The 144,179-nt window shown below is 42.9% G+C and overlaps 1 pseudogene; it reads right to left on the reverse strand.

Annotated features, from left to right (window-relative positions):
- Positions 1–20,952: 20,952 nt before the first annotated feature.
- On the reverse strand, positions 20,953–21,070 carry LOC124720707 (annotated as a pseudogene).
- Between the last annotated feature and the right edge of the window lie 123,109 nt (positions 21,071–144,179).

The raw sequence follows: 144,179 nt of genomic DNA on the forward strand, positions 1-144,179 counted from the left end.
TGCTTCGTAAGTGAAGTTCACTTGCAAAAATCGCATATGTAAATATCTCCTTCATTTCCGGCACACAAAGAGTGACTCCACTCCTCACACACTACACACTTAGTCCACAATTCTCCCTGAATGTCTTTGGAAAATGCGCCCCCACAAAAAATACAAATTGCATCTTCTTCAGTAGGTTTTTCTTGCCCAACAGTCAGATCCAAATGTGACTCTCCTGAAGAGACAGTTGGTGCATTGGGCTCTTCATCTGAATCCTCAGACAACTTAAGCCGTTTTTTTCACGGATTTCTGGGATTAGCTCCATGTTTTTTCTTGCTTTCAGCAGGTGCGTTAGGAAGCTTCTGTTTACCCTTCAGTAAGGAGTCTTCAAGGCGTCTTTTATACGGCGAAGATGTCAAAGCAGCTGATGAACCTGGCTTACGACCTCTGTTGGAAACCGTCCTCTTTAGAGGACGTGTGAGGACGCACACGTATTTGATGAGGTATTTGACAACGATGTCGACCTTCTGTTTTATCCATTTCAATGAGATACTGTACCAACTGTCTCTCAGTAGCATCAGGTAGTACAAGCTTACATCCAAGTCTCAAAGAAACACATTCTTCAGGTGACATATCACTATGCACAGACCTTTGAAGTGTCTGAGGTACACTGAAAGCTTTTACTGCTCTTCTTAACCCCACCTGCTTTCCCTTGAGGCTATTATAGCCTTAATCATGTTTTCAGCATACCACTTCTTCACAATAGCTCTTGGTTTCCGATCAGTTAGCTTTCGTGGCATCTAGAAACAGACGCAAAACGTATTAGAAGTAATGTATTTGATGTTGGTATTGTGGAAACATTTCCACAATGCCATCGTATGCTTCCACATTACCTACACAATGGCCATTTTAAATTTCGGTAGATTACATTAAGCAACTATCCATTTAAGGTTGACAAAGGACTGCTAAAACCTTCTATGCACCTTCCTTTATAAGCTATCAGACGTATAAAAAGATAACTACAAAGTATATAGATAAATATAATCGCACAACTTACCTCGAAAAAGGTTTAGAAAATGCGCGAACGTAAATTGCATCACTGTGACGGCGTCTGTTGCTCAACTGACTGCTAACCCTCTACCGTGACAAATAGGAACTATTGCAACGATTTCTGGCTGCCCCACTACAGTGCAGAACTCTGCAGGCCAGATACTACACGTTTCCACATTACCCACACGCTTCCACATTTACACCCCTACCTTTAACTCTTTGATTTCTCTTAAAGTGTTTGATCATTTTAAGTGAGCCCTTGATACAATGAGCAGAAAAAAATAAATTTTGTGTTAATGGTGGCAAAACTCATGACAACACAATGTGAATGCCGTTGTATCGCGTAAAGTAATCACAGGTGGGAAATGATTTGCATTATAAAATATGCATTGTAAATTCATCAAAGCACGGTTATAACTTTTAAAATTTTTTTGGAATTAGGTGCAGTACTTGAGGACAATATTATGGAAATGGAAGAGGATGTAGATGAAGATGAAATGGGAGATACGATATTGCGTGAAGAGTTTGACAGAGCACTGAAAGACCTGAGTCGAAACAAGGCCCCCGGAGTAGACAACATTCCATAAGAACTACCGACGGCCTTGGGAGAGCTAGGCCTAACAAAACTCTACCATCTGGTGAGCAAGATGCATGAGACAGGCGAAATACCCTCAGACTTCAAGAAGAATATAATAATTCCAATCTCAAAGAAAGCAGGTGTTGACAGGTGTGAAAAATACCGAACAATCAGTTTAATAAGCCACAGCTGCAAAATACTAACACGAATTCTTTACAGACGAATGGAAAAACTGGTAGAAGCCGACCTCGGGGAAGATCAGTTTGGATTCCGTAGAAATACTGGAACACGTGAGGCAATACTGACCTTACGACTTATCTTAGAAGAAAGATTAAGGAAAGGCAAACCTACGTTTCTAGCATTTGTAGACTTAGAGAAAGCTTTTGACAATGTTGACTGGAATACTCTCTTTCAAATTCTAAAGGTGGCAGGGGTAAAATACAGGGAGCGAAAGGCTATTTACAATTTGTACAGAAACCAAATGGCAGTTATAAGAGTCGAGGGACACGAAAGGGAAGCAGTTGTTGGGAAGGGAGTAAGACAGAGTTGTAGCCTCTCCCCGATGTTATTCAATCTGTATATTGAGCAAGCAGTAAAGGAAACAAAAGAAAAATTCGGGGTAGGTATTAAAATCCATGGAGAAGAAATAAAAACTTTGAGGTTCGCCGATGACATTGTAATTCTGTCAGAGACAGCAAAGGAGTTGGAAGATCAGTTGAATGGAATGGATAGCGTCTTGAAAGGAGGATATAAGATGAACATCAACAAAAGCAAAACGAGGATATGGAATGTAGTCGAATTAAGTCGGGTGATGCTGAGGGAATTAGATTCGGAAATGAGACACTTAAAGTAGTAAAGGAGTTTTGCTATTTGGGGAGCAAAATAACTGATGATGGTCGAAGTAGAGAGGATATAAAATGTAGACTGGCAATTGCAAGGAAAGCGTTTCTGAAGAAGAGAAATTTGTTAACATCGAGTATAGATTTAAGTGTGAGGAAGTCGTTTCTGAAAGTATTTGTATGGAGTGTAGCCATGTATGGAAGTGAAACATGGACGATAAATAGTTTGGACAAGAAGAGAATAGAAGCTTTCGAAATGTGGTGCTACAGAAGAATGCTGAAGATTAGATGGGTAGATCACATAACTAATGAGGAAGTATTGAATAGGATTGGGGAGAAGAGAAGTTTGTGGCACAGCTTGACCAGAAGAATGGATCGGTTGGTAGGACATGTTCTGCGGCATCAATGGATCACCAATTTAGTACTGGAGGGGAACGTGGAGGGTAAAAATCGTAGAGGGAGACCACGACATGATTACACTAAGCAAATTCAGAAGGCTGTAGGTTGCAGTAGGTACTGGGAGATGAAGAAGCTTGCACAGGATAGAGTAGCATGGAGAGGTGCATCAAACCAGTCTCAGGACTGAAGACCACAACAACAACAACAGGTGCAGTAGACATTTAAACATATCTTCAAAACAATAGAATTACCATTATCAATGTCTACGCATAAAATTGTCTCTCTCCAGCTCTTCGTTTTTCAATCCGGCCCATTAACGTTCCTCGTCGAGAAACAGCCTAAAACAGATATAGTTTCCGTCTGATATGGAAAGTCGTAGCTATTGAAAATGAAGAAATTGAAAATTCGGAACACTTCAAATTTTGTGGTGATGGCGGCAACCGAACAGAAAGTTGGTTCTGTTTACTCTTCGATGAAAGTAAGGGGAAAAAAACGACGCTAATAAACAACATTTCTTCTTTACGAAATTTCCTTCTCCACTGCTGACATCAACGAAATAGCAGTTGTCGCATTGTAGATGTCCATTGTGCATATGTTACTGCAAATGAACAATCTGCGACATCTGGACATAAACGTCCCTAGAATGCCATTTCAAGACACGTTGTTAGTTCTTGCGTCATTCCTACCTTAGCACCTGATTGATACGTGTGGTAGAAGTTGGTAGCAATGTGAGAGACAGAAGAAAACTTTTATTATGCGCGTATGTCTACTCCTTCCATAGAGTAAATATCTCTGGAGTGAGCATTGCGTTCTGCGCATGTTGTCAACATTAAACCAGGATTGTCACGTGTTTTCGGGACTTCACTGTGCGTGTGTGCTTTGTGCAGCGTTTGAAGTTTATAATATCAAGAGTTTTTGTTGTGTTTCACCATTTGTTGATAGTGTAATAGCGAGGGTGAATCATTTATCAGTGACTTGTCGATTATGTATATAGATGACTCAGACTACTATTTATTTAATAAACTGGGAGCAAGGACTTAAAATGCGTTAAATAAATACCTCAAAGTGCCATCATTAAGAAAAATTGTGCTTTAGGTCGCAAAAACTAGAAATAAATACGCAGAAATACAAGCAAAAAAGACGGATTAGCAGGGATATAATCGCTAATGTGTGGCAAATTCGGTGTTTTTCGGGCACTTGCAAAAGTACTAGCGTACTGTCAAGTCGTTTTGCAGGTTTATCACTGCAAAAATGTACGTCAGGCTCTGTAATACTATAAAGTGCCGTATCATACCGAAAACTACCGCAAATCGAGTGCATCTGAACTATGACACCTATTGCAAAGAAGCAGAATGTAATATCACGTTCCGGGTTCGATTCCCGGCGGGGTCAGGGATTTTCTCTGCCTCGTGATGACTGGGTGTTGTGTGACGTCCTTAGGCTAGTTAGGTTTAAGTAGTTCTAAGTTATAGGGGACTGATAACCATAGATGTTAAGTCTCATAGTGCTCAGAGCCATTTGAACCATTTTGCAATATCACTTGCACCTAAAAGTTACGTAGCTGGTTTATTCCCGGTATCAAATGGATACTGTTAAAATGTCTGTGCAACATATATAAATAATCCACGACACGTACGAAAAGAATCCGTCTGTACTAGGGATGTAGTGACATTCTAAATATTCAGGGTGCTATACGGACAAACACACGACGTCCCGAGAAAACGTGACCAGGCCGGCAGTGTATGTTGACAACACAAAATCTGTTCTGCGTATGTGAATGCTCAGTCCAGAGATATTTACTCTATGACTCCTTCTACCTCTCTTAATGGCTATGTACACGCGTGATTTTTTGTGCAGATCTGTGGCAAAGTACCTTTCGAATTATATAAGTTTCATTGGCCTCTTTGTATAATTAATTTTAAAAATCGGTATTTCAATTTTCCATGTTCACGTATTAATATTATGGTTGTTCAGTAAAACAAATGCATTATCATTATTAATGTCAGCATTCGTCACCCTTTCGCTACGTAAAAATTTCGTCTATCTCGCTCTGCGTCTTTGACTCCAAATTCTTAGCGTTTACATACTAGTCACATATTAAAACAAACAAAATTTTTGTATAATAAGGGGAGTCTGAAGTCATAGTTATTCAAAGTTAAGAAATTAAAAATCAGGAACTTACTAAATTTTCTAGCGACGGCGGCAAATAAAGTTACTCTTACAGAAAAGTAAGCGAAACAACGTCGCCATTTTACGTTATTTACAGACTTCGTTTCATTACTCCTTTCAATATAACAATAAACCAGATGTAAACAAACACAAACGCTATGATTGGTGAGCAGCCGTAGTTTTCGTACACTGCTGTTGTTTCGCTCTTGGAAGTATGAGGTGCATTCAAGTTCTAAGGCCTCCGATTTTTTTTTCTCCAGACTGGAAAGAGATAGAAACAAGCGCATTATTTTAAAATGAGGCCGCGTTCATTGTCAATATGTCCCAGCGATGGCAGCACCGTATGGCAGATGGAATTTTACCGCCAGCGGCGAGAATGAGAACTGTTTTAAATACTTAAAATGGCGACGTTTTCCTTACTTGAACAGCGTGCATCATTCGTTTTCTGAATTTACGTGGTGTGAAACCAATTGAAATTCATCGACAGTTGAAGGAGACATGTGGTGACGGAGTTACAGATGTGTCGGAAGTGCGTTCGTGGGTGCGACAGTTTAATGTAGGCAGAACATCATGTGACAACAAACCGAAACAACCTCAGACTCGCACAAGCTGGTCTGACGACACAATCGAGAAAGTGGAGAGAATTGTTTTGGGGGATCGCCGAATGACTGTTGAACAGATCGCCTCCAGAGTTGGCATTTCTGTGGGTTCTGTGCACACAATCCTGCATGACGACCTGAAAATGCGAAAAGTGTCATCCAGGTGGGTGCCACGAATGCTGACGGACGACCACACTGCTGCCCGTGTGGCACGTTGCCGAGCAATGTTGACGCGCAACGACAGCATGAATGGGACTTTCTTTTTGTTGGTTGTGACAATGGATGAGACGTGGATGCCATTTTTCAATCCAGCAACAAAGCGCCAGTCAGCTCAATGGAAGCACACAGATTCACCGCCACCAAAAAAATTTCGGGTAACCGCCAGTGCTGAAAAAACGATGGTGTCCATGTTCTGGGACTTACCCATTGCGTTCCAAAGGACACTACGGTAACAGGTGCATCCTACGAAAATGTTTTGAAGAACAAATTCCTTCCTGCACTGCAACAAAAACGTCCGGGAAGGGCTGTTCGTGTGCTGTTTCACCGAGACAACACACCCGCACATTGAGCTAATGTTACGCAACAGTTTCTTCGTGATAACAATTTTGAAGTGATTCCTCATGCTCCCTACTCGCCTGACCTGGCTCCTAGTGACTTTTGGCTTTTTCCAATAATGAAAGACACTCTCCGTGGCCACACATTCACCAGCCGTGCTGCTATTGCCTCAGCGATTTTCCAGTGGTCAAAACAGACTCCTAAAGAAGCCTTCGCCGCTGCCATGGAATCATGGCGTCAGCGTTGTGAAAAATGTGTACGTCTGCGGGGCGATTACGTCGAGAAGTAACGACAGTTTCATCGATTTCTGGTGAGTAGTTAATTAGAAAAAAAATCGGAGGCCTTAGAACTTGAATGCACCTCGTTGGTCGGACTTATGTATTAGATATCTTATTAGTATGTCATTGTAAATGAAACTTTAAGACATTCTGATGTGTTGACAGCCATCAACGGATTTCCTAATCATACTTTAGGTAGGTAATTTTTATTTCAGAACTCGTGTACAGTCACAGTATCTGTAAGCGCCACTTCTGCTCTTGATTGTCTCGCTTTTATGTATCGTGAAAATGGATGACACTGCTTCCTGCTTCGTAGCGAAACGCACACGGAACACCATTAATGGCTAGAAAGAAGCTGTACTTAATGCTTTACAGAGAAATATCAGCTATGACATTTGTCAAGAAACGCTATGTAGTATACAGGGTGGTCCATTGATCGTGACCGGGCCAAAAAAATTATGAAATAAGGGTCAAACGAGAAAACTAGCCGGCCGGGGTGGCCGAGCGGTTCTAGGCGCTACAGTCTGGAACCGCGCGACCGCTACGGTCACAGGTTCCAATCCTGCCTCGGGCATGGATGTGTGTGATGTCCTTAGGTTAGTTAGGTTTAAGTAGTTCTAAGTTCTAGGGGACTGATGACCTCAGATGTTAAGTCCCATAGTGCTCAGAGCCATTTTTCGAAAAAAACTACAAAGAACGAAACTTGTCTAGCTTGAAGGGGGAAACCAGATCGCGCTATGGTTGGCCCGCTAGATGGCGCTGCCATAGGTCAAACGGATATCAACTGCGTTTTTTTAAATAGGAAACCCCATTTCTATTACATATTCGTGTAGTACATAAAGAAATATGAATGTTTTAGTTGGACCACTTTTTTCACTTTGTGATATATCGCACTGTAATAGTCACAAACATATGGCTCACAATTGTAGACGAACAGTTGGTAACAGGTATGTTTTTTTAAATTAAAATACAGAATGTAGGTACGTTTGAACATTTTATTTCGATTGTTCCAATGGGATACATGTATCTTAGTAAACTTATCATTTCTGAGAACACATGCTGTTACAGCGTGATTACCTGTAAATACCACATTAATGCAATAAATGCTCAAAATGATGTCCCTCAACCTCAATGCATTTGGCAATACGTGTAACGACATTCCTCTCAACAGCGAGTAGTTCACAGTACGCAATGCTCGCACATGCATTGACAATGCGCTGACGTATCTTGTCAGGCGTTGTCGGTGGATCACGATAGCAAATATCCTTCAACTTTCCCCACAGAAAGAAATCCGGGGAAGTCAGATCCGGTGAACGTACGGGCCACGGTATGATGCTGCGACGACCAATCCACCTGTCATGAAATATGCTATTCAATACCGCTTCAACCGCATGCGAGCTATGTGCCGGACATCCATCATGTTGGAAGTACATCGCCATTCTGTCATGCAGTAAAACATCTTGTAGTAATACCGGTAGAACATTACGTAGGAAATCAGCATACATTGCACCATTTAGATTGCCATCGATAAAATGGGGGCCAATTATCCTTCCTCCCATAATGCCGCACCGTACATTAACCCGCCAAGGTCGCTGATGTTACACTCGTCGCAGCCATCGTGGATTTTCCGTTGCCAAATAGTGCATATTATGCCGGTTTACGTTACCGCTGTTGGTGAATGACGCTTAATCGCTAAATAGAACGCGTGGAAAAAATCTGTCATCGTCCCGTAATTTCTCTTGCGTCCAGTGGCAAAACTGTACACGACGTTCAAAGTCGTCGATATGCAATTCCTGGCGCATAGAAATATGTTACGGGTGCAATCGATGTTGATGTAGCATTGTCAACACCGACGTTTTTGAGGTTCCCGATTCTCGCGCAATTTGTCTGCTACTGACGTGCGGATTATCCGCGACAGCAGCTAAAACACCTACTTTGTTGCAGGTCGTGGTTGACGTTTCACATGTGGCTGAACACTTCCTGTTACCTTAAATAACAAAACTATCCTTCGAACGGTCCTGACACTTGGATGATGTCGTCCAGGACGCCCGTTGGGAATCTTGGTCACAATAGCCATACATCAACACGATATCGACCTTTTCCACAATTGGTAAACGGTCCATTTTAACACAGGTAATGTATCACGAAGCAAATACCGTCCGCACTGGCGGAATATTACATGATATCACGTACTTATACGTTTGTGACTATTACAGCGCCATCTATCACAAAACTAAAAAAGTGGTTCAACTAAAACATTCATACTTCTTCACGTACTACACGAATATGTAATAAAAATGGGGGTTCCTATTTAAAAAAACGCAGTTGATATCCGTTTCACCTATGGCAGCGCCATCTAGCGGGCTAACCATAGCACGATCTGGATTCCCCCTTCAACCTAAACGAGTTTCGTTCTTTGTAGTTTTTCCGTTTCATGCTTATTTCGTGAGATATTTGGCCCGGTCACTGTCAATGGACCACCCTGTATATATTGTAGTAACTCAATTGTATGCGTGACATAATCTGTAGGGTAATTGGATGTACTGGCGGAAGGCGGTATGGAACACATTACGGTCTACAATTTTTTTTGGTCCATTTGAATACCTAAATCATTTAATATGAAATTCATGAAAGATATGGTGATTAACTCATACTTAACCATCATTTTTTTTTCAAGAAAAAATGCACGTCTTCTAGTTTCTAATTACATATCGCAATTCTGGTTTTCATTGCAAATACACATTCAGAATTGTCGATATTTCATAAAAGATTGTTAAAGTTAAGAAAACATTGTCACAATTAAATTTTTTGGAGAAAATGAAAAATCAAATGCTGATTGTTTGAATATGCTAATTTTTTTGTAGGACAGATGTGGTCTCACATGCGCCAGAGTGATAAGGGTCGCAGAAACATGGAAAACAATTTTCACGGCGCCCAGCACACCACAGGAATGCTGTATTTTTACAGTTGTCACCTTAACACTGCAATGTGAAACCAGTAGGACTGATCCGAAGCCGAGTTAAGGGATTTGTCGTGGTGGACTTCTTGGTGGTTTGGGATTCTGTTGTGATCGCCTCGTTATCAACGTAGTAGTACTGAAATATATTCCACGGAGCCTGATATGGAAGGAATTCAGAGATTACCAGACGACTGACTGTAATACCTTCAGTGGCTTCAATATTTAACAATATGGTGAAATCCCAGCAGTGTGCTTTTACGCCACACATAGCTCATGCAGAAAAATTACCCTTCTTGAAGTCAGGAATTTTCATCACTCCTGTTTTTAATTACAATACTATTTCAGTTAAGATCGACAGCATGTTATGCTTTCCATCAGATCTCCTAAAAAGCGTGTCGTCCGAGTTTTGCCATTATTTCGTTCTGTTTAAAAATTGAATGATATTCAAAGCTGTATTGTTCTCTGCTCGTCCCTTTTTGCTTCTTTGCTGCAACTGTTTGCATCACTGCAGGCTAGTTGGACCAGATGGTTGTCCAAGTTAAATGCGCCGTTAAAGCTGTTGTCCTATATTATCGCTTAGTCGATGTACGCGTAACGCACACCATAAACCGTATCTTCATTATCGTACTTGACTACTCGAGACAGTTTGGCTTCCGCACCATGTGAAATGGTTCAAATGGCTCTGAGCACTATGGGACTCAACATCTGAGGTCATCAGTCCCCTAGAACTTAGAACTACTTAAACCTAACTAACCTAAGGACAGCACACACATCCATGCCCGAGGCAGGATTCGAACCTGCGACCGTAGCGGTCGCGCGGTTCCAGACTGAAGCGCCTTTAAACCATGTGAAACGAAATCCAGTGAGATACCAGCCAACGCGGAAGAATACATAGTGTAATGTTTACATGAGGTTTATTCTTGTGATGAACGGAATATATTCTCTGCGCGATAGCAACAGAGATACTATCGAAGACAGTGCTGCCAAAGCAGAGTTGCTAAACACAGCCTTCCGAAATGCCTTCACGAAAGAAGAAGAAGTAAATAATCCAGAATTCGAATCAAGAACAGCTGCCAACATGAGTAACGTAGAAGTAAATATCCTCGGATACTGAAGCAACTTAAATCACTTAATAAAAGCAAGTCTTCTGGTCCAGACGGTATACCAATTAGGTTCCTTTCTGAGTATGCTGATGCATTAGCTCCATACTTAACAATCACATACAAACGTTCGCTCGACGCAAGATCCGTACCCAAAGACTGGAAAGTTGCACAGGTCACACCAATATTCAATAAAGGTAGTAGGAGTAATCCACTAAATTACAGGCCTATATCGTTAACGTATATATTTAGCAGGATTATAGAACATATATTGTGTTCAAACATTATGAATTACCTCGAAGAAAACGGTCTATTGACACACACTCAACATGGGTTTAGAAAACATAGTTCCTGTGAATCACAACTAGCTCTTTATTCACATGAAGTGCTGAGTGTTATTGACAAGGGATTTCAGATGTATTCCGGATTTCCGGAAGGCTTTTGACACTGTACCACACAAGCGGATCGTAGTGAAATTGCTTGCTTATGGAATATCGTCTCAGTTATGTGACTGGATTTGTGATTTCCTGTCAGAGAGGACACAGTTCGTAGTAACTGATGGAAAGTCATTGAGTAAAACAGAAGTGATTTCTTGTGTTCCCAAGGTAGTGTTATAAGCCCTTTGCTGTTCCTTATTTATATTAACGATTATGGAGACAATCTGAGCAGCCGTCTTCGGTTGTTCGCAGATGACGCTGTCGTTTATCGACTAATAAAGTCATCAGAAGATCGAAACAAACTACAAAACGATTTAGAAAAAATATCTGAATGGTGCGAAAAGTGGCAGTTAACCCTAAATAACGAAAAGTGTCAGGTCATCCACATGGGTGCTAAAAGGAACGCGTTAAACTTCGGTTGCACGGTAAATCAGTCTGATCTAAAAGCCGTAAATTCAACTAAATACCTAGGTATTACAATTACGAACAACTTAAATTGGAAGTAACACATAGAAAACGTTGTGGGGCAGGCTAACCAAAGGCTGCATTTGAATGGCAGGACACTTAGAAAATGTAACAGATCTACTAAGGAGACTGCCTACACTACACTTGTCCGTCCTCTTTTAGAATACTGCTGCGCGGTGTGGGATCCTTACCTGATAGGACTGACGGAGTACATCAAAAAAGTTCAAAGAAAGGCAGCCCGTTTTGTATTATCGCGAAATATGGGATATAGTGTCACAGAAATGATACAGGATTCGGGCTGGAAATCGTTAAAAGAAAGGCGTTTTTTTGTTGCGACGGAATCTTCTCACGAAATTCCAATCACCAAGTTTCTCCTCCGAATGCGAAAATATTTTGTTGATACCGACCTACATAGGGAGGAACGATCACCACGATAAAATAAGGGAAATTAGAGCTCGTACGGAAAGATATAGGTGTTCATTCTTTCCGCACGCTATACGAGATTTGAATAATAGAGAATTCTGAAGATGGTTCGATGAACCCTCTGCCAGGCACTTAAATGCGATTTGCAGAGTATCTATGTAGATGCAGATGTAGATATACGACTTGTTCATTTCCACTGCTGACGATATCATCGACCTAGCAGTTGTCGCTTTGCAGCTGTCTGGTATGCATGTTTTACTGCAAATGAACCATGTAAACATGAACGTCCCTAGAATGGGACTGCTTCCGTGTGTCATTTCTACCATAGCACCTTATCGCTACGCAGGGGCAGAAGTTGGCAGCACTTCAATAGTCGATGCTGACATTTTGGAGGTTTCAATGCGTGATAGAGAAGGCATCATCAGAGTTTGAATACACTAACGGCTACGTATATGCATGATTTTGCTTTGTGCACATCTATGGCAAAGTACCTTATGAATCATGTAAGTTTCATTAGCCTCCTTGTGTAATTAATATTCGGAGTTGGTACTTCCATTTTCGTGTTCATGTATTAATGTTATGATAGACAGTTCTTTGATTCCGGCAGTCGAGAATTTGACCATATTTGTTGTTACCGACTTTGATACTGACAAGATTTTCGTGAATGTTTTAATTACAATAATAAAAATGTGACAAAGTGATGCAGGACCCAGGCGACAATTATTATAATAATCAGTACTTCTCCATTCTGGCTGACTGGATGGCAATGTTAAAAGCCAAACATGACTTTATTCCTCGTATGACGTGTTTCAGAATTTATTCATCAGATAGCGAGGTGCGATTACTGCACGCAGATACGTTTGTTTCGCATTCAACTTGAAACGCCGTGTCTACATCCAGTAATCGCTGCTGGATGTATGATGATGGATAAATTCCGAAACACGTCATACGAACAAGAAAGTCATTCCTTGACTGATGTTTGACTTTTACCAGTACCCAGTCTGTTAGAATGCACAAATAATTTCATTTCAGTTTGACGTCGAATAAAAAATTACAAAAGAAATATTTCTTCGTGTGATATAATTACAAATTAAGAATTTTTGTATTTTCTCCTTTACTTGTCCGCAGCTCGTGGTCTGGCGGTAGCGTTCTCGCTTCCCGAGCACTGGGTCCCAGGTTCGATTCCCGGCGCAGTCAGGGATTTTCACCTGCCCCAAGATAATTTGGTGTTGTTGTGTCGTCTTTATCATCATCATTCGTCCCCATTGCGGAGGACCTTGCCTAGTACGGTGGTGCGGGTCTCCCGAATCCCCTACGCTCTGCAAAGATGCATGGGACTTCATTTCCACTTGTAATATGAAACCGTGTCTATGGCCCTCTGTGTCTCGTGGACGAATAGCGCTAGTTGGGTTTCGCACGACCGTCTTTTTCGAAACCCGTGCTAATTCCTACAGAGTAGATTTCTAGACTCCAGAAAAGTCATTATACTCGAACATAATACGTGTTCCTTAATTCTACAACTGATCGACGTTAGAGATATAGGTCTATAGTTCTGCAGATCTGTTCGACGTCCCTTCTTGAAAACGGGGATGACCTGTACCCTTTTCCAATCCTTTGGAACGCTACGCTCTTCTAGAGACCTACAGTACACCGCTGCAAGAAGGGGGGCAAGTTCCTTCGCGTACTCTGTGTAAAATCGAACTGGTATCCCATCAGGTCCAGCGGCCTTTCCTCTTTTGAGCGATTTTAATTGTTTTTCTATCTCTCTGTCATCTACACTACTGGCCATTAAAACTGCTACACCACGAAGATGACGTGCTACAGGCGCGAAATTTAACCGACAGGAAGAAGATGCTGCGATATGCAAATGATTAGCTTTTCAGAGCATTCACGCAAGGTTGGCGCCGGTGGCGGCACCTACAACATGCTGACATGAGGAAAGTTTCCAACCAATTTCTCATACATAAACAGCAGTTGACCGGCGTTGCCTGGTGAAACGTTGTTGTGATGCCTCGTGTAAGGAGGAGAAATGCGCAACATCACGTTTCCGACTTTGATAAAGGTCGGATTGTAGCCTATCGAGATTGCGGTTTATCGTATCGCGACATTGCTGCTCGCGTTGGTCGAGATCCAATGACTGTTAGCAGAATATGGAATCGGTGGGTTCAGGAGGGCAATACGGGACGCCGTGCTGGATGCCAACGGCCTCGCATCACTAGCAGTCAAGATGACAGGCATCTTGCCGCATGGCTGTAACGGATCGTGCAGCCACGTCTCGATCCCCGAGTCAACAGATGGGGACGTTTGCAAGACAACAACCATCTGCACGAACAGTTCGACGACGTTTGCAGTAGGATGGACTATCAGCTCGGAGACCATGGCTGCGGTTACCCTTGACGCTGCATCGCAGACAGGAGCGCCTGCGATAGTGTACTGAACGACGAACCTGGGTGCAAGAATGGCAAAACGTCATTTTTTACAGCATCACGATGGTCGCATCCGTGTTTGGCGACATCGCGATTAACACACATTGGAAGCGTGTATTCGTCACACCATACTGGCGTATCACCCGGCGTGATGGTATGGGGTCCCATCGGTTATACGTCTCGGTCACCTCTGGTTCGCATTGACAGCACTTTGAACAGTGGGCGTTACATTTCAGATGTGTTACGACCCGTGGCTCTACCCTTCAATCAATGCTTGCGAAACCCTACATTCAAAGCAGGAAATGCACGACCGCATGTACGGGTCTTTCTGGATACAGAAAATGTTTGACTGCACTTTCTCCAGATCTCTCACCAACTGAAAGCGTCTGGTCAATGTTGGCCGAGCAACTGGCTCGTCACAATACGCCAGTCACTACTCTTTATGAACTGTGGTATCGTGTTGAAGTGCATGGACAGCTGTACCTGTACACGCCATCAAAGCTCTGTTTGACTCATTGGACAGGCGTATCAAGACCGTTATTATGTCCAGAGGTGGTTGTTCTGGGTACTGATTTCTCAGGATCTATGCACCCAAATTACGTGAAAATGTAATCATATGTCAGTTTAATATATTTGTCCAATGAATACCCGCTTATCACCTGCATTTCTTTTTGGTGTAGCAATTTTAACGGCCAGTAGTGTATTTAGATATGTACCATTTTGTCATCTGTGCGACAATCTAGAGAAGGAACTACAGTGCAGTCTTCCTCTTTGAAACAGCTTTGGAAAAAGACATGTAGTATTTCGGCCTTTAGTCTGTTATCCTCTGTTTCAGTAACATTGTGGTTCCTGAGAAAAACTGTCGGATGGACAGGGAGATCCTGTAATGGCTCCGCTTTTACCGATGAGACACGAAACCCTAAAAAGAATCATCGAGACGTGGAGATATGAGATTTCTTGGTGGCCACGTAGCGCAGCAGTGATAGGCAGTGGCTGCCGCCTGGAGACGAGATACGGGATGCGTTTCGTCACGCAGCGCGGCCGACCTCCTCAGGCAGAGGTTATCTGCTTCGCGGGGGACCCACCAGCGCCACGCCCCCCGCCATGCGGTTGGTAACACAGCCCGTGGGGTCGCCACTATCTCTCGCTGATAGCCCGGCTGCGTACGGCTCCATCTGGTCCCTCGGCTGTGACTCAGCCGCGCGATGAAAGAAAAAAAAAAGTCCACGGAATATTCCCTACAGTACCAGCGCGGCCACAGAAAGGGTCTTCTCAGCAATTATTAAGGTTATCAGTTGGCGTTAACTGTTCCTTAGTCGTACAAGGGCGTGAGTTACGAGGAGCGTTCAATAAATAGTGCAACACACTTTTTTTTCCTCTGCCAATTTCGGTTGAAAAAATGTTGAAAGTGTTGTTAATGAAAATTCTCTATTTAAACTAGACTGAACTGCATGTGACTGCTTTAGTATTTAATAATAATTGCATCTGACTGCGTATTTAACGGAACTGAACTTTATCTGAAACTTCCTGGCAGATTAAAACTGTGTGCCCGACCGAGACTCGAACTCGGGACCTTTGCCTTTCGCGGGCAAGTGCTCTACCATCTGAGCTACCGAAGCACGACTCACGCCCGGTACTCACAGCTTCTGCCAGTATCTCGTCTCCTACCTTCCAAACTTTACAGAAGCTCTCCTGCGAACCTTGCAGAACTAGCACTCCTGAAGGAAAGGATATTGCGCAGACATGGCTTAGCCACAGCCTGGGGGATATTTCCAGAATGAGATTTTCACTCTGCAGCGGAGTGTGTGCTGATATGAAACTTCCTGGCAGATTAAAACTGTGTGCCCGACCGAGACTCGAACTCGGGACCTTTGCCTTTCGCGGGCAAGTGCTCTACCATCTGAGCTACCGAAGCGCGATTCACGCCCAGTATTCACAGCTTTACTTCTGCCAGTGTCTCGTCTCCTACCTTCCAAACTTTACAGAAGCACTTGCCCGCGAAAGGCGAAGGTCCCGAGTTCGAGTCTCGGTCGGGCACACAGTTTTCATCTGCCAGGAAGTTTCATATCAGCGCACACTCCGCTGCAGAGTGAAAATTTCATTCTGGAAACAACCCCAGGCTGTGGCTAAGCCATGTCTGCGCAGTATCCTTTCTTTCAGGAGCGCTATTTCTGCAAGGTTCGCAGGAGAGCTTCTGCAAAGTTTGGAAGGTAGGAGACGAGATACTGGCAGAAGTACAGCTGTGAGTACCGGGCGTGAGTCGTGCTTCGGTAGCTCAGATGGTAGAGCACTTGCCCGCGAAAGGCAAAGGTCCCGAGTTCGAGTCTCGGTCCGGCACACAGTTTTAATCTGCCAGGAAGTTTCATATCAGCGCACACTCCGCTGCAGAGTGAAAATTTCATTCTGTGAACTTTATCTGACTGCATGAAAATATTGTTGGAAAATTAATACTCAAAATACACATCTGACTGCATGAAAGTTTAGTGGTAAAAATAAATGAATGTCACCAACCTGCATCTGACTGCGTCTGTGGACTTAGCTCGTGCACTCCTTCCCGTTTAGCCCATAATAAAACATATATATTCAACTCAGCCGTAGTGGAATGGCATAAAATTGTCATTCTAGATAACTTTACTCATTTTGGCCCTGTTTGTTACTTAATAAAAATTCTGTCCTGATCTGAATAATTTGCCAACTGTGCAATGGCATATAGATTATTTTACTCTGATAAATGAAATTATTAGCTTTACTCATGGGAACTTTACCTTAATGTACCTTTCGGTTCAATGCAAGCACAGGATGCAGAGAACAACATAAGGTGTGAGACGAAACTCTAATTTTATCTAAAAGATATTTATTGTTCAAACTTTTAAGGCACATGTGAAAAACTGAAAAAAACTTCTATAGCATGGATTTACGAGAAAGTTTCACAATGGGATTTCTATCTAGCTTTTAGACATTATTTAACCGAAGAAAAACTATTTTATTAATTATTCTTTCTAATTTTCCCTGGTATGTGCCGAGTTTCGCTCAATATATAGCTTATTATGTGCGTAGCGCCAATTCTTACTTTGGTGCTGTCAGGAACCGGCTGCCTCCTGCAGGCATCTAGCTCCGACTCGAAACACGTCTGCTGTCTGTGCACACCTCCTCACCGCTACTCAAACGCGTGCACCTAGCTCTGTTACCTGTCAAAGATCTTACTACTCAAAGATGTGCTACTCGTCTAACCCTGCGGTTGGGAACTATCGACATTTTTCACTGGCTTTATCCTGATCGAATCTCAGCACATACCTTTGAATGTGCAAATCGTTATGTGGCATCGTGGAATACTGCCGCTCCAGCCCCCACAGTTTCATGAAGTTCGGACAGGTGGTGGCGCCGTACATAACCTTCAAAATGCCGTCTGTAGCGGAGATGCGTTCCAACAGTCATTGAGTTTCCTTTAGCGGAAAATTATGGCATCACAGATATTCACATGCGCTTGCAGAATGTCTAAGGGGACTGGCAGTAAACAAAAGCACGGTGAGTCGTTGGTCGAGGCCTCGCAAACCTGTCGGATCTCCCGCACGCTGGTCGGCCACACACAGCTGTGACTCTTGCAATGGTGGAACGTGCGGACAGTCTCATTCGAGGTGATCGGCGGATCTCAATCAAACACTGTCGAGTACAATGACTCGTCTGGAGACTAGGAATCTACTCTGTAAGAGTACAGGGCTATTACAAATGATTGAAACGATTTCATAAATTCACTGTAGCTCCATTCATTGACATATGGTCACGACACACTACAGGTACGTAGAAAAACTCATAAAGTTTTGTTCGGCTGAAGCCGCACTTCAGGTTTCTGCCGCCAGAGCGCTCGGGAGCGCAGTGAGACAAACTGGCGACAGGAGCCGAGAAAGCGTATGTCGTGCTTGAAATACACTCACATCAGTCAGTCATAACAGTGCAACGACACTTCAGGACAAAGTTCAACAAAGATCCACCAACTGCTAACTCCATTCGGCGATGGTATGCGCAGTTTAAAGCTTCTGGATGCCTCTGTAAGGGGAAATCAACGGGTCGGCCTGCAGTGAGCGAAGAAACGGTTGAACGCATGCGGGCAAGTTTCACGCGTAGCCCGCGGAAGTCGACGAATAAAGCAAGCAGGGAGCTAAACGTACCACAGCCGACGGTTTGGAAAATCTTACGGAAAAGGCTAAAGCAGAAGCATTTCTTAAACAGGAGATTGGAAAACCGATGGATCGGTCGTGGTGGAGATCATGATCAACAATTCATGTCATGGCCTCCACGCTCTCCCGACTTAACCCCATGCGATTTCTTTCTGTGGGGTTATGTGAACGATTCAGTGTTTAAACCTCCTCTACCAAGAAACGTGCCAGAACTGCGAGCTCGAATCAACGATGCTTTCGAACTCTTTGATGGGGACATGCTGCGCCGAGTGTGGGAGGAACTTGATTATCGGCTTGATGTCCACCGAATCACTAAAGGGGCACATATCGAACATTTGTTAATGCCTAAAAAACTTTTTGAGTTTTTGTATGTGTGTGCAAGGCATTGTGAAAATATCTCAAATAATAAAGTTATTGTAGAGCTGTGAAATTGCTTCAATCATTTGTAATAACCCTGTATATCGAGAGGTTGTAACAATGGAAAATTGTACTGAAATGCAGCAGGATCTGCAACGAATTGGCGCATGGTGCAGGGAATGGCAATTGAATCTCAGTGTAGTCGAATGTAATGTGCTGCGATTACATAGAAAGAAAGATCCTTTATCTTTTAGCTACAATATAGCAGGTCAGCAACTGGAAGTTACATAAATTATTTGGGAGTAGGCATTAGGAGTGATCTAAAATGGAATGACAATATAAAATTAATCGTCGGTAAAGCAGATGCCGGACTGAGATTCATTGGAAGAATCCTAAGGAAATGCAGTCCGAAAACAAAGGAGGTAGGTTACAGTATGCTTGTTCGCCCACTGCTTGAATACTGCTCAGCAGTGTGGGATCCGTACCAGATAGGGTTTATAGAAGAGATAGAGAAGATGCAATGGTGAGCAGCGCGCTTCGTTTTACAGGATCATTTAGTAATCGCGAAAGCGTTACGGAGATGATAGATAAACTCCAGTGGAAGACTCTGCAGGAGAGACGCTCAGTAGCTCAGTGCGGGCTTTTGTTGAAGTGTCGAGAACATACCTTAGCCGAAGAGTCAAGCAGTATATTTCTCCCTCCTATGTATATCTCGCGAAGAGACCGTGAGGATAAAATCAGAGAGATTAGAGCCCACACAGAGGCATACCGACAATCTTTGTTTCCACGAACAATACGAGACGAACAGAAGGGGGAACCGATAGAGGTACTCAAGGTACCCTCCGCCACACACCGTCAGGTGGCTTGCGGAGTACGGATGTAGATGTAGATGTAGACCTTACTGTTCAACTGCACTTGGCTAGTGCTGAGACACTCGTCCAGCAGTTGGGGAACTCATAGATGTGTGCCCCTTCAGTTCATCAACACATAACAGGAGACTGTTGACTCCTACCGAAAAGGCCCAAAGGACCGACCGGCCACCGTATCATCCTCATCCAATAGGCGTTACCGGATGTGGATATGGAGGGGCATGTGGTCGGCACACCGCTCTCCCGGTCATATATCAGTTTACGAGACCGGAGCCGCTACTTCTCACAAGGGAACCTCCCCATCGCACCCCCCTCAGATTTAGTTATAAGTTGGCACAGTGGATAGGCCTTGATAAACTGAACACAGATCAATTGAGAAAACAGGAAGAAGTTGTGTGGAACTGTGAAAAAATAAGCTAAATATACAAACTGAGTAGTCCATGTGCCATATAGGCAATAACAAGGAGAACGTGAGCTCAGGAGCGCCGTGGTCCCGTGGTAGTGTGAGCAGCTGCAGAAGGAGAGGTTCTTGGTTCAAGTCTTCCCACCAGTGAAAATTTTACTTTCTTTATTTTTGCATAGTTATTATCTGTCCGTTCGTTCACTGACGTCTCTGTTCACTGTAATAAGTTTAGTGTCTGTGTTTTGCGACCGCATCGCAAAACCGTGCGATTAGTAGACGAAAGGACGTGCCTCTCCAATCGGAACCGAAAACGTTTGATCGCAAGGTCATAGGTCAACCGATTCCTCCGCAGGAAAACACATCTGATATATTCTATACGACACTGGTGACGGCATGTGTGTCACATGACAGGAATATGTTGTCGACCCACCTAACTTGTACACTTTGCGAATGGGTAAAAAGATTCTTCTACCTTGCCCGATTTAGGTTTTCTTGTGGATGTGATAATCACTCCCAAAAAAGTGATGAAAACATAAGAGTTTGTCACATAAACTGAAAATAAAAAATTAAAGTTTTCACTCGATGGAAGATTTGAACCAAGGACCTTTCGTTGCGCAGCTGCTCACGTTACCACGAGACCACAGCGCTGCTGCGATCTCAGTGTCCTTGATGTTGCCTATCTTCCCATGAACTACTCAGTTTGTATATTTTGCTTATTTTTTCACAGTTCCACTCAACTTCTTCCTGTTTTCTCAATTGATCTGTGTTCGGTTTTTCAAGGCCTATCCACTGTGCCAACTTATAACTAAATCTGAGGGGGGTGCGATGGGGAGGTTCCCTTGTCAGTCAAGTAGCTCCTCAGTTTGGCTCACAAGGGCTGAGTGCATCCCGCTTGCCGACAGCGCTCTGCAGACCGGATGGTCACCCATCCAGGTGCTAGCCCAGGCCGACAGCGCTTAACTTCGGTGATCTGACGGGAACCAGTGTTACCACTGCGGCAAGGCTGTTGGCCAACAAGAGACCATAGACAACAATAAAGGCCCATCTGTGCGGAATTGATTGCGCGTTAAGAGACTCATAGTGACAATTTTTTGCAGATCACTGTCACAGGCACTGAAACGCGAGTTCAACAGTTTGAACAGGAAAGGAAATGGCAATCCATGAAGTGGGACCACACCATCTCTCCTCCGAAGAGAACGTTCAAAGCGGCATCCTCGGCTGGCAGATTCATGGCGACGGCCTTCTTGGCCGATGAAGAGGTTATTCTGTTTCATGTCGTCCATCGTGGAGCAACGATCAGTTCCGAAATGTATTGTCCCACTTTGGAGAAACGACAAAATCGTGTTCGTCGCCACAAAAATGCAAGCCAACTTCTTCTTCCTCACAAGCTTCTTCTAACCAAATTGCTTGCCTGTGGAATATCACCTCAGTTATCCGAAAGAATTCGTGACTTGCTATCAGAAAGGTCACAGTTCGTAGTAATAAACGTAAAGTCATCGTACAGAAGTAATATACGGCGTTCCCCAAGGGAGAGTTATAGATCCTCTATTGTTCCTGATCTATAGTAACGACATAGGAGACACTCTGAGTAGCCGTCTTAGATTGTTTGCAGATGATGCTGTCATTTACCGTCTTGTACAGTCATCAGATACTCAAAACGACTTGCAAAATTATTTAGATAAGATATCAGTATGGTCCGAAAAGTGGCAATTGACCCTGAATAAGGAAAAGTGTGAAGTTATTTAGCTAAATTTCGATTACGCTGAAGGCTGTAAATTCTACTAAATACTTAGGGATTACGATTACAAATAACCTAAATTGGAACGATCACATAGATAATGTTGTGGGTATAGCAAACCAAAGACTGCGATTCATTGGCAGGACACTTAGAAGGTGCAACAGGTCTACTAAAGAGACTGCTTACACCACGGTTGTCCGCCCTATTCTGGAGTGCTGCTGTGCGGTGTGGGATCCGTATCAGATGAGACTGACGGATGGGATCGAAAAATTTCAAAGGCCAGCCGTTTTGTATTATCGCGAAATAGAGGAGATAGTGCCACAGACATGATACGTGAATTGGAGTGGCAATCATTAAAACAAAGGCGATTTTCGTTGTGACGGGATCTTCTCATGAAACTTCAATCACCGGTTTTCTCCTCCGATTGCGAAAACATTCTATTGGAACCCACCTACATAGGGAGAAATCATCACGATAAAATAAGAGAAATCAGGGCTCACACATAAAAGTTTAAGTGTTCACTTTTCCCGCGCGCCGTTCGAGAGTGGAAGGATAGAGAGACAGCTTGAAGGTGGTTCATTGAACCCTCTGCCAGGCACTTTACTGTGAACAGCAGATAATCACTTAGATGTAGATGTAGATATCGCAAGCTCTCACACGCGTCTGCGAATCAGAGGGGAGCTCACAAAAGTTCATTGGACTGTTCTTCCCCGTCTATCCCACAGCCCGGATCTCACATATTCGGACTTCCAAAATGGTTCAAATGGCTCTGTGCACTGTGCGACTCAACTTCTGAGGTCATCAGTCGCCTAGAACTTAGAACTAATTAAACCTAACTAACCTAAGGACATCACACACATCCATGCCCGAGGCAGGATTCGAACCTGCGACCGTAGCGGTCACGCGGTTCCAGACTGAAGCGCCTTTAACCGCACGGCCACACCGGCCGGCTACCTTCGGACTTCCATCTGTCTGGCCTAATGAAGGCTGCACTCCGCGGGAAGCAGTGCGTGGGTGATGGGCAGGTTACTGACGCACCAGGACGTTGGTTCCGACGTCGCCCAGTAGAGTGGTAGCATGCGGATATACAGGCTCTCACAGTAAGGTGACGTAAGGCTGTCGCGTTGAACGGAGATAATGTAGAAAAATAGGGTTATGTAGAGAAAAAAGTGGGGGATAATATGGTGTATTGGAATCCTGAATAAAAACAACCTGCTTTCAGAGAAAATGTGTTTCCATTACTTATAGAACAGTCGGCAAACCAACGTTTCTAGCATTTCTAGACTTAAAGAAAGCTTTTGATAATGTTGACTGGAATACTCTCTTTCAAATTCTAAAGATGGCAGGGGTAAAATACTGGGAGCGAAAGGCTATTTACAATTTGTACAGAAACCAGATGGCAGTTATAAGAGTCGAGGGGCATGAAAGGGAAGCAGTGGTTGGGAATGGAGTGAGACAGGGTTGTAGCCTCTCCCCGATGTTATTCAATCTGTATATTGAGCAATGAGGCACTTAAAGTAGTAGAGGAGTTTTGCTATTTGGGGAGCAAAATAACTGATGATGGTCAAAGTAGAGAAGATATAAATTGTAGACTGGCAATAGCAGGGAAAGCGTTTCTGAAGAAGAGAAATTTGTCAACATCGAGTATAGATTCAAGTGTCAGGAAGTCGTTTCTGAAAGTATTTGTATGGAGTGTAGCCTTGTATGGAAGTGAAACATGGACAATAAATAATTTGGACAAGAAGAGAATAGAAGCTTTCCAAATGTGGTGCTACAGAAGAATGCTCAAGATTAGATGGGTAGATCACATCACTAATAAGGAGGTACTGAATAGAATTGGGGAGAAGAGGAGTTTGTGGCACAACTTGACTAGAAGAAGGGACCGGTTGGTAGGACATGTTCTGAGGCATCAAGGGGTCACCAATTTAGCATTGGAGGGCAGCGTGAAGGGTAAAAATCGTAGATGGAGACCAAGAGATGAATACACTAAGCAGAATCGGAAGGATGTTGGTTGCAGTAAGTACTGAGAGATGAAGAAGCTTGCACAGGATAGAGTAGCATGGAGAGCTGCATCAAACCAGTCTCAGGACTGACGACCACAACAACATCAATCGAACGGTCGTATTGAAAATCGTTATACAGAAATAGTCTGAAAAGCCTGTAAGTGTGTTGTACGATAGGTTGTGCTGAGAAATAATTGTTAAGATAAAATTCGGTTACCAATTAATTAGCATTGAAGTTAGTCTGTCAGGCAGTTGCGCGCAAATCCAAGCGGCCCAAGTGTGACGCTGCGAACAAACGTGTTCTTCGTTTGGTTTCCTAAAGCTGAACAAGGGAGCGTTACAGAAATAGGTCGTGGGAATAGTAAGGATCGAACCCGAGCAAAGGCAGAGCAGTCTCGTACGCAGTCATCTACGCGATGAGAACAAGGGTCACTAATTGCATCTGCCGGGCAGCTTGAATTGGCGCAAGCAACGGCTTGATTGGCTAACTTCAGGGCTAATTAATTGAGGCTGTGTCTGACCAGCCTGCGCAACGTGGTGTGCAAAACTGAAGGACGGAAGTGACTTCCACATAATGTTCACAGGCACGTAACACAGATCAATGAAACTAGGACCATACATCGAAACTAATATCAATATCTCGACTTTTTTTAACAGTAACGAAATATACATAAAGTAATTTTCACTCTGTAGCGGAGTGTGCGCTGATATGAAACTTTCTGGCAGATTAAAACTCTGTGCCGGACCGAGACTCGAACTCGCGACCTTTCCCTTTTGCGGGCATCTGCCAGGAAGTTTCAGTAACAAAATACATCGGCAATATTTTTTCCCCAGACATTTGTTGGTGTTGTGGTCTTCAGTCCTGAGACTGGTTTGATGCAGCTCTCCATGCTACTCTATCCTGTGCAAGCTTCATCTCCCAGTACCTACTGCAACCTACATCCTTCTGAATCTGCTTCGTGTATTCATCTCCTGGTCTCCTTCTACGATTTTTACCCTCCACGCTGCCCTACAATACTAAATTGGTGATCCCTTGATGCCTCAGAACATGTCCTACCAACCGGTCCCTTCTTCTTGTCAAGTTGTGCCACAAACTCCTCTTCTCCCCAATTGTATTCAATACCTCCTCATTAGTTATGTGATATATCCATCTAATCTTCAGCATTCCTCTGTAGCACCACATTTCGAAAGCCTCTATTCTCTTCTTGTCCAAACTATTTATCGTCCATGTTTCACTTCCATACATGGCACACTCCATACAAATACTTTCAGAAACGACTTCCTGGCACTTAAATCTATACTCGATGTTAACAAATTTCTCTTCTTCAGAAACGCTTTCCTTGCCATTGCCAGTCTACATTTTATATCCTCTCTACTTTGACCATCATCAGTTATTTTGCTCCCCAAATAGCAAAATTCCTTTACTACTTTAAGTGTGTCATTTCCTAATTAATTCTGGCAGCATCACCCGACTTAATTTGACTACATTTCACTATCGAGTGCCGATATTTTTATTTTATTTATATTTCTTCGTAATTTTCGGTAAATATTTGAAACTGTTCCTTTGAAATTTGAGTACAGCATAATTTTCCTTTTCCTGTGTGAAGGAGTCTTTCTATTTTTTGGGCTTTCAGCTCGTGCAGTCTTTGTCTTTGATTGTATGAAGCAAGTATAGACGGCACAAAGAAGAACTCCGACCGCACTAGGGGGTGGCGGACTGAATGGAACAACAAGATTTCCGATGTGAAGAAATACCATACCAGCTGCATTAAAAAACAATTTTTAATGCAGCTAGTGTGCTGTTTCTTCACATCAGCATCCTCCATAAAAAGATGCTGAAAATGATCAATAAAAATCTAAATGACAGGATTGGTTTTTGCGGTGGTCCGAGACGTGTGGGGTTAAATGCTGACTTAATCGGCGCTCGGCGGTACCAATAGAAACTGCAGCATTTAACATCACCACGCAATTTTGGCACTACAACTAATAAGTCGCTGGCCTTGGCAGAAATGACAAAAAAAAAAAAAACAACAGGGAAGTGGACATGAAGTGTTTCCGACAAATCCGATATGTGACGACACCGAACGATGGGCTAACCACACACGTCTTGTTGTGCCACTTACATGCAGTTACCATGGCTAGCAAAGTGGTTATCGCGAAGCGTGAACGTACATCGTTTTCCTTTCAATTCTGTAGCTAAGAGGGATAAGTAGGCTGGTAGATTATTGATGTACCAGGTGATCAAAAAGTCAGTATTAATTTGAAAACTTAATAAACCACGGAATAATGTAGATAGAGAGGTAAAAATTGACACACATGCTTGGAATGACATGGGGTTTTATTAGAACAAAAAAAAAACACCCCATATTGCTAGACGCGTGAAAGATCTCTTCCGCGCGTCGTTTGGTGATGATCGTGTGCTGAGCCGCCACTTACGTCATGCTTGGCCTCCCAGGTCCCCAGACCTCAGTCCGTGCCATTATTGGCTTTGGGGTTACCTGAAGTCGCAAGTGTATCGTGATCGACCGACATCTCTAGGGATGCTGAAAGGCAACATCCGATGCCAATGAATGCCTCACCATAACTCCGGACATGCTTTACAGTGCTGTTCACAACATTATTCCTCGACTACAGCTGTTGTTGAGGAATGATGGTGGACATATTGAGCATTTCCTGTAAAGAACAACATCTTTGCTTTGTCTTACTTTGTTATGCTAATTATTGCTGTTCTGATCAGATGAAGCGCCATCTGTCGGACATTTTTTGAACTTTTGTATTTTTGGTTCTAATAAAACCCCATGTCATTCCAAGCATGTGTGTCAATTTTTTAACTCTCTATCTACATTATTCAGTGATTTATTCAGTTTTCAAATTTATACTCACTTTTTGATCACCCGGTACGAAATGTCTAATAATAAATCAATAGTTAGTTTTTTTTTTTTTTGGTCATCAGTGTACTGACTGGTTTGATGCGGCCCGCCACGAATTCCTTTCCTGTGCTAACCTCTTCATCTCAGAGTAGCACTTGCAACCTACGTCCTCAATTATTTGCTTGACGTATTCCAATCTCTGTCTTCCTCTACAGTTTTTGCCCTCTACAACTCCCTCTAGTACCGTGGAAGTCATTCCCTCGTGTCTTAGCAGATGTCCTGTCATCCTGTCCCTTCTCCTTATCGGTGTTTTCCACATATTCCTTTCCTCTCCGATTCTGCGTAGAACCTCCTCATTCCTTACCTTATCAGTCCACCTAATTTTCAAGATTCGTCTTGAAACACGTATGTAACATAGCAGCGATGGCGAGGCATTGTAGCATCTGTGACCAGAGAGTATGCGCTTGACCGCGCGAGTGTTGCGAGCGGTTCTCTGTCAGTCAGTAGCAGTCAGTCAGTCGTTGCGAGTCTGTAGCTCTGTCTAGTTGAGAGCAGTACTCAGTCTGTAGTCGTCATGGAGAGCGGTCGGTCAGTAGTAGCAGCCCAGTGCGGTTGTGTGATGTAGGCGGTCGGCAACACTGGTCAAGATGAGGAATAAGGTATACTGTTAATTAATATAATCATTAGATAATGAAAAATTTTATTTATTGTAATTATTCTCCAACAAGTCTCCCAATAATAATTTTTTTATTTCAAAAGCATTTTTTCAAAAATTTAATTTTTTATTGAACTCAAGATTTCGTTGCACTTCCCATTTCATTCCACTTCTTTTAAAGAAAAACTCCACTAAAATCACAAAAAAAGAGAATATTATTATTTGCAATGCAGTTCCTCGAAGCGGTGCGCAACAACAAGAGCAGATATGTGACATCCATTTATTCTGAGGTAAGACTTTAATTCTGATTGTTTTACACAGGGCCAAAGACCGATATTTCGGTTTAATTGAATTTTTTTGTCACTGAATGGACTTTACTTTTGAAGGATTTATATTTGAGTCAGATTGCGTATTTCACATTTTTGTTGCCATTGTCAGTACATTTCATTGTGGGCAGGTTACGCATAGAGCCATGTCCATCAGCATTTCTAATTAGTATCGTCCTTTTCTTTTCTTTTAAAATTTTTGTGGGGAGGTTACACTTGGCGACACCCAGTCCAGGATCGTATTTCGTTGAGAGTCTTTTGAGCAACAGTCAGATATCTGCTCTTATTTGCTTAAGTATAATTAGGATTTGGCGCTACGCTTTTATTAATCTTGTGACTTTCTCTCTACAGGTCAACGGCAATTTGTTGCTTTGTTGTATTTGTGTGTTGCTTTTGCATTGTGTTGATTTGTTTTGTGAAAAATTTTGACTATTGTAAAAATGCCGCGAAAGACTGTGAATAGTGTATCGCGAAGTATTGTGAATGAAATTACCGACTTAAACAACGTGACCGATAGTAATTGTGATACGCAACGTAATGGTGACAATCCTGCGTTCACTAACAATCAGTGCATTCCAACCACTAATGATGACTTTTGTCTTAATGATGAACAAACGAACTCAATTGTCTCGTCTGTTAATTTGACGACAATTGATGACGCGGGACGCTCTATAGTAATGAGCGCTGCCGAGCTTAACACACCCGATTTAGAAAATCCAAGTAATGTACAGACAAATTTGTCTAATGAAAATGAACAGGATACACAAAGTACGACGGATTTATTTAATTCCGAAATAGTGAGTGACAGTGTAGGTCCGACTGATAATCCTTTTTGTAAATTGCAGAATGACCAAATGGTCACACAAAGCGCGACAATTCCAGGTACACAATCAAACAGCACAGATAATGGAGTAGGTAATGTTACTTTGGATCAATTTATAGCAATAATGCTACAGTTTAAGAACGAACAGAACGAAAAACAAGACAACCTTAGTGAGCAGAATAAACAGTTAAATGAAAAACTTGACAATAATAACGAAAATCTCAAACAACTTAATAAAAAATTAGACGACAATTCCAGACAGCTTAGTGAACAAATTAGAGACGTTGCCGCGCAGTGCCATGACACTAAGGAACAGTTGCGCGTGGAAATTGAGGCTTGTTCACAAAAAAATAGCGAAGAAATTAAATCTGTTGCGCAAGAATTAAGAGAAATGCAAACAGTCGCAACAGAAACACTCAGAGACGAAATTAGCGGAGTCGCTAAACAATGCTCTGAAAAAGCTGCACAATTACGGGACGAGTTTAAAGCAATGACGGTAGAACTTTCGCGCACTATGGACGCAAAGATAGACGAGAAATTCGAACAGCAGAACACTCAGATTAACGAGCGCTTTAGTCAGCACATACAGAACAGTAATACGCGTTTCCGCAGATTTATTCAAGATCAAAACAAAGTAAAACGACAAGTCATGGAAACAATCACTGCACAGAGACAAGAGGACAAACGTAAAATATTCGCGAAAGCGAAGACGTATGTAGACAATAATATTACTACAGTGTCCGACAAAATTAATACCATAGAACAATTGAACGCGGAATTACGGGATGAAATTTCTGACCTTAAATCAAAAACAGATACACACACAGTAAATATTCAAACAGTGACAGATAGATTCGAACAATTAGATCTAACACAGGATTGTGATGTTATCAAAGGTGATGTTAAAAAACTGAGCGAAATTACGCGCAAGTTGCAAAAACAGATTAATGCGTCTGATTCTAAAACCGATGATCAGGTTAAAATACTGACTGAAAAATGTGATGAATTGGCCAGTCGTATTGATGTTATCGAAAATGCTAATGACAATAAATCAGACGATACTGCACCGGTTTCATTTATCCAAACACCTGAATTTCAAAATTTACAGCAGACAATTAATGAAATCGATTCATCTAACAACACGTTACGTCGGAAGTTATCAAATTTACAACAAGAAGTAACAGAAATGAAAAACATTTCAGTTAATAACATATCACAACAGACGCCACTTTATGAACATGTGTCAGACTCACGCAGCGCGTATAATGTGAGTAATTTACAGAGACTACGAGACGTAAAATCCGAAAAGCCACGCGACTTAAAATCTGAAAAGCTACGTAACTTGAAATCCGAAATGACACAGACGAACAGATTCACACACAAACCTGAACGTGTTATCAAACTGAGTGACGAGAACGTAGATTTCGAGCAATTTGCATTTGTAAGAAAATGTAAGGAATTTAATAATGACAGCGTACAGGTACACGATTTGCACTGTATACGACAATTTATCTTTGTACATTCACCGCTATTACCTGTAATGCAGAAACTAGCTTTGAACCTGATGCAACAATTTGCTATTGTATTTTCATCAGCATTACGTATTATGCAGAAACTGGAATTAGCATGCAGACAGCAATTTATTTCTGAATTTGTACCGCCATTGCCTATAACACAAAAGCTAAAGATTATTTGCAGTGCGTAATAGACCTCAGGGGATTCATTACGCTTTAATGAATATGTGCCGTAGCGAGCATAGGGCCCCGAGCTGTAGTAGTGCTGTTTCATCTTTAGTTTTCTGCACTGCTGCCTTTTCTTCTACTATCCTTTATATCTATCAAAACTGCTCTTTAACTATTGCTCTACGTAGTATTAAGAAATGAGTAATGAAAACCGCATATGACAAATTTTTACCGAATGTGACAATTTTCAGTAGGCACTCCCGTAATGACAACTACCGCCGTAATTTTAATAACAGATAAAATCGTAATCATCAGTATGTGTAAAATTATTAGTAACAGGAACCACATTTTGGTAACAATAGACCTTTTCACCACAACAGCATGAAAGTCAGCCGCTTAGCATACCTAACCAACAATGCAGTCTACAAGGTCAACTAAACTTTAATGTTTCGCCGCGTGCACGTATAGTCCCAGCTCCAACAAATAGTAACGCATGGCAGCAAAGAAATAACCACGTACAGACAACACACTATTTCAACTCGTATCGCAATGCTCCGTATATAAATTACTATCTTGACAGACGTAAAAATAATGAGCACAATTTTCAGCGTACATTTAATAACAGTCGATCTTATGAGCAGCAAGAACATCAGCAACAACATATAATCATGAATGAAACAGACAATAGGTGTCATCCATAGCGTAACACGTCAATACGAAATAACAGAACAGTTCATATAGTGGATATGCCACAACATTCTCCCGTAAATAATAACACATACGATAGTTTTTAACCAGATACAGCACAGATTGCATATTACAGAAACGCAAACATTACTTTTGACACGCAGAATTTTGTTCACGAGAATGTTATTTGAAACATGCTTTGTTGAATGCCCCACTTTTATCGCACCCAGATCTTACTAGAAATTTTTCCATTGCTACCGACAGTTCCAACACCGCTTTAGGCGTACACATTTTCCAGGAAATAGAAGAAGATGGCTCTACAGTAATTAAAAACATCGCATTTGCAAGCCGCATTCTGTCACCTGCTGAGCGAAATTATTCCGTTACAGAACTGGAAACATTATGTGTTGTATGGGCTTTCACGAGATTTAGGCATTTTCTTTATGGCAGACACACCACCGTTTACACTGACCATAGAGCCATACAATTTTTGCTTTCAGCCAAATTCACTCACGATAGATTAAGTAGATGGAAGCTGTATTTACAGGAATTTAATTTTACGATTATTCACATTCCCGGCACACAAAATGTTATAGCAGACGCACTATCGCGTTCTCTCGGCAACAATCAGCAAGACGTAGCAACCAACTTCTGCAAAACAAATTTCAGTGTCATGTACATTCAGCAAGTTGCATTTGAAAACTTTATTTCATCGTCATTACAGGACATAGCACAAGAACAAAACAAAGACAATGTGTAGAAAGAAATTAAACAGCTTTGGCTAGATAAGAATAATGTTACGATTAGGAACCACTACACTGTACGCAATGACATTTTGTTTCGCCGCTCTCATCCTGACAGCAACAATTGGTTATTATGCATTCCTGACGAACTGGTTAACAAATTAATTTGGTATACTCATTTAAGTTACGCCCATTACGGAGCCAGAAAATGTTTTCTTATACTGAGACAGAACTGTTATTTTGCCAACATGGAAAAACGTATACGACGAGTTCTAGCGTCTTGTAAAATTTGCCAGAAAGCTAAATCAGACACCACTTCACATATTCCGACATTGTATCCCATTATACCTGTGAAATTAAGACACATGGCCGCAGTAGACATTTTTGGTCCGATTCTGAGAACTAACAGAGGTTTTTGCTACATCTTTGTCGCTGTTGAGCTCACTTCAAAATTTGTTACTTTCACTCCATTACGCAAAGCTACTGCTAAAACTGTTTCGAAAGCATTTGTAAAACATTTTCTATCTCATGTAGGGCATGTAATGAAAGTAATTTCTGACAATGGATCTCAATTTCGTAGTAGTGTATGGACACGCATGTTACGAGCTAGAAACATTTCTCCGATCTATATATCCAAGTACCACGCTTCTTCGAACCCTTGTGAAAGATTAATGAAGGAAATTGGTAAACTGTGTAGAATATACTGCCACAAAAGACATATTGATTGGGATACACACATACTCTCATTCCAAGATGTAATTAATTCCATTCCAAATGAATCCACTATGCTATCTCCGACTGTTATACTGAAAAACGTTGAACCACCGAACAAAATTAAAGAATTAATAGAATTTCCCAAAAGTCGTCGCCTACGACACCACGAAATAATTGACATTGCGCGGAAGAACATCAAACGTGCCGCAGAGCGCCGGAGAAGACAGCAAAAACAGGTTTGTAAACGCCGAGACTTTCACGTTGGACAGAAAATATTAGTGCGTACACACTATTTATCCAGCAAATTAAAAGGTAAGTGCAGTAAATTTGAACTTCTATACGCAGGTCCATATCGGATTCGCAGCATCCCTCACCCCAATGTTGTACACGTCGAAACTTTGAGAACCAGAAAATCGAAAGGCAATCACCATATCTCAAACATTAAACCGTTTATTGAGTGAAACCACTGTATGATTCAACACACTATGATGCCATTTACTAATGCAATTAATTCACGTGACTAATTACTGATGATTATCGTATTTTTTTCTTGGCAAGTGCCCGGCAAGGTAAGGTTAGCAGGTCGCTCTTCTTGTCGTTACACATCAGACCGTGCATATTTTTCCAGATGAATTTACACATTTACGACTATTTCTGCAATTATATTTATGTGACTACTTATTGATGATTATCGTATTTTTTCTTGGCAAGTGCCCGGCAAGGTAAGGTTAGCAGGTCGCTCTTCTTGTCGTTACACATCAGACCGTGCATATTTTTCCAGATGAATTTACACATTTACGACTATTTCTGCAATTATATTTATGTGACTACTTATTGATGATTATCGTATTTTTTCTTGGCAAGTGCCCGGCAAGGTAAGGTTAGCAGGTCGCTCTTCTTGTCGTTACACATCAGACCGTGCACATTTTCCACTTTTTTGTGTATATGATTGTACTCCAGTTTTGTTTGTATGCACTATGAAATAGTTAAGATATAACACACACCAGTCGACTTTGACATTTTTTTTTGCCTTATGACATCTCAACATCGTGACTGTTTCACTTTTTTTTTTTTGCTGCTGCATTGTATTATTCTGTGTATAATTTTGTTTTTGAACACTGTCAATGTTTTTGACATATTACGTTTTCTGTCATGTTATACTGTATGGCTAATTATGTCACCATAAACCAGTCATTATTTAGTGGGTATATGATTTAAATGCAGGACATTAATCTTTGTTCATCAATTTCAGAAAGGAATGATGATTCTAAGAAATAAACTTAACATAAATGGGAATTTCACCTACGGAATAAACGAAAGGAGATGCAATAACTTTATGAGGAAGAGTAAAGGGATCAGGATTAACAAACATTAACAAGAATATACTATACTCATCACAGAATAGCAGTCTTAACTAATTTTTTCTTTCAGAATACAAGGTGATTGATGCAGGCTGTCAGAGAGAACTACACATCTTAGTTTTAGTGATGAAATATGCTAGAGATAAGGAATAGTTGAATAATGAGTAATGAAGTGATTTTTTGCAGATGATAATGAATACTAATGAATAATGATGAAGGATATGCTGTTATGAATAATGAAGTTTTTCTTTACAGGTGATGATAATAATGAAGTTATGATAATATGGATAATGAAGTGATGGATAATGAAGTTTTTTCTTTACAGATGAGGATAATGTTGAAGTTATGTATTTATGCTACGTAGTTATTTAAGTATTTGTTGCAGTTTGCTTTGACAGCAGGTGTTACATTGCATAGTAGGATGACTGAAAGTTTTGGAAAGGACAGCTATGGAACACATTTTTATACACACTTCACTGCCTGTTAATTCGAAGTTCACTACTTTTCAGCATAGTGTGCGTTTCTTCTTTCAGGTCAATAATCCGTTTTTGTATTTTTTCCAGGAGAAGTTTTTCATAACACTTACTAAACCTGTTAGTTATTATACCTGTTCTAGTACTTGCATTTTTATATTTTACCCATTTGTGTTTATCACTTCTAAATGTGATCACATGTACTGCCTTGTTACATAATCTTGCTACAGCTGACTCATGACGAATGACGTTACCTATCCTCATTTGCTGCAATAGGTCAAAAGCAAATAGTGTTATGTTTCAGCAATTAATTATCGATCCCAACGCAATGCATTGCTAACAAAAAAAATGTATTACCAGTCCCAAATAGTGATACCAGTTTGAGATAATTCTGAATAATACTGATTAGCTCTGAATAGTATGTCACTTCAGTAATGACTTCTTAATGAGACAAAAAAAAAGGAGAAGGTATATATATATAAAATAATGCTTTGTCACTAGCTAATAACTGCCACTGTTTATTGTAATGAGACTACTTATAATGCCTGTGATTATTAATGATTTGACTGTAATTAACTGATTTTAATAATGACTTTGTAATGGTCTGAATACTACTGAAGGAGGAACACTGTTTATTGTAATGTTACCACTTATAATGCTTGTGATTACTAATGATTTGACTGTAATTAACTGATTTTAATAATGCCTTTGTAATGATCTGAATACTACTGAATGAGGAACACTGTTTATTGTAATGAGTACTTGTAATGCCCATGATTATTAATGCTATGACTGTAATTAACTGATTTTTAATAATGACTTCGTAATAATCTGAATAATACTGAATGATGATTTTATTCAATACTTGCTGGCCACTGAGTGCCAATAATTAATGTCACTCCACGAATTGTTATTAATTATGCCATTGATTAGCTCTTGTTTCCAATGTTGATACTTTGTAATTTGAAATGAATGTGACTGTTTAATAATGCTTTGTAATTAGGAGAAGGGTAATAATTCTTACTACATTGGAATGACACAATTAATTAACTATGGTACTGTTTAATAATGCTTTGTAATTAGGAGAATACTAATGATTCTTACTATATTAGAATGACAAATGATTAATTAACGACATATGACTAATTAACTGGAATTATACAAATGATTAATTAACTGTAATTAGACAAATGATTAATTAATGACAAATGATTAATTAACTGTAATTAGGAGAAGGTTAATGATTCTTAATTATACTCTGTAACTGAAAAGAATGCGATTATTTCATAATGCTTTGTAACCAGGAAAAGAAGGCTACTGATTCTATGTACAACAATTAATGAACATTTTTCTGTAATACTACATACTTGGTACAGAAATGTTCAATAACTGGGCTATGAATGCCACAAACTACTAATTAAGTCTGTAATTGTCAATATTATGTGACTTGATGTCCTTCACCTCATAAGCTGACTACCCTGAATTACTGCAATGTCCATTTGTCCTGTTTATCCTAGTGATCATGGAGCACTATCTTTGGTTTTGCACTAATTCTACGTTGGTGTGCCTTGTAAGAGCGTGGTGTTGACACGACATGCTGTCCACCACCGTGAGCGATGAAGACGTTATTATGGTCGAACTGTTTGGTGTACCTAATGTACTGCCAAAATGAAAACATGGAACATTACTACGACAGTTCAGTGTCTTTGCTACACTGATAAATTCTGATGGGAAAAGATCTTCAAGTTGTGTCACTTGGTGTTGTACTTCTGTGGAAAGATATGGACTTTCAGAGCAGCTGTGTGCAATCTAAAGTGCTACAACCATGATGCAATCCTTCCCTTTCCTATCCTGATTCTTGTCACATAAAAAAAAATTTTTTTTGGTAACATCATTTATGTTCATAGGTTATACATTTTTCGATTCGCTGAACTCCAATGCGAGTACACTTATGTCACTTGTCAACATAATATTTTTTTGCCAGTCTGTTTATTTGTTCTGAATATGCTAAAGAATTTTTTCAGTGCCTGTGCACTTTATCTGTCAAATAATTTGTATATACTTTTCTGATTTGCTACTATGTTTTGTACTCACATTTTGTCTTTGTCTGATATATTTTGTACTTAGTGCGTGTGCACAACATTTAAATACTCTGTAAGTTGTAGAATTTTGTTAATTAAAGAAAAATTTTGCCGCGCTTGGCAAGTCCAAATGACTCACCATCGCTGCCAAATTTTTGCCCCCCCAGTGGAGGGTTATGAAACACGTATGTAACATAGCAGCGATGGCGAGGCATTGTAGCATCTGTGACCAGAGAGTATGCGCTTGACCGCGCGAGTGTTGCGAGCGGTTCTCTGTCAGTCAGTAGCAGTCAGTCAGTCGTTGCGAGTCTGTAGCTCTGTCTAGTTGAGAGCAGTACTCAGTCTGTAGTCGTCATGGAGAGCGGTCGGTCAGTAGTAGCAGCCCAGTGCGGTTGTGTGATGTAGGCGGTCGGCAACACTGGTCAAGATGAGGAATAAGGTATACTGTTAATTAATATAATCATTAGATAATGAAAAATTTTATTTATTGTAATTATTCTCCAACAAGTCTCCCAATAATAATTTTTTTATTTCAAAAGCATTTTTTCAAAAATTTAATTTTTTATTGAACTCAAGATTTCGTTGCACTTCCCATTTCATTCCACTTCTTTTAAAGAAAAACTCCACTAAAATCACAAAAAAAGAGAATATTATTATTTGCAATGCAGTTCCTCGAAGCGGTGCGCAACAACAAGAGCAGATATGTGACATCCATTTATTCTGAGGTAAGACTTTAATTCTGATTGTTTTACACAGGGCCAAAGACCGATATTTCGGTTTAATTGAATTTTTTTGTCACTGAATGGACTTTACTTTTGAAGGATTTATATTTGAGTCAGATTGCGTATTTCACATTTTTGTTGCCATTGTCAGTACATTTCATTGTGGGCAGGTTACGCATAGAGCCATGTCCATCAGCATTTCTAATTAGTATCGTCCTTTTCTTTTCTTTTAAAATTTTTGTGGGGAGGTTACACCACCGTAATTTTAAAAGAAAGAGAATGGACAATACTTAATAGAAATGGGAGCCAAGTGTAACCTCCCCACAAAAATTTTAAAAGAAAAGAAAAGGACGATACTAATTAGAAATGCTGATGGACATGGCTCTATGCGTAACCTGCCCACAATGAAATGTACTGACAATGGCAACAAAAATGTGAAATACGCAATCTGACTCAAATATAAATCCTTCAAAAGTAAAGTCCATTCAGTGACAAAAAAATTCAATTAAACCGAAATATCGGTCTTTGGCCCTGTGTAAAACAATCAGAATTAAAGTCTTACCTCAGAATAAATGGATGTCACATATCTGCTCTTGTTGTTGCGCACCGCTTCGAGGAACTGCATTGCAAATAATAATATTCTCTTTTTTTGTGATTTTAGTGGAGTTTTTCTTTAAAAGAAGTGGAATGAAATGGGAAGTGCAACGAAATCTTGAGTTCAATAAAAAATTAAATTTTTGAAAAAATGCTTTTGAAATAAAAAAATTATTATTGGGAGACTTGTTGGAGAATAATTACAATAAATAAAATTTTTCATTATCTAATGATTATATTAATTAACAGTATACCTTATTCCTCATCTTGACCAGTGTTGCCGACCGCCTACATCACACAACCGCACTGGGCTGCTACTACTGACCGACCGCTCTCCATGACGACTACAGACTGAGTACTGCTCTCAACTAGACAGAGCTACAGACTCGCAACGACTGACTGACTGCTACTGACTGACAGAGAACCGCTCGCAACACTCGCGCGGTCAAGCGCATACTCTCTGGTCACAGATGCTACAATGCCTCGCCATCGCTGCTATGTTACATACGTGTTTCAGTCTATAGCACCACATCTCAAATGCTTCGATTCTCTTCTGTTCCGGTTTTCCCACAGTCCATGTTTCACTACCATACAATGCTGTACTCCACACGTACATCCTCAGAAATTTCTTCCTCAAATTAAGGCCGGTATTTGATATTAGTAGACTTCTCTTGACCAGAAATGCCTTTTTTGCCATAGCGAGTCTGCTTTTGATGTCCTCCTTGCACCGTCCGTCATTGGTTATTTTACTGCCTAGGTAGCAGAATTCCTTAACTTCATTGACTTGGTGACCATCAATCCTGATGTTAAGTTTCTCGCTGTTCTCATTTCTACTAGTTCTCATTACCTTCGTCTTTCTCCGATTTACTCTCAAACCATACTGTGTACTCATTAGACTGTTCATTCCGTTCAGCAGATCATTTAATTCTTCTTCACTTTCACTCAGGATAGCAATGTCATCAGCGAATCGTATCATTGATATCCTTTCACCTTGTATTTTAATTCCACTCCTGAACCTTTCTTTTATCTCCATCATTGCTTCCTCGATGTACAGATTGAAGAGTAGGGGCGAAAGGCTACAGCCTTGTCTTACACCCTTCTTAATACGAGCACTTCGTTCTTGATCGTCCACTCTTATTATTCCCTCTTGGTTGTTGTACATATTGTATATGACCCGTCTCTCCCTATAGCTTACCCCTACTTTTTTCAGAATCTCGAACAGCTTGCACCATTTTATATTGTCGAACGCTTTTTCCAGGTCGACAAATCCTATGAAAGTGTCTCGATTTTTCTTTAGCCTTGCTTCCATTATTAGCCGTAACGTCAGAATTGCCTCTCTCGTCCCTTTACTTTTCCTAAAGCCAAACTGATCGTCACCTAGCGCATTCTGAATTTTCTTTTCCATTCTTCTGTATATTATTCTTGTAAGCAGCTTCGATGCATGAGCTGTTAAGCTGATTGTGCGATAATTCTCGCACTTGTCAGCTCTTGCCGTCTTCGGAATTGTGTGGATGATGCTTTTCCGAAAGTCAGATGGTATATCTCCAGACTCATATATTCTGCACACCAACGTGAATAGTCGTTTTGTTGCCACTTCCCCCAATGAATAGTTAGATATACATCTCTAAAACCGGCAGTGTATCTACAATACGCGGCCGATATTTTTAGAGGCTGGTGCGTCGATACTCTCTCCGCCTAGATACCGATACTTTCCTTCGATATATCGAGTGCTGACGAGGAAAGGTGCCTATTATGCGATAGTTCCCTAATTTGAGACACCCGAACTGTACTCATGTTAGGGGTTGCACTCTGGTGGAGAGTTTCTTAAACACGTCTATTGTGTGCCGGACGACGACACAGCGAGTAGGATGCCTTAGTTGAGCCGGACACAGCACGTAGAGGTAGATACAAAATTTCTTGTGTTTGGAGTTTTTGCGACATCGGGGTTGAGACAATATTTCAGCTTAAAGGTGGGTGGATATTACTGTACACTTTTATTGTTGTTATTTGTGACAGTATTACCTATAATTATTGACAATTAAGTTGATTTTCCAACGAACGTTGTTAGCAAGTGCGTGATTCTTTGTGTAATATGGCGAAATTCTTAATATGCGGTAGTACGGGGATCCAAATACACGACAGTGTCGCATATTACGATACCTATCGCATGTTGGGGTAGCTCGTTGTCTCACGATTTGTTATATGGAATTTACGCAATACTATCATGAGATAACTATATTTTATGATTTATTGTAGTAAAATTTTGGCAACTCCGTTCATTTTAATTCAACTAGATTATCATTAACAGAGATTGCTTTGACTAGTCTTATGATCAGAAATTGGAATGTTTTCTGGAACTTTCCTTCAAGGCAGTATTTTGCTCAGAAGTTGATCAATATTACTCCCAATTCAAAGTACTCCTTTCACAGTACTTATAAGAGATAATCTAAGAAATAAAATCATAGAAGTTGAAGTCCTTTAAGAAGTATGTCTGATTATTGTATTTATTCGTTGTGGATGGCTTTGGCACCTAACAGGAAAACGTTGTAACCTCCCCACAAAATTCATTCTCATTTAACCTCCCCACAAAATTCTTTCACATTTAGTGTAACCTCAAAACAGAAAAATTCCTAAACGTCTCAACAGTAAACAAATATAATTATGTCGTTCACATTCAGTGTAACGTCGGAACAAAATAATTTCCGTAACCTGGTAATAACACAATGTAACTAACCTCTCAATTAAATTGTCGCTCACTTATAAGTTTTCAATAATTGACTGTGAATTTAACCTGGTAAATTTTGGACGTCAGCAGTGCTGCGTCATGGCCCTGAAAGATCATTCTGAATAAAAAAGAGAAAAATTCTTACCTCAACGAAGTCGCCGGATAACGCATATATATCTGCTCTTATAATAAATTTTTCTGGCACAGCCCTGTGCAATGCTGGCCGATAGATTTGTCATTTATGAAAGGGAAACAACTGATTTTTCTTTTGCAATAATCGGGATGATCATGGATTGGAGAAATTAGTAGATTCTTTAAATTGAAATGAATGGTTGTTAAAAATTACTTTATATGAGATAGATTATTATTAGGATATTTTTAAAACATTTACGTGGGACTTGAGATAACATTACTACATATGCGCGAGGCTGCTTTTTACCTTATACAATAATACTCAGGCTCCGGCATCGCTGCACCGCGACCGGCCCAGCCAACACGATACACCAGACCAGACTGCAGACTAGCAACAACTTACTGCTACAGCTACACAGTTCCTACTGCAGTCAACACTGCTCTCTGGTCAGAGATTCTCTTATACCTTACATATCGCAGGCAGCGCATGAGCAATACATCGAAATTACATCTGCTCGGACCTCTTACAACGTGGGATAAAGACGCTATGGTTCGTGCCATTACATGTGTGAGATATGGCGAGATAGGGTACTTAAAAGCCTCGAAAGTTTTTGCTGTACCAAAACGTAGTTTGGAAAGGTATGTGAAGGATAAAACTCGTACAGCCGAGAAGCTGGTTGAATCTTGGCAGAAGGCCTTTTCTCCCATCTCAACTGGAAGATGAATCAGTGAAATACTGCCTTGCAATGGAAGAGCTGAAGCTAAGAAAGCAGCCAGAAAGTTATTTGGGGAGGAGAGTGGAAAATCTTCAAATCGTAGACCTAAAGCAGAAGAATCGTCTAGTGACTCGGCGTCCGATGTCCGTCTTGATGACAGCGGGGATTCAGACAGCAGTGATGGCGATGACGCAGAGTGTCTGTTCTGTACTGGGCGCTTTTCTGAAGACAAAAACGGCCAGAAATGGGCACAGTGCACGAAATGTTATCGCTGGACTCATGAAGATTGCGGTGACAGAAGACAATTTTGTTTGCACCGGGTGTCGTAGCTATAAAACTAAGTAGTGTGAAATGAGTGATGGATAACAGAAATGAATGAACATGTAAAAATTGTATATTCATATGCCATTATTCTGTAATAAAATAATTAAAGCAAAATATTATTACTGTCTCATATTAGGAAACCTTGATCTCACTTCTACGAAATGCCTTGTTTGTGAAGATTTAATAACTACTCTGAAAGATTGTTTATTATTGCAAATACGATAATTGTATGATAAAATTAAATAGTGTAAGATTTTATTACCATCATAAAAAATACAATTGTACTTACTTTTAGGTCTTTTAAATAGGGTAACAAAAGTGTGTCTCATATTAGGCAACTTTCCTCTACATAGGGGAGACCGGGGCATGTTGGCCATAGGGGCAGGATGCCCCAGTAGAGTTAGTTCATACAATAGACGCTAGATCGTGCTGGGAATCAAACAGCAGGTTGGTAGCACTGTCCCGCTCTCTCTACAGGAGCAATGTGGCAGGCGGAGCAGTTTTGTACAAGTTGTGTTGATTAACTGTTTTTGTGCGCGTGTGAGTAAAATTCTACTCGTCGGTTAAATGTGTGTTATGTACAGTTCTGCAAAATACTAAAACGAATTATTTACACACGAATGGAAATACTAGTAGAAGCCGACCTCGGGGAAGATCATTTTGAATTCCGCAGAAATGTTCGAACACGTGGGGCAATACTGACCCTACGACTTATCTTAGAAAGTAGATTAAGGAAAGGCAAACCTACAATTCTAGCATTTGTAGACTTAGAGAAAGCTTATGACAATGTTGACTGGAATACTCCCTTTCAAATTCTAAAGGTGGCAGGGGTAAAATACAGGGAGCGAAAGGCTATTTACAATTTGTACAGAAACCAGATGGCAGTTATAAGAGTCGAGGGGCATGAAAGGGAAGCAGTGGTTGGGAAGGGAGTGAGACAGCGTTATAGCCTCTCCCCGATGTTATTCAATCTGTATATTCAGCAAGCAGTAAAGGAAACAAAAGAAAAATTTGGAGTAGGTATTAAAATCCATGGAGAAGAAATAAAAACTTTGAGGTTCGCCGATGACATTGTAATTCTATCAGAGACAGCAAAGGACTTGGAAGAGCAGTTGAACGGAATGGACAGTGTCTTGAAAGGAGGATATAAGATGAACATAAACAAAAGCAAAAGGAGGATAATGGAATGTAGTCGAATTAAGTCGGGTGATGCTGAGGGAATTAGATTAGGAAATGAGGCACTTAAAGTAGTAAAGGGGTTTTGCTATTTGGGGAGCAAAATAACTGATGATGGTCGAAGTAGAGAAGATATAAAATGTAGACTGGGAATGGCAAGGAAAGCGTTTCTGAAGAAGAGAAATTTATTAACATCGAGTGTAGATTTAAGTGTGAGGAAGTCGTTTCTGAAAGTATTTGTATGGAGTGTAGCCATGTATGGAAGTGAAACATGGACAATAAATAGTTCGGACAAGAAGAGAATAGAAGCTTTCGAAATGTGGTGCTACAGAAGAATGTTGAAGATTAGATGGGTAGATCACGTAACTAATGAGGAGGTACTGAATAGGATTGGGGAGAAGAGAAGTTTGTGGCACAACTTGACAAGAAGGGATCGGTTGGTAGGACATGTTCTGAGGCATCAAGGGATCACAAATTTAGCATTGGAGGGCAGCGTGGAGGGTAAAAATCATAGAGGGAGACCAAGAGATGAATACACTAAGCAGATTCAGAAGGATATGGGTTGCAGTAGGTACTGGGAGATGAAGGAGCTTGCACAGGATAGATTAGGATGGAGAGCTGCATCAAACCAGTCTCAGGACTGAAGACCACAACAACAACAACAACAACACGTATAGTTTGCTTACTTTAGGTGCAAGAGGTGAGTAGCATAATTAAACGTCGTAGTTTAAGGATTATTTCTATGTGGCATACAATCTAAATTGCTTTAGTGGGTTTTGTGACGAATAGAATTTATTGTAAACATGGCGATGGGGCTGGTTGGCCCAGAGACGACGGGGCACGATGGCTACCCGGCCCAACCTGCTCCGTCCCACATATTTTTTTAAACTCGATGAAAGATTTATTATTTGTTTATAATTCGTCGAGGTTATGAAATTATTAACATAAAATTCGAAGTTAAACATATTTTGATACGTTTCAGAGGTCAAAAGATGGTCATATTCACGAGATAAAAGGCGTTTTAAAAAGAAAACACCAACCTGTAAATTTTATTATAATCTTAAATAGCGATCTGAGTAGTCAGAATCTGGTTCATTTCTTTGTTTTTAGAACATCAGAGTTACGGCCTTAGTTTAAACCATTTGTTTTATCTATAGGAACATAAAAATGGTGCGAAATTATAAAAGAAAAAGTGAAAGAGGAATGATTTCTGAAGATACGATGCTAAAAGCAGTTTTAGAAGTAAAAGAAAAGGGAAGATCTGTGAGGGCTACTAGCGAGGTATTTGGGATCCCAGGAAAAACTTTGGGGAGGTACTGTGCTACGTACAAACAGATCTCATGTCAGCCTACACAGTCAATTGAACTTCAGGAAGCTGAAACTGAACCTCAAACCATGCCAATGGACCAAAACCCTCAGCCTGGAGGAGTCCCACAAATACTTAATGACAAGAAGAAGCCTTGGGATAAATTTGGCTATGATAAAAGATTTCAGGTACGAAATGTTGTTAACCGAAATGATTTTTATTTGAAAAGCTATTTTTTCATTTCTAATGTTTTGTCTCTATCCCTGCCATTGTTATTGTGTCTATCTCTACGTCGTCTTGTGCACTGTAGGCCTACTGATTTGTCTCTCTCTATCTCTCTCTCTCTCTCTCTCTCTCTCTCTCTCTCACACACACACACACACAGACACACTCACACACGCATACACACACATATGAAAAGAAAAACTGTGCCTCTATGGGTAACTTAACTAGAGTTGTTTATTTTCAGATATTTAATTCCGAACAAGAACATATGGTTGAACAATACCTCATGAAGGCAAGTGACATATATCATGGTCTTTCCCCGAAAGAAGTCACGCGGTTTGCGTATAGATATGCTATTGCATGCAATAATAAAATACCCCAAACATGGACCGAGACCGAAATGGCGGGAAGTGATTGGTTCACAGGATTCCTGAAGAGGCACCCTCAACTCTCCATTCGGACTCCTCAAGCAACTAGTTTAGCCCGGTGCACCAGTTTCAACAAGCATAATGTAGAACTGTTTTTTGATAACCTCGACATAGTTTTAAAAAGATTAAAAGTGACCCCTGAGGACATCTGGAACATTGACGAAACTGGAGTAACTAGCGTCCAGCGACCTGATCGTGTAGTCGCTCGAAGAGGTTTTCGCCAAATAGGGCGAGTGGCATCGACTGAGAGAGGGTCACTTGTTACAATCGCTTTTGCAGTTAGCGCGTTGGGTAATAGTGTGCCTCCATTCTTCATCTTCCCGAGGGTCAACTTCAAGCCTCATTTTATCCTTGACGGCCCGATTGCGTGTGATGGAGCAGCTCATCCTTCTGGATGGATGACGGAGACCAACTTTGCAAAATATATGAAACATTTTGTTCTACACGCTCGCTGCTCAAAAGAACGCCCTTGCTTGGTTTTGATTGATAATCACAGTTCACATCTCGACTCTGAAGTTCTTGATTATTGTAAAGATAATGGAATCACATTTATCTCTTTTCCAGCGCATTGTAGCCACAAGCTGCAGCCTTTAGACAGAAGTATTTATGGGCCTTTTAAAAATTTCGTGAACTCAGCATGTGATGCATGGGTTACCAATAATAAACGGCCTATGACTATTTACGACATCCTGTCTATAGTGCGAATAGCACTTCCAAATGCTGCAACTCCCAATAACATAACTAGCGGATTTAAGGTAACTGGGATCAATCCCTTTAACAAAAATATTTTTACTGACAGTGATTTTATGCCTTCCTACACTTATAGACCCAAACACTGAAAACAGTCCATCAACTCGAGCAGAGATAAACGTAAGACCGTTTCCAACTCCAGAAGAGGTCAGACCTTTCGAAAAAGCAGAGCCCCGAAAAAGTATGGGAGCAGGGAAAAGGAAAAGAGTTTCTGCCATAGTGAAAGACACTCCAGTAAAAAAAGCGCTCGAGGAAGAACAAAAAGGTGCAAAAGGAAAGAAGGCGAAAGCATTGGAAAGATAACTTAAATCACAGGCTAAAAAGGCACTTTTTCAAAAAGAAAGTGGGAGCAATGGTAGAATGAAATTAACTAAATCAACTGCAGTAGGCCTAAAACGCAAGAAGAAGCCAATGGAAGATGACGATGATGAAGATGATGATGACGATGAGGAAGATGAAGATTCACTATGCCTAAGGTGTCTCAAGCCTTTTTCAAACAGTCAACGTGGAGCACAATGGATTCAGTGCACAATCTGCAAGCGTTGGGCTCATCAGACATGTGTGAAAAACGAAATCTGTGGACTATTTTATGAGTGTTACAACTGTGCTGATCCTTTGGATGTGGAAAGTGATTAAAGTTGATTGGTTTGTATTAAGACACTATAATTCCTAATAATTTTAAGCTTTCCCGTTGTCATAATAAAATGTTAAGCATTTTACTCAATATTCAGCTTGATTTGATGTTCATTAAAGTATGTTTCTTGATAACTATTCGCTTTATTTTTATATCCTAAAGTTATACTAGTTTAACTTATCAAAATAGTACACGGGTCAATGTGCCCCAGCCTCTGGGCCAACTTATCCCGAGGAAGGGGCAGATTGGCCCACTTGACATATGTCCAGTAATTAAGTTTTTTAAATTTTTTAACTCATATTTTCAAGGTTAATAATTGTGATCCAAATTCAGTGAGACATCTCTAAATATTTAGCAATAACTTCATAAATCTAAATATGCAAAAAAAATTAATATAATTTTTTTTAAAATATGGCCAACGTGCCCCGGTCTCCCCTACTATCGATATACCGGACTACCATGTTTTTAAATCTGTCAGCAGTCCTAATCGCTATAATAGAGAAGATAACTGAAAGAAATGCACAGTGAGACGAAAGGCAATAATTACACTAAACTCACCGTGATTTATGATGGTCTCCCAGAAGAGTGTGTGACCACCACAGGCGTCAATGCAAGGCACGATGTGCAACGTGCTCCCGCCCTGCCACTGGAGACACGAGATTGGTGAGTTCGTTCCATTCCTTTAGTTCTGCAGTTCACACACTGTCAGATGGTCGATTGGGCGCGCCGACGCGCTGCAGCACGCCTCGCCAATGCATCCCATACGTGCGCAGTGCGATGCGAGTCGGGTAAATGGGCAGGCGACTCCATACGTCGAATATCCTATGGTTCCCAAGTATTCGTCGTCGATTATCCCTGACTGCAGTCATAGTTAGGTACTGCCCCCACCACCCCTCCCCCCAGACTCCACCCTCCCCACTACAACACCACTCTGCCCCCCCCCCTCCTGTCTCCGCCCCTACACCCTCCCCCTCTCTCCAACATCATCAAATGTAGTGCCTAGCACGATGGCGCGTATCTACATTTTAGAATGAAAAGATTTTCTTGAATACTTATTTTTGAAATCATGAAAGACATTTAGTTTTTCTGAGTGTTTTGCAGTTGTTGTGGTCTTCATGCTACTCTATTCTGTGATAGCTTCTTCATCTTCCAGTACCTACTGCAACCTACATCCTTCTGAATCTGCTTAGTGTATTCATCTCTTGGTCTCCCTCTACGATTTTTACCCTCCACGCTGCCCTCCAATACTAAACTGGTGATCCCTTGATGCCTCAGAACATGTCCTACCAACTGATCCCTTCTTCTAGTCAAGTTGTGCCACAAACTTCTCTTCTCCCCAATCCTATTCAACACTTCCTCATTAGTTATGTGATCTACCCATTTAATCTTCAGCATTCTTCTGTAGCACCACCTTTCGAAAGCTTCTATTCTCTTCTTGTCTAAACTACTTATGGTCCACATTTCACATCCATACATGGCTACACTCCATACAAATACTTCTAGAAACCACTTCCTGACACTTGAATGTATAGGGTGCTACAAAAAGGTTCGGCCAAATTTTCACGAAACATTCCTCACACACAAAGAAAGAAAATGTGTTATGTGGACATGTGTCCTGAAACGCCTACCTCCCATGTTAGAGCTCATTTTATTACTTCTCTTCAAATCACATTAATCATGGAATGGAAACACACAGCAAGAGAACGTACCAGCGTGACTTCAAACACTTTATTACAGGAAATGTTCAAAATGTCCTCCGTTAGCGAGGATACGTGCATCCACCCTCCGTCGCACGGAATCCCTGATGCGCTGATGCAGCCCTGGCGAATGACGTATTGTATCACAGCCGTCCACAATACGAGCACGAAGAGTCTCTACATTTGGTACCGGGGTTGCGTAGGCAAGAGCTTTCAAATGCCCCCATAAATGAAAGTCAAGAAGGTTGAGGTCAGGAGAGCATGGAGGCCACGGAATTGGTCCGCCTCTACCAATCCATCGGTCAACTAATCTGTTGTTGAGAAGCGTACAAACACTTCGACTAAAATGTGCAGGAGCTCCATGGTGCATGAACCACATGTTGTTTTGTAGTTGTAAACGCACATGTTCTAGCAGCACAGGTATAGTATCCCGTATGAAATCGTGATAACGTGCTCCATTGAGCCTAGGTCGACGAAACTAAAATGAGCTCTAACATGGAAATTAAGCGTTTCCGGACACTTGTCCACATAACATCTTTTCTTTATTTGTGTGTGAGGAATGTTTCTTGAAAGTTTGGCCGTACCTTTTTGTAACACCCTGTATACTCGATGTTGACAAATTTCTCTTCTTCAGAAACGCTTTCCTTGCCATTGCCAGTCTACATTTTATATCTTCTCCACTTCGACATCGTAAGTTATTTGGTCCCCAAATAGCAAAACTCATTTACCAATTTAGTCTTCTCATTTCCTAATCTAATTCCCTCAGAATCACCCGATTTAAGTCGACTACATTCCATTATCCTCGTTTTGCTTTTGTTGACGTTCATCTTATATCGTCCTTTCAAGACACTGTCCATTCCATTCAGCTGCTCTTCCAAGTCCTTTGCTGTCTCTGACATAATTACAATGTCATCGCCGAACCTCAAAGTTTTTATTTCTTCTCCATAGATTTTAATTCCTACTATAAATTTTTCTTTTGTTTCCTTTACTGCTTGTTCATTATACATGTTGAATAACATTGGGGATAGGCTACTACCCAGTCTCACTCCCTTCTCAACCACTGCTTCCCTTTGATGCCCCTCTACTCCTGTACAAATTGTAAATAGCCTTTCGCCCCCTGTGTTTCACCCCTGCCACCTTCAGAATTAGAAACAGAGCATTCCAGTCAACATTGTCAAAAGCTTTCTACAAATGCTATAAATGTAGGTTTACCTTTCCTTAATCTATCTTGTAAGATAAGTCATAGGTTCAGTATTGCTTAACGTGTTCCAACATTTCGACGGAATCCAAACTGATCCTCCCTGAGGACGGCTTCTAGCAGTTTTTCCATTCGTCTGTAAAGAATTCGTTTTAGTATTTTGCAGCTGTGAGTGTTCTATGAAGCCATAAACTAATGAGTGAACGAGACTACAAATATTGATTATGTCTGACACTAAACTAAAAGCCAACTCTAACCGAACAGGCCATGAAGGCCCAACGATACCGACCGGCAGCCGTGTCATCCTCAGCCCTTAGGCGTCACTGAATGCGGATATGGAGGGACACGTTGTCAGCACACCACTCTCCCGCCGTATGTCAGTTTCTGAGGCTGGAACTGCTACTTCTCAACCAAGTAGCTCCTCAATTGGTCTCACAAGGGCTGAGTGCACACTGTTTGCCATCAGCGCTCGGCAGACCCGAATGGTCACCCATCTAGGTGCTAACCCAGCCCGATGGCGCTTAAATTTGGTATTCCTATGGGAACTGGTGTCACCACTGCGGCAAGGCCTTTGACTTAGGTCTAACAACCTTTTTATACCTGATTTCTTCTCAGTCAGTCCACGTCATAAATCATGATCCTAACCCATTCAGTTCCAGTTTTTATTTTTATTGCTATCGTAGTCGATAGTCGAATATAAATCTTGAATACCATTTTTTTCCATGAGTTATGTTTGGACTGTGTGTGTGTGTGTGTGTGTGTGTGTGTGTGTGTGTGTGTGTGTGTATCTGTGTGTTTGTATTTGTGTTTGTGTTTGAGTGATGAAGCAATTGCCGGTGCATAGTCAATGTGTAAGACATCGTGGTCTCCTGACCTTCATTGCTTACATATTCCGCCCTCACAATCATATTCCTTCCGCACATCAAGACGCTTCATTCGAACCGAAACTCGACAAGATAATGTCAATGTTGTATGAATTCATGTAAACGATATCCAAATAACAAGTAAGCGCACTGGGGTTGAAATACTCGAAGCTGGCGGACACACATACATTCCAGACATGACGGTCACAGGAGCTTTTAGTTCAGGAGAGAAACCGCACAATGGGATGCCAGGCCCTTCAGAGAACGACCCAGCCTATCTATGTCGGCCGGTGACTGCCCGTGGAGCAGACAGCGTGTGCCCGACGAAAAGGAGGAACAACCCTCTGTTTGGCTTAAATGCGAATTCCGCTACATTGTGTTGGAGTGGCCAGCCTACACATTCGTAACACATAGCACACAGTTTCAGAGATTTTCACAGGGAAACAGCAAACGCCAAACACCAATGCTACGGATTTTCGGATTGGTCGCCTTAAACAAAACATCATTCTCCCATTTTATAAGAGCAATGCTGATTGGCAGACGATATCCCTGATGCCTTGAGCTGAAGTAGTAATGGAAGAGACCAAAAGATATAACCCTTCACATCTGGCGTGGAGAGGGGCCGTTCCGTTGTCGCTCTTGGAGCGAGGAACAAGTCTCTCCTCAGTACTTCACTGGGAGAGCACCTCTGTCGAGAGCGAATCGGAGTGTGACTCTATATTGTGTCCTTGCGATTAAGCCTTGTTCACTGTGTTGGCCGTGACACTTATTGTGCGGTGCGAACGGGCAGAGTCATAGTTGAAATACTCGAAGCCTGCGACCGAATTTTTGAGTGGCATCGCGGTGGACTGGTTATCTGACCGGTGTACCACGCCAATAGTTAGATTAGGGGCGAATAGGAGTCCTTGACTTCATCAAGGCGTAGGGAGAGTTTGATTGGCGAAGGTCAATCCAGATAGAACGAGAGTTATCTTATTTGTCAGCAGCGAGCGGCGCAGACAGCAGTCATCGCAGCTTACGGTATTGTGCGCTACAGCTAATGCGAGCCCCATATTTCCTCCACAACAGTACACTTCACTGCATTTCACACGCAACAGCCTCGACCGTACCTAGCAACATTCTAACAGGTAAATTATTCAAGTTGAGTAGGTGCGGCTCTCAGCCATTGTGCCAAGTCAATAACACTCTTAAACTTTGTATAGAGATTTCATTAGCGAATCCTATCCTAAAGAGGTAACTTCACATTCCGGAAAGAACCAGGAAATAACTTGTTCAGTTCATAACTAAAAGCGCCATCGCGATTTCTCAGAATTTTTTTCAAAATAAATAATAAATTTCGTTAGTTTGATGTTTTTCTTACACTAACTAGCACTATTCCAGTACCCAAGTATACCGATAGTTACGTAAGATATTTTGTGAATTTTTGTGTCATTTCCCTACAGCGGACAACTCCAGAAGATATTTATTGCTGAAAGTTTTTCAGGCATTTCTCTTTGGAACGTTAGGAGCGTCTGTCTGACCTCTGTAGTAGTGTGGGGGTGGAAACTGCATCTTGCAGGAGCCACAGGGTAAAGGGTACATCTCAGATTAATCTGTTGCGCACAATGACATCTCAGATCAATCCCACACATCACACATGTGATCTAGAAATCCTTCTCAGATAAGAAAGGTAACTATCCACTGTGACGATAGTGACTTGTTGCAAATCACGCTTCCCTTGCACTACTCCTCTCGCTAGTAGCATTTCCTTCACCTGCTCCCTGCACCTCCCTCTGAAATCAACGAATTTAAAGCCTGTCCACTGTACTCTCGGTCGGTAAATCACTTGATTGTTGGACAGCCTACTTCTGAACTGGCAGAACTGGAAGACTTCAAGCTGCCTATGCTTTGCCACTAATAATAATAATACTGTGTACAGCACTTCAATAGCTCTTACGTGGTTACTGTTTTGTCGTCTGTCATTTCATATATCTGTTTCTAAGTAAGTAATGAAGCAAGTGGTGTTCTATGGCAGGAACTTGGGGAAGAATTTTCATGAGATGTTCAGCTTTTGATACTAGTATGTCTCCCTTTTACCATCATCTATGTGTGGTACAATATACACAGTATGTGCGTAGTATGTGGACTATGTGAGGAAGAAGATGTTTATACATTTGTTTCATAAAAATTTGCAAATTTGTGGTAAGTTCCTGTGGCACCAAACTGCTAAGGTCATCCGTCCCTACACTTACACACTACTTAATCTAACTAACTTCCAGAATGAGATTTTCACTCTGCAGCGGAGTGTGCGCTGATATGAAACTTCCTGTCAGATTACAACTGTCTGCTGGACCGAGACTCGAACTCGGGACCTTTGACCATCGCGGGCAAGCGCTGTACCAGGAAGTTTCGTATCAGCGCACACTCCGCTGCAGAATGAAAATCTCATTCTGGAAACATCCCACAGGCTGTGGCTAAGCCATGTCTCCGCAATATACTTTCTTCCAGGAGTGCTAGTTCTACAAGGTTCGCAGGAGAGCTTCTGCAAAGTTTGGAAGGTAGGAGACGCGACACTGGCGGAAGTAAAGCTGTGAGGACGGGTCGTGAGTCATGCTTGGGTAGCTCAGGAGGTAGAGCACTTGCCCGCAAAAGGCAAAGGTCCCGAGTTCGATTCTAGGTCTGGCACACAGTTTTAATCTGCCAGGAAGTTTCTTAAACTAACTTACTCTAAGGACAACACACATACCCCTGCCCAAGGGAGGACTCGAATCACCGACGGGAGGAGCCCCCGAACCGTGGCAGACCACTCGGCTACCCTGCGCAGCCTGTTTCATAAGCTGTAACCTACACTGCAAAATGTCATTCATTGAGTAATTGAGAAAAAAAGAAATGAATGATAACATATTCACTAAAGCGCCAAAGGAACTGGTACAGGCATGCATATACAAATACAGAGATAATTAAACAGGCAGAATATGGCGATGCAGTCGGCAACGCCTATACAAGACAAAAAGTTGTAAGGTGTCAGGCAAATCTAACACCTTCCATGAAAACCCTGACATGATAAGCAAATCCGGTAGTATGTCACATAGCTCCGAATAAATCGTGACATTAAATTAACCAAAGTAATACGAGTAACGAGTGAGCAAATGGAATACCACAGACTAACACAAGAATGCCTAAATGCATGTCATACCTTCCCACCGTGAGACAGACGCATTTTCGAGGGGAGAAACGAGAACAGAAGCCGAGAGCAGAACCGTGTTAAGCGAGAAGGCCCTACGATAAGGGACGGAAACCCACGTGGCCAGCTAACCGCTAGGACCACACCGCCCGCAAGTTTTAGCGTGACACTTTTTCGCGTCTCTGTTATGTTGCAAACTTTAAAAACATTGCCCCACCACGAAAAGTATAACGTTTTTCATTGGATAGACAGAATTTTTGTAGGCGGAGCTTAAGGTTAACATTGAGACCCTGATTGGTCAGATGAAAACACAGCCAGATAGTTTTTTTTTTTTTAAACCAACTTCGGTAAATTGTAGTAAGGAGAAGTTAAGAGAGAGTTGCTTCCGAGACAGCGAGGTGAGCGGAGCTGTGCTGTCCGCCGCCCCCTGACGAACACCGACAAGGTAATGAACACACGCGATGCCGCATTTTTGAGCGCATAAGGCTTCACTCAGAACTGCAGAAGTCTCATCTGTTACATTCCCTTTTTTGCGTAATACTAGTGTCGATCGTCAATTAAAGCTCATGGTGTTCCCATTGGCCACTTGAAGTAAAAATCTGAAACGCGATGATTTTTCTGTTATATAGTTATTGAGAAGGCACATCAGCCACTGTAATTTACGACAAGTTAGATAAGTAATTAAAGATAATAGGGGGTCACTGTAGACCATTTTGATAGTTTTCTCTTTTGTGAAACTTAATTTAAACCTAGATTATAGATGTGATATGGCATAGGTCATCCTTCGATCCATTGTAGAACTTGGAAACCCATTCAGGGAATATTCGTTCACATTTTTGTTGAACGCAGTTGGTTTTTACCATCCTGTATTAAAACATTTCCTTTTATCAATAGTGCAATTTATAAACAATGTTTTGTGAGTAGAATAAAATTTCCAATGGTAAACTTAACTGCTTTTTCGACATTATTTTACCAGCTAACTAAAAATAGGAAAGCCTTGAACCCCTTCCACTAAATTTAGTTAGTATTAAGATTCTTTTACAGGGAATGCAGTGGACCTGACACTGAAATCATTAAGTATTTGGTTATATCATCGCTAGTGTCACTGAACTCTTCTGAATTCTACATGTCATGTGTGGTCAGGCGTCTCCTTACCAGCAACAGGTCCCAGGTTCAAACTAGTCAATTCCCTAAAAAACACGCTCAGAGCGTCGTTGCGCGAAAGTGGTAGGGAGACACGATATAGAACAAACAGACACCGTGCAGAATGTTTAGATGTGGACTATGTGAGGAAGAAGATGTTTATACATTTCTTTCATAAAAATTTTCAAATTTGTGGTAAGTTCCTGTGGCACTAAACTGCTAAGGTCATCCGTCCCTACGCTTACTCACTACTTAATCTGACTTAAACTAACTTCCAGAATGAGATTTTTACTCTGCAGCGGAGTGTGCGCTGATATGAAACTCCCTGCCAGATTACAACTGTGTGCCGGACCGAGACTCGAACTCGGGACCTTTGCCCTTCGCGGGAAAGTGCTGTGCCAGGGAGTTTCATATCAGCGCACACTCCGCTGCAGAGTGAAAATCTCATTCTGGAAACATCCCACAGGCTGTGGCTAAGCCAAACCTCCGCAATATACTTTCTTCCAGGAGTGCTAGTTCTACAAGGTTCGCAGGAGAGCTTCTGCAAAGTTTGGAAGGTAGGAGACGAGGTACTGGCGGAAGTAAAGCTGTGAGGACGGGGCGTGAGTCGTGCTTGGGTAGCTCAGGTGATAAGAGCACTTGCCCGCGAAAGGCAAAGGTCCCGAGTTCGAGTCTCGGTCCGGCACACAGTTTTAATCTGCCAGGAAGTTTCTTAAACTAACTTACTCTAAGGACAATCACCGACGGGAGGAGCCCCCGAACCGTGGCAGACCACTCGACTACCCTGCGCAGCCTGTTTTCATAAGCTGTAACCTACACTGCAAAATGTCATTCATTGAGTAATTGAGAAAAAAAGAAATGAATGATAACATATTCACTGAAGCGCCAAAGGAACTGGTACAGGCATGCGTATACAAATACGGAGATAAGTAAACAGGCAGAATATGGCGATGCAGTCGGCAACGCCTATACAAGACAAAAAGTGTCTGGCGCAGTTGTTAGATCGCTTACTGCAGCTACAATGCCAGGTTATCTAGATTTAAGTAAGTCTGTACGTAGTGTCATAGCCGGCTCACGATCGATGGGACACAGTGTCTTCGAGGTAGCGATGAAGTGGGGATTTTCCCGTACGACCATTTCACGAGAGTGCGGTCAATATCAGGAATCCGGTAAAACATTGAATCTCCGACACCGCTGAGGCCAAAAAAAAGATCCTGCAAGGACGGGACCAACGACGACTGAAGAGAATCGTTCAACGTGACAGAAGTGCAACCCTTCCGCAAACTGCTGCAGATTTCACAGGCGAAGGTCAACTCGTGTACCCTCGATGACTGCGCGACAAAGGTTTACGCCTCGACTGGATCCATCAACACCGACATAGGACTGTTGATGACTGGGATCATGTTGCCTGGTCGTACGAGTCTCGTTTCAAATTCTATCGAGCGGATGGAGGTGTACGGATATGGCAAGAACCTCATGAACCTGTTGCCGGCCGCGGTGGCCGAGCGGTTCTAGGCGCTACGGTCTGGAACCGCGCGACCGCTGCGGTCGCAGGTGCGAATCCTGCCTCGGGCATGGATGTGTGTGATGTCCTTCGGTTAGTTAGGTTTAAATAGTTCTAAGTTCTTGGGGACTGACCTCAGAATTTAAGTCGCATAGAGCCATTTTGAACCTCATGAACCCATGGGCCCTGAATGTCAGCAGGGGACTGTTCAAGCTGGCGGAAGCTCTCTAATGGTGTGAGTGGTGTGGAGCTGGAGTGATATGGGACCTCTGACACGTCTAGATACGACTCTGACAGGTGATACGTAAGCAAGCGTCCTGTCTGATCACCTGCATCCATTCATGTCCATTGTGCATTCCGATAGATCTATCGGTGAGCGAGATAGTTGTATGTGATTGCTAAGTAGGGAGCTATTGTATCAGCGTAATCTGAAAGGAGCCTAATCGGTATACAATCTGGACCTGAAGACTTGCCCATATCAAGCGATTTGAGTTGCTTCGCAACCCCTAAGGTATCTACTTCTAAGGAACTCATGCTGGCAGCTGTTCGTGTTTCAAATTCTGGAATATTCCATTCGTCTTCCCTGGTAAAGGAATTTCGGAAAACTGCCTTCAATAACTCCGTTTTAGCGGCACAGCCGTCGGTAACAGTACCATCGGCACTGCGCAGCGAAGGTATTGACTACGTCTTGCCGCTTGTGTACTTTACATACGACCAGAATTTCTTCGGATTTTCTACCAAACTTCGAGACAATGTTTCCTTGTGGAATCTATTAAAGGCATCTGGCATTGAAGTCCGTGCAAAATTTCGCGCGTCTGTAAATTTTAGCCCATCTTCGGGATTTCGCGCTCTTCTGAACTTCGCATGATTTTTCCGTTGCCTGTGGGTCGAAACGCTCCCCGTGCACGTGTAACAGTGCTGTGAACAATACCAATCTGCTGCTTTCCTTCTACATCTGCATCTACATAGATACTCTGCAAATCACACGTGCCTGTCTTAGGGTTCATTCAACTGCCTTTACGTATACCTCCCCATTATTCGAATCTCGAACAGCACGCGGAAAAAACGAACACCTATATCCTTCCGTGTTAGCTCTGATTTCCCTTCTTTTATTATTATTATGATCGTTTCTCTATATGTAGGTTGGCGTCAACATAGTATTTTCGCACTCCGAGGAGGAAGTTGCTGATTCAAATTTCGTGAGAAGATTCCGCAGCAGCCATAAACGCCTCTCTTTTCATCGTGTCCACCACAATCCCTGTATCATGTCAGTGACACTCTCTCCCCTATTTCTCGATAGTACAAAACGTGATGCCCTCCTTTGCACTTTCTCGATGTACACCATCAATCCTATCTGGTAAGGATTCCACACCACGCAGCACTATTCTATAAAAAGGCCGGACAAGCGTAGTGTAAGCAGTCTCTTTAGTAAATCTGTTACATTTTCTAAGTGTTCTGTCAATGAAACGCTGTCTTTAGTTTGCTTTACCCGCACAACCTTTTATGTGCTCTTTCCAACGTAAGTTGTTTGTACTTGTATCTCCTAGACATTTAGTTGAATTTACGGCCTTATCGTGTGACAGAAGTTTCGTTACGGATTCCTTTTAGCACTCACGTGGATGACCTCACACTTTTCGTTATTTAGAGTCAATTGCCAATTTTCGCACCACACAGATATCTTTTGTTTTGACTTGATTACTTTACTCGACCACGAACGACAGCATCATCTGCAAACAACCTAAGATGGCTGCTCAGATTGTCTCCTAAATCGTTTATATAGATAAGGAACAGCAGAGAGCCTGTAACACTATCTTGGGGAACGCCAGAAATCACTTCGTTTTTACTCGATGGCTTTCCATCAATTACTACGAACTGTGACATCTCTGACACGAAATCACGAATCCAGTCACACAATTGAAAGCCGCATCTGTGGTACAGTGTCAAAGGCCTCCTGGAAATCTGTTGTTGTTGTGGTTTGATGCAGCTCTCCATGCTACTCTATCCTGTGCAAGCTTCTTCATCTCCTCGTACGTACTGCAGCCTACATCCTTCTGAATCTGCTTAGTGTATTCATCTCTTGGTCTCCCTCTACGATTTTTACCCTCCACAAACTCCTCTTCTCCCCAATCCTATTCAATACCTCCTCATAAGTTACGTGGTCTACCCATCTAATCTTCAGCATTCTTTTGTAGCAGCACATTTCGAAAGCTTCTATTCTCTTCTTGTCCAAACTATTTATCGTCCATGTTTCATTTCCATACATGGCTACACTCCATACAAATACTTTCAGAAACGACTTCCTGACACTTAAATCTATACTCGATGTTAGCAAATTTCTCTTCTTCAGAAACGCTTTCCTTGCCATTGCCAGTCTACATTTTATATCCTCTCTACTTCGACCATTATCAGTTATTTTGCTCCCCAAATAGCAAAACTTCTTTACTACTTTAAGTGTCTCATTTCCTAATCTAATTCCCTCAGCATCACCCGACTACATTCCATTAACCTCGTTTTGCTTTTGTTGATGTTCATCTTATATCCTCCTTTCTAGACATTGTCCATTCCGTTCAACTGCTCTTCCAAGCCCTTTGCTGTCTCTGACAGAATTACGATGTCATCGGCGAACCTCAAAGTTTTTATTTCTTCTCCATGGATTTTAATACCTACTCCGAATTTTTCTTTTGTTTCCTTTACTGCTTGCTCAATATACAGATTGAATAACATCGGGGAGAGGCTACAACCCTGTCTCACTCCCTTCCCAACCACTGCTTCCCTTTAATGTCCCTCGACTCTTATAACTGCCATCTGGTTTCAGTACAAATTTTAAATAGCCTTTCGCTCCCTGTATTTTACCCCTGCCACCTTCAGAATTTGAAAGGGAGTATTCCAGTCAACATTGTCAAAAGATTTCTCTAAGTCTACAAATACTAGAAACGTAGGTTTGCCTTTCCTTAATCTTTCTTCTAAGATAAGTCGTAGGGTCAGTATTGCCCCACTTGTTCCAACATTTCTACGGAATCCAAACTGATCTTCACCAGGTCGGCTTCTACCAGTTTTTCAATTCGTCTGTAAAGAATTCGCGTTAGTATTTTGCAGCCATGACTTATTAAACTGATAGTTCGGTAATTTTCACATCTGTCAACACCTGCTTTCTTTGGGATTGGAATTATTATATTCTTCTTGAAGTCTGAGGGTATTTCGCCTGTCTCATGCATCTTGCTCACCAGATGGTAGAGTTTTGTTAGGCCTGGCTCTCCCAAGGCCATCAGTAGTTCTAATGGAATGTTGTCTACTCTCTGGGCCTTGTTTCGACTTAGATCTTTCAGAGCTCTGCCAAACTCTTCACGCAGTATCGTATCTCCCATTTCATCTTCATCTACGTCCTCTTCCATTTCCATAATATTGTCCTCAAGTACATAGCCGTTTTATAGACCCTCTATATACTCGTTCCACCTTTCTACTTTCCCTTCTTTGCTTAGAACTGGGTTTCCATCTGAGGTCTTGATATTCATACAAGTGGTTCTCTTTTCTCCAAAGGTATGTTACCCTTAGTGAGATAAGCCTCTACATCCTTACATTTGTCCTCTAGCCATCCTTGCTTAGCCTATCTACACTTCCTGTCAATCTATAAATACGGAATAAATTTGAAACCCTTGTCAGTAGCACTCAATACTTTGTGCGTGTAAAGAGCTAGTTGTGTTTCACAAGAACGATGTTTTCTAAATCCGTGTTGACTGTGTGTTAATAGATCGCTCTGTTAAAGATAATTCATAATGATCAAACACAATATATGTTCCAGAATCCTGCTGCATATCGACGTTAACGATATGGGCCTGTAATTTAGTGGATTACTCCTACTACGTTTCTTGGATATTGGTGTGACCTGTGAAGTTTTCCAGTCTTTGGATACGGACCTTTCGTGTAGTGAGAGGTTGTATATGATAGTTAAGTATGGAGCTATTGCATCAGCATACTCTGAAAGCAGCCTAATTGGTATACAGTCTGCATCAGAGGAGGAGGAGGATATTAGTGTTTAACGTCCCGTCGACAACGAGGTCATTAGTGACGGAGCGCAAGCTCGGGTGAGGGAAGGATGGGGAAGGAAAATCGGCCGTGCCCTTTCAAAGGAACCATCCCGGCATTTGCCTGAAGCGATTTAGGGAAATCACGGAAAACCTAAATCAGGATGGCCGGAGACGGGATTGAACCGTCGTCCTCCCGAATGCGAGTCTAGTGTGCTAACCACTGCGCCACCTCGCTCGGTAGTCTGCATCAGAAGACTTGCTTCTATTAAGTGATTTAAGTTGCGTCACTACCCTGAGGACATTTACTTCTCTCGCTGGCAGCCGTTCTTGATTCGAATTCTGGAATATTTACTACGTCTTCTTCGGTGAAGGAATTTCGGAAAGGCTGTGTTTAGTAACTCTGCTTTGGCAGCTCTGTCGTGGATAGTATTTCGGCTGCTATCACGCAGAGAAGACACCGACTGTGTTTTGGCACTAGCATACTTTTACATACGACTACCATCTCTTTGGATTTTCTACCTGGTTTTGAGACCATAGACTTACTAAATAAAAACTAGACCGCGCATTGGCGCTAGTGCCGCGTCCCCACATTAAACGTGACAGAAGGGAAACAGTGCGTAAACATGGTTCGTTCGTGTGCTGCTTTTAATTGTAATAGTATAATGGAAGCAAAGACGAAGACAGAAACAATTTTACATTTCACAGGTCAGTCATTTCTGGTTGTTTGTTACTTTCTATTACTTGTATATAGTATTTTCATGGATAAATAATACATCATGAGCGCTTGTTTTTGTTTAGGTTTCCCCTTACAAATGATTTTCTAAATCGGAAATGGATAGTTGCTACTCGGAGAGAGAACTTCCAACCGACAGCAAATCATTTGCTGTGCTCTCTTCATTTTGGAGAGAATTGTTACATGGAAAATTATGTAAACAGACGTCAACTGAAGGACGATGCTGTACCGACAGTATTTGGATTTCAAACTCATTTGAAAAAGGTGTAGTGTCCTGGAAATCGTGCAATATAGACCTAGGTTAAATAGTGTGGAAATACTGTCAGTGTGTATAATTTTGAATGTTCCTTTTCCAGGTTACCAAGGCAATCAAATATATATTAAGTATGAATCAGAGGTAGATCGAATAATTGCGTTTAGATACTTAACATGTGTTGTCAGTTGGTGATTATACTTCGTAAATGGTCAAATATTTGATCAAATGTTGCAAACTCAACCACTTTCAGAGGTGCTATCAGTGTCAAAAACTAATGTGCGAATGAAATTCCTACCGTATTTAAAGTGATATGGGTTATTACAATTAATCATACCAAAATTCGAGTGTAGACAATACTGTGCTAAACAAAAGGAAGCGTGCAAAATGTACACAGTAGTCGGCAAAAAGCAATCAGGACCTGACAGGAAAATTACGTGAATTAAATAATAATCGTACTGTCTGCTACTTTAAAAGTTTCATGTTGTTGCTGTTGTTGTCTTCAGTCCTGAGACTGGTTTGATGCAGCTCTCCATGCTACTCTATCCTGTGCAAGCTCCTTCATCTCCCAGTACCTACTGCAACCTACATCCTTCTGAATCTGCTTGGTGTATTCATCTCTTGGTCTCCCTCTACGATTTTTACCCTCCACGCTGCCCTCCAATACTAAGCTGGTGATCCCTTCATGTCTCAGAATATGTCCTACCAACCGATCCCTTCTTCTAGTCAAGTTGTGCCACAAACTTCTCTTCCCCCCAATCCTATTCAATACTTCCTCATTAGTTATGTGATCTACTCATCTAATCTTCAGCATTCTTCTGTAGCACCACATTTCGAAAGCTTCTATTCTCTTCTTGTCTAAACTATTTATCGACCACGTTTCACTCCCCTACATGGCTACACTCCATACAAATACTTGCAGAAACGACTTCTTGACACTTAAATCAATACTCTATGTTAACAAATTTCTCTTCTTCGGAAACGCTTTCCTTGCCATTGCCAGTCTACATTTTATATCCACTCTACTTCGACCATCATCAGTTATTTTGCTCCCCAAATAGCAAAACTCCTTCACTACTTTAAGTGCCTCATTTCCTAATCTAATTCCCTCAGCATCACCCGACTTAATTCAACTACATTCCATTATCCTTGTTTTGCTTTTGTTGATGTTCATCTTATATCCTCCTTTCAAGACCCTGTCCATTCCGTTCAACTGCTCTTCCGAGTCCTTTGCTGTCTCTGAGAGAATTAGAATGTCATCGGCAAACCTCAAAGTTTTTATTTCTTCATGGATTTTAATACCTACTCCGAATTTTTCTTTTGTTTCCTTCACTGCTTGCTCAATATACAGATTGAATAACATCGGGGAGAGGCTACAACCCTGTCTCACTCCCTTCCCAACCAAAAGTTTCATGTAATTATCTAATGCAAATAGATCGATGTAAACTCGCTCCACCTTGTCAGGAAAGAGCCTTACATTCTTAAATTTCGCGTCTCTATGCAGACGTATTTCGGAAATTAGGAAACTTCGTTCATGTAAGTATACTTTTAAAATAGACTCGAATACTCAGTACTTTTTTAAACAAACATGTGTTTAATTTGTGCTTCAATTTGCTCTTGTTGCGCCTCATATACGTCAAATCACAACCCCAGTACCAGGATTCATCCCTGCAAATGGCGGCGTTCAGCTGCTTCAATTGGGGGACAGCTGCCTCGCTTCCCACTACGGCGTGGTAGGGGCTTGTTCGAGACAAAGGTTCGTCGTGGGAACTGCGAAAAGCACTTCAATGTGAAGTACGCGCAAAATTTCGAGGTTATGTAAAAGATCGCCAATCATTGACATTTTGCGTTCGTTTGAATTTGTCATGCTTTTTTCGTTGCCACACTTCGATCCTCTTCCATATCCCCGGTGATTTTTCCTTGAGAAAAGTCATCCAGACGTTGTCTCCGAGCCATGTTGTAGAGAACACCATCAGAGACCGCCGTAACTGCGCGCTGAATGACACACAGCGTTTTTTCCGCTCGTATTCCGAGGCCAGACCCATCTGCCGCTATAATGCTGACCTCACTAGGCCTGTAGATATTTCTGAAAATGGCGGTGTAGCGTCGCAACTAGTGCGCGATCGCCCATTTGTCTATTAAATGCTTTACTTCAGAATGTATGGGGTGTAGCCATGTATGGAAGTGAAACATGGACGGTAAATTGGACAAGAAGAGAATAGAAGCTTTCGAAATATGGTGCTACAGAAGAATGCTGAAGATTAGATGGGTAGATCACATAACTAATGAGGAAGTATTGAATAGGATTGGGGAGTAGAGAAGTTTGTGGCACAACTTGACCAGAAGAAGGGATCGGTTGGTAGGACATGTTCTGAGGCATCAAGGGATCACCAATTTAGTATTGGAGGGCAGCGTGGAGGGTAAAAATCGTAGGGGGAGACCAAGAGATGAATACACTAAGCAGATTCAGATGGATGTAGGTTGCAGTACGAGGTGCATTAGAGTTCTAAGGCCTCCGATTTTTTTCTCCGGACTGGAAAGAGAAACGTGCGCATTGTTTTAAAATGAGGCCGCATTCATTGTCAATACATCCCAGAGATGGCAGCACCGTACGGCAGATGGAATTTTACCGCCAGCGGCGAGAATGAGAACTGTTTTAAATATTTAAAATGGCGACGTTTTCCTTACTTGAACAGTGTGCAATCATTCGTTTTCTGAATTTGCATGGTGTGAAACCAATTGAAATTCATTGACAGTTGAAAGAGACATGTGGTGATGGAGTTACGGATGTGTCGAAAGTGCGTTCGTGGGTGCGACAGTTTAATGAAGGCAGAACATCGTGTGACAACAAACCGAAACAACCTTGGCCTCGCACAAGCCGGTCTGACGACATGATTGAGAAAGTGCAGAGAATTGTTTTGGGGGATCGCCGAATGACTGTTGAACAGATCGCCTCCAGAGTCGGCATTTCTGTGGGTTCTGTGCACACAATCCTGCATGACGACCTGAAAATGCGAAAAGTGTCATCCAGGTGGGTGCCACGAATGCTGACGGACGACCACACGGCTGCCCATGTGGCACGTTACCGAGCAATGTTGACACGCAACGACAGCACGAATGGGACTTTCTTTTCGTCGGTTGTGACAATGGATGAGATGTGGATGCCATTTTTCAATCCAGAAACAAAGCGCCAGTTAGCTCAATGAAAGCACACAGATTCACTGCCACCAAAAAAATTTCGGGTAACTGCCAGTGCTGAAAAAATGATGGTGTCCATGTTCTGGGACAGCGAGGGCGTAATCCTTACCCATTGCGTTCCAAAGGGCACTACGGTAACAGGTGATCCTACGAAAATGTTTTGAAGAACAAATTCCTTCTTGCACTGCAACAAAAACGTTCGGGAAGGGCTGCGCGTGTGCTGTTTCACCGAGACAACGCACCCGCACATCGAGCTAACGTTACGCAACAGTTTCTTCGTGATAACAACTTTGAAGTGATTCCTCGTGCTCCCTACTCACCTGACCTGGCTCCTAGTGACTTTTGGCTTTTTCCAACAATGAAAGACACTCTCTGTGGCCGCACATTCACCAGCCGTGCTGCTATTGCCTCAGCGATTTTCCAGTGGTCAAAACAGACTCCTAAAGAAGCCTTCGCCGCTGCCATGGAATCATGGCGTCAGCGTTGTGAAAAATGTGTACGTCTGCAGGGCGATTACGTCGAGAAGTAACGCCAGTTTCATCGATTTCGGGTGAGTAGTTAATTGGAAAAAAAATCGGAGGCCTTAGAACTTGAATGCACCTCGTAGTTCACCTTCAGTGACTATGTACGATGATCTGATAACACTTTCAGTGTTCATATATAAATCTGGAAAGTTTTTAATTTCAGAAAACCTCTGTGACTTTTCCATAATAATAATTTCAAGAACTCTAAGTAAATATGTGTATTGCGTGTTAGGGTGCGTGTGAATGAGAATGCGCGCGTGAGAGTATGTGGGACGTTCGGCATTATTAAAAATCATTCATGTAATTCTCTACAGGAACTGGCAAGTGTTCCAACTCTGTAACGTGGGAACGAATCCACTACTGGTTCCCCTACTAGTGAATGTCGGATGTCCGAGTATGTTTGCTTAAGTATAAGACAGCCAGAACATTCGCGACTACATAATAAATTTCCAGATGTAGAGTAAAGCTTATAGTTCATTTTGTTTTGTTTATTTAATTAGAGAGTTTTGTGTTACTTAATTTGATGACGTCAATGAGCCTAGAGAAGTGGTTGGTGCTTGCTAGATTTTGGCGCGAGCCGCGCCCTAGAAGTGAGTTCTCATTGGTCGTAAGTGCTGACAGCCAATGAGAAGCGAGACAGCTGGCCGCCTAGCGAGGAGATATAGTTTTGACTGTGGGAGAGTGAGAAATGGGAGTCGCGAGCTAGCTTTGATTGGATTCGGTTATGCTGGATGTGACTTTTCGCATTATGTGTAAGATGAAGTCTTGGGAAGACTTCCGCGTTATGGTCCAGTGTTAATGGTATCTGGTTGTGACCAGAAACTGTTTATGAAAACTTTAGAGGGTTGTGCGTTCCAACGAAAATCGCGAGTGAACTTTGAATTATATAGCGTGGCGGTACTGAGTATATTCTTACTGAGTATTTTATGGCGAGCATAAACTTTTACTAAAGACAACCATTGAATATCGTGTGCAAAAGTAATTGGCCGATCATTGAGTGTGTTACAAGTAATTGGTTTAGGAATTTGGGAAGGCAAAAGTTCTGGCTGAACTGTGAGCAGAAACTTTAGTAATTTTCGTAAATGTGGGCTGATGATCTTGCTTAACGGCAATAAAGATCTATTGAAGGTTTAAATTTGAGCTTCATGTTTAAAGTACAAGTGACATCCCTTTCCGAATCATTTCTTTAAAGTACATAGACATTTTTCAGCAAATTTTACTTATAGCGGCCTCCGGCGTGTAGCTATGAGGTTACAGTTTCCTCAACACTGCTTTTCTGTATCTCGTAAGTAGCTGCAGTCAGGAGTTTACGTGCGAAGATCTACCGCTGTAAAGAGGTAGGGGAACAAAAATTATAAAAGAAATTGCATTGCAGCAGCAAAGTATAATCCGTCGCTATTGGTGCATCGCATGTACGCACGTAAAAATCCGTCGCACCGGGAAACCGATATGTCGACATTTACAGGATAATCATATCTTCTTCTTAAGTTGCCAATCCTAAGATTGATTTGCAGCAGCTCTCCATTCAGTGCGATTGTCGGCCAGCCTCTTCAATTCCGTGAAACTTCCGCATCCTAGGTCCTGCATTATCTGGCTTATGTACTTTCTTCTAGGTCTGCCTCTTGCCCTTTTGCCCTCCACAAGGCCTTCCGTTATAGTGTGGAGAAGACTTTCATGTCTCAGAATGTGTCCCATCCATATATCTCTCCTCTTCTTGACCGTCTTCCAAAGAACTGGAACTTCCTCCGCTCTCTGCAGGACTTCTTCATTTGTCATCCTGGCCGTCCATGGAATTTTTAACATCCTTCGCAGACACCACATTTCGAATCCTTCAATCCTTCTTCTTTCGTCCTCTCCATGTGTCCAGGTTTCGCTGCCGTAGAGAAGCACACTCCCAACAAAGGTCTTTATTAACCGATAATCATATAATCATCGATATATCGAAACGGTTAGATACCGACGGATCAAACATCGATAAATGGGGAAAGGTATCGATGAGTTGTCTACGTTCGGCCTATAAAAATATCGGCTGCACACTACAAATATACTGCCGGTTTTAGAGCTGCATATTTAAGTATTGATTTATTATTACATACTCTGTACATCAGGTTGGTGAAGGTTACCAAGATGGCGGCATATACGAGGTGTGGCTAGAAAAAAACCGGACTAGTACTGGTGAAACAATGAAACGAATGCAATAAGGCTGAAAGTCGCGTGGCCTGTCACGTGACTCTCGCTCCGCCTACTGCTCGAGTTTCATCTGCCTCCTGCACTCAGTCTGCCCATGGCGTCTGTTTTAAGTAGTTGACGTTTTGTCTGTGCGTCGGAAAATGTTGAGTGTACAGAAAGAACAGCGTGTTAACATCAAATTTTGTTTCAAACTAGGAAAATCTGCAAGTGAAACGTTTGTAATGTTACAACAAGTGTACGGCGATGATTGTTTATCGCGAACACAAGTGTTTGAGTGGTTTAAACGATTTAAAGATGGCCGCTAAGACACCAGTGATGACACTCGCACTGGCAGACCATTGTCAGCAAAAACTGATGCAAACATTGAAAAAATCGGTAAACCTGTTCCTTGTCAACTCCTGTTAACTCAGACACTGCTCTGATTGTTAAACGGCGATCTTGTCGAACAAGTTTACCGATTTTTTCAATGTTTGCATCAGTTTTTGCTGACAATGGTCTGCCAGTGCGAGTGTCATCACTGGTGTCTTCGCGGCCGTCTTTAAATCGTTTAAACCACTCAAACACTTGTGTTCGCGATAAACAATCATCGCCGTACACTTGTTGTAGCATTACAAACGTTTCACTTGCAGATTTTCCTAGTTTGAAACAAAATTTGATGTTAACACGCTGTTCTTTCTGTACACTCAACATTTTCCGACGCACAGACAAAACGTCAACTACTTAAAACAGACGCCACGGGCAGACTGAGTGCAGGAGGCAGATGAAACTCGAGCAGTAGGCGGAGCGAGAGTCACGTGACAGGCCACGCGACTTTCAGCCTTATTGCATTCGTTTCATTGTTTCACCAGTACTAGTCCGGTTTTTTTCTAGCCACACCTCGTATACAAACTGTGATAAATTGCTCCTTAAATTTTGTTTTATTATCATCAGTTAAGTGTTGTGCATGTGACATTATAGTGGAAAAAAGGATTGGAGCATGCTCAATACCGCATAAATGGTACCATTCAAATTGTTTTGTGAAATTAAACTCTGATAAAATCAGAATCGTGCGATTCTGGTCAACTGTGTAATGGTCTCCTAGTAGCAACGCAAATGTGCAGTGCCGGAATTGATCTAAATGTGTTACATGAGCTTTATTGTGGTATAAATGCAGTGTGATTGACGCAGTGTATGTAAGCAGTAGAACGGTCTAGTATTCATGTCGGCAACGAGCCGAGATGGTGTTTGTTATGGCCAAGCAGATGGACGTGGTCAGGAGGCAGTACGGCTGTACCAAAACAAAGTACCCTGACAGACACCAACCACATCGCACAACATTTCAAGCCCTCACTGCGCACTTGTGCGACCATGGGTCCTTCCAAAGAGAGGAATGTGCAGGGAGGCGGTAGATTGTACGTACACCAGATTTGGAGGACTGGGTTCTACAGGATATCGAATCCCAGTACAAGCTCCACGCAGGTGGCTTGCCAGTGTGGTGTAAGCAAACGTTCGATGATGTGTATCGTGCGTCACAACCGCTACTATCCGTATCAGTTGCAACGAGTGAGAGGATTATCAGCAGCGGATTTCCCCCTATGGGGACGATTTTGTCGGTAGTTTTGCACCAGACCATCACAATTACAGAATTTCTGCCATGAGTCCTCTTTACTGACGTAGCAACCTTTACCAGAACTGGCATCATCAGTCTGCATAATCGTCATCTGTCTGCTACAGACAGTCCTCGGGGAATGGCCGGGGCGTCTCATTTGCATCGGTTCACCATCAGTGTGTGGGCAGGGATTCTTGGCAATCACCTACACTACTGGCCATTAAAATTGTTACACCAAGAAGAAATACAGACGATAAACGTGTATTCATTGGACAAATATATTATACTAGAACTGACATGTCATTACAAATTCACGCTTTTTGGGTGCATAGATCCTGAGAAATCAGTACCCAGAACAACCAACTCTGGCCGTAATAACGGCCTCGATACGCCTGGGCATTGAGTCAAACAGAGCTCGGGTGCCTTGTACAGGTACAGCTATCCATGCAGCTTCAAAACGATACCACAGTTCGTCAGGAGTAGTGACTGGCGTATTGTGACGAGCCAGTTGCTCGGCCACCATTGACCAAACTTTTCAATTGGTGAGAGATCTGGAGAATGTGCTGGTCGGGGCAGCAGTCGAACATTTTCTGTATCCAGAAAGGCCCGTACAGGAGCTGCAACATGCGGTCGTGCATTATCCTGCTGAAATGTAGTGTTTCGCAAGGATCGAATGAAGGGTAGAGCCACGGGCCGTAACACATCTGAAATGTAACGCCTACTGTTCAAAGTGCCGTCAATGCGAACAACAGCTGACCGAGACGTGTAACCGATGGCACCCAATACCGTCACGCCGGGTGATTCGCCAGTATGGCGATGACGAATACACGCTTCCAATGTGCGTTCACCGCGATGTCACCAAACACGGATGCGACCATCCTGATGCTGTAAACAGAACCGGTATTCATCCGAAAAAATGACGTTTTGCCATTCGTGCACTCAGGTTCGTCGTCGAGTACACAATCGCAAGCGCTCCTGTCTGTGATACAGCGTCAAGCGTAACCACAGCCACCGTCTCCGAGCTGATAGTCCCTGCTGCTGCAAACTTCGTCGAACTGTTCGTGCAGATGGTTGTCGTCTTGCAAACGTCCCCATCTGTTGACTCAGGGATCAAGAAGTGGCTGCACGATCCGTTACAGCCGTGCGGATAAGATGCCTGTCATCTCGACTGCTAGTGATACGAGGCTGTTGGGATCCAGCACGGCGTTCCGTATTACCCTCCTGAACCCACCGATTCCATATGCTGGTAACTTCGAACAACGCAAGCAGCAATGTCGCGATACGATAAACCGCAGTCGCGATAGGCTACAATCCGGACTTTATCAAAGTCGGAAACGTGATGGTACGCATTTCTTCTCCTTACACGAGGCATCGCAACAACGTTTCAGCAGGCAACACCGGTCAACTGCCGTTTGTGTATGAGACATTGGTCGGAAACTTTCCCCATGTCAGCACGTTGTAGATGTCGCCACCGGCCCCAACCTTGTGTGAATGCTCTGAAAAGCTGATTATTTGCATATCACAGCATCTTCTTCCTGTAGGTTAAATATCGCGTCTGTAGCACGTCATCTTCGTGGTGTAGCAATTTTAATGGCCAGTAGTGTACTTGGACTGGTTATTATTCCACAACGCCTCAACGGAGGAATGTATCTGGACCTCCTGGGTCGGTTTAGAATACGACTGGTTATGTGGATCCCGCATGACGGAGCACCACCCCACTTCCGCATTACAGTTCCCCGACACCTCAACAACATCTTCCCTGGACGTTCGATAAGACCCACATGGCCAGCAGCGTGGCCAGCTAGATCACCGGACTTGAATACCCTGGATTTCTACCTCTGGGGGCATCTGAAAAGCGTCGTGTGTGCTGAACTAGTCCCTGATGTGCAGACCCTTCACCAGATTGTTCACGACCCAATGACACTATTCGGAGAGAGTCCGGAACGTGCGAAAGTGAGTGGCTGCCCATGACGCGACGTGTGAACGCGTGCACTGAGTCCCGTGGAGGCCACCTTGAACATCTGCTGTGACGTGGATGCTCTACTGTGTTCTGGGACGATTTTTTGCCGTTGCACTCACACTGTCCGTTTTTGGACACCTGTTCATGGAACCTTTTTCCTCCATTTCAGTCAAATGGTTCAAATGGCTCTGAGCACTATGGGACTCAACTGCTGAGGTCATTAGTCCCCTAGAAATTAGAACTAGTTAAACCTAACTAACCTAAGGACATCACAAACATCCATGCCCGAGGCAGGATTCGAACCTGCGACCGTAGCGGTCTTGCGGTTCCAGACTGCAGCGCCTTTAACCGCACGGCCACTTCGGCCGGCCATTTCAGTCAGGAATCCGTCGTTTTACTTACGTTCACCTGTATTATCGTATACTCCTTTTTTAGAATCAAGCTTTCAGCTGTCACGCCATTATCGAGTACAATGTTCTTAGACCATTAACGTCATTTTGCTATGTACTGTGCAAGGTGTTCAAATGCACCGAGCACTATGGGGCTTAACGTCTGAGGTCATGAGTCCCCTAGAACTTAGAACTACTTAAACCTGACTAATCTAAGGACATCACACACATCCATGCTCGAGGCAGGATTCGAACCTGCGACCGTAGCAGTCGCGCGGTCCAGACTAAAGCACCTACAACCGCTCGGCCACACCGGCCGGCCGTGCAAGATGTACACTGCTGGCCACCGTAAATGCAACACACTAAAGGAAGCATCCGAATCAAGTGAAATTTACACCATGGGTTTGCAGCGATGAGATATGCAACTGATTAGAATTTCAGCGCAGACGCACATCACGCGCGCCTGTGTCGCCACCTCATAGCGCCATTTAAGGCTTGGCGATTTCGACGAGTGTACGTTCGGCACGTGTGTCTACCTTGTGGTTGTTTCACAAGACGATCAGTTATGCCTCGTAGACAACAGCGAACATCGTTTGATCAAGTATCCGAGTTCGACAGAGGAAGGATAGTGGCTTACCGAGATTGTGGATTATCATACAGAGAAATCGCTAGTCGTGTTGGACGAAACCAAACAACTGTAATGCGGATATGTGACCGTTGGATGCAGGAGGGTACAACGGACCGACGTGGTCGATCGCATTCACCTCGGTGCACCACTGCACGTGCTGATAGGCAAATTGTGCGAATGGCAGTGACGGGTCGCTCAGTGACATCCCGAACCATACCACAGCACATTGCGTCTGTAACGCATCATCCAGTGTCTGCGCGTACCATTCGACGCCGTTTACAGCAGAATGGTCTGTCCGCAAGACGTCCATTGCTTCGTCTACCATTGACGCAGAACCACAGACGTCTCCGTCGCCAATGGTGTGATGACAGACGGATGTGGACGGCAGAATGGAATGACGTTGTCTTTACTGACGAGGCACGCTTCTGTCTGCAGCACCACGATGGTCGGATTCGAGTGTGGAGACACCGTGGAGAGAGGATGCTGGACAGCTGCATTATGCACCGCCACACTGGTCTTGCACCGGGTATTATGGTATGGGGCGGTATTGGATATTACTCTCGCACGCCTCTAGTACGCATTGCCGGTACTTTAAATAGCCGGCGCTACATATCCGAGGTGCTGGAGCCAGTTGTCCTTCCTTACCTTCAGGGCTCGGCCACAGCCATATTTCAACAGGATAATGCGCGACCACACGCGGCCCGCATTGTCCAAAGGTTCTTCGTCAATACCCAGATTGAAGTGCTTCACTGGCCGGCTCGCTCTCCGGATCTTTCGCCGATAGAAAACATGTGGTCCACGGTTGCTCAACGAGTGACCCAGATTACATCCCCAGCTGCCACACCAGATGATCTTCGGCAACGTGTGGAAGCTGCTTGGGCTGCTGTACCCCAGGAACACACCCGACGTCTCTCTGACTCAATGCCGAGACGTGTGGCAGCGGTGATCTCCAACAATGGCGGCTACTCTGGCTACTGATTCTGGCAGGAACCACATGTCACAGACGTCTGTAAACGTAATAATTTGATACTTGGTCAACATGTTATCTACAAAATAAATTTTGTTGTGCTACCTCTTGTCTTTCTTGGTGTTGCATTTACGGTGGCCAGCAGTGTAGTTGATAATGGCGTGAAGCCCAAAATCTAGATTGTATACAAGAAATATACAAAACCATACAGTCAAAGGACAGTCTATTTTCAAAAAATATTCCATGACTGTCTCAGCATCATCGAAAACTTTTTAATTATGTTTATCTTTTCGTTCCAACAAAGAAGACATCTATGATCTGGACTGGAATTCGCCCGACACCGGTGTTACGCCAGACGCGATCGACGCCAATGAAACCGCGGTCGTTTTCTTAGCATCGTTTGAAATCATCGGGCTAGCCGGACAGTGTAGGACATCAGCGGCATCGCCCCTTGCCGGCTGCACTGCGACCAAGCTGTAACTGTCTCTCGCAGTGCAAACTTCGGCTCGAGTATCTCGACGCTTCCTTGCAGACTTCCAGACCAGGACTGTTGATATTTTTAAAAATATGGGGTAGCTCATATATCGATATTTCAAAACCATCGTCATAGGCACCCGATATATAGAAAAACGTAATCGATTTGCCGACGTAAATATATCGACGTATTGGCCAAAAAATATATCAGGTGCACATCGTAAATAATCCCGCTAGTTTGAGAACTGTATATTTAAGTGTCGATTTATTATTAGACATTATTTGAAACTGCAAAAAAGGTGGGAATTTGAGGAGATGGGACCTGGATGAACTGAAAGAACCAGAGGTTGTAGCGAGTTTCAGTGAGAGGATAAGGGAACAACTGACAGAAATCGGGGAAAGAAATACAGTAGAACAATGGGTAGCTTTGAGAGATGAAATAGTGGAGGCAGCAGAGGATCAAGTACGACGAAGGCTAATAGAAATCCTTGGGTAACAGAAGAGATATTGAATTCAATTATGAAAGGAGAAAATACAAAAATGCAGTAAATGAAACAGGCAAAAAGGATTACAAAAGTCTCCAAAATGAGATCGACAGGAAGTGTAAATGGCTAAGCAGGGATGGCTGGAGAACAAATGTAAGGATGCAGAGACGCTTATAACTAGGGGTAAGATAGATACTGCCTACAGGAAAATTAAAGAGACCTTTGGAGAAAAGAGAACCGCTTGCATGAATTTCAAGAGCTCAGATGGAAACCCAGTTCTAAGCAAAGAGGGGAAAACAGAAGGAAGGAGTATATAGAGGGCGATGTTCTTGATGACAATATTATGGAAATGGAAGAGGATGTAGATGAAGACGAAATGGGAGATATGATACTGCGTGAAGAGTTTCACAGAGCACTGAAAGACCTAAGTCGAAACAAAGCCCCGGGAGTAGACAACATTCCGTTAGAATTACTGACAGTCTTGAGAGAGCCAGGCCTAACAAAACTCTACCATCTGGTGAGCAAGATGTACGAGACAGGCGAAATACCCTCAGACTTCAAGAAGAATATAATAATTCCAATCCCAAAGAAAGCAGGTGTTGACAGAAGTGAAAATTACCGAGCTATCAGTTTAATAAGTCACGGCTGCAAAATACCAACGCGAATTCTTTACAGACGAATTGAAAAACTGGTAGAAGCCGACCTCGAGGAAGATCAGTTTGGATTCCGTAGAAATATTGGAACATGTGAGACAATACTGACCCTACGACTTATCTTAGAATGTAGATTAAGGAAAGGCAAACCTACTTTTCTAGCATTTGTAGACTTAGAGAAAGCTTTTGACAATGTTAACAGGAATACTCTCTTTCAAATTGGGAAGGTGGCAGGGGTGAAATACAGGGAGCGAAAGGCTACTTACAATTTGTACAGAAACCAGATGGCAGTTATCAGAGTCGAGGGACATAAAACGGAATCAGTGGTTGGGAAGGGAGTGAGACAGGGTTGTAGCCTCACCCCGATGTTATTCAATCTGTATATTGAGCAAGCAGTAAAGGAAACAAAAGAAAAATTCGGAGTAGGAATTAAAATCCATGGAGCAGAAATAAAAACTTTGAGGTTCGCCGATGACATTGTAATGCTATCAGAGACAGCAAAGGGCCTGGAAGAGGAGCTGAACGGAATGGATGGTGTCTTGAAAGGAGGCTGTAAGATGAACATCAACAAATGCAAAACGAAGGTAATGGAATGTAGTCGAATTAGGTCGAGTGATGCTGGGGGAATTAGATTAGGAAAGGAGACACTTAAAGTGGTAAAGGATTTTGGTATTTGGGGAGCAAAATAACTGACGATTGTCGAAGTAGAGAGGATATAAAATGTAGACTGACAATGGCAACGAACACATTTCTGAAGAAGAGAAATTTGTTAACATCGAGTATAGATTTAAGTGTCAGGAAGTCCTTTCTGAAAGTATTTGTATGGAGTTTAGCCATGTATAGCTTAGACAAGAAGCGAATAGAAGCTTTCGAAATGTGGCGCTACAGAAGAATTCTGAAGATTAGATGGGTAGATGACATAACTAATGAGGAGGTATTGAATAGAATTGGGGAGAAGAGGAGCTTTGTGGCAAAACTTAACTAGAAGAAAGGATCGGTTGGTAGGACATGTTCTGAGGCATCAAGGGATCACCAATTTAGTATTGGATGGCAGCGTGGAGGGTAAAAATCGTAGAGAGAGACAAAGAGATGAATACACTATGCAGATTCAGAAGGATGTAGGCTGCAGTACGTACTGGGAGATGAAGCAGCTTGCACAGGTTAGAGTAGCATGGAGAGCTGCACCAAACTAGTCTCTGGACTGAAGATCACAACAAAAATAACCCTGAACATCAACAAGCTAGGAGCCTGCCTATCCCCTTATCAGTAAGAATTGAAAGGAAAACGACGAACGTTCACGCTTGGCGATAACTACTTTGCAAACAGTGGTAACTCATGTACGTGGCACAATAAAAAGGTGTCCGCTGGGCCAGTCGTTTGGTTTCGTCACGTACCACTTCCTGTCGACTTCCCTGTATTTTTAATTTCTGCAAACGTCAGCGACTTAGCGGTTGTGGTGTCAAAACTGCGTGGTGGAGTTAAAACGTTACAGTTTCTTGTAATTATGATCTTATAATTAAATTTTGCACCGTGACATACAAGTCTCATCACCATCTACGATGATGATGCAAGACGAAGAAATGAATCAAAATTTATGCCATGGCCGGGACTTCTTTTTTTTTTCATTTAGAGATCCATACCGCTTTGGACAACTGCGCTCAGGTTGATGCCGTGTTCCTTGCTTTTTTTTTTTTTTTTTTTTTTCCCCGAGGGCCTGAGAGAAGGCTCGGGGTTAAAGAAGGCAGGGGTCGCCTTCCGAGGCCTGGTCTCAATGTCCCGTTGCCACCCTCCCAGCGCCAAGGAAAGCAAAGGGGTTCGATAGTATTTAGAGAAGTTTATTGGATCAAATTCACTTATTTACAAGTATATATAGGAACCCCCATTTTTATTCCATATTCGTGTAGCGCGTAAAGAAATATGAATGTTTTAGTTGGACCACTTTCTTCGTTTTGTGACAGATGGCGCTGTAATAGTCACAAACGTATAAGTACGTGGTATCACGTAACATTCCGCCAGTGCGGACGGTATTTGCTTATTGATACAAGGGCAGTTCAATAAGTAATGCAACACATTTTTTTTTTCTGAAACAGGGGTTGTTTTATTCAGCATTGAAATACACCAGGTTATTCCCCAATCTTTTAGCTACACAACACTATTTTTCAACGTAATCTCTATTCAATGCAACGGCCTTACGCCACCTTGAAATGAGGGCCTGTATGCCTGCACGGTACCATTCCACTGGTCGATGTCGGAGCCAACGTCGTACTGCATCAATAACTTCTTCATCATCCGCGTAGTGCCTCCCACGGATTGCGTCCTTCATTGGGCCAAACATATGGAAATCCGACGGTGTGGGATCGGGGCTGTAGGGTGCATGAGGAAGAACAGTCCACTGAAGTTTTGTGAGCTCCTCTCGGGTGCGAAGACTTGTGTGAGGTCTTGCGTTGTCATGAAGAAGGAGAAGTTCGTTCAGATTTTTGTGCCTACAAACACGCTGAAGTCGTTTCTTCAATTTCTGAAGAGTAGCACAATACACTTCAGAGTTGATCGTTTGACCATGGGGAAGGACATCGAACAGAATAACCCCTTCAGCGTCCCAGAAGACTGTAACCGTGACTTTACCGGCTGAGGGTATGGCTTTAAACTTTTTCTTGGTAGGGGAGTGGGTGTGGCGCCACTCCATTGATTGCCGTTTTGTTTCAGGTTCGAAGTGATGAACCCATGTTTCATCGCCTGTAACAATCTTTCACAAGAAATTGTCACCCTTAGCCACATGACGAGCAAGCAATTCCGCACAGGTGGTTCTCCTTTGCTCTTTATGGTGTTCGGTTAGACAACGAGGGACCCAGCGGGAACAAACCTTTGAATATCCCAACTGGTGAACAATTGTGACAGCACTACCAACAGAGATGTCAAGTTGAGCACTGAGTTGTTTGATGGTGATCCGTCGATCATCTCGAACGAGTGTGTTCGCACGCTCCGCCATTGCAGGAGTCACAGCTGTGCACGGCCGGCCCGCACGCGGGAGATCAGACAGTCTTGCTCGACCTTGCGGCGATGATGACACACGCTTTGCCCAACGACTCACCGTGCTTTTGTCCACTGCCAGATCACCGTAGACATTCTGCAAGCGCCTATGAATATCTGAGATGCCCTGGTTTTCCGCCAAAAGAAACTCCATCACTGCCCGTTGATTGCAACGCACATCCGTTACAGACGCCATTTTAACAGCTCCGTACAGCGCTGCCACCTGTCAGAAGTCAATGAAACTATACGAGACGAAGCGGGAATGTTTGAAAATATTCCACAAGAAATTTCCGGTTTTTTCAACCAAAATTGGCCGAGAAAAAAAATGTGTTGCATTACTTATTGAACTGCCCTCGTACATTACCCGTGTTAAAATGGACCGTTTACCAACTGCGGAAAAAGTCGATATCGTGTTTATGTATGGCTATTGCGATCAAATTGCCCAACGGGCGTGTGCTATGTATGCTGCTCGGTATCCTGGACGACATCATCCAAGTGTCCGGACCGTTCGCCGGATAGTTACGTTATTTAAGGAAACAGGAAGTGTTCTGCCACATGTGAAACGTCAACCACGACATGCAACAAATGATGATGCCCAAGTAGGTGTTTTAGCTGCTGTCGCGGCTAATCCGCTCTTCAGTAGCAGACAAATTGCGCGGGAATCGGGAATCTCAAAACTGTCGGTGTTGAGAATGCTACAGTACCATAATTCTATGCACCAGCAATTGCATGGCGACGACTTTGAACTTCGTGTACAGTTCTGCCACTGGCCACAATAGAAATTACGGGACGATGACAGATTTTTTCCACGCGTTAGCCGGCCGGTGTGGCCGTGCGGTTAAAGGCGCTTCAGTCTGGAACCGCGTGACCGCTACGGTCGCAGGTTCGAATCCTGCCTCGGGCATGGATGTGTGTGATGTCCTTAGGTTAGTTAGGTTTAATTAGTTCTAAGTTCTAGGCGACTGATGACCTCAGAAGTTAAGTCGCATAGTGCTCAGAGCCATTTGAACCACGCGTTATATTTAGCTACGAAGCGTCATTCACCAACAACGGTAACGTAAACCGGCATAATATGCACTATTGGGCAACGGAAAATCCACGATGGCTGCGACAAGTGGAACATCAGCGACCTTGGCGGGTTAATGTATGGTGTGGCATTATGGGAGGAAGGGTAATTGGCCCCCATTTCATCGATGGCAATCTAAATGGTGCAATGTATGCCGATTTCCTACGTAATGTTCTACCGATGTTACTACAAGATGTTTCACTGCATGACAGAATGGCGATGTACTTCCAACACGGTGGATGTCCGGCACATGGCTCGCATGCGGTTGAAGCGGTACTGAATAGCATATTTCACGACAGGTGGATTGGTCGTCGAAGTTCCATACCGTGGCCCGCACGATCACCGGATCTGACGTCCCCGGATTTCTTTCTGTGGGGAAAGTTGAAGGATATTTGCTATCGTGATCCACCGACAACGCCTGACAACTTGCGTCAGCGCATTGTCAATGCATGTGCGAACATTACGGAAGGCGCACTGCTCGCTGTTCAGAGGAATGTCGTTGCACGTATTGCCAAATACATTGATGTTGACGGACGTCATTTTGAGCATTTATTGCATTAATGTGGTATTTACAGGTAATCACGCTGTAAGAGCATGCGTTCTCAGAAATGATAAGTTCACAAAGGTACATGTATCACATTGGAACAACCGAAATAAAATGTTCAAACGTACCTACGTTCTGTATTTTAATTTAAAAAACCTACCTGTTTCCAACTGTTCGTCTAATATTGTGAGCTATATATTTGTGACTATTACAGCGCCATCTATCACAAAGCGGATAAAGTGGTCCAACTAAAAGATTCATATTTCTTTACGTACTATACGTATATGTAATAAAAAATAGGAATTCCTATTTAAAAAAACGCAGTTGGTATCAGGTTGACCTATGGCAGCGCTATCTAGCCGGCCAACCATAGCGCCATCTGTTTTCCCCCTTCAAGCTAGACAAGTTGCGTTCTTTGCAGTTTTTTCGTTTGATGCTTATTGCGTGAGATATTTGGCCTCCGAGTGGCCTTTGCGTAATGAATGTAAGAGGGACTCCCTCTAAACCGTTTGCTCTGAGGATCAATCCTTTGCCGTGAATCATTTTTAAGTGTGCCTTCTAGTCCTCGGAACGCACCAATGAGCAGGAGGATCCTCGAATAACGCACCTAAATAGTTTGATAGTCGTGTGGGGTACAATGCATGGTGGCGGAACGTCCCATGAGTCGTTGTCAGGTGGACCCACAAGTCCAAAGCGTTTTCGGGAGCGGCTTGCAAAATGTAATACAGTCCCATGCCCTCCAGCCATTTGACGGCGTTCGTTCTTGTAGTGGGAAAGCAAGTGGTATCTGGGTGTAACCTGTAACGTTCTTTGTGTTTAATTTACTTATCGTAGCTGGCAATCTGTCGCAGCAGAAGTCTTGGAAAACAGTTACTGCTAAAAAAAATAACTATAAAGTCATTCAGATAATTAACCTAGTATATTTCCAGAATGAAATTATCACTCTGCAGCGGAGTGTGCGCTGATATGAAACTTCCTGGCAGATTAAAACTGTGTGCCCGTTTTAATCTGCCAGGAAGTTTCATATCAGCGCACACTCCGCTGCAGAGTGAAAATTTCGTTCTGGAAACATCTCTCAGGCTGTGGCTAAGCCATGTCTCCGCAATATCCTTTCTTTCAGGAGTGCTAGTTCTGCAAGGTTCGCAGGAGAGCTCCTGTAAAGTTTGGAAGGTAGGAGACGAGGTACTGGCAGAAGTAAAGCTGTGAGTACCGGGCGTGAGTCGTGCTTCGGTAGCTGAGTTGGTGGAGCACCTGCCCGCGAAAAGCAAAGGTCCCGAGTTCGAGTCTTGGTCGGGCACACAGTTTTAATCTGCCAGGAAGTTTCAATCTAGTATATTGTTTCATCTGAATATTTATTAGTCTCAAAGTAAATAAAAGCATAATGACAAGTCTGAAATAAGTTGTATCATACTTACAATAATGAAAAAAATCAAACTACTCAAGTGCCCTATTGGTAACGCCGAGCACCGATTACGTCAGAATCTCTCCTCACACGTCTCCACCCACCACACAGACCGGTCTTGTCACTTAGATTTTTGTTCATCATTTTCAGCACCTGTTTTTGAAGAAGAATACCTATGTTAAGAAAACGCACACAGTTGCACTAAAAATTGATTTTTAACGAAATGGGTGTGTTATTTCTTTACATCGGACATCTGTAACGTCCCCTTTGAACAATTATACATTACTGTGCTTAAACTGACACACAATATTTTGTTAGCGCAACGCAATCTGACTTTTAAAATTCCCTACAAAAGAATGGCCCTGACTAACATTAAACTATACCTTTCACAAATCACTTACCTCACAAAAATCTTCGCTGCTCAAGCTACTGCAATACAGCGAGCGCCACTACTGCCAGCTCAATAAAAGATTCAAACTATGGAAGGCACTAACTACTGATAGGGATAGTTAGCAAATCAAAGATATTAATAGAGAACAAACAATGTATTTACCTTGATATCATCATATATAAATATATCAGTTCATGACAAATTTCAAAACTCCGCCATCTCTCTCCCCACATCCACCACTGCTGGCGGCTCACCTCCAACTGCGCAACGCTACACGCTGTTCACAGCCAGCTGCCTAACACTACAATGGCGAGTATTACAACAATGCAAAGCAGCCACAGACTGCCCACAGCACAGCCAGTGATTTTCATATTGAGCGCTACTTAACGTTGCCAATAAGAAAACATAAACAGCCTACTTACATAGAGAAAACATAAACAGCCTACTTACACATCTTGTTGTTATATTCACACCGCCACCCCCAGTGCAATCAATCGTACTTCTTTGTGTCATCTATACTTGCTTCACAGAGTCTAAGAGGAAGACTGTGTAAGTAGGCTGTTTAGGTTTTTATGTTGGTAACGCCATGTAGCGCTCTGTATTAACATCACTGACTGTGCTGTGTGCAGTCTGTGGGTGGTTGGACTCACTCATGGAATATTTGCTATTGTAGTGTTGGGCAGTTGGATGTGAACAGCGTGTAGCGTTGCGCAGTTGGAGGTGGATGTGGGGAGAGAGATGGCGCAGTTTCGAGATGTGACGATCCGGACGTGTGTCCGTCAGAAAAAGGAAATTTGTTTAATTGGATGTCACAAAATTATATAACGACTTTTGAACGCTATTATGGTAAATACATTGTTTGTTCTCTATCAAAATCTTTCATTTGGTAACTGTGCCTATCAGTAGTTAGTGCCTTCAGTACTTACAATCTTTTATTCAGCTGGCAGTATTGGCGCTCGCTGTATTGCACTAGTTCGAGTAACGAAGATTTCTGCGCCCGCCGGAGTGGCCGAGCGGTTCTAGGCGCTACAGTCTGGAGCCGAGCGACCGCTCCGGTCGCAGGATAGAATCCTGCCTCGGGCTTGGATGTATGTAATGTCCTTAGGTTAGTTAGGTTTAATTAGTTCTAAGTTCTAGGCGACTGATGACCTCAGAAAAGTCGCATAGTGCTCAGAGCCATTTGAACCATTTGAAGATTTTTGTGAGGTAAGTGATTCATGAAAGGTATAGGTTATTGTTAGTCAGGGCAATTCTTTTGTAGGGATTATTGAAAGTCAGACTGCGTTGCGCTAAAAATATTGTGTGTCAGTTCAGTGATGATCAGAATAAGTAAAGAGAAAACTGTTTGAGTACGCTGAGTTTTACTCAGCTGTTTCTGTTTCAAATAACGTAAGAGTTTTTCCAGCACTGTCATTCTTTATTTTCATAGGGGACGTTTCAGCTGGACGTGATGAAAATTAAAAAATAGTAAGACTCCCTTACACAGTGTTCTACTACAATTAAAAGAAAGGACTTGAAGTATTTATCGAAAATCACGAAAAAAAATATAACATAAAATAAAAACGTCGGCACTCGATATTGTCATTTCGTAATCGGTATAACGGGGAATTAAATCGCCGATATGTATGTCGATATTTCTGGATATATATCGATATATCTACATTTTATTAACAGCTCTATTTCAGACTTCACGTGGAAGACTTGACTGCAGTATGAAGCTGTTCCCGTTTAGTAACAGACGTGAAGACACCAGTGATCCATCAGATGGCGGAGAGAAATATTCCGAAGGCGAAAACAAGAAGATATGATGAGAACTAGTAAACTATTTATTGCTGCAATCGGTGGTGAAGAACATCCGCAGCCTGTAAGTTATTTAACCATCTTAGCAACGGATAGCACGAAGTCTTAACAAGTTAGAGACATCTCGTAACCAAACATCCTGAATTAACGGGAAAGAGTTTTCAGTCAGTAAACTAAATGTGTTATTGACTACTGAATGGTTCAAATGGGTCTGAGCACTATGGGACTCGACATCTGAGGTCATCAGCCCCTAGAACTTACAACTACTTAAACCTAAGTAACCCAAGGACGACATATCCTTGCCCGAGGTAGGATTCGCACCTGCGACCGTAGCGGTCACGCGGTACCAGACTGAAGCGCCTAGAACCGCCTCTTTTTTTATTTTTTTACTTTTTTTATTTTTTTTAATATAGTTCGTTACATTTGGTCTGGGCGGACGTCACAAGTCATCTGTTCAAGTTGATCGTTGGTTCCTTGACTAAGTATTTTTTATTACAGAGGGCACGCAGCTCTCTGACCGAACTCGCTGAGCTACCGTGCCGGCTATTGACTACTCACAAGGGAACCTCCCCATCGCACCCCCCTCAGATTTAGTTATAAGTTGGCACAGTGGATAGGCCTTGAGAAACCGAACACAGATCAATCAAGGAAACAGGAAGAAGTTGTGTGGAACTATGAAAAAAATAAACAAATTATACAAACTGAGTAGTCCATGCGAAGATAGGCACACATAGTGTGAGCTCAGCAGCGCCGTGGTCCCGTAGTTAGCGTGAGCAGCTGCGGAACGAGAGGTCCTTGGTTCGAGTCTTCCCTCGAGTGAAAAGTTTAATTTTTTATTTTCATACAATTGTTATCTGACAAACTCTTATGTTTCCATCATTTTTTTGGAAGTGATTATCACATCCACAACAAAAGCTAAATCGGGCAAAGTTGAAGAATCTTTTTACCCATTCGTCAAGTGTACAAGTTAGGTGGGTCAACAACATATTCCTGTCATGTGACGCACATGTCGTCACCATTGTCGTATAGAATATATCAGAGATGTTTACCTGTGTAGGAATCGGTTGACCTATGACCTTGCGATCAAATGTTTTCGGTTCCCATTGGAGAGGCACGTCCTTTCGTCTACTAATAGCACGGTTTTGCGGTGCGGTCGCAAAACACAGACACTAAACTTATTACAGTGAACAGAGACGTCAATCAACGAACGGACAGATCATAACTTTGCGAAAATAAAAAAAATAAAGTTTTAACTCGAGGGAATGCGTGAACCAAGGACCTCTCATTCCGCAGGTGCTCACGCTAACCACGGGACCACTGCGCTTCTGATCTCACATTTTTCATGATGTTGCCTATCTTGCGCATGGACTACTCAGTTTGTATATTTTACTCATTTTTTCATAGTTCCACACAACTTCTTCCTGTTTTCTCGATTGAACTGTGTTCAGTTTTTCATGGCCTATCCACTGTGCCAACTTATAACTAAATCTGAGGGGGGTGCGATGGGGAGGTTCCCTTGTCAGAAGAACTTTGCTAGAAAGGCGAATGTGACTTCTAACGCCCCTCTATTCTGTTACCAGATTCCGCATAAGATCGCTAAACGAAAGAAACTCGCGTGGTTGCAGTAACTCTGATCGTACTAGCAGCGACTGGTATAGTATCAACAACGTTTGGTGACTCATTTGATCGACACTTGAAAAGTATTCCTATCTCGAATGACACATCTGACGATTTACTCGAGTAATTAATCGATAAATTGCGTGATAACTGTTTTGCGCGCTTCAAGTGGATGAAGCGACTGATATTCATAAAGATGCTCATGTGATTGCTTTTGTTCATTTCGTTGATGCTTTTACCATTCGAGGAAGATTGCTTATCTGTGAGCCCATACTGAAAACAGCTACAGCTCAAAGCCTTTATGACATAATGCACTTTTTTAAAAATCAAAACAGGATCTCATGGAATAAGTGCATTGCAGAGTGTATAGTTGGAGACGCTTGTATCGCCGCCAGCCACCGTACGGTGCGTGGCGGAGGGTACACTGTACCACTACTAGACATTTCCTTTTCTGTTCCACTCTCAAACAGAGCGAGGGAAAAACGACTATCTACCGGGTGTCCGGGAACTAAGAACAAATTTGAATTTTGCGCCATTTTGTCGTATGACAGTTGTCATCCGCGTTTTTTTTCATGTTTGTTATTTCCGATCCTTTCCATTAGTAGCCTGATAAATTCTGTGTGGTGAACATTGCCCTTTGATGTTTATTTTCGTCATCTAGCAAATGACAACTGAGTCATCCAAAAGATAAATCCTTATACGAGGGTCACTCCAAAAGAAATGCGCACAATTTTTTTTTAAATCCATCTTTTATTCTATATGTTTGAAAGTTTTACAGTGCGTAGATACATCCTTTAGGAACAATATTTTCGTATCTACACATAATTTCCACCCCTCTCAACTGTCTTACGCCATCTTGTAACCAGCACGGTAAAATTCTGGACCAACCTGTTGGAGCCACTGTTTGGCAGCGTGCACAAGGGAGTCATCATCTTCAAACCTTGTTCCATGAAGAGAATTTTTCAGTTTCCCAAAGAGATGAGTCACACGGAGCCAGTTCAGGACTGTAAGGCGGGTGTTTCAGTGTTGTCCATCCGAGTTTTGTGGTTGCTTCCACGGTTTTTTGACTGACATGTGGTCGTGATTTGTCGTGCAACAACAAAACATCCTGCTTTTGCCGATGTCGACGAACTCGACTCAGTCGAGCTCGAAGTTTCTTCAGTGTCGTCACATGTGCATCAGAATTTGTGGTGGTTCCACTTGGCACGATGTCCACAAGCAAGAGTCCTTCGCTATCGAAAAACACCGTAGCCATAACTTTTCCAGCAGAAGGAGTGGTTTTAATTTTTTTTCTTGGGTGAATTGGCATGGTGCCAGTCCATTGATTGCCTCTTCGTCTCTGGTGAAAAATGATGGATCCATGTTTCATCACCTGTCAGAATTATTCCATGAAATTCATTTCCACCATTCTCGTACTGTTCCAAAAGTTCGCTGCATACCGTTTCTCTTGTTTCTTTGTGAGCCAATGTCAACACCCTCGGAACCCACCTGGCACAAACCTTTTTTAACGCCAACACTTTCAGTATTCTGCAAACACTTTCTCCCCCTATCCCAACGTGGCGTGACAATTCGTTCACTGTGATGCGTCTGTCAGCAGTCACCAATTCGTTAACTCTCTGCACATTGTGTGGAGTGTGTGCAGTACGAGGCCTGCCGCTGCGAGGACAATCCTCAATATTGCCGTGCCCGCTTTCGTCACGTAACCTGCTCGCCCATCGACTAACTGTACTGCGATTGACAGCAGCATCTCCGAACACCTTTTTTAACCTCTTGTGGATGTTTCCCACTGTCTCGTTTTCACAGCACAGGAATTCTATGACAGAACGTTGCTTCTGATGAACGTCAAGTGTAGCAGCCATCTTGAAGACATGGTGTGACGGCGCCACTCACGGGAACAGGTTGAACTAAGTTTGAAAACAAGCGGGAAGGATGTAGAATGAAAACTGCATTATTACAAAAATAATGTGCATTTCTTTTGCAGTTACCCTCGTATATAAAATTCTCGTGTCACAGTGTTAGTTTCCGCACTCCTCCGAAACGGCTCAGTCGATCCTGATGAAATTTTACATGTATATTCGGTAGGTCTGCGAATCGGTCGTAATCTGTTTTTCATACCCCTAAGTGATAAGGGTGGTCCACCCCAAAAATTTTATTCTTATTTTTTGGACAGAACTTTATATTTTTATTTTTTTGTGGTGTGGGATTATAAAATACACGCAACCCTCAATTTTCACCAATGTACCACCAACCCCTATTTATTAATAGCGATTTTAGTAATTTAATCATTTTGAACCCCAGTCGATTAATTATCCCTTGATCAGTTATCCCCGTCAGGTGTCTACCGGTGATAAACTTTCACTGTTCAGTAGATAGGTTAATTGAAGAAAACGTACCAAAAGCAACGAATATCTCTCTTTGAATCGACGTAACTAGACCGAGAAGTTTAACTACTTAGCACGTGTCATTCGCCAAACCGACCTTTAGGCCTAGCACACACGCATCGATTTTTATCGTACGGAAATATATCGTACAATCAAATTCTTTTAGTGGAACAAAGAAGTTCATATGCTCTCCTTTGTTCCTCTAAAAGAATTTAATTGCACAATATTTTTACGTACGATAAAAATCGATGCGAGTGCGCTTGGCCTTATTCATAATGCTGGCGAACACATTTCGACACGAAATTGCCGCTATGTTTGCATGCTCATGGACGAGTCGTGTATCGCCTGTAGTTGTTAAATCCGCGCGATCTACCGTAGAAACGCTAGAACTAATAGTGGCCGATACTGCCGGACTTCCCCCTAAGCCTTTTCTCACTGCCTACACAGTTTTCGGCCATTAATATCGTTTGTGTCACCAGCTCCCGCCAACAACGGCTGTTGTGTTACACGTATACATTGTGTTGCATGTATACGTTATTCTTATAGACTAGAGATAGTTTCTATGGCAAAACAACGTTTGCCGGGTCAGCTATAACATATAAAGATTTTTAGAGGCGCAACGAAGTTCGCCGGGTATAAATTGTTATTACGAGTGGCGAAAATAAAAACTACTTACGTGTTTGGGGTAAACCTTTTTTTATTTTTCAACATAGTCTCCTTTTAGACTTATACACTTCGTCCAACGCTGTTCTAATTTGTTGATCCCTTCCGAATAATAGGAATTGTCCAAGTCTGCCAAATTGCTATTAGTTGCTGCAATCACCTCTTCCTTTGAATAAAATCTTTCACCCACCAGCCACCAGCCATTTCTTCAAACTGAGGAACAAAGAGTAGTCCGAGGGAGCCAAGTCTGGAGAATAGGGGGGATGTGAAACGAGTTGGAATCTTGTTTCCATTAATTTTGCGACCACAACTGCTGAGGTGTGTGCTGGTGCATTGTCGTGATGGAAAAGGCCTTTTTTGAGGTAAAATCGCCGGTGTTTTTCTTGCAGCTCGGTTATCAAACGGTCCAATAACGATGAATAATATGCACCTGTAATAGTTTTAACCTTTTCCAGATTGTCGAGGAGGATTATCGCTTGCAAATCCCAAAAGACAGTCGCCATAACCTTTCCGGCCGAAGGACTGGTCTTCGCCTTTTTTGGTGCAGATTCTCCCTCGGTAACCCATTGTTTAGATTGCTGTTGGTCTCAGGAGTATAGTAATGTATCCATGTTTTATCCACAGTGACGAAACGACGATTACAAGTCCTGCGTATTCTTCCTGAACAGCTGCAAACCATCCTTGCAACACTTCACACGATTCCGTTTTTGGTCAAGCGTGAGCAATCGCAAAGCCCATCTTGCGGATAGCTTTCTCATGTCCAAATGTTTATGCAATATATTATGTACCCATTCATTCGAGATGCCCACAGCACTTGCAATCTCACGCACCTCAACTCTTCTGTCATCCATCACCACATCATGGATTTTATCAATGATTTCTGGAGTCGTAACCTCCACAGGGCGTCCAGAACGTTCAGCATCACTTGTGCCCATATGGTCACTCCGAAAATTTTGAAACCACTTATCAACTGTACTAATCGAAGGTGCAAAGTCACCGTAATGTTTATGAAGCTTCTCTTTAGTCTCCTGAGGCGTTTTGCCTTTCGTAAAGTAATGTTTAATTAGCACACGAAATTCTTTTTCGTCCATTTTTTGACAATCACTCGACTTCTTTGATTCACACGAATGCCAACCATAAAGAAATAGAGCAATATGTCTGAAACTTGGTGTGCGTGCTTTTCAATTCAAAGACGCTACTAACTAAACATGCTCTCGATCATGGAGGTAAGAATAAGGGGAGATGGCGCTACGTATGCCAGCCGTACTACGTTTTGAAGCCATGGGGGCGTGGCTCGCTGCCATGACACTCTGACCAAAACATTGCCAGTGTGCTGTAGCGCTGCGTGTATTACAGTCGCTAAATGCACCACATACGCATGTAACGTCATCAGGTTGGTTGTTTCAAAGTTTTTGTTTAAAATAAAATCTCGTAAAGGCAAAATTCCGCGTCTCTTCTGATTAAAAATAGTTTTTAATGTAATATTACGAATAGCTAGTCTTCAATGTAAACGATACAATTTTGTTAATTCAGTAATAAACGTGTATCGCAAACTAAATAATAGAAACTGAAAACTAAGTTAGCTATACCCTCCCTCCAAAGCCCCATAAATACATCTTGTTTGTAATACGTACTGGGACATTTCAGTTACGTTACACTACCGGGAAACACTGTTCATTACCACCAATATTTACTGAAATACGGTACACAGAATGGCAAACCTACACAGTGTCCTGTTTAGGCCTATACTTTACGCCAGTTAATGTAGTGTTAGCTTTTAATTTGGTACATGATGCAGACAAAGTGAGTTACTCAACACTTGGATTATCGACGATACGTACGTATTATACTGAAACGTGAACTTGAAAACTAAGAATTTAATTCTTTGAATTAACATACCTTTTGCAAATGTTTTGGGTGTTTAGGGAAAACTGATGGTACAGCATTTTCTCGGAGCCTTACTGTTGAAAGGGAAGTTCGGTCTATGTTCTCTTCTCGGAAATGCTGAGAACATATAGTGCTCCATTTAGATGCACACCAATTCTTCCTCCTCACGGCATTCTCCGACAGAGCTTTCCGGCTTTCATTTTTAGGAAATCTAAAATCATACAGGAGAAAAACACGCTATAGTACAAGTACCGATGTAGCACACTTTCATTCACAATGAAGTTGTAAAATCACACTTAACGAGACAACTTACACATGAAATGTTGTTCCCTTCGATTTCGCATCACAATCAGAACGATTCGTACATCCGAACACCAGACAAGTCACCATAATAGCGCAAAATCCTTCCAAAAGCGAGCGACAAGCCTATGCACACAAGCTTACAGCAGCAATGTTTTGGTCGGATTGAGATGGCTACCCTCGGCTTCACGTAGCTTCACAGCTGTGACGTCACGGCGTCTCCCTCTATTCTTACCTCCATGCCCTCGATACGCGCCGGTGGTGCCATCTATCGGACTTTGCACAGACTTTCCAAACGCCCCTTGTACAGCAGCAAGCACTCTGTGATGATAAAATTGGCGTTTCGTAACTGGAACGTGCAACCATTGAACAGACATTATTTGACACTTTTCGGTCAGAGTGTTTAGCTACTCTCTGTAATAAAAAACTGAGTTAAGGGATCAACAACGAACTTGAACGGATGTCTTACGACGTCCGCCCCGAGCAGAAGTGAACAAACTTACAAGTGGAGGCCGCCAATTGTGAAATTCAGATTCGATTCATACTGCGCATAATAAAAGCTCATGGCCAGAGGTGTAATGTGGCAAAGCACCAAGATGCACTTCTCAGCCGTTGTCGAAAAAAATCGACAATTAAAAGAAACCGTTCCGCTGAAATAGTCTCTACGATTAATAGCTTTCTACAGCGTCGTGGCGCAGAGGTAAGCGCTCGGGTTCGTAATCCGAAGGTCGCCGGATCGGCTCTCGCGCCATGCAATTTTTTTTATTGTTAGTTTTTTGTAATTCAAATATATATATATATATATATATATATATATATATATATATATATAAACTATTAATGAATTGCTTATGCATGTTGGTGAAGGCGGATCGCTCTCCAATTGTACCGCCTCCATTTTTCCGTTTGTTTAACAGGGTGTACCAAAACTCTCCCGTCCGCACTGATTTTCGACGATGTTATAAGTTGCGCTAGGGACCGCATCTACCTTCTTTCGAAGTTAGCAGGCAACTACGCTGTTATGCGGCGGCTCGTTTCGGCCCATTCAACATCTGTCCTTCAAGTGTAACGAGCGAGTAACGGAGTTTATATTTCATAGCTGCCACAGCGAATTTGTGTTCGTGGGGTCTCATTTCTAATTCGAACGTTTGACTTACGCTATAAGTATTCGTTTCGGAATATCGTTTCTACGTCTTCCGTTAACTATACGTGGTTAACATTATGAAGACAATTAATAACATTTGTGAAATACAACTTTGTTAGCGGAAAACATAATGATGTTCGAAGTCGCCAGTTTTTCCACGACAAACGACTTTCAACAACTTATTATATGCATAATTGTTGCAACTGATTGCCAGGAAATATATATATATCTGAATTACAAAAAACAAATACTAAAAAAAAAATTGCATGGAGCGAGATTCGATCCGGCGACCTTCGGATGACGAACTCGAGCGCTTACCGCTGCGCCACGACGCTGTAGAAAATTATTAATCGTTGAGAGTATTTCACCGCAACTGTTTCTTTTAACTGTCGATTTTCTCGACAACGGCTGAGAGGTGCATCTTGGTGCTTTGCCACATTACACATCTGGCCATGAGCTTTTATTATGCGCAGTATGAATCGAATCTGAATTTCACAATTGGCGGCCTCCACTTGTCAGATTAAAAAAAAAAAAAAAAAAGTGGTCAGCGCGACGGAATGTCAATCCTAAGGGCCCGGGTTCGATTCCCGGCTGGGTCGGAGATTTTCTCCGCTCAGGGACTGGATGTTGTGTTGTCCTTATCATCATCACTTCATCCCCATCGACGAGGCAGTCGCCGAAGTGGCGTCAAATCGAAAGACTTGCACCCGGCGAGCCGTCTACCCGACGGGGGGCCTTCGTCACACGCCATTCCCATTTCCTGCAACCACTCCACGATGCCATCACTGAGGAACGAACTGTCAGCACACATTTATGGGCGCCACGTCTGCCTGATCGAACGAGATGTGATTTTTTTCCTGTGGGGGACAGTTGAAGAGCAAGGTCTATGAAACAAATCCGGACACAGTACAGGAACTGAAAGACAACATCAGTCGTGAAGTTTCCGCCATCGATACCTGACCTTTATGTTGGGTCTATCTGAATATTCTTGGACGTGCACAGCTGTGTATTCGCGTTGCAAGTCACTTTCAATATTTTCTATAAATTTATTTTTCTCTGTACGAGTTGTATTCAATAAATTCCAGGTTCAAAAAAAAAAACGGTTCAAATGGCTCTGAGCACTATGGGACTTAACTTCTGAGGTCATCAGTCCCCTAGAACTACTTAAACCTAACTAACCTAAGGACATCACAACCATCTATGCCCGAGGCAGGATTCGAACCTGCGACCGTAGCGGTCGCGCGGTTCCAGACTGTAGCGTCTAAATTCCAGGACGTTCGTAATTTCGAGCCAATGGTGTATTGGAGCGAAATTCGATTAGAACCCCTGCACACGCGTGTATTTAATGTGTATCTCCCGGAAGTTTCATTGTTGTTGCTCAGTATATAGAGATGGTGCCCCTCCACGCCCGCACCAACGTGGTGACCAAACCAAAAGTTCTTCTGTCACCTCCGTAAACATGTTAGTTGTCTAGTAAGTGGACCACAGGATGCTGGGCTGTGATGTTGTCCGTGCGTTTGGGTAAGGCTACGCATTAACACGGTCCATCAGGTGATTGATAGTGGACGAAACGCGAGTGAGGGTAGCGATTTGAAGAGCAGAGGGAAAAAAGTGCCATGGCTCGTGCCGTGGGAAAAAAACGTCTGCGACAGTGGGATGGGTAGTAAGAGCAGTAGTGGCTTACTAGCTGCGATAGCTCATGCAAGGTTGGATTTGTTAGTATAGGTATCATGCAGTAGACAAGCGATGGCGATGTGTCCCAGTTGCTGCAGCTGCGACATTCCTGGAACAATCGAGATCGTTATACAGTAGTGGGAGATCGGCCAAAGATCACCTCACTGTGTGGGGGATGTGTGGAGCTTGTCTGCATGCAGTGTACGGTACGGCTTCCCTGTGTGGTGCCAGTTATTCGGCAGTGTATTCCAGCTGGATATGCAGTAGTGGCGTCTGATTAACAGGGGCTCGCCTGTGCCGTTATGTTTGCGTATGCTTGGCCATAGATGTTATGTCCTTACAAGTATGTCTTTTGGTCTTTTATGTTTCCATCTATGGTTGTGGTCGTAGTTCCCCAGATTCAGAATAAACGGGTTCTGCGAATGTCTGGAGTTTCTGTATAGTCTTTTGGTGAGTTTGTGCATTACCTCCGTGAGAGTCTCAAGTCGGTATCCCCGGTGAAGGTCCGCGATGCGTGTGTATCGTGGGGCATTGCTTATGATTTTGAGTACTTTGTTTTGTACCAGTGCTGTGTTGAGTAGAACGTCGTGTTGCACAGTTTCCGGATTTCGAGATGGCAGAGGAGCAACGAGTCTGCATTCAGTTTTACCTGACTCTCAAGAAAACAGAGACACACCTAATGGTGCAGGAAGCCTTCGGTGACGAGTGCTTAAGCCGTACTCGGTGTTGCGAATGGTTCCACGTTTTAAAACTGGCCGACACTCGTTCAGGACTCCCTCCGATGTCTACCGACGACGCTTGTCAGGAACTCGGCGAAATTGTGCATGCCAGTAGAAGACTGATTTTCAGACAGATTGCAGAAGAATGTAACATTTCAGTCGGATCATGTCATTAAATCGTGACTCAGCATCCTGGAATGCGTTCTGATGCCGCCAAGTTCGTCCTCCGGTTCATGAGTCAAGACCAGAAAGACCTTCGCCTCGCAAACTGTGAAAAGCTTTTGGATGGCGAAAATGACAACGAGACGTTGTTTAAGAGAATCATAGCTGGTGATCTACATCTACATCTACATTTATACTCCGCAAGCCACAGAACGGTGTGTGGCGGAGGGCACTTTACGTGCCACTGTCATCACCTCCCTTTCCTGTAACAGTCACATACGGTTCGCGGGAAGAACGACTGCCGGAAAGCCTCCGTGCGCGCTCGAATCTCTCTAACTTTACATTCGTGATCTCCTCGGAAGGTTTAAGTTGGGCGAAGCAATATATTCGATACCTCATCCAGAAACGCACCCTCTCGAAACCTGGACAGCCAGCTACACAACGATGCAGAGCGCCTCTCTTGCGGAGTCTGGCACTTGAGTCTGCTAAACATCTCCGTAACGCTAACACACTTGCCAAATAACCCTGTGACGAAACGCGCCGCTCTTCTTTGGATCTTCTCTATCTCCTCTGTCAACCCGACCTGGTATGGATCCCACTCTGTGTACTGAAGACCACAACAACAACATATTGGATTAGACATTATTAGCATTATTAGCAAAATAACTGATGATGGTCGAAGTAGAGAGGGGATATAAAATGTCGACTGGCAATGGCAAGGAAAGCGTTTCTGAAGAAGAGAAATTTGTTAAGTTCAAGTATTGATTTAAGTGTCAGGAAGTCGTTTCTGAAAGTATTGGTATGGAGTGTAGCCATGTATGGAAGTGAAACATGGACGATAAACAGTTTAGATAGTAAGAGAATAGAAGCTTTCGAAATGTGGTGCTACAGACGAATGCTGAAGATTAGATGCGTAGATCACATAACTAATGAGGGAGAAGAGGAGTTTGTGGCACAACTTGACTAGAAGAAGGGATCGGTTGGTAGGACATGTTCTGAGGCATCAAGGGATCACCAATTTAGTACTGGAGGGAAGCGTGGAGGGTAAAAATCGCAGAGGGAGACCAAGAGATGAATACACTAAGCAGATTCAGAAGGTTGTAGGCTGCAGTAGGTACTTGCACAGGATAGAGTAGCGTGGAGAGCTGCATCAACCCAGTCTCAGTACTGAATACCAACAACAACAACATACTGGATTAGACATTTTCAGTTTTGAAAATCTAACTTCGGATTTGTGTTCAGCGCCATCAAAAATATGTAATAACACGTAGTTTCTATGTAGATTGAACTAATAGTACGTATAAAAGTTTTCCCTAAGCTTTAAACACGTTTCTCTACAGAAACGATTTTTCAAAAGTGTGTGCAGCATAAAATGTAAACAGTTTTTCCTATTGACTTCTACCGTTGACCCCAGAAAAGTAAACACTTTTCTTGGTAGCTTATACCTATAATATACACTCCTGGAAATTGAAATAAGAACACCGTGAATTCATTGTCCCAGGAAGGGGAAACTTTATTGACACATTCCTGGGGTCAGATACATCACATGATCACACTAACAGAACCACAGGCACATAGACACAGACAACAAAGCATGCACAATGTCGGCACTAGTACAGTGTATATCCACCTTTCGCAGCAATGCAGGCTGCTATTCTCCCATGGAGACGATCGTAGAGATGCTGGATGTAGTCCTGTGGAACGGCTTGCCATGCCATTTCCACCTGGCGCCTCAGTTGGACCAGCGTTCGTGCTGGACGTGCAGACCGCGTGAGACGACGCTTCATCCAGTCCCAAACATGCTCAATGGGGGACAGATCCGGAGATCTTGCTGGCCAGGGTAGTTGACTTACACCTTCTAGAGCACGTTGGGTGGCACGGGATACATGCGGACGTGCATTGTCCTGTTGGAACAGCAAGCTCCCTTGCCGGTCTAGGAATGGTAGAACGATGGGTTCGATGACGGTTTGGATGTACCGTGCACTATTCAGTGTCCCCTCGACGATCACCAGTGGTGTACGGCCAGTGTAGGAGATCGCTCCCCACACCATGATGCCGGGTGTTGGCCCTGTGTGCCTCGGTCGTATGCAGTCCTGATTGTGGCGCTCACCTGCACGGCGCCAAACACGCATACGACCATCATTGGCACCAAGGCAGAAGCGACTCTCATCGCTGAAGACGACACGTCTCCATTCGTCCCTCCATTCACGCCTGTCGCGACACCACTGGAGGCGGGCTGCACGATGTTGGGGCGTGAGCGGAAGACGGCCTAACGGTGTGCGGGACCGTAGCCCAGCTTCATGGAGACGGTTGCGAATGGTCCTCGCCGATACCCCAGGAGCAACAGTGTCCCTAATTTGCTGGGAAGTGGCGGTGCGGTCCCCTACGGCACTGCGTAGGATCCTACGGTCTTGGCGTGCATCCGTGCGTCGCTGCGGTCCGGTCCCAGGTCGACGGGCACGTGCACCTTCCGCCGACCACTGGCAACAACATCGATGTACTGTGGAGACCTCACGCCCCACGTGTTGAGCAATTCGGCGGTACGTCCACCCGGCCTCCCGCATGCCCACTATACGCCCTCGCTCAAAGTCCGTCAACTGCACATACGGTTCAAGTCCACGCTGTCGCGGCATGCTACCAGTGTTAAGGACTGCGATGGAGCTCCGTATGCCACGGCAAACTGGCTGACACTGACGGCGGCGGTGCACAAATGCTGCGCAGCTAGCGCCATTCGACGGCCAACACCGCGGTTCCTGGTGTGTCCGCTGTGCCGTGCGCGTGATCATTGCTTGTACAGCCCTCTCGCAGTGTCCGGAGCAAGTATGGTGGGTCTGACACACTGGTGTCAATGTGTTCTTTTTTCCATTTCCAGGAGTGTATATGAAATTTGTTAATATTAACTACTCTTTGTAAAGCCACAAAGAGTGAATAAAGCGCAAAAATCGAGCACAAAAGTTCGAGTTAGATATGTTGCTAACTCGAACCATATCGTTAAATTAATTATTATAAGGTTATTATTACATTACATTTACTATTATACGGTTATTTTATTGTCTCCAGAATGAGATTTTCACTCTGCAGCGGAGTGTGCGCTGATATGAAACTTCCTGGCAGATTAAAACTGTGTGCCGGACCGAGACTCGAACTCGGGACCTTTGCATTTTGCGGGCAAGTGCTCTACCATCTGAGCTCCCCAAGCACGACTCACGCCCCGTCCTCACAGCTTTACTACTGCCAGTACCTCGTCTCCTACCTTCCAAACTTTATAGATGCTCTCCTGCGAACCTTGCAGAACTAGCAGTCCTGGAAGAAAGGATATTGCGGAGGCATGGCTTAGCCACAGCCTGGGGGATGTTTCCAGAATGAGATTTTCACTCTGCAGCGGAGTGTGCGCTGATATGAAACTTCCCGTCAGATTAAAACTGTGTGCCCGACCGAGACTCGAACTCGGGAGTCTCGGTCCGGCTCAATGAATCTGTCAGGAAGTTTTTATTTCATTGCGTTTAGATACAGGCTCCCATAAATTGCATGTACTATCGACTGATGTTATTCATTTTTGGTTTCAGGTAATTCCGGAGACGTTACACTGCACGCAGTCTGCATACTTGAAACTCACGGGCCCTTCATCAAACCACAATGTGCGCGCCATTTTTTTGCGTTGAAAATCTAAAATGATCTTCAAAGTGTGATCAGTCATAATCCCCAAACAGATCTTTTGTATGCCTTTTCATTGTCTCAAAAAAGTTTCCAAACCTTGGCTATTTCTTGTTCATCTGAATGAGAACCTGACCTTGAGGCGTCGCTATAGAGCTAGACCCTGGCGACAGCTAGATGACAGTCGGCGAGGTGCGGGATTGGCCACGGCTGCCGGTCCCCTGCGGTGCGGATAACCTCTGCCGACCTGAGGATTCACTCAGCGCAGTTCGTCTGACGAAACGCCGCACGCCGCTCCGTCATCCCTTCCCCATCGTCCGACGTGAGACAGCAGCGCAGGGGAACGAACAATATCGCTTATTTCCAGCGCCGTGACGTAACTGGGGGTCGTGCCGGTTCGTGCGATAGCGACCGCTGACGGGGCGATTTTCGCGGAGCTGTGAACCAGGCTACGACGGCTAGCCGTAGAGTTTCAGCTGTCGACCTTTCCTCTCCTTTCTCCTGGCCTTACCCTGTGTCCTTTCGCGATCGCCGTGTTAATCTAGATTTGGCAGCATTTCTGGAAGAGACTGCCCCCCCCCCCCCTCCGCCATTCCCCTTGGAAAGGAATTTGTCGACCACATATGCCTGAGTCCAGTGGTATCCGACGTGAAAGTGTGATTGCGTTTTCGAAACGATTTCGAAGTTTATAAATATCGATATATCGATATCTTTTATACAACAATATCGATATTTGTGTACGACACATTCTACACCGACGGATCGATATATTGATCGTAAACGGCAATACCGAGTGCCGAAATTATTATTTTACATTTCTTTCGCAATTTCCGGTAAATATACGAAATTATTCTTTTTAAATTTTAGTAGAATATAATTTTAATTTCACTATCTGAAGAAGTGTTACTACTTTTTGAGCTTTTATCGCGTCTAGTCATTCTCTTTTACTGTGTGAAGCAAAAATGAAGTTCGATTGCACTGAGGGGTGGCAGTCTCAATGGAATAACAAGATTTCCGATGTGAAGAAATAGCACATCAGTTGTGTGCTATTCACTCGCATCAGCATTCTTCAAAAACAGTTGATGAGAAGAAAAATCTAAATGACAAGACTGGTCTTCGTTGACGGGGTACGTAGGAGGGTAAATGATGACGTAATTGACGCATTAGAGGAAATGAAAAAAAAGAAAAAAAAACAGGGAAGACATGAAAGGTTCGGGACAAATCCGAAGTGTGGCGAAACCGAACGACGAACCCAACCCATCGGACACCTTTTATTGTGCCACTTAGATGCGATTACCATTGTTAGCAATGTGGTTATCGCCAAGCATGAACGTGCAGTTTTACTTAGTTTTTTTGGTTTTGTAGGGAGCACATTGTGCCCATGTGGAAGCGATCTAGATGCTTGTAGAACAATAAACTGGTAGCCAAGATCGCAGGAATTCTTTTTATTCCATGATTACCGGTTTCGACGAAACTAAAGCCGCTATCGCCGAATCTTAGCACATATATCCCTTCCGAATTACTGCTTCCCTTTCATTCCCCTCAACTCTTATAACTGCAAATGAAGATCTGTGTCCTCTGTGGTTCAGATGGATAGAGCGTCTGCTATATAAGCAGGAATCCCGGGTTCGACTCCCAGTCGGGGCACACATTTTCAACTGTCCCCACCGAGGTATATCAACAACACCTGTTGGCAGCTGCGGGGTTTCGGTTAATTATCATTTCTTATAACTGCCATCTGGTTTCTGTACTAACTGTAAATAGCCTTTCGCTCTTTGCGTTTTGTTCCTGCCACCATCAGAATGTGAAAGAGAGTATTTCAGTCAACATTGTCAAAAGCTTTCTCTAAGTCTACAAATGGTAGAAACGTAGGTTCGCCTTTACTTACTCTATCTTCTAAGACAAGTCGTAGGATGAGTATTGTGTGTTCCAACATTTCTACGGAATCCAAACTGATCTGCCTCGAGGTCGGCTTCTACCAGTTCTTCCATTCGTTTGTACAGAATTCGTGTCAGTATTTTGCAGTTGTGACTGATAGTTAGATAATTTTCACATCTGTCAACACCTGTTTTCTTTGGTACTGGAATTATTATATTCTTCTAGACGTCTGAGGGTATTTCACCTGTCTCATACACCTTGCTCACCAGGTGGTAGAGTTTTGTCATGACTGGCTCTCCCAAGGCCATCAGTCGTTCTAATGGAATTTTGTCTACTCCTGGGGCCTTGTTTCGACTTAGATCTTTCAGTGCTCTGTCAACGTCTTCACACAGCATCACACATTTCATCTTCATATAGTCCTCTTCCATTTCCATAATATTACCCTCCACTACATCGCCTTTGTATAGACCCTCTATATATTCCTTCCACCTTTCTGCTTTCCCTTCTTTGCTTAGAACTGGGTTTCCATCTGAGCTCTTGATATTCATGCAAGTGGTTCTTTTTTCTCCAAAGGTCTCTTTAATTTTCCTGGGGGCAGTATCTATCTTACCCCCCGTGAGATAAGCCTCTACATCCTTATATTTGTCCTCTAGCCATCCCTGCTTAGCCATTTTGCACTTCCTGTCGATCTCATTTTTGAGACGTTTGTATTCCTTTGCGCCTGTTTCATTTATTGCATTTTTATATTTTCTCCTTTCATCAATTAAATGCAATATCTCTTCTATTACCCAAGGATTTCTACTAGCCCTCGTCTTTTTACCTACTTGATCCTTTGCTGCCTTCACTATTACATCCCTCAAAGCTACCCATTCTTCTTCTACTGTGTGTCTTTCCTCCATTCTTGTCAATCATTTCCTAACGCTCTCCCTGAAACTCTGTACAACCTCTGGTTTAATCTGTTTATCCACGTCCCATCATCATCATCATCATCATCATTTAAGACTAATTATGCATTTCAGCGTTTATCCACGTCCCATTTTCTTAAAATGACACCTTTTTGCAGTTTCTTCAGTTTTAATCTAGAGTTTATAACCAATAAATTGTGGTCAGAGACTACATCTGCCCCTGGAAATGTCTTACAATTTAATACATGGTTTCTAAATCTCTGTCTAACCATGATATAATCTATCTGAAATATTCCAGTGTCTCCAGGCCTCTTCCATGTATACAACCTTCTTTCATGATGCTTAAACCAAGTGTTAGCTATGATTAAGTTATGCTCTGTGCAAAATTTTACCAGGTGTCATCCTATTTCATTCCTTACCCTCATTCGATGATGACCTACTACTTTTCCTTCTCTTCCTCTTCCTACTATCAAATTGCAGTTCCCCATGACTATTGAATTTTCGTCTCCCTTCACTATCTGAATAATTTCTTTTATTGCATCATATATTTCTTCAATCTCTTCATCTGCGGAGTTAGTTGGCATATAAACTTGTACTACTGTAGTAGGCGAGGGCTTCATATCTATCCTGGCTACGATAAGGCGATCACTGTGCTGTTTGTAGTAGCTTACCCTCGCTCCTATTTTTTATTCATTATTAAACCTACTCCTGCGTTACCCCTATTTGATTTTGCATTTATAATCCTGTATTAACCTGACCAGAAGTCTTGTTCCTCCTGCCACCGAACTTCACTAATTCTCACTATATCTAACTTTAACCTATCCATTTCCCCTGCAATTACTGAAAACGGTACTACCTCTCTTCAGGAACCATACGCTTGTCTGGCCTCTCAACAGATACCCCTCCATTGTGGTTGTACCTACGGTACGGCTATCTGCATCGTTGAGGCACGCAAGCCTCCCCACCAATGACAAGGTCCATGGTTCATGGGGGGAAGATTTTGTACTTATACTCTTGTTTTGTGTAAATGGGAACTGCTCCTTTATCCATGCTAGATCTGCAAGTGTAAGATGCTAAATTATACCCATTTATACCGACGCTTTCCTTCCCCAGAGTTAGGTGTTCAGACAGACAAGGTATATGAATCTCAGTCTTATTTTTGATATCATCTAAACACATTAACAGCTCATCTTTATTTATTATTCCCCTCATATTTTGAAGAAAGCCAATTGATACTACCCTTAGCTTTACCCCTATTTATTGGACATGAAACTTCTTTTGTTCTATTTTTCTTGATCATTGTCTGTCTGGACTATGGCTTTAACCTAAAAAACTTGCCTGCCTGGTGTCATTAACCACAGGGATTTTCCTTTCTTGCTGCAAGGGGTATAAACAAGCTGCTAGTTTGTTGATGTGCAGAACATGTAATAATGAATCAGTACTTAAATATACGGCTCTAAATATGGCAGTGTATTTACAATGTCTTAAATTTTTATAGGCTGATTTGTCGATCCTTTTTCGTCGATATATCGATATATATGTGTACGTTTTTTGATGTGCGAGACATGACAATAATATCTTTTAATATGGACATATCGAATTTCCGATATTTTTAAAAATATCAACAGTCCTAGTACTTAGGTATTAGCCCAGTATCCACCCAGCAGCATGTGGGAAACTGTCTAAAAAACACATCTATGCTGGATGACTCACCTGCCCTCGTCTTTAAGGGGGCATTCCTCTTTGAAAATTCAAAAACATCGATATTTTTGGGCTTGAAATGTTCTCTGAAATGCCTACTGTATTGGAGTGTTCGCCAGGAACTTCGTTACGTAGGTACAAGGCGATTTGTCTCCGAAAATCATTCACAGCAGAAAATAAATGGCATAGCAGCCAATGTGCTAGCATGTACTGTCTACGATGGCCCAGTAGGCTGGTTGGTTGGTTTATTTGGGGGATGGGACCATACAGCGGCCGGCCGAAGTGGCCGTGCGGTTCTACGCGCTACAGTCTGGAACGGCGAGACCACTACGGTCGCAGGTTCGAATCCTTAGGTTAGGTAGGTTTAAGTAGTTCTAAGTTCTAGGGGGTTGATGACCTCAGAAGTGCTCAGAGCCATTTTGCACCATACAGCGGGGTGGTCTACGGGCGTTCGGTCAGAGGGTTAACTGCCCTCTCTAATAAAAAAACTGAGGTAATCGATCATCAACGAACTTAAACGGATGTCTTTCGACGTCCACCCCGAGCAGATGCAACGAACAAAAGTGAACAAAATAAGGAAAAAAAAGGGGTAGCGTCTTTGATTAATAATCAAAATGTCTTCGGTCCCGGGTTCGATCCCCGCCACTGCCTAAATTTTGATAAATAATCAGCATTGTCAGCCGAAGACTTCCGGCATAAGAAGTCAGCCTCATTCTGCCAACGGCCTTGTCAAAGAGGGCGGAGGAGCGGATAGAGGTTCAGGGCACTCTCTTGTCCTAGGGGTGGGAAATTGCCCCTAAAGGCGGAAGAATCAGCAATGATCAACGACATGAGGATGCGGAAGGCAATGGAAACCACTGCATTAAAGACACGTAACGTGTATCCACAGGACATGTGGCCTGTAATTGAAGAAGTGTCATGATGATCTCTCCATTGGCAAAAGATTCCGGAATAGTCCCCCATTCGGATCTCCGGGAGGAGACTGCCAAGGGGGAGGTTACCATGAGAAAAAGATTGAACAATCAACGAAAGGATAAAGTTCTACGATTCGGGGCGTGGAATGTCAGAAGCATGAACGTGGTAGGGAAACTAGAAAATCTGAAAAGGGAAATGCAAAGGCTCAATCGAGATATAGTAGGGGTCAGTGAAGTGAAGTGGAAGGAAGACAAGGATTTCTGGTCAGATGAGTATCGGGTAATATCAACAGCAGCAGAAAATGGTATAACAGGTGTAGGATTCGTTATGAATAGGAAGGTAGGGCAGAGGGTGTGTTATTGTGAACAGTTCAGTGACCGGGTTGTTCTAATCAGAATCGATAGCAGACCAACACCGACAACGATAGTTCAGGTATACATGCCGACGTCGCAAGCTGAAGATGAACAGATAGAGAAAGTGTATGAGGATATTGAAACGGTAATGCAGTATGTAAAGGGGGACGAAAATCTAATAGTCATGGGCGACTGGAATGCAGTTGTAGAGGAAGAAGTAGAAGAAAAGGTTACAGGAGAATATGGGCTTGGGACAAGGAATGAAAGAGGAGAAAGACTAATTGAGTTCTGTAACAAGTTTCAGCTAGTAATAGCGAATACCCTGTTCAAGAATCACAAGAGGAGGACGTATACTTGGAAAAGGCCGGGAGATACGGGAAGATTTCAATTAGATTACATCATGGTCAGACAGAGATTCCGAAATCAGATACTCGACTGTCAGGCGTACCCAGGAGCAGATATAGACTCAGATCACAATATAGTAGTGATGAAGAGTAGGCCGAAGTTCAAGACATTAGGAAGAATCAATACGCAAAGAAATGGGATACGGAAGTACTAAGGAATGACGAGATACGTCTGAAGTTCTCTAACGCTATAGATACAGCGATAAGGAATAGCGCAGTAGGCAGTACAGTTGAAGAGGAATGGACATCTCTAAAAAGATCCATCACAGAAGCTGGGAAGGAAAACATAGGTACAAAGAAGGTAGCTGCGAAGAAACCATGGGTAACAGAAGAAATACTTCAGTTGATTGAGGAAAGGAGGAAGTACAAACATGTTCCGGGAAAATCAGGAATACAGAAATACAAGTCGCTGAGGAATGAAATAAATACGAAGTGCAGGGAAACTAAGACGAAATGGCTGCAGGAAAAATGTGAAGACATCGAAAAAGATATGATTGTCGGAAGGACAGACTCAGCATACAGGAAAGTCAAAACAACCTTTGGTGACATTAAAAGCAACGGTGGTAACATTAACAGTGCAACGGGAATTCCACTGTTACATGCAGAGGAGAGAGCAGATAGGTGGAAAGAATACATTGAAAGCCTCTATGAGGGTGAAGATTTGTCTGATGTGATAGAAGAAGAAACAGGAGTCGATTTAGAAGAGATAGGGATCCAGTATTAGAATCGGAATTTAAAAGAGCTTTGGAGGACTTACGGTCAAATAAGGCAGAAGGGATAGATAACATTCCATCAGAATTTCTAAAATCATTGGGGGAAGTGGCAACAAAACGACTATTCACGTTGGTGTGTAGAATATATGAGTCTGGCGACATACCATCTGACTTTCGGAAAAGCATCATCCACACAATTCCGAAGACGGCAAGAGCTGACAAGTGCGAGAATTATCGCACAATCAGCTTAACAGCTCATGCATCGAAGCTGCTTACAAGAAGAATGGAAAAGAAAATTGAGAATGCGTTAGGTGGCGATCAGTTTGGCTTTAGGAAATGTAAAGGGACGAGAGAGGCAATTCTGACATTACAGCTAATAATGGAGGCAAGGCTAATGAAAAATCAAGACACTTCCATAGGATATGTCGACCTGGAAAGAGCGTTCGACGATATAAAATGGTGCAAGCTGTTCGAGATTCTGAAAAAAGTAGGGGTAAGCTATAGGGAGAGACGGGTCATATACAATATGTACAACAACCAAAAGGGAATAATAAGAGTGGACGATCAAGAACGAAGTGCTCGTATTAAGAAGGGTGTAAGACAAGGCTGTAGCCTTTCGCCCCTACTCTTCAATCTGTACATCGAGGAAGCAATGATGGAAATAAAAGAAAGGTTCAGGAGTGGAATTAAAATACAAGGTGAAAGGATATCAATGATACGATTCGCTGATGACATTGCTATCCTGAGTGAAAGTGAAGAAGAATTAAATGATCTGCTGATCGGAATGAACAGTCTAATGAGTACACAGTATGGTTTGAGAGTCAATCGGAGAAAGACGAAGGTAATGAGAACTAGTAGAAATGAGAACAGCGAGAAACTTAACATCAGGATTGATGGTCACGAAGTCAATGAAGCTAAGGAATTCTGCTACCTAGGCAGTAAAATAACCAATGACGGACGGAGCAAGGAGGACATCAAAAGCAGACTCGCTATGGCAAAAAAGGCATTTCTGGCCAAGAGAAGTCTACTAATATCAAATACCGGCCTTAATTTGAGGAAGAAATTTCTGAGGATGTACGTGTGGAGTACAGCATTGTATGCTAGTGAAACATGGACTGTGGGAAAACGGGAACAGAAGAGAATCGAAGGATTTGAAATGTGGTACTATAGACGAATGTTGAAAATTAGGTGGACTGATAAGGTAAGGAATGAGGAGCGTCTATGCAGAATCGGAGAGGAAAGGAATATGTGGAAAACACTGATCAGGAGAAGGGACAGGATCACAGGACATCTGCTAAGACATGAGGGAATGACTTCCACGGTACTAGAGTGAGCTGTAGAGGGCAAAAACTGTAGAGGAAGACAGAGATTGGAATACGTCAAGCAAATAATTGAGGACGTAGGTTGCAAGTGCTACTCTGAGATGAAGAGGTTAGCAGAGGAAAGGAATTGGTGGCGGGCCGCATCAAACCAGTCAGTAGACTGATGACCCAAAAAAAAAAAAAAAAACAGCGAGGTCATAGGTCCAATAAGATTAGGGAAGGATGGGGAAGGAAGTCGGCTGCGCCCTTTCAAAGGAACCATCCCGGCATTTACCTGCAGCGACTTAGAGAAGTCACGGAAAACCTAAATCAAGATGGCCAGACGTGGGTTTGAACCGTCGTTTTCCCGAATGCGAGTACAGTGTGCTAGCCAGTGCGCCACCTTGGTCGGTCCCAAAAGGCGCTATGGAAATTGTGAAGGTGCTGGAAACTGAGATCGGACCAGACCGTTACAGCTTCTGCACAAAATCGTATCGAGCGACCAGAGCAGCGGATGTCAGAAGCTGCCAAGTAGGCACCCAGGACCACCACGACCACGAAGAAGATCGATCAGGAAGAATCGCTGTATGGTCCAAGTATCGCTAATTACAAGGATGGTTAACTTAACTACAAAAAGAAAATGTAACCCTAAACGCGCTTTTCCGGAAACCTGGTTTTTCAACTTTGCAGGAAATGTAATCTTTGAACAGTACGCCTCTGTCGGCGTACGTAGCCGTTTAGCGACATCTTCCAAAGTCTGTTTGCGATTCACGTTTTTGTCAAACGGTTCAAAAGGCTCTAAGCACTATGTGACTTAATCTGAGGTCATCAGCCCCTAGCACTAAGAACTACTTAAACCTAACTAAGGCCGGCCGGCATGGACGTGCGGTTCGAGGCGCTACAGTCTGGAACCGAGCGACCGCTACGTTCGCAGGTTTGAATCCTGCCTCGGGCATGGATGTGTGTGATGTCCTTAGGTTAGTTAGGTTTAAGTAGTTATAAGTTCTAGGGGACTGATGACCTCAGATGTTAAGTCCCATAGTGCTCAGAGCCATTTGAACCATTATCTGGCTGGCTCATAGAGAGTAGCGAACAGTGAGTAAAATGGACGAGGAGGGACTGCGGATAGGTGGCGCTTAGTGGGAGTGTGGGTCGGCCATGAAACATACATAGGGAGTCCGCACAGTTGCGATAATGCTGTGTCCCACATGGCGCAGTGGTTAACGCACCTGCCTAGTAAGCACGAGATCCCGGCTTCGAATTCTGATCCCGTTCACATTTTCAATCCTCGCCGCTGGTTCCGTTTAAAGTCCCACTGCAGCTGACAGCAGAAAACTGCTTCTATTTACATGTAAAATTCGATATGTCACCTCCTTCCCCAAATTCTATAAGCCCCTTAAGATCCTTGAGCGCCATCCTCTCTGCCTCGCCTTCCGTATACGCCTCCCGTCCCCCACGCGAATCCTCTACGGCCTGATTCCTTTCACCCATCTGCTCCTCTTCCCCGAACATATCCGCGTACTCTACACCTCCCGCCGCCTTGATCCCCCTCACCCCCTGGTTGCTCCTCTCCTCTCCCATCCCCGCCCCCTGCCACGTCTTCACTGTTGTGTCCCCCCTACCCTCCATCTCTACACCCTACATCTCCTTTCCCAAGGTGGCTTCCGTCAACTCCCCCTCCCGGATAATGCCCTCTCTCCCTCCAGTTATCCCTCCTATCAACTCTGCTCCTCGCCCCCCCTTCTTTACTCTGTCCTTTCCCTGGGCTCCCTCTTCCCCCCTTTCATCCTGTGTTTCTCCCCACCTAACCTCTCCCTATCTCCCTTCTCCCCCCCGAGCCATTCCCCTCCTGTGCCTTCCTGTTGCGTCTGCCCAGCACCCCCCCCCCCCTCTTATGGGTCCTCGTCCTCCATCGCCTCCTTCCCCCCTCCTTCGTTTTTCCTTTCCTTCCCCCTTCTTTTTCTTTCCCATCTTCTGTCCAGGTTCCGCCGTCTGCTCTCAGCTGTGGTATATCATTTTTGCAAACATTTTAGTGCAGTGTTTAAGTGAATGTTCAGAGTTGTTCGTGTTTCCAAAGTGTTGCGAACAGAAATCATGCTGTCGCAGGGTGTGAAGTTTATGTCTCTTGCGAACAGAAAACAGACTGTCGCCGTGTTTTTTAAATTGTCTGTCTATTATTTTACCTGTCTGCCTCATATGTATTTCATTAGCATCATCATCCTTTTGTTTTATGTTTTAAGGTCCACGATTTTCCGCCATGTTACCATTTAAGTCTCCGATTTTATCGCCTGCTTTTATTATTTATTATCTTCATCTTTTTAACACAAATTCTGTAGGCTGCAGAGCGGCGTACTAAGCTGCTGCCAGCCTGCCCCCTTTGGGGGGGAATCGAAACTCAATAAAGAAAAAAAAAATTTGTCACCTCGAAAAAGTCAAGCTACGACCACAATACGATGTAATAGTGATAGCTCTCCTGCACACGTTCGCTGTTCAGTGTGCCACACTCATCTGGAAGATGAGTGACTAGACGAGACCATGGCTGTACAAGCCTGGCCTTTGATGGCTAAGCAAACCTCCCACCGCCAAAACCATGTCAATATCATTCTGGAAATGCCAGTTACGCAGTGGTTTCTCTGTCAGAAGAACAACAAAGTTAGGAAACTACTGCGAAAGCAAAGAGAGCTTCACTCCAGGTGTAAACGCAGCCAAAACCTCTCAGACAAACAGAAGCTAAACGATGTCAAAGTTAGCGTAAGGAAGGCTATGCGTGAAGTGTTCAGTGAATTCGAAAGTAAAATTCTATGTTCCGACTTGACAGAAAATCCTAGGAAGTTCTGGTCTTACGTTAGTAAGTGGCTCGAAACAGCATATCCAGACACTCCGGGATGATGATAGCATTGAAACAGAGGATGACATGCGTAAAGCTGAAATACTAAACATCTTTTTCCAAAGCTGTTTCACAGAGGAAGACCGCACTGCAGTTCCTTCTCTAAATCCTCTAAATAGACGACAGAGGGATAGAGAAACAATTAAAATCGCTCAACAGAGGAAAGTCCACTGGACCTGACGGGATACCAATTCGATTCTACACAGAGTACGCGAAAGAACTTGCCCCCCTTCTAACAGCCGTGTACCGCAAGTCTCTAGAGGAACGGAAGGTTCCAAATGATTGGAAAAGAGCACAGGTAGTCCCAGTCTTCAAGAAGGGTCGTCGAGCAGATGCGCAAAACTATAGACCTATATCTCTGACGTCGATCTGTTGTAGAATTTTAGAATATGTTTTTTGCTCGCGTATCATGTCGTTTTTGAAATCCCAGAATCTACTCTGTAGGAATCAAAATGGATTCCGGAAACAGCGATCGTGTGAGACCCAACTCGCTTTATTTGTTCATGAGACCCAGAAAATATTAGATACAGGCTCCCAGGTAGATGCTATTTTCCTCGACTTCCGGAAGGCTTCGATACAGTTTCGCACTGTCGCCTGATAAACAAAGCAAGAGCCTACAGAATATCAGACCAGCTGTGTGGCTGGATTGAAGAGTTTTCAGAAAACAGAACACAGCATGTTGTTATCAATGGAGAGACGTCTACAGACGCTAAAGTAACCTCTGGCGTGCCACAGGGGAGTGTTATGGGACCATTGCTTTTCACAATATATATAAATGACCTAGTAGATAGTGTCGGAAGTTCCGTGCGGCTTTTCGCGGATGATGCTGTAGTATACAGAGAAGTTGCAGCATTAGAAAATTGTAGCGAAATGCAGGAAGATCTGCAGTGGATAGGCACTTGGTGCAGGGAGTGGCAACTGACCCTTAACATAGACAAATGTAATGTATTGCGAGTACATAGAAAGAAGGATCCTTTATTGTACGATTATATGAGAGGGGAACGAACACTGGTAGCAGTTACTTCAGTAAAATATCTGGGTGTATGCGTGCGGAACGATTTGAAGTGGGATGATCATATAAAATTAATTGTTGGTAAGGTGGGTACCAGGTTGAGATTTATTTGGAGAGTCCTTAGAAAATGTAGTCCATCAACAAAGGAGGTGGCTTACAAAACACTCGTTCGACCTATACTTGAGTATTGCTCATCAGTGTGGGATCCGTACCAGATCGGGTTGACGGAGGAGATAGAGAAGATCCAAAGAAGAGCGGCGCGTTTCGTCACAGGGTTATTTGGTAACCGTGATAGCGTTACGGAGATGTTTAATAAACTCAAGTGGCAGACTCTGCAAGAGAGGCGCTCTGCATCGCGGTGTAGCTTGCTGTCCAGGTTTCGAGAGGGTGCGTTTCTGGATGAGGTATCGAATATATTGCTTCCCCCCTACTTATACCTGCCGAGGAGATCACGAATGTAAAATTAGAGAGATTAGAGCGCGCACGGAGACTTTCCGGCAGTCGTTCTTCCCACGAACCATACGCGACTGGAACAGAAAAGGAAGGTAATGACAGTGGCACGTAAAGTGCCCTCCGCCACACACCGTTGGGTGGCTTGAGGAGTATAAACGTAGATGTAGATGTAGATGTAGGGTGCCATGTTATGAAAATGCAGGGTGAGGCTACAGGCAGCACGTGTAAGTTACGTAGATTCACGTTCCGTGGCTCATTTGAACAACAAATTGTAATAATGTGGAATGGGATGTTTTATATTCGCATCACATTTATAAATACGCCTACACGCTGATCACTGACAAGGCTTTTTATTTTTTTGTTTAAGGAAATGAGAAGATCTACAGATGCGAGAACCCCACCACCTTTTATACATTACTGAGCTGTGGTCGGCTGGCGTTAATGCCGTTTTTCCTTCTGGGCATTTTCTCACCGTCGAGTGGCGTCTTATTCTTCCCTCAGTTACAATCTGAACGAGTTGCTCACTTCCCTCCGTCAGTGGCAGCAGCAGCATTTGTCGATACTACATTTCTTTTATCTTGGCGGCTCGCGCATGCCCGCCCAGACGCGGGAGATTGCTGCGTTGCCAGTTGCACACGACGCACGCGCCAATAGAAGCAGCGCCATAGTATAGTATAGTTCGCAAACTTACGTTTAGGGGGGAGCGCGCAGTTTATGAAGTACAGCCACCACGGCCGCATTAACTCTTTCGCTGCTACAGACACGTGCTCCCCGCATTCCGCGATGTGGGCGATTTTGTCATCACTGCACTGCTCGCCTGTGCAGACACATGGTGTTTCGACTGCTTTGACACACTAATTATTCGATTTCACAAAAATTATTTGACCCAAAAATTTGATTTTTAGATATCTTCTTGACTGATACCATCCCCCCATAAATGACTTAATTTTGTTTCGATGTTCAACGCAGTTATTGTGCAGCATTAAATGTAGTAAACCATTGCACGAAATTTTGAAGAGTTTACAGATGTAAAAGTCCATAGCGTATACTTTCCGTATGGTCGATTTTAGTTGCCACAATGTTGAGAATGAAATGTGGAGAAGGTACCTAAATTTCGTATAAAATTTACTGTATAACAATATCTCATTTCATTTAAGTACCAGATAGGTGTCGTATGTAATATTGAGAAATATTCCGTCTTTCGCGACTGTAATAAAAGTTTTATTTATACCAGAGTCATTTCGATTTTTTTCTAAAAAGTTCTGATTAAAACAATGTTGGCGAAGTTCACAAAACTGAATTGTGGACGTAATAAAACATAGAAAAAAACTAAAATATATTGTCAGTGAGGCACAGTGCGCAAAGAATTTGTGTTTGTCACAACGGACAGCAAATACTTGCCAAAACATAGATCAGTCGACGAAAACATTGAATATGATGATGTTGCCAAAGGAGCTAAGCAATGAATTGCGTCCGACAATCAAGTAGCTCGGCAACGTACGAGCCGAAATTCTGCTCTAAACAATACTTTTAATACCGTCGCAAAAGAATATATCTCAATGTTGTTGTTGTTGTGGTCTTCAGTCCTGAGACTGGTTTGATGCAGCTCTCCATGCTACTCTATCCTGTGCAAGCTTTTTCATCTCCCAGTACCTACTGCAACCTACATCCTTCTGAATCTGCTTAGTGTATTCATCTCTTGGTCTCCCTCTACGATTTTTACCCTCCACGCTGCCCTCCAATACTAAATTGGTGATCCCTTGATGCCTCAGAACATGTCCTACCAACCGATCCCTTCTTCTGGTCAAGTTGTGCCACAAACTTCTCTTCTCCCCAATCCTATTCAATACTTCCTCATTAGTTATGTGATCTACCCACCTAATCTTCAGCATTCTTCTGTAGCACCACATTTCGAAAGCTTCTATTCTCTTCTTGTCCAAACTATTTATCGTCCATGTTTCACTTCCATACATGGCTACACTCCATACGAATACTTTCAGAAACGACTTCCTGACACTTAAATCAATACTGGATGTTAACAAATTTCTCTTCTTCAGAAACGCTTTCCTTGCCATTGCCAGCCTACATTTTATATCCTCTCTACTTCGACCATCATCAGTTATTTTGCTCCCCAAATAGCAAAACTCCTTTACTACTTTAAGTGCCTCATTTCCTAATCTAATTCCCTCAGCATCACCCGACTTAATGAGACTACATTCCATTATCCTTGTTTTGCTTTTGTTGATGTTCATCTTATATCCTCCTTTCAAGACACTGTCCATTCCATTCAACTGCTCTTGCAAGCCCTTTGCTGTCTCTGACAGAATTACGATGTCATCGGCGAACCTCAAAGTTTTTATTTCTTCTCCATGGATTTTAATACCTACTCCGAATTTTTCTGTTGTTTCCTTTACTGCTTGCTCAATATACAGATTGAACAACATTGGGGAGAGGCTACAACCCTGTCTTACTCCCTTCCCAACCACTGCTTCCCCTTCATGTCCCTCGACTCTTATAACTGCCATCTGGTTTCTGTACAAATTGTAAATAGCCTGTCGCTCCCCGTATTTTACCCCTGCGACCTTTAGAATTTGAAAGAGAGTATTCCAGTCAACATTGTCAAAAGCTTTCTCTAAGTCTACAAATGCTAGAAACGTAGGTTTGCCTTTCCTTAATCTTTCTTCTAAGATAAGTCGTAAGGTCAGTATTGCCTCACGTGTTCCAGTGTTTCTACGGAATCCAAACTGATCTTCCCCGAGGTTGGCTTCTACTAGTTTTTCCATTCGTCTGTAAAGAATTCGTGTTAGTATTTTGCAGCTGTGACTTATTAAACTGATAGTTCGGTAATTTTCACATCTGTCAACACCTGCTTTCTTTGGGATTGGAATTATTATATTCTTCTTGAAGTCTGAGGGTATTTCGCCTGTTTCATACATCTTGCTCACCAGATGGTAGAGTTTTGTCAGGACTGGCTCTCCCACGGCCATCAGTAGTTCCAATGGAACATTGTCTACTCCGGGGGCCTTGTTTCGACTCAAGTCTTTCAGTGCTCTGTCAAACTCTTCACGCAGTATCATATCTCCCATTTCATCTTCATCTACATCCTCTTCCATTTCCATAATATTGTCCTCAAGTACATTGCCCTTGTATAGACCCTCTATATACTCCTTCCACCTTTCTGCTTTCCCTTCTTTGCTTAGAGCTGGGTTTCCATCTGAGCTCTTGATATTCATGCAAGTGGTTCTTTTTTCTCCAAAGGTCTCTTTAATTTTCCTGTAGGCGGTATCTATCTTACCCCTAGTGAGATAGGCCTCTACATCCTTACACTTGTCCTCTGGCCATCCCTGCTTAGCCATTTTGCACTTCCTGTCGATCTCATTTTTGAGACGTTTGTATTCCTTTTTTCCTGTTTCACTTACTGCATTTTTATATTTTCTCCTTTCATCAATTAAATTCAATATTTCTTCTGTTACCCAAGGATTTCTACTAGCCCTCGTCTTTTTACCTACTTGATCCTCTGCTGCCTTCACTACTTCATCCCTCAAAGCTACCCATTCTTCTTCTACTGTATTTATTTCCCCCATTCCTGTCAATTGCTCCCTTATGCTCTCCCTGAATCTCTGTACAACCTCTGGTTCTTTTAGTTTATCCAGATCCCATCTCCTTAAATTCCCACCTTTTTGCAGTTTCTTCAGTTTTAATCTACAGGTCATAACCAATAGATTGTGGTCAGAGTCCACATCTGCCCCTGGAAATGTCTTACAATTTAAAACCTGGTTCCTAAATCTCTGTCTTACCATTATATAATCTATCTGATACCTTTTAGTATCTCCAGGGTTCTTCCATGTATACAACCTTCTTTCATGATTCTTAAACCAAGTGTTAGTTATGATTATGTTGTGCTCTGTGCAAAATTCTACCAGGCGGCTTCCTCTTTCATTTCTGTCCCCCAATCCATATTCACCTACTATGTTTCCTTCTCCCCCTCTTCCTACACTCGAATTCCAGTCACCCATGACTATTAAATTTTCGTCTCCCTTCACAATCTGAATAATTTCTTTTATTTCATCATACATTTCTTCAATTTCTTCGTCATCTGCAGAGCTAGTTGGCATATAAACGTGTACTACTGTAGTAGGTGTGGGCTTCGTATCTATCTTGGCCACAATAATGCGTTCACTATGCTGTTTGTAGTAGCTTACCCGCATTCCTATTTTCCTATTCATTATTAAACCTACTCCTGCATTACCCCTATTTGATTTTGTGTTTATAACCCTGTAGTCACCTGACCAGAAGTCTTGTTCCTCCTGCCACCGAACTTCACTAATTCCCACTATATCTAACTTCAACCTACCCATTTCCCTTTTCAAATTTTCTAACCTACCTGCCCGATTAAGGGATCTGACATTCCACGCTCCGATCCGTAGAACGCTAGTTTTCTTTCTCCTGATAACGACATCCTCTTGAGTAGTCCCTGCCCGGAGATCCGAATGGGGGACTATTTTACCTCCGGAATATTTTACCCAAGAGGACGCCATCATCATGTAATCATACAGTAAAGCTGCATGCCCTCGGGAAAAATTACGGCTGTAGTTTCCCCTTGCTTTCAGCCGTTCGCAGTACCAGCACAGCAAGGCCGTTTTGGTTATTGTTACAAGGCCAGATCAGTCAATCATCCAGACTGTTGCCCTTGCAACTACTGAAAAGGCTGCTGCCCCTCTTCAGGAACCACACGTTTGTCTGGCCTCTCAACAGATACCCCTCCGTTGTGGTTGCACCTACGGTACGGCTATCTGTATCGCTGAGGCACGCAAGCCTCCCCACCAACGGCAAGGTCCATGGTTCATGGGGGGGATATATCTCAATATGAATAGTAAATGAATAGTATATCTCAATATGAATAGTAAATGAATAGTATATCTCAATATGAATAGTAAATGAATAGTATATCTCAATATGAATAGTAAAACAGGGACTGTGGAAGAGAAGATATACAAACAAAACAGATAACATGGATATTATGTGTGTGCCTTTTCATTGGTTTTAATTGCTGTAAAAAGAAATATTGGAGGACAAAATTGGAAAAACCGAAAACTTATTATGGTTAAAATGAAGAGACAAAGCACTAGAAATTTCAAAAAATCACATTGAAACGAATAAAATTCATGAAGTAAGACACTTCGATATTGTTTTTAAATAAAGAAAATATAAAGCACCATACAAGGTTTGAACTCAGATCCTCTCTCTTAGCAAATAAACATCTTAACTATTACACTAACGCATCTCAGAATTGAACAGCGCTACTAGAGGACTTCAACATGTGACACATAATATGGACAAACGCTGTTGGTATGACTATGAGGTACTCACGTTTCGTAGAAGTAGAATAGGAAATAATAATTACCACTGTTCTTTATTGAGAAAAAGCGATTAGTGAGAATTATAGAAACACCTTTCCTTGCTATCGCCTGAATTAGGAGGCTTATTGCTTGTTTGGTTTAATTAATTAATATAATATGAAGCAATTGGTATAAAGAATGCTTTTTCCAAACTTTCTATCAAAGAAATTCTGCTATCAAGACTTTGCTTTTGTTCTATTACTTTATTTATGACTGAACGTTTCTAAAACTGAAGACACTCGTCTGTGCTCTGCACTGCAGTCGAGATGTGGCAACGCCGTTCTCTGTTCATTGGCTGACTGCGTTTTGTGACGTCAGATGCGCAGAAGTAACCTAAACTCGGCCGCCGTCATAAATGATGCACACTTTAGTACTGCTGTAGCTTGCAGCTACGTCATGGTGTGTTGAAGTTGCCAAAATTTTGCAGCCGTCACCCTCTATGGTGTTTAACCTTTAAAATGATTGTAATTTATTAGTGAAGTGCACCAGCAGTATCTTCTGCCTTGTGGCCGTTGACATTCCGGTTACCTGCCCTGGTCGTTAGCACAGTTTTGTGGCAGTGCATTTTCCTCGCCGTGTTGATGCTGTCCGGCACAGAGTGTAGTTTGACAGCTTGGTGTTGTTCTCCTTTTCTCTTTGAGTCTTTATTGTGCCTCGACTGTGTTTATACATCAATTATTAAGACATAATCCTACTGCGAGGCTTGTCTTTGTTGGTACCTTTGGTTGTTGTGATGTTGGTCGGGTGGAAGGGAATTGATTAGCCGGTTGGTTTGTTCGTCAACAGTCCGTAGGTTGTGCTGCAACCCGATTGTTTAGTGTTATGCTTGGTTGTCTGTCTCACCTAAACTGTGCTTAGAGTTTCCTCCCCAGGCTGACCCTTGGAACACTTCTGAGTACCACTGTTTGTTGTTTGTGGTTTGTGGTTGTCATTTTATTGGGTCACAGGTACTGTGCCAGGCTTTCAGCTGTGTATTAATATTGTCTGTTTTATATTTACTATATGGCCTTCAGAAGAACTTTAAGATTAGGCCTTCAGCTGTGTTTCATTTAAAATTATTATTGCTCTCCATTTAGGCTTTCAGCCACGTTTGTTGCAGAATCTGTGGCTTTAATATGTAATTCCTTGTCTGTAAGGTTCTCTTTAAATATCTTGAATTCTTGAAATGGCCTTCAGCCATAGTCTGTAAATGCTTATCTTAAGGTTGTCTTCAATTATTCTTGAGTAATTGCTTGGGCCTTCAGCTGACAAGATACTTCAAGTTTTCTTAAGATGTTTCTCTCTTGTACTGTGTAAAGGCTTATCTTTAAAGTCTCTCTTTTATTACTCAAAGAAAATTTTTAAACTGGGCTTTCAGCCAAAGAATTAACTTGAATTTTCCTTAATACGGTCTTTAGCCAGAATTTGTAAATGCTTTGCTTTTAAATAATTTCCTTAGCTGATCTGAATTGTTAATTCAGCCTTTAGCCGAGAAGATATTGTAACTTTACTTAAGTAAGGTCTTCAGCCGTTACTCCTGGTGTTTTAAAAGCAATCATTTAAACTTATTCTAGATAAGTTGCTTGGGCCCTCAGCCGTGAATTGATCTTTGTTGTTTCAAAGAGAAAACTGTGCATTGGTTTGAGGGATTAAGTTGTGTGTGCTCTTGTATAAGTAACAGTAACTGACCTTGCCCCTTTCCACAACCTGATCCGCTCTGCCCGGCAAAACAAGGTTTCAATTAAAACAATAGAAATTTCTAGATTTTTAAACATGGCTTAATATACTGTGAAAAACAGAAATTCTTCTAAAGTAATATAAGGAATTGTCAAGGGGTAACATTTTCATTTTGTTTTCGAGTTTTACATTGTTGTCTGTCTGGCATTTTACATCGCTGGGTGAGTGATGAAAATTTTTATTGCAGCATTGTGCAACCATTTTGTGTTAAAAACGACCTTAATGTGGAATAATTGATGTTTATGTTTTTTCTTCTGGTATTGAATTATGTACAAATTTCTTCCTCTTGAACTGCAGTGGATTGTTTAAAACAAACCTTATGAGGGAATAATTCTACTGTGAAACAGCAGTCAGAATGCCCAACTCCTTAAATGGATGTCTTCAAGATGACCGTCAGTTATTCTTACAGCATCTTTTCCCCAGTGCGGACTTTCTTAAATATGAATTAACCAAGGACATTATTCTAATTCGACATTAACGCAAGAAAGTATCCGGAATGAAACTTACTGATTATCCCTAAGATTTGCAAAGATTCAAAGAGCGAATGTAGCTGAACTAAGTTGTTTTAGGAGTTCCACAATGTGGTTTTTTCAGCTCAAAATTCTCATCAATATGGACCCCCAACAACTTTGAAGTTTCCATCCTGTGTATTGTTTCCTCACACTGAATTTCTCTCATCGTTTGTGTAATACTTCTACATGTACTGAACCGAGTATGTCGTGTGCTCATAAGATTAAGGGTAACACCATTGGCACAAAACCACTTACTGATGCTTTTAACAAGATCGTTTATCGTATCTTCTCTTGCTGTACATATGCTTGGATTCAGAATGAGATTTTCACTCTGCAGCGGAGTGTGCGCTGATATGAAACTTCCTGGCAGATTAAAACTGTGTGCCCGACCGAGACTCGAACTCGGGACCTTTGCCTTTCGCGGGCAAGTGCTCTACCATCTGAGCTACCGAAGCACGACTCACGCCCGGTAATCACAGCTTTACTTCCGCCAGTACCTCGTCTCCTACCTTCCAAACTTTACAGAAGCTCTCCTGCGAACCTTGCAGAACTAGCACTCTTGAAAGAAAGGATACAGCGGAGACATGGCTTAGCCACAGCCTGGGGGATGTTTCCAGAATGAGATTTTCACTCTGCAGCGGAGTGTGCGCTGATATGAAACTTCCTGGCAGATTAAAACTGTGTGCCCGACCGAGACTCGAACTCGGGACCTTTGCTTTTCGCGGGCAAGTGCTCTACCATCTGAGCTACCGAAGCACGACTCACGCCCGGTCCTTTCTTTGAGGAGTGCTAGTTCTGCAAGGTTCGCAGGAGAGCTTCTGTAAAGTTTGGAAGGTAGGAGACGAGATACTGGCAGAAGTAAAGCTGTGAGGACCGGGCGTGAGTCGTGCTTCGGTAGCTCAGATGGTAGAGCACTTGCCCGCGAAAGGCAAAGGTCCCGAGTTCGAGTCTCGGTCGGGCACACAGTTTCAATCTGCCAGGAAGTTTCATATGCTTGGATTGTTTACAATAGTAGTGTCATCCGCAATAAGACTTAATTCTGCTTGTTGTATATTAGATGGAAGATTGTTTACACGTGTGAGGAACAATAGCGGACCTAAGATTGAGCCTCAGCGAGTTCCATATGTGATCTCTCCCTAGACAGAATAATGTCGCTGAAGTACATTATGTGGTCAAAAGTATCCGGACACCTGGCTGAAAATGAGTAAAAAGTTCGTGGCGCCGTCCTTCGGTAATGCTGGAATTAAATGTGGTGTTGAGCCAGTCTTACCCCTAATGAGAGCTTCCACTCTTGCAGCCATACGTTTAATCAAGTGCTGGAAGGTTTCTTGGGGAATGGCAGCCCATTCTTCATAGAGTGCTGCACAGAGGAGGGGTATCGATGTCGGTCGGTGAGGCCTGGCTCGGCATTCCCAAAACATCCCAAGGGTGTTCTAGAGGATTCAGGTCAGGACCCCGTGCAGGCCAGTCCATTACACGGATGTTACTGTCGTGTAACCACTCCGGCACAGGCCGTGCATTATGAACTGGTGCTCGATCGTGTTGAAAGATGCAGTCGTCATCCCCGAATTTCTATTGAACAGTGTGAAGCAAGAAGGTGCTTAAAACATCAGTATAGGCCTGTGCTGTGATAGTGCCACCTAAAACAAGGGGTGCAAGCCCCCTCCATGAAAAACGCGACCACACCACACCACAACACCACCGCCTCAGAATGTTACTGTTGCCACTACACACCCTGGCAGATGACGTTCACCAGGCATTCGCCATACCCACACCCTGCCATCCCATCGGCGCACTGTGTACCGTGATTCGTCGCTCCATACAGCGTTTTTCCACTGTTCAATCGTCAAATGTTTACGCTCCTTACACTAAGCGAGGCGTCTTTTCGCATTTACCAGCGTGATGTGTGGCTTATGAGCGGACGCTCGACCATGAAATCCAAGTTTTCTCACCTCCCGCCTAACTGTCATAGTATTTGGAATGGATCCTGATGCAGTTTGGATTTCCTGTGTGATGGTCTGGATAGACATCAGCCTATTACACATTACAACCCTCTTCAACTTCGGCGGTCTCTGTCAGTCAACAGACGAGGTCGGCCTGTACGATCTTGTGCTCTAAGTGTCCCTTCACGTTTCCACTTCACTAACACACCGGAAACAGTGTACCTAGGGATGTTTAGGAGTGTGGAAATGTCGCGTACGAACGTATGACCCAATCACCTGACGACGTTCGAAGTCCATGATTTTTGCGGAGCGCCCCATTCTGCTCTCTCACGATGTCTAATGACTACTGAGGTCGCTGATATGGAGTACCTGGCAGTAGGTGGCAGCGCAATGCACCTAATACGGAAAACGTATGTTTTTGGGGGTGTCCGGATACTTTTGATCACATAGTGTACAATGGTTCAATGGCTAAGTACAGCTTCCTGCCCTCATTTGGTTAGATATGAAATTATGCATCGGTTGACTGTATCATCAACCCCATAACTGTCACTGTGCCCCATGCAGAATGAGTTGGTCCGATGACATTGTGCAAGAACACCTCCTCAGACACCATCCCACAACACTTTGTCTTGACAACCACCTGTGATTCCGTCACGAGATTTCGGCAATATGCTCCTCAGATGGTTTGCCACATACGTTCATAACCTGTTGGCACCATGGCATGGCAGTCACACAAAAACACACAGCATCATATTGTCCAATCATGGTTTGGTGGTTGTGGTGTATTCACAGGATTTCACCGCTTGCTTTGCTCTTTTGTCTTGGAGTCATGGCCTTACACCCACACAGGCACCGTACAAGTTCCCCCTTACCGATTGACGTACCATTGTAGGGCATGACCAGAACTTAGATATACGTGAATAGCAAGACGCAACTCACAACCGTTTTCGAGCAAATTGAGTTTGTTTACGAGTGCTTATATACCTCGTAAGCTTGCAGTATAGTCCGTGCAGAATGCAGTGTCCGGTGGATGTGCGGACGGGGAGAGCACATGGGGAGAGCAGTAGTGGTGGGGGATATGGGCAGGCTCTGTAGGGGAAATACCGAGCGCTGGAGGGGAAGAGTCGTTCTAAATTGAAGCCTACTCTCACATTTTCTGCAAATGCTAGGCGGGACCCCTCCAACACCCACACTTGCACAGTGACCATTCAAAAAGATCTACCGTCACCCCTGCCTTCGTCAGTATCTAGGAAGAATTCTGTGAAGAATGCCGCGATTTACTTTCACCTGACTTGCTTACCATTTGTAACCTTCAGAGAAGCGTCATGAGTGACAAATTTTGAGTAAAGCCTACACATTTCGCTGGTTGACATGTTAAAATTTGCTTATTTTGCTAAAAGTCGGCAAAGCTTACACAGTCTCACCTCATTAACATGTTGGACAGACGAAATTGCGAGAGAATACTGAAACAGTGGTTTATTAAGTGAGGAACTGAGGAGAAGTAAGGTCAGCATCTTATGAAAAAGCACATCCTTGGTACAAATAACCGTGTAATGCCTTCACTTTTTTTGCTCCAAAACCCAGAGCATTTCTCGTTTCACGAGCTATCGATGGCTCTTAAAAATTACATTCTTTCATCGAAAAAGTCTGTAGTTTGTAGAATAAATTTACATAAGAACGATATGCAAAAGTACTCTCCTCTTTCTACATCTACAACTACATTTATACTCCGCAAGCCACACAACGGTGTGTGGCGGAGGGCACTTTACGTGCCACTGTCATTACCTCCCTTTCCTGTTCCAGTCGCGTGCGGTTTGCGGGAAGAACGACTGTCTGAAACCCTCCGTGCGTGCTCGAATCTCTCTAATTTTACATTCGTGATCTCCTCGGGAGGTATAAGTAGGGGGATGCAATATATTCGATTCCTCATCCAAAAACGCACCCTCTCGAAACCTGGACAGCAAGCTACACCGCGATGCAGAGCGCCTCTCTTGCAGAGTCTGCCACTCGAGTTTGCTAAACATCTCCGTAACGCTATCACGCTTACCGAATAACCCTGTGACGAAACGCGTCGCTCTTCTTTGGATCTTCTCTATCTCCTCTGTCAATCCAATCTGGTACGGATCCCACACTGGCGAGCAATACTCAAGTATAGTTCGAACGAGTGTTTTGTAAGCCACCTCCTTTGTTGATGGACTACACATTCTAAGGACTCTCCCAATAAATCTAAACCTGGCACCCACCTTACCAACAGTTAATTTTATATGATCATTCCACTTCACATTGTTCCGCACGCATACTCCCAGATATTTTACAGAAGTAACAGCTACCAGTGTTTGTTCCGCTATCATACAATCATACAATAAAGGATCCTTCTTTCTATGTATTCGCAATACATTACATTTGTCTATGTTAAGGGTCAGTTGCCACTCCCTGCACCAAGTGCCTATCCGCTGCAGATCTTCCTGCATTTCGCTGCAATTTTCTAATACTGTACTCTACAGGATCATCCGCGAAAAGCCGACGCTATCTGCTAGGTCATTTATATATATTGTGAAAAGCAATGGTCCCATAACACTCCCCCGTGGCACGCCAGAGGTTACTTTAACGTCTGTAGACGTCTCTCCATTGAGAACAACATGCTGTGTTCTGTTTGCTAAAAACTCTTCAATCCAGCCACACAGCTGGTCTGATATTCTGTAGGCTCTTACTTTGTTTATCAGGCGACAGTGCGGAACGGTATCGAACGCCTTCCAGAAGTCAAGAAAAATGGCATCTACCTGGGAGCCTGTATCTAATATTTTCTGGGTCTCATGAACAAATAAAGCGAGTTGGGTCTCACACGATCGCTGTTTCCGGAATCCATGTTGATTCCTACATAGTAGATTCTGGGTTTCCAAAAACGACATGATACTTGAGCAAAAAACATGTTCTAAAATTCTACAACAGATCGACGTCAGAGATATAGGTCTATAGTTTTGCGCATCTGCTCGACGACCCTTCTTGAAGACTGGGGCTACCTGTGCTCTTTTCCAATCATTTGGAACCTTCCGTTCCTCTAGAGGCTTGCGGTACACGGCGTGCTGTCATTTGCCAAATCTCTTTGCGATACCTGAAACACTTTATGAAATAGGAGAAATGTTGTGAACATTTGACTTTGGCTTTATCGCTCGTGTGGCTCGATCGCAAATGAATGTGTTAAGTCAGATTAGATTTCTCGAGATTGATGACCTGTACCCAAGTCTAAAGAAAAATTGAATATGTTAGCTAAATTTCATACGCAACAATATACACTAAAGCGGCAAAGAAATTCGCATAAACATGCGTATTGATATGTAAACAGGCAGAATACAGCGCTGGGGTCAGCAACGACTACACAAGACAAGAAGTGTCTGGCGCAGTTGTTAGATCGGTTATTGCTGCTACAAGGGAAGGCTATCAAGATTTAAGTGAGTTTGAACGTGGTGTTATAGTGGGCGCACGATCGATGGGACGCAGCATCTCCGAGGTAGCGGTGAAGTGGGGATTTTCCCGTTTTCCCGTGTGACCATTTCATGAGTGTGCCGTGAATACCAGGAATCGGGTAAAACATCAAACCTCAGACATGGGTGCGGCCGGAAAAAGATCCTGCAAGAGCGGGACAGACGACGACTGAAGAGAATCTTTCAGTATGAGAGAAGTGCATCCGTTCCGAAAATTGCTGCAGATTATAATTCTGGGGCATCAACAAGTGTTAGCGTGCAAACCAGTCAAATGATTCAAATGGCTCTGAGCACTATGCGACTTAACTTCTGAGGTCATCAGTCGCCTAGAACTTAGAACAAATTAAACCTAATTAACCTAAGGACATCACACACATCCATGCCCGAGGCAGGATTCGAACCTGCGACCGTAGCGGTCGCTCAGTTCCAGACTGTACCGCCTAGAACCGCACGGCCAGCTGACCAGTCAATGAAACATGATCGATATGGGCTCTCGGAACGGAAGCCCCACTTGTGTACCCTTGATGACTGCATCTCACAGAGCTTTATGCTTCTCCTGTTGATGACTGGAAACATGTTGTCTGGTCGGACGAGTCTCATTTCAAATAGTGTAGAGCGGGTGGACGTGTCCGGATATGGAGACAACCTATGAATCCCTGGGCCCTGCATGTCAGTAGAAGACTGTTCAAACTGGTGAAGGATGTGTAATGGTGTGGGGCATGTGCAGTTGGAGTTATGTGGTACCCCTGATACGTCCAGATATGACTCAAATGGTTCAAATGGCTCTGAGCACTATGCGACTTAACTTCTGAGGTCATCAGTCGCCTAGAACTTAGAACTAATTAAACCTAATTAACCTAAGGACATCACACACATCCATGCCCGAGGCAGGATTCGAACCTGCGACCGTAGCGGTCGCTCAGTTCCAGACTGTACCGCCTAGAACCGCACGGCCAGCTGACCAGTCAATGAAACATCACACACATCCATGCCCGAGGCAGGATTCGAACCTGCGACCGTAGCGGTCGCTCAGTTCCAGACTGTACCGCCTAGAACCGCACGGCCAGCTGACCAGTCAATGAAACATGATCGATATGGGCTCTCGGAACGGAAGCCCCACTTGTGTACCCTTGATGACTGCATCTCACAAAGCTTTATGCTTCTCCTGTTGATGACTGGAAACATGTTGTCTGGTCGGACGAGTCTCATTTCAAATAGTGTAGATCCTGGTGTAAATGAACATGGTAAGGATGAAATTTATGACGTTTAAGAATACGCTGTGCTCTTGATTTCGACACACCAACTTCACGTTCAATTTGACGTGTGCTGACACGTACGTAACCATCCTGCCTGATCACCTGCATTTGCATTGCGCATTCCGACGGACTTGTGCAATTCCCGCAACACAATGCGACACCCCACACGTCCAGAATTGCTATAGATTGGCTCCAGGAACACTCTTCTGAGTTGAAACACTTCGGCTGGCCACGAAACTCCCCAGACATGAACATTATTGAGCATATCAGAGATGCCTTGCAACGTGCTGTTCAGAAGAGATCTCCACCCCCTTGTACTCTAACGAACTTGACGGGCAACCGCGCTGGATTCATGGTGTCAGTTCCCTCCAGCACTACAATGGACGTTAGTCGAGTCTATGCCACGTCGCGTTGCGGCACTTCTGCTTACTCGCAGGGTCCACACGGTATTAGCTACGTGCACCAGAAGGAAGTACATACATGTTCCGGGAAAATCAGGAATACAGAAATACAAGTCGCTGAGGAATTAAATAAATAGGAAGTGCAGGGAAGCTAAGACGAAATGGCTGCAGGAAAAATGTGAAGACATCGAAAAAGATATGACTGTCGGAAGGACAGACTCAGTATACAGGAAAGTCAAAACAACCTTTGGTGACATTAAAAGCAACGGTGGTAACATTAAGAGTGCAACGGGAATTCCACTGCTAAATGCAGAGGAGAGAGCAGATAAGTGGAAAGAATACATTGAAAGCCTCTATGAGGGTGAAGATTTGTCTGATGTGATAGAGGAAGAAACAGGAGTCGATTTAGAGGAGATAGGGGATCCAGTATTAGAATCGGAATTTAAAAGAGCTTTGGAGGACTTACGGTCAAATAAGGCAGAAGGGATAGATAACATTCCATCAGAATTTCTAAAATCATTGGGGGAAGTGGCAACAAAACGACTATTCACGCTGGTGTGTAGAATATATGAGTCTGGCGACATACCACCTGACTTTCGGAAAAGCATCATCCACACAATTCCGAAGACGGCAAGAGCTGACAAGTGCGAGAATTATCGCACAATCAGCTTAACAGCTCAAGCATCGAAGCTGCTTACAAGAATAATATACAGAAGAATGGAAAAGAAAATTCAGAATGCGCTAGGTGACGATAAGTTTGGCTTTAGGAAAAGTAAAGGGACGAGAGAGGCAATTCTGACGTTACGGCTAATAATGGAAGCAAGGCTAAAGAAAAAACACTTTCATAGGATTTGTCGACCTGGAAAAAGCGTTCGACAATATAAAATGGTGCAAGCTGTTCGAGATTCTGAAAAAAGTAGGGGTAAGCTATAGGGAGAGACGGGTCATATACAATATGTACAACAACCAAGAGGGAATAATAAGAGTGGACGATCAAGAACGAAGTGCTCGTATTAAGAAGGGTGTAAGACAAGGCTGTAACCTTTCGCCCCTACTCTTCAATCTGTACATCGAGGAAGCAATGATGGAAATAAAAGAAAGGTTCAGGAGTGGAATTAAAATACAAGGTGAAAGGATATCAATGATACGATTCGCTGATGACATTGCTATCCTGAGTGAAAGTGAAGAAGAATTAAATGATCTGCTGAACGGAATGAACAGTCTAATGAGTACACAGTACGGTTTGAGAGTCAATCGGAGAAAGACGAAGGTAATGAGAAGTAGTAGAAATGAGAACAGCGAGAAACTTAACATCAGGATTGATGGTCACGAAGTCAATGAAGTTAAGGAATTCTGCTACCAATGCAGTAAAATAACCAATGACGGACGGAGCAAGGAGGACATCAAAAGCAGACTCGCTATGGCGAAAAAGGCATTTCTGGCCAAGAGAAGTCTACTAATATCAAATACCGGCCTTAATTTGAGGAAGAAATTTCTGAGGATGTACGTCTAGAGACAGAATTGTATGGTAGTGAAACATGGACTGTGGGAAAGCCGGAACAGAAGAGAATCGAAGCATTTGAGATGTGGTGCTACAGACGAATGTTGAAAATTAGGTGGACTGATAAGGTAAGGAATGAGGAGGTTCTACGCAGAATCGGAGAGGAAAGGAATATGTGGAAAACACTGATAAGGAGAAGGGACAGGATGATAGGACATCTGCTAAGACATGAGGGAATGACTTCCACGGTACTAGAGTGAGCTGTAGAGGGCAAAAACTGTAGAGGAAGACAGAGATTGGAATACGTCAAGCAAATAATTGAGGACGTAGGTTGCAAGTGCTGCTCTGAGATGAAGAGGTTAGCACAGGAAAGGAATTGGTGGCGGGCCGCATCAAACCAGTCAGTAGACTGATGAAAAAAAAAAACAACACAGTTTCTTTGGCTCTTCAGTGTACTATATAATATGCACCAAACGCAAAATCATAGTGACCTCAATTTTTATTGCAAACTGTTTCGAATTTCACTCAGTGTCTTACTTCCAGGCAAATATCACAATAACTATGACAGATAACGAAATGCTGGGCGTATCACCAGGAACCTGATATATAGAGCTATAAGTAACACAAAAAATATTTTTTTTTACCGAATAATCTACGCAAACTGCAGGGCGTGCGCCTCAATTCTGTCATCGTGGACGAAAACTGGTCAGTGGGCGTCCGCCACCTTATCTAGCGCGGATTATTATTCGTCATCCGTGTTTACCGACATTTCAGCTTTATTGCGATAATTCTGGTGTGGCATATTATGGCTGTTTCTGACTGTCCCGTAATTAATTTCTACAATATAGAGTCTCTACCAGGTCCATCTCACCATTCAGAGCAGCCTGAACAGAGCGACTATCCTCAACAAATTCTGAGAGTAAAGTAACGAAACATCGAAATGCATTCGGAAGAGATGGTTCATGAAGGTTTGAACGACAGTGATATTATATTGATCCAGATTATGAGATGACAACTGATGAGGAAACGTACTGAAAACAGGAAGTATGATGATGATGGAACGGAGAACAACAAAGATGGGGCTATGAGTAAAAAACAGTGCAATCGCTGCGGTATCGGGTATTATGCTGTCGCAAATGACTTGAAATGGAGAAAAAGTACGACTATCCACTAATGTCAGAATAAGTCAATGCAACATAGTATTGCAGATTCCTGTTCTGCGTCTTGGGTAGGAATCGAGATGTTGGACAAGTATGGGTTCTATTTTTTAGCCATGACGTTTGATATGAGATTCTACAGTGGTTGGAGAATGAAATCGGTAAAATGAAAATCCTCTCAAAAGAATATCTATACGCGATACTGATGTTCTTGGACTGATAGCTTTTGTAGGTCATACAATGTGGGCTTTCACGGCCGGTATTGTCTTCACTTAAAACTTCCGGGCTGATAGGCCGTGGTCGAAGTATAAAACTCTCTCCTGACGTTTCGTCTCCGACTGCGGGAGACATCCTCGGAGGTAAAGCGGCGAACTGCGGAGAGAACTCGAGGAAGCGCTGATTATACAGGCAGTACAGAGGGCGCCACTGTCGATCACGTGGCGTCGGCTATGAGATTGTCTCTGGTAATGCCGACATTCTCGATTGAAAGTAATCGATCGTCACGCTTGCGGTGCAACACTGACATCCAAATTTTATCCAGTTTAACACTTTCGTCTTTCCTGTTAAAATTATTACGGTGTTGATCAATCTCGATAGCCTCTCTATACAAGCGTGCATAATAATGCGAGGTTTTTGATATGACGCTCGTCTCGCTGAATTTTATTTCGTGATCACCTTCCTGGTAAACATGTTCCGCTACGGCCGATCTATCCGTGTGACCCAGGCGGCAATATATATATATATATACACAGGGTGTCCCAGCTATCTTGTCCACCAAAAATAACAGCTATTGGAAAACAACTTTCACCGGTATCAATGTAGGGCTGGGGCCCATGATTGTACATATTTGGAAACATTCTAAAACAAAAACATATGTGTTTTTTAACACAAACTTACGTTTTTTTTTAAATGGACCTCCTATATTTTTTCTTCAGCAAACCATAGCATGACAAAGCACATACACAATGGCGTTGATTGCATCGCAATATTCCCATTACATCCCGAGATATTAAGACGCGAAGTTGACGCTTGAAACACCCGACATGCGATGCTACCGCACGTCCTGAGGCTCAGGCGTGAACCCCATGCTGCCCGTAATCGCGATGTGATTGACATGCGTAATCACACCTCCATACTTATCAAGAGGTCCGAAACGAATAATACGGTCTGCTGCCATCCTGCATTAACGTCGTACATCCCAGCAGGTATTTATCCCATAGGCTAGGGGTGATGCGGTTCTGTAACATACCTGTGTACCGCAACGTTAGTCACAAAGTTAACTTCGCTTATCGTTAATCCGTTACTAAAAAGGTAATGCCGTTCAACGTTAAAACTTTACTTTACTGTAGATCTAGCGCAAGTGACAGTTAATCATTCACTCGTAATAGTAAAATTCATGTTGATGGTTTTAGTGAAACGAGCATGTGGACTAAAAGTTTTACCGTTGTTTAGGTAAAAATGTTTTGATTTGGTAACTTCAGGTGGGAGATAGAAGATGAATGTAAACATGTTTAACCAATTAGTTTTATTATCACATAATTATCAATGTTATGTTTATCTAATGTGTTAAATGACAAATTGTTGCAAACAAATGTTTCTTAACATCACTGGGTAAAATGGCCCTTTGCAGAAACTTCCACTGTGATACCAGCACTACATACTAAACATAGAGTTCACATCTCATGCTCAAAGTGATGCCCATTGGCTTGCATACATAGGGTCACTCTGCGGATGAAGGATGCCCTACTTCGTGCTACTGTTTCCTCTTTGATGGCTGTACAAGCATCAATAATGCGTCGCTTCATGTCCTCTGGTGTTGTTGGTTCTTGTTGGTAAACAGCATCCTTCACTGCTCCCCAAAGAAAATAATCCACCTCGTCCAATCCACCTACCAGGGAACTTACGGTTCAGAAGTCGTTGTGCTCGTAAGGCGTTATGTGCAGGGCATCCGTCATGCTGATACCACATGACCATTCTCCGGTTCAGTGGTACGGTGTCCAAGAGAACAGGAAGATTGTGTCGTATAAATCTGGAGTATTGTCTGCCATTTTGGATGCCATTTATAAAGAAAGGTCCGATAATGGTATCTCCAATAATCCCACACCAAACATTAACTTTCCACGGACGTTGATGCTCTACCTGACGGAGCCATTTTGGATTGTCTGCGGACCAATAATGCATATTCCTCATATTGACAATTCTTTTGTTGGAGAATGATGCCTCGTCGGTAAAGAGAACATCTGCAAAAAAATTGGATTAGTCAGAAGTTTTTGCTGAGCCCACCGACAAAATGTTACCCTATTGCGGAAGTCATTTCCATGAAGATCCTGGTGTAAATGAACATGGTAAGGATGAAATTTATGACGTTTAAGAATACGCTGTGCTCTTGATTTCGACACACCAACTTCACGTTCAATTTGACGTGTGCTGATTTGAGGATTCACAGCTACGGTAGCGAGAACAGCAACTTCAGCACGTTCATCTGTGCGTGTTCTAGGACGATGTCGAGGGCTTGGATTTAAGCTTCCCGTTTCACGTAGACGAGATGTGAGACGACCAAACATCCGGCGCGAAGGCGATGGCTTGTCAGGGAATCGTCTTCTGTACAGTCGTTCTGCCTGAACAGCATTTCGTCCACCTGCAACAGGGTACAGTACAGGTATGTAGAGTAGGGTAGAAAACAGACATATTAACTTAATAATCATAATGTTCGCTAACAGTACCATCAACAAACAAGCAATCTCATAACGTATTTCCCGTCAACGTACATTCTCCATAGATCAGCAGCATTTCTACCATATCTTCATGTGTGTACTTTATACTGTACAGTATAAGTTCCACAACACAACGTTTATTCACAATGTGTACTACCTCCGTGCCGCCACTAGTTTACTCTGATGCACGACCACACTGGCAAGCTGTGTACTGCACGCCAAAGCAACAACAAATGGAATGCTGGGAGGGTGGTGGAGTACAGGAGTTTGCATGGGTCGCAAATCATAAACAAGGCGAAGTGGTAACTGTGGCAGTAGTGGCAACTACGTTGGACACTTGACTAGTTAGAGCCAGGCCCTGCGCGACAGGCACAGTGGGTCATATAACGCATTACATAAACCTTATTTTGGGTGTGTAGGATAAATAAGACAACCTGACGGGTGTACACCGATCGGTACTGGTTCATATTGTGTACGTAGATACGTAAAACGTGCAAGAGGGAAACTATTATGTGCTTATGAGAGTTGATGGCAGCAGACCGTATTATTCGTTTCGGACCTCTTGATAAGTATGGAAGTGTGATTACTCATGTCAATCACATCGCGATTACGGGCAGCATGGGGTTCACGCCTGAGCCTCAGGACGTGCTCTAGCAGCGCATGTCGGGTGTTTCAAGCGTCAACTTCGCGTCTCAATATCTCGTGATGTAATGGGAATATTGCGATGCAATCAACGCCATTGTCTATGTGCTTTGTCATGCTATGGCTTGCTGAAGAAAAAATATAAGAGGTTCATTTAAAAAAACATAAGTTTGTGTTAAAACACATATGCTTTCGTTTTAGAATGTTTCCAAATATGTACATTCATGGGCCCCAGCCCTACATTGATACCGGTGAAAGTTGTTTTCCAATAGCTGTTATTTTTGGTGGACAAGATAGCTGGGACACCCTGTATATATATATATATATATATATATATATATAATTACCTTATACTACATCGCTCAGACACTGCCATCGTTCTGCACGACCGGCCCAACACAAGTCAACCGCTGCACTGCCCTGTCCGAACTCCGTAACTCAGTTGCTCTCTGCGAGCTACTGAACTCGACTTAACTGCCAACACTACTCTGACCTGCGTTTCTATTGTAGCATAGATATTTCATACCGCAGGCAGCGCGTGATCAATCCAACGAAATTACATCTGCTCAAGTGCGCTAGCGAATAGTAATGAACACCTAATGAACTCCTTACACAGTAGCACGTCCTCTTGCATTGATGCATGCCTGTATTCGTCGTGGCATACTATCCACAAGTTCATCAAGGCACTGTTGCTCCAGATTGTCCCATTCCTCAACGGCGATTCAGTGTAGATCCCTCAGAGTGGTTGGTGGGCCACATTGTCCATAGACAGCCCTTTTCAATCTATCCCAGGTATGTCCGATAGGGTTCATGTCTGGAGAACACACTGGCCACTCTAGTCGAGCGATTTCGCTATCCTGAAGGAAGTCACTCACAAGATGTGCACGATGCGGGTGCGAATTGTCGTCCACGAAGACGATTGCGTTACCAATATGCTGCCGATACGGTTGCACTATCGGTCGGAGGATGGCATTCACGTAACATACAGCCATTACGGCGCTTTCCATGGCCACCAGCGGCGTACGCCGGCCCCACATAATGCCAACCCAAAACGGCAGGGAACATCCACCTTGCTGCACTCGCTGGACAGTGTGTCTAAGGCGTTCAGTCTCCGACGATTGTCTGGTTGAAGGCATATGCAACACTCATCGGTGAAGAGAACGTGATGCCAATCCTGAGCGGTCCATTCGGCATGTTGTTGGGCCCATCTGTACCGCGCTGCATGGTTGTCGTGGTTGCGAAGATGGGCCGCGCCGTGGACGTCGGGAGTGAAGTTGCGCATCATGCAGCCTATTGTGCACAGCTTGAGTCGCAACACGACGTCCTGTGGCTGCACGAAAAGCGTTATTCAACATGGTGGCGTTGCTGCCACGTTCCCTCCGAGCCATAATCCGTAGGTAGCGGTCATCCGCTGCAGTAGCAGCCCTTGGGCGGCCTGGGCGAGGCATGTCATCGACAGTTCCTGTCTCTCTGTATCTCCTCCATGTCCGAACAACACCGCTTTGGTTCACTCCGAGACGCCTGGACACTTCCCTTGTTGAGAGCCCTTCCTGGCACAAAGTAACAATGCGGACGCGATCGAACCGCGGTATTGACCGTCTAGGCATTGTTGAACTACAGACAACACGATCCGTGTATCTCCTTCCTGGTGGAATGACTGGAACTGATCGGCTGTCGGACCCCCTCTGTCTAATAGGCGCTGCTCATGCGTGGTTCTTTAAATCTTTGGGCGGGTTTAGTGACATCTCTTAACAGCCAAAGGGACTGTGTCTGTGATATAATACCCACAGTCAATGTCTATCTTTAGGAGTTCTACGAGCCGGGGTGAAGCATAATTTTTTTTATTTTTGTAATAGCACTGCCGTTTCTGACTCTCTGTTCTCGCAGCTGTTCAATTCTCATCAGCCGTAGACTGGCGCCACAACGTGTAACTTGCAGCATTAGAAAATTGGAGCGAAATGCAGGAAGATCTGCAGCGCATAGGCACAACCGGCCGGTGTGGCCGAGCGGTTCTAGGCGCTTCAGTCTGGAACCGCGCGAACGCTACGGTCGCAGATTCGAATCCTGCCTCGGGCATGGATGTGTGTGATGTCCTTAGGTTAGTTAGGTTTAAGTAGTTCTAAGTTCTAGGGGACTGATGACCTCAGATGTTGAGTCCCATAGTGCTCAGAGCCATTTGAACCATTTCGATAGGCACTTGGTGCAGGGAGTGGTAACTGACCCTTAACATAGACAAATGTAATGTATTGCGAATACATAGAAAGGAGGGTCCTTTGTTGTACGGTTATATGATAGCTGAACAATCACTGGTAGCAGTTACTTCTGTAAAATATCTGGGAGTATGCGTGCGGAACGGTTTGAAATGGCATGACCATATAAAATTAATTGTTGGTAAGGTGGGTGCCAGGTCGAGATTCATTGGGAGAGTCCTCGAAAATGTAGTCCATCAACAAAGGAGGTGGCTTACAAAACACTAGTTCGACTTATACTTGAGTATTCCTCATCAGTGTGGGATCCGTACCAGGTGGGGTTGACAGAGGAGATAGAGAAGATCCAAAGAAGAGCGGCGCGTTTCGTCACCGGGTTATTTGGTAAGCGTGATAGCGTTACGGAGATGTTTAACAAACTCGAGTGGCAGACTTTGCAAGAGAGGCGCTCTGCATCGCGGTGTAGCTTGCTGTCCAGGTTTCGAGAGGGTGCGTTTCTGGATGAGGTATCGAATATATTGCTTACCCCTACTTATACTTCCCGAGGAGATCACGAATGTAAAATTAGAGAGATTCGAGCGCGCACGGAGGCTTTCAGACAGTCGTTCTTCCCGCGAACCATACGCGACTGGAACAGGAAAGGGAGGTAATGACAGTGACACGTAAAGTGCCCTCCGCCACACACCGTTGGGTGGCTTGCGGATTATAAATGTGGATGTAGATGTATCTGAGAAACAGTCTCACTTGATCGGCAAATGGTTCACATATTAGTACGGAGAAGTTTTGGTCTGGCTATCAAATAAGTAGGCAGGACCTTTATCTGTTGCTTTTTAATTGATTTCTTGATGAATATTTTCATACAATTATGCGATTGCAATGATCTCTACTCGTCCTGTTACGTATCGTATCAGTCCATAAGCAACAGATGTTATTTATATAACTTTATGAGACTGATATAGAGTAATCGTTAAACTTGTTTTACTCCGACAAGAGACAATAGAAGAAGATCGTCAATTAGTTCTGGTTAAAATGAACACTAATGACACACAATCAACGACTTTATGTCAACAAGTCGTTTATGCAGGTATCTACAGATCGCTGGAAAGATAGTAAAAAAGCATACGCGTTTTAAAAATGGATTTATCTTCGTGTGTACATACCACATCTCCTCCTAAACCGCTGGACAGATTTTACCTTGGTATACATATCCCTTTCTTCTAGGTAACAATCTTTGTGGGGGTCTGTCCAGTTCTGAAGATATGACGTCATAAACAACTGGATGCGTGAGAAACTGCCCCATCATCAATATCGTTTAAATTTATTACTTCTGTGCAACTAATTTTATTCAGAGTAAGTTTCGCAGACAGTATCCACACACGCCGCTGAATGTACGTAGAAAATTATACCACTGTATAACACGTAGATCAGGAAATGTGGCGTCATAAAAATTGAAATACGTGAAACGTGAAGTTTTCATACATTTATTCTTTACTACTAATACATTCCTACAGTCGAGTCAACTTAAGAAAGTCCCAGGCACCTGATATCCCTTTTTAGGTTTATACTGCGAAGTGCAAACGGGCCTAGGCGAAAACAATAGCCGTCTATAAAGGCCTACGTGTTATAGGCAACTAATAATATCACCATTGTTTGCCTTTATGTTGTAACCTGTATGTGTTCTAAGATGCGATGATAGCGGCTTTAGTTTCGCCGAAACCGGTAATCAAGGAATGAAATGAATTTCTGCGATCTTGACTACCAGTTTAATGTTTTATAAAGAGTGAGTCAAAAAGGACGTGGAGATTTGTTGAGATAACTTACAGAATCGGTAGATGTATCATTTTGTTGCAAACAACGTCAAGTTTGATTCACGTAGTGCATCAGTACCCCTTTCCGCCACCAGGAGCGCCAGTGTAGCGCACAACTAAAATGGCTACTTTCTCCTCCATGGAGAAAACTGCGCATCTGGAAACGATTGAAAACATTTTTAGTTCCGTAGATCGATGGAGATGACCGAGATGGGATGGTCAACTATCACCTGGACGGTGCATCACACAATTCCAACACGGAAGTTCGAGGTTTCCTCGATAATCGCTTCCCAGTTTTGTGGATGCCCGTGTTGGCCCAATTGCATGGTCACCTCTTTCCCCAGACTTGACACCACTGGATTTGTTTCTCTTTCAGTGTCGGATAGACCGTCAGGGAGAGAGCAACTCGAGTTCGTGCTGTTAATAAGGCGAGGACACCTTTCGTTTGTTACACGGGGTGTTCAAAAAGTCTCTCCGCAGTGCCGTATGATTGTTAGCCGCGCGTGCCGTATAATTGTTCGCCTGCCTGGGTTACTTCCCTTCAAGTGGACTCTCCCAGCATTCCACTGTTTCGTTTGTCTCAGCCAGCGTCAGTAGTATCGTTGCTGTGTGTCGTAGAGTAGAAATATTTTTGGAGTGAGCATTGCGTCCTGCCCATGTTGTCAACATTAAACTGGAATTGTCACGTGATCTAGGGACGACATCGATTGTTTAACGCCAATTCGCGTCCGCCATCAGGTGACGTCGCGTCTCGTCACATAACATCAAAAGATTCTACAATACCTTTCGAATGGAGGCATTCGCACAAGTCGTCAACGGAACGTCACGTCATTGCACGGTACGTTAAGGTTTCTCGGGAAGAAAATTTCGACGTTACCAGTCTGTTAACATCTTAAGTTAAGCTATTTTCGCCGCGCTCATTCTCCCTATAATAGTGGATTTTGTACTGTTGTATCTTCATAATCTTTATTTTATAATAGCGCTTTGTTTTAGTGACAAATTGGAGATGTTCCATGACGGCTGGGATATTTTTTCCACTTTCTTACACAACCGAGGTCGTATATCTGAAGGCGAAAAGATATTTAGGTTTTATGATAACACAACGGCGCTGACGCCCACAATGTATATGTATAAGAACAAAAGTAGACGAAACAAATTCCACCACATGACATTTTAAGCAAAAAAGTCAGCTTTAATGAAGGATTAAAATACAGTTGTTTATGACGTTATTAATTACGCAAGAAAAAACAATGGATAAGTTTAACAGGCTTCATTAAATCGTTTGAAGCTTTCTTTGAACTGTATGAATGTACATATTTTCCATAGCAAATAATTGTCGATGTTTTGAAACGTTGTCTCACTTCTCAGTAATTTACCAAACATAATTGATCAAGAACATAGGTTATAGAGTTTGCTTCGGCTACTGACAAATTTTGTCGTTGTTAGCTCCTCAGTTCTGATACCATACTCTAACATTTTATGCACATTAGGGATGGTGACACAAAACCCCAATTTCGCCGTTCAGTACTGTGTTAAGCGACTTGACGAGATGTGACATGAAAGAGATTGTAAATACATGCTGACGTGAAGCTTCTGTGACGTCATGCTCGTTCATTTTGCTCTTCAAAGCTAAGAGCCCAATTTATTTCAAATATCAGACGTAAACTGCTATGGTGCCTGCAAAACGTGTATACTAAATCCACAGCATTTACGAAGGAAATCTGTCTTTACTAGCGATATGACAACATTCAAAATTTATAGGACAAATGTCGGACAAATCTACGGCGTCCCGAGATCACGTGACCATTATGGCAACGTATGTTGACAACACAAAATCAATTCTGCGCTTCTGAATGCTCACTCCAGAGATATTTCTACTCTATGGTGTGTGTCGTTACGTGTTGACGTGAACGTTTAAGTTTAGTTCCTTTGTTCGTTTGTTTCATTTTTGTCACTATTAAAATGCCAACCATTGAAGAACGTGTGTTTTTAGTCGAACAAGTATTCAGTTTGTCAAACATTTAATTCATTTTTTTCCGGAGACAACACTCCCACATCGCGATACTGTGCGAGATTTAATTAACAAATTTCGAAGTTGGTGTTCAGTGACAGATGCACCAAGAAGTGGTCGCCCTAGCGTTTTGTCTGAGGATAAACTATATTTCCGGTAAAATGTCCACGAGTCCGAACAAGTCAGTAAGAAAACTCGCCCAGGAAATCGATGTTAGTGTCGGAACGACCCACACAGCTGTAAGGAAAAAATTAGCACGTCTTCCATGCAAAGTGACAGTCGTGCAAGAACTGAAAAATACTGATCACAGAAACAGACTGCATTATTGTCAATGGTTCAAAAATTTCGTTCAAGGAAATGTAAGGAATATTCTTAATGAAACGCTTTTCACTGATGAGGCGTGGTTTCATTTATCCGGGTACATGAACTCGCAAAATTCTCGTATGTGGAGTACTGCAAATCCATTGTGTATTCATGAGGAACCATTTCATTCTGTGAAAATAGGAGTTTGGATTGCAATTTCTAGACGTCGGATTGTGGGTCCAGTATTTTTCAACGAAACAATAAACGCACAACGATACTGCAGTGATATTCTGTACACGTTCATAGAACTTGTGTTAAGTGAAATACTGAACGGTTACTTTCAACAAGATGGTGCAACAGCGCATACAGCTCACGTTTCAATGTCACTGCTTGCTGATGTTTTTGGTGATCGCATAATTTCACAGGGACTTTGGCCTCCACGATCGCCTGATCTAACACCACTTGACTTTTTTTCTGGGGTGCACCGAAAGCAACTGTCTTTTTTTTTTTTTTTTGGTCATCAGTCTACTGACTGGTTTGATGCGGCCCGCCACGAATTCCTCCTTTCCTGTGCGAACCTCTTCATCTCAGAGTAGCACTTGCAACCTACGTCCTCAATTATTTGCTTGACGTATTCCAATCTCTGTCTTCCTCTACAGTTTTTGCCCTCTACAACTCCCTCTAGTACCGTGGAAGTCATTCCCTCGTGTCTTAGCAGATGTCCTGTCATCCTGTCCCTTCTCCTTATCACTGTTTTCCACATATTCCTTTCCTCTCCGATTCTGCGTAGAACCTCCTCATTCCTTACCTTATCAGTCCACCTAATTTTCAACATTCGTCTATAGCACCACATCTCAAATGCTTCGATTCTCTTCTGTTCCGGTTTTCCCACAGTCCATGTTTCACTACCACACAATGCTCTACTCCAGACGTACATCCTCAGAAATTTCTTCCTCAAATTAAGGCCGGTATTTGATATTAGTAGACTTCTCTTGGCCAGAAATGCCTTTTTTGCCATAGCGAGTCTGCTTTTGATGTCCTCCTTGCTCCGTCCGTCATTGGTTATTCTACTGCCTAGGTAGCAGAATTCCTTAACTTCATTGACTTGGTGACCATCAATCCTGATGTTAAGTTTCTCGCTGTTCTCATTTCTACTACTTCTCATTACCTTCGTCTTTCTCCGATTTACTCTCGAACCATACTGTGTACTCATTAGACTTTTCATTCCGTTCAGCAGATCATTTAATTCTTCTTCACTTTCACTCAGGATAGCTATGTCATCAACGAATCGTATCATTGATATCCTTTCACCTTGTATTTTAATTCGACTCCTGAACCTTTCTTTTATTTCCATCATTGCTTCCTCGATGTACAGATTGAAGAGTAGGGGCGAAAGGCTACAGCCTTGTCTTACACCCTTCTTAATACGAGCACTTCGTTCTTGATCGTCCGCTCTTATTATTCCCTCTTGGTTGTTGTACTGTCTATACCAGTAAAAACCGTCCAAAATCCATCGATGAATTGAAAACAGCAATATCCACTTTCACTGCTTCTGTTACAGAAGAAATTTTACAGCTTGTGTTTGGTGTTTGGAAACATGATTAGGCGAATTGAATTGTGTATTCAACAACAGGGGGGGGGGGGGGGACGCTTTCAACATTTAATGTGAAAATTTGTAAGTAAAAATGAATATTCAATAAATTAAAAACTTGTATTTCACTGGGTTTCATTTCGGTATATTCTCTGCGGCATACGTCACGTGGAGAGACTTTGAACACCCCGTATATTTTTACGAGCTTCCGGCGGAGCGACTTATATTTACAGATACCTATGTACGAATTCTTTACAGACGAATGGAAAAACTAGTAGAAACCGACCTCGGGGAAGATCAGTTTGGATTCCGTAGAAACACTGGAACACGTGAGGCAATACCGACCCTACGACTTATCTTAGAAGAAAGATTAAGGAAAGACAAACCTACGTTTCTAGCATTTGTAGACTTAGAGAAAGCTTTTGACAATGTTGACTGGAATACTCTCTTTCAAATTCTAAAGGTGGAAGGGGTGAAATACAGGGAGCGAATGGCTATTTACAATTTGTACAGAAACCAGATGGCAGTTATAAGAGTCGAGGGACATGAAAGGGAAGCAGTGGTTGGGAAGGGAGTGAGACAGGGTTGTAGCCTTTCCCCGATGTTATTCAATCTGTATATTGTACAAGCAGTAAAGGAAACAAAAGAAAAATTCGGAGTAGGTATTAAAATCCATGGCGAAGAAATAAAAACTTTGAGGTTCGCCGATGACTTTGTAATTCTGTCAGAGATAGCAAAGGACTTGAAAGAGCAGTTGAATGGATTGGATAGTGTCTTGACAGGAGGATATAAGATGAACATCAACAAAAGCAAAACGAGGATAATGGAATGTAGTCGAATTAAGTCGGGTGATGCTGAGGGGATTAGATTAGGAAATGAGACGCTTAAAGTAGTAAAGGAGTTTTGCTATTTGGGGAGCAAAATAACTGATGATGGTCAAAGTAGAGAGGATATAAAATGTAGACTGGCAATGGCAAGGAAAGCGTTTCTAAAGAAGAGAAATTTGTTAACATCGAGTATAAATTTAAGTGTCAGGAAGTAATTTCTGAAAGTATTTGTATGGAGTGTAGCCATGTATGGAAGTGAAACATGGACGATAAATAGTTTGGACAAGAAGAGAATAGAAGCTTTTGAAATGTGGTGCTACAGAAGAATGCTGAAGATTAGATGGGTAGGTCACATAACTAATGAGGAAGTATTGAATAGGATTGGGGAGAAGAGGAGTTTGTGGCAGAACTTGACCAGAAGAAGGGATCGGTTGGTAGGACATGTTCTGAGACATCAAGGGATCACCAATTTAGTATTGGAGGGCAGCGTGGAGGGTAAAAATCGTAGAGGGAGACCAAGAGATGAATACACTAAGCAGATTCAGTAGGATGTAGGTTGCAGTAGGTACTGGGAGATGAAGAAGCTTGCACAGGATAGAATGGCATGGAGAGCTGCATCAAACCAGTCTCAGGACTGAAGACCACAACAACAACAACAAACAACAACAACAACAACGGAGCTATTGTATCAGCGTACTCTGAGAGGAACCTGACTGGTATACAATCTGGACCGGAGACCTTGTCTTTATTGAGTGATTTAAGCTGCTTTGCTACACCGAGGATATATGCTTCTATTTTTATCATCTTAGCAATTCTTCATGATTGGAATTCAGGAATATTTACTTCGTCGTCTTTGGTGAAGGAGTTTCGGAAAACCGTGCTTAATAACTCTGCTTTAGTGGCACTGCCATCAGTAACTTCACCGTTGTTATCGCGCAGTGAAGGTATTGATCGCGTCTTGCCACTGGTGTGCTTTCTGTATGGTCAGAATCTCTTTGGGTTTTCTGCCGGATTTCGAAACAATTTTGTTGTGGAAATTATTAAAAGCATCGCGCATTGCAGTACTCACTATATTTCGAACTTCTGTAAAACTTGGCCAATCTTGGGGATTTTGCGTTCTTTTACATTTGGCATGTTTTTTTTCGTTGCTTCTGCAACAACACTCTGACCCGTTTTGTCTACTATGGGGAATCAGTACCATCACTTATTAATTTATGTGGTATATAATATCTCTCTATTGCTGTCGATACTATCTCTTTGAGCCGGCCGCGGTGGTCTCGCTGTTCTAGGCGCTCAGTCCGGAGCCGCGCAACTGCTGCGGTCGCAGGTTCGACTCCTGCCTCGGGCATGGATGTGTGTGATGTCCTTAGGTTAGGTTTAATTAGTTCTAAGTTCTAGGGGACTGATGACCATAGATGTTAAGTCCCATGGTGCTCAGAGCCATTTGAACCATTTGAACTATCTCTTTGAAAACATTTCAGAACTTTTCTACACTTACATGATCAGATCGGAAGGAGTGAAGACTGTCTCTTAAAAAGACGATAAGAGCATTTCTATCAGATTTTTTAAATAGATATACTTTCCGTTCCTTTTTGATGGTTGTAAGTGTTACGGTATTCAGCCTGGCAGCAACTGCCTTGTGGTCGCTAATCCCTGTCTTCGTCACAATACTCACTATTTTTCCAGGATTATATGTTGCTAAAAGGTCAAGTATGCTTTCAAAATTATTTACGCTTCGAGTGGGATCATGAACTAATTGTTCAAAATAATTTTTTGAGGAAGCATTCGGTACAATTTCGGTCGACGTTTTATGCCTACCGCCGGCTTTAAACGTATTATTTTTCCAGCAAATCGAAGGTAGATGGAAGTCACGACCGACTATAATTGTATGAGCGGGGTAATTATTTGAAATGAGACTCAAGTTTTCTCTGAACTGTTCGGCAACTATATCTTCTGAGTCGGGGGTCGGTAAAACGATCCAGTTAATAGTTTAGTCCGATTGTCAAGTATAACCTCTACCCATACTATTTCGCAGGAACTACGTACTTCAGTTTCACTACAAGGTAAACTACTTCTCACAGCAATAAATACTCCACCACCAACTGTATTTAATCTATCCTTTCTGAACAGTGTTAGATTCCAGAATGAGATTTTCACTCTGCAGCGGAGTGTGCGCTGATATGAAACTTCCTGGCAGATTAAAACTGTGTGTTGGACCGAGACCCGAACTCGGGACCTTTGCCTTTCGCGATCAAGTGCTCTAACGACTGAGCTAACCAAGCACGACTCACGCCCCGTCCTCACAGCTTTACTTCTGCCAGTATCTCGTCTCCTACCTTCCAAACTTTACACAAGCTCAGCGCACACTCCGCTGCAGAGTGAAAATCTCATTCTGGAAACATCCCCCAGGCTGCGGCTAAGCCATGTCTCCGCAATATCCTTTCAGGAGTGCTAGTTCTGCAGGGTTCGCAGAAGAGCTTCTGCAGTTTGGAAGGTAGGAGACGAGGTACTGGCAGAAGTGAAGCTGTGAGGACGGGGCATGAGTCTGCTCACCAGATGGTAGAGTTTTGTCATGACTGGCTCTCCCAAGGCCATCAGTAGTTCTAATGGAATGTTGTCTACTCCCGGGGCCTTGTTTCGACTCAGGTCTTTCAGTGCTCTGTCAAACTCTTCACGCAGTATCATATCTCCCATTTCATCTTCATCTACATCCTCTTCCATTTCCATAATATTGTCTTCAAATACATCGCTCTTGTATAGACCCTCTATATACTCCTTCGACCTTTCTGCTTTCCCTTCTTTGCTTAGAAGTGGGTCTCCATCTGAGCTCTTGATATTCATACAAGTGGTTCTCTTTTCTCCAAAGGTCTCTCTAATTTTCCTGTAGGCAGTATCTATCTTACCCCTGGTGAGACAAGCCTCTACATCCTTACATTTGTCCTCTAGCCATAGCTCCATGTTTAGCTATTATATACAACCGCTCGCTCACAGAAAGATACGTACCTAAAGACTGGAAAATTGCTCAAGTCACACCAATACCCAAAAACGGAAGTAGGAGTAATCCGCTGAATTACAGTTCTATTTGCAATAGGGTTTTGGAACATATGCTGTGGTCGAACATTATGAAGTACCTCGAAGAAAACGATTTATTAACACATAGTCAACACGGATTCAGATAATATCGTTCTTGTGAAACAGAACTAGCCCTTTCTACTCATGAAGTAATGACTGCTGTCGACAGGGGATGTCAAATTTATTCCATATTTTTAGATTTCCGTTCCTCACAAGCGTCTTCTAACCAAACTGCGTGCCTACGGAGTATCGCCTCAGTTGTGCGACTGGATTCGTGATTTCGTGTCAGAAAGGTCACAGTTCGTAGTAATAGACGGAAAGTCATCGAGTAAAACAGAAGTGATATCCGGGGTTCCCCAAGGAAGTGTTATAGGCCCTCTATTGTTCCTGATCTATATTAACGACAGAGGAGACAATCTGAGCAGTCGTCTTAGATTGTTTGCAGATGGTGCTGTCATTTACCATCTTGTAAAGCCTCAGAAGACCAAAACGAATTACAAAATGATTTAGATAAGATATCAGCATGCTGCGAAAAGTGGCAATTGAACCTGAATAAAGAAAAGTGTAAAGTTTTTCCACGTGAGTACTAAAAGAAATCCGCTAAATTTTGATTACGCGGTAAGTCAAACAAATCTGAAGCCTGTAAGTTCGACAAAGTACTTAGGGATTACAATTAGAAATAACCCAAACTGGAACGATCAGAAAGGTAATGTTGTGGGTAGAACAAACCAAAGACAGATTCATTGGCAGAACACTTAGAAGGTGCAACAGGTCTACATCTACATCTACATCATTACTCCGCAAGCAACCTGACGGTGTGTGGCGGAGGGTACTCTGAGTACCTCTATCGGTTCTCCCTTCTATTCCAGTCTCGTACGAGGAAAGAAGGATTGTCTGTATGCTTCTGTGTGGGCTCTAATCTCTCTGATTTTATTCTCATGGTCTCTTCTCGAGATGTACGTAGGAGGGAGCAATATACTGCTTGACTCTTCGGTGAAGGTATGTTCTCGAAGCTTTAAGAAAAGCCCGTACCGAGCTACTGAGCGTCTCTCCTGCAGTCTTCCACTGGAGTTTATCATCTCCGAAACGCTTTCGCGATTACTAAATGATCCTGTAACGAAGCGCGCTGCTCTCCGTTGGATCTTCTCTGTCTCTTCTATCAACCCTATCTGGTACGGATCCCACACTGCTCAGCAGTATTCATGCAGTGGGCGAACAAGCGTACTAAAGAGACTGCTTACACCACGCTTGTGCGCCCTATTCTGGAGTATTGCTGTGCGGTGTGGGATCCGCATCAGCTGGGACTGACGGATGACATCGAAAAAGTACAAAGAAGGGCAGCTCGTTTTGTATTATCGTGAAATAGGGGAGATAGTGTCACAGACATGATACGTGAATTGGAGTGGAAATCATTAAAACAAAGGCGTTTTTCGTTGTGACGGGATTTTCTCATGAAATTTGAGTCACCAGTTTTCTCCTCCGATTGCGAAAACATTCTGTTGGCACCCACCTACGTAGGTAGAAATGATCATGACGATAAAATAAGAGAAATCAGGAGTCGCACAAAAAAATTTAAGTGCTCGTTTTTCCCGCGTGCCGTTCGAGAGTGGAACAGCTTGAAGGTGGTTAATTGAACCCTCTGCCAGGCACATTATTGTGAATAGCAGAGTAATCACGTATATGTAGATGTAAAGAGCTCCCGTACCATACACTTTAGCCGACCTGAAAAATCGAATCTACTCTGCCGTTGCACAAGTTACGCCCGATTTGCTGCAGAGAGTGTGGGAAAATACTGATTATCGGTGGGATGTTTTTCCGCGTCACAGTTATCACATGGAACCAAAATGTCACTCGACACTTTTATGTGAAACTTGAGGTAATTTGCTACAAAATGACACATCTACCTATTCGGTAAGATATCTCAATAAATTTCTGTATCATTCCAAAGTTGTAAAGTTCTTTTTCTACATTTACTACATCTACAAGCATACTCTGCAAATCACACATAAGTGCCTGGCACTTCATCGAAACACCTTAACCATAATCCTCTATTATTCCAATCGCGAACGGCGTGCGTAAAAAAACGAACATTTATATCTTGCCATGCGAGCCCAGATTTCCCTTGTCTTACTATGGTGATCGATTCTCCGTATTAGGTCACCGTCAACAACATATTTTTGCATTCGGAGGAGAAAGTTGGTAATTAAAATTTCTTGAGAAGATTCTACCGCAACGGAAAACGTCTTTGTTTTCATGATGTCCACACCAAATCCTGTAGCATGTCAGTGACCAGGGTGTAAACGACCCGGGACAACCGGGAGATCCAGGAAAAACCCGGGAATTTTTTCATCGGGGAGAAATCCGGGAATTTATTTGAATTCCGGGAATTTTTCGTTTTACACTACTGGCCATAAAAATTGGTACATCAAGAAGAAATGCAGACGATAAACGGGTATTCATTGGGCAAATATATTATACTAGAACTGTCATGTCACTGCATTTTTACGCAATATGGGTGCATAGATACTGAGAAATCAGTACCCAGAACAACGACCTCTGGCCGTAATAACGGCCTCGATACGCCTGGGCATTCAGTCAAACAGAGCTTGGATGGCGTGTACAGGTACAACTGCCTGCCCATTAAGCTTTAACACGATACCAGTTCATCAACAGTAGTGACTGGCGTATTGTGACGAGCCAGTTGCTCAGCCACCATTGATCGGACGTTTTCAATTGGTGAGAAATCTAGAGAATGTGCTGGCCAGGACGGCTGTCGAACATTTTCTGTATCCAGAAAGGCCCGTACAGGACGTGCAACGTGCGGCCGTGTATTATCCTGCTGAAATGTAGGGTTTAACAGGGATCGAATGAAGGTTAGAGCCACGGGTCGTAACACGTCTGAAATGTAACGTCCACTGTTCAAAGTGCCGTCAATGCGAACAAGAGGTGACCGAGACGTGTAACCAATGGCACCCCATACCATCACGCCGGGTAATACACCATTATAGCGATGACGAATACGCGCTTCCAATGTGCGTTCACCGCGATGTCGCCAAACACTGATGCGACCATCGTGGTCCTGTAAAGAGAACCTGGATTCAT

The sequence above is a fragment of the Schistocerca piceifrons genome, chromosome 11 (assembly GCF_021461385.2).
Source record: "Schistocerca piceifrons isolate TAMUIC-IGC-003096 chromosome 11, iqSchPice1.1, whole genome shotgun sequence".
Lineage (NCBI taxonomy): Eukaryota > Metazoa > Arthropoda > Insecta > Orthoptera > Acrididae > Schistocerca > Schistocerca piceifrons.